Source organism: Mytilus trossulus, chromosome 4, assembly GCF_036588685.1.
Source record: "Mytilus trossulus isolate FHL-02 chromosome 4, PNRI_Mtr1.1.1.hap1, whole genome shotgun sequence".
NCBI classification, from domain to species: domain Eukaryota; kingdom Metazoa; phylum Mollusca; class Bivalvia; order Mytilida; family Mytilidae; genus Mytilus; species Mytilus trossulus.
This window is the reverse complement of record NC_086376.1, coordinates 31,936,707-32,080,885: the sequence shown is the minus strand read 5'-3', so window position 1 is coordinate 32,080,885 and position 144,179 is coordinate 31,936,707. Positions and strand designations below refer to the sequence as shown.

At 32.5% G+C, this 144,179-nt stretch overlaps 4 protein-coding genes and 2 long non-coding RNA genes across 7 annotated transcripts; 3 read left to right on the top strand and 3 right to left on the bottom strand.

Moving 5' to 3' along the window:
* Window positions 1-13,129: 13,129 nt before the first annotated feature.
* Window positions 13,130-15,671, top strand: LOC134713862 (uncharacterized). Its single transcript, XR_010106403.1, has 4 exons — window positions 13,130-13,195; window positions 13,702-13,769; window positions 14,578-14,637; window positions 15,209-15,671. It is a non-coding gene; the product is annotated as an uncharacterized LOC134713862 (long non-coding RNA).
* A 19,073-nt stretch (window positions 15,672-34,744) lies between these two features.
* Window positions 34,745-73,112, top strand: LOC134716555 (uncharacterized). The gene is made up of 6 exons (XM_063579565.1): window positions 34,745-34,894; window positions 35,800-35,983; window positions 37,125-37,304; window positions 39,073-39,333; window positions 70,953-71,206; window positions 72,484-73,112. The coding sequence occupies exons 1-6, from the start codon at window positions 34,765-34,767 to the stop codon at window positions 73,110-73,112; spliced, it is 1,638 nt and encodes a 545-aa protein (XP_063435635.1). The 5' UTR covers window positions 34,745-34,764.
* LOC134713861 (uncharacterized) lies at window positions 41,954-45,731 on the bottom strand. The gene is made up of 3 exons (XR_010106402.1): window positions 45,634-45,731; window positions 43,434-43,617; window positions 41,954-42,443 (listed from the first exon to the last, which is right to left on the bottom strand). It is a non-coding gene; the product is annotated as an uncharacterized LOC134713861 (long non-coding RNA).
* Window positions 73,113-83,562: 10,450 nt separating the features above from the next.
* LOC134713860 (uncharacterized) lies at window positions 83,563-97,647 on the bottom strand. Of its 2 annotated transcripts, XM_063575142.1 has the most exons (6): window positions 97,388-97,647; window positions 93,557-93,603; window positions 90,349-90,444; window positions 90,016-90,036; window positions 88,286-88,517; window positions 83,563-84,246 (listed from the first exon to the last, which is right to left on the bottom strand). In XM_063575142.1, the coding sequence occupies exons 3-6, from the start codon at window positions 90,440-90,442 to the stop codon at window positions 83,994-83,996; spliced, it is 600 nt and encodes a 199-aa protein (XP_063431212.1). In that variant the 5' UTR covers window positions 90,443-90,444; window positions 93,557-93,603; window positions 97,388-97,647; the 3' UTR covers window positions 83,563-83,993. The 2 variants fall into 2 exon arrangements, with proteins under 2 accessions (XP_063431212.1, XP_063431213.1); XM_063575143.1 differs by lacking the exons at window positions 90,016-90,036; window positions 97,388-97,647 and having other exon boundaries at window positions 93,557-93,699.
* Window positions 97,648-103,662: 6,015 nt separating this feature from the next.
* Window positions 103,663-114,905, top strand: LOC134716554 (uncharacterized). The gene is made up of 6 exons (XM_063579564.1): window positions 103,663-103,801; window positions 107,922-108,093; window positions 108,974-109,153; window positions 111,035-111,292; window positions 112,766-113,028; window positions 114,259-114,905. Exons 1-6 carry the CDS (start codon window positions 103,663-103,665, stop codon window positions 114,903-114,905), a joined length of 1,659 nt encoding a protein of 552 aa, XP_063435634.1.
* Window positions 114,906-116,185: 1,280 nt separating this feature from the next.
* LOC134715118 (uncharacterized) lies at window positions 116,186-131,287 on the bottom strand. Its single transcript, XM_063577047.1, has 8 exons — window positions 131,213-131,287; window positions 129,483-129,551; window positions 125,601-125,672; window positions 124,309-124,380; window positions 121,529-121,600; window positions 120,991-121,184; window positions 119,718-119,795; window positions 116,186-117,912 (listed from the first exon to the last, which is right to left on the bottom strand). The coding sequence occupies exons 4-7, from the start codon at window positions 124,362-124,364 to the stop codon at window positions 119,782-119,784; spliced, it is 336 nt and encodes a 111-aa protein (XP_063433117.1). The 5' UTR covers window positions 124,365-124,380; window positions 125,601-125,672; window positions 129,483-129,551; window positions 131,213-131,287; the 3' UTR covers window positions 116,186-117,912; window positions 119,718-119,781.
* Between the last annotated feature and the right edge of the window lie 12,892 nt (window positions 131,288-144,179).

Sequence of the window (144,179 nt, the reverse complement as noted above, 5' to 3'; positions counted from 1 at the left end):
TTCCTGGAAGTAGCTGGTTTATACCTCCAAATGGGACGACAGTCATGGATGTTGAGATGGCCTACGTCGCAGATTCGCGAGGACGGGCGGCCTCGGATGTTCGCTAGCGACCTACGACAGCTACAGGCTTCCTGCCTATGCCTGTAGAAGGGGACTTTGAGATGTCATGCTGAAGTTTTCTGGAGATTATCTGGTTTCATTTTTGGGAAGCAGTCCACATGGAAAAATGATGCAGCCAAACTAAAGATACGTACGATTGGTTCTTTCTAACCTCCCTGTTATTAAGAAGCAGGAAAAATTGAAAAATAAGAGAGGGAAAATGTCAAATTTGCTTGGTCTTCAACAAAGAAACCCTTTTGTTTTATTGCTGTGCTTCATATACAAGTTGACAGACCAGTCCTTCAACAATGAGAAAATGTTTAAAAAAAATTGTGTATTAAAATGTTTTGATTTGTGTACATTAATCTGAATAATAATGACTTTCTTTTATTTCCAATTCTACCAAAGAGGACAGAAGATCGAAGCAACCCAAAGTGAAAGACTTGAAGAAATATAGAAGAAATATAGGCAATGTAAGTAGGATTAAGTGATTTTGCTATTTGTGGCGTTTCCTGGAAGTAGCTGGTTTATACCTCCAAATGGGACGACAGTCATGGATGTTGAGATGGCCTACGTCGCAGATTCGCGAGGACGGGCGGCTCGGATGTTCGCTAGCGACCTACGACAGCTACAGGCTTCCTGCCTATGCCTGTAGAAGGGGACTTTGAGATGTCATGCTGAAGTTTTCTGGAGATTATCTGGTTTCATTTTTGGGAAGCAGTCCACATGGAAAAATGATGCAGCAAAACTAAAGATACGCTTGATTGGTTCTTTCTAACCTCCCTGTTATTAAGAAGCAGGAAAAATTGAAGAATAAGAGAGGGAAAATGTCAAATTTGCTTGGTCTTCAACAAAGAAACCCTTTTGTTTTATTGCTGTGCTTCATATACAAGTTGACAGACCAGTCCTTCAACAATGAGAAAATGTTTAAAAAAAATTGTGTATTAAAATGTTTTGATTTGTGTACATTAATCTGAATAATAATGACTTTCTTTTATTTCCAATTCTACCAAAGAGGACAGAAGATCGAAGCAACCCAAAGTGAAAGACTTGAAGAAATATAGAAGAAATATAGGCAATGTAAGTAGGATTAAGTGATTTTGCTGTTTGTGGCGTTTCCTGGAAGTAGCTGGTTTATACCTCCAAATGGGACGACAGTCATGGATGTTGAGATGGCCTACGTCGCAGATTCGTGAGGACGGGCGGCCTCGGATGTTCGCTAGCGACCTACGACAGCTACAGGCTTCCTGCCTATGCCTGTAGAAGGGGACTTTGAGATGTCATGCTGAAGTTTTCTGGAGATTATCTGGTTTCATTTTTGGGAAGCAGTCCACATGGAAAAATGATGCAGCCAAACTAAAGATACGTTCGATTGGTTCTTTCTAACCTCCCTGTTATTAAGAAGCAGGAAAAATTGAAAAATAAGAGAGGGAAAATGTCAAATTTGCTTGGTCTTCAACAAAGAAACCCTTTTGTTTTATTGCTGTGCTTCATATACAAGTTGACAGACCAGTCCTTCAACAATGAGAAAATGTTTAAAAAAAATTGTGTATTAAAATGTTTTGATTTGTGTACATTAATCTGAATAATAATGACTTTCTTTTATTTCCAATTCTACCAAAGAGGACAGAAGATCGAAGCAACCCAAAGTGAAAGACTTGAAGAAATATAGAAGAAATATAGGCAATGTAAGTAGGATTAAGTGATTTTGCTATTTGTGGCGTTTCCTGGAAGTAGCTGGTTTATACCTCCAAATGGGACGACAGTCATGGATGTTGAGATGGCCTACGTCGCAGATTCGCGAGGACGGGCGGCTCGGATGTTCGCTAGCGACCTACGACAGCTACAGGCTTCCTGCCTATGCCTGTAGAAGGGGACTTTGAGATGTCATGCTGAAGTTTTCTGGAGATTATCTGGTTTCATTTTTGGGAAGCAGTCCACATGGAAAAATGATGCAGCAAAACTAAAGATACGCTTGATTGGTTCTTTCTAACCTCCCTGTTATTAAGAAGCAGGAAAAATTGAAAAATAAGAGAGGGAAAATGTCAAATTTGCTTGGTCTTCAACAAAGAAACCCTTTTGTTTTATTGCTGTGCTTCATATACAAGTTGACAGACCAGTCCTTCAACAATGAGAAAATGTTTAAAAAAAATTGTGTATTAAAATGTTTTGATTTGTGTACATTAATCTGAATAATAATGACTTTCTTTTATTTCCAATTCTACCAAAGAGGACAGAAGATCGAAGCAACCCAAAGTGAAAGACTTGAAGAAATATAGAAGAAATATAGGCAATGTAAGTAGGATTAAGTGATTTTGCTGTTTGTGGCGTTTCCTGGAAGTAGCTGGTTTATACCTCCAAATGGGACGACAGTCATGGATGTTGAGATGGCCTACGTCGCAGATTCGCGAGGACGGGCGGCTCGGATGTTCGCTAGCGACCTACGACAGCTACAGGCTTCCTGCCTATGCCTGTAGAAGGGGACTTTGAGATGTCATGCTGAAGTTTTCTGGAGATTATCTGGTTTCATTTTTGGGAAGCAGTCCACATGGAAAAATGATGCAGCCAAACTAAAGATACGTTCGATTGGTTCTTTCTAACCTCCCTGTTATTAAGAAGCAGGAAAAATTGAAAAATAAGAGAGGGAAAATGTCAAATTTGCTTGGTCTTCAACAAAGAAACCCTTTTGTTTTATTGCTGTGCTTCATATACAAGTTGACAGACCAGTCCTTCAACAATGAGAAAATGTTTAAAAAAAATTGTGTATTAAAATGTTTTGATTTGTGTACATTAATCTGAATAATAATGACTTTCTTTTATTTCCAATTCTACCAAAGAGGACAGAAGATCGAAGCAACCCAAAGTGAAAGACTTGAAGAAATATAGAAGAAATATAGGCAATGTAAGTAGGATTAAGTGATTTTGCTATTTGTGGCGTTTCCTGGAAGTAGCTGGTTTATACATCCAAATGGGACGACAGTCATGGATGTTGAGATGGCCTACGTCGCAGATTCGCAAGGACGGGCGGCTCGGATGTTCGCTAGCGACCTACGACAGCTACAGGCTTCCTGCCTATGCCTGTAGAAGGGGACTTTGAGATGTCATGCTGAAGTTTTCTGGAGATTATCTGGTTTCATTTTTGGGAAGCAGTCCACATGGAAAAATGATGCAGCCAAACTAAAGATACGCTTGATTGGTTCTTTCTAACCTCCCTGTTATTAAGAAGCAGGAAAAATTGAAGAATAAGAGAGGGAAAATGTCAAATTTGCTTGGTCTTCAACAAAGAAACCCTTTTGTTTTATTGCTGTGCTTCATATACAAGTTGACAGACCAGTCCTTCAACAATGAGAAAATGTTTAAAAAATTTTTGTATTAAAATGTTTTGATTTGTGTACATTAATCTGAATAATAATGACTTTCTTTTATTTCCAATTCTACCAAAGAGGACAGAAGATCGAAGCAACCCAAAGTGAAAGACTTGAAGAAATATAGAAGAAATATAGGCAATGTAAGTAGGATTAAGTGATTTTGCTGTTTGTGGCGTTTCCTGGAAGTAGCTGGTTTATACCTCCAAATGGGACGACAGTCATGGATGTTGAGATGGCCTACGTCGCAGATTCGCGAGGACGGGCAGCTCGGATGTTCGCTAGCGACCTACGACAGCTACAGGCTTCCCGCCTATGCCTGTAGAAGGGGACTTTGAGATGTCATGCTGAAGTTTTCTGGAGATTATCTGGTTTCATTTTTGGGAAGCAGTCCACATGGAAAAATGATGCAGCCAAAATAAAGATACGCTCGATTGGTTCTTTCTTACCTCCCTGTTATTAAGAAGCAGGAAAAATTGAAGAATAAGAGAGGGAAAATGTCAAATTTGCTTGGTCTTCAACAAAGAAACCCTTTTGTTTTATTGCTGTGCTTCATATACAAGTTGACAGACCAGTCCTTCAACAATGAGAAAATGTTTAAAAAAAATTGTGTATTAAAATGTTTTGATTTGTGTACATTAATCTGAATAATAATGACTTTCTTTTATTTCCAATTCTACCAAAGAGGACAGAAGAATAAGCAACCCAAAGTGAAAGACTTGAAGAAATATAGAAGAAATATAGGCAATGTAAGTAGGATTAAGTGATTTTGCTGTTTGTGGCGTTTCCTGGAAGTAGCTGGTTTATACCTCCAAATGGGACGACAGTCATGGATGTTGAGATGGCCTACGTCGCAGATTCGCGAGGACGGGCGGCTCGGATGTTCGCTAGCGACCTACGACAGCTACAGGCTTCCTGCCTATGCCTGTAGAAGGGGACTTTGAGATGTCATGCTGAAGTTTTCTGGAGATTATCTGGTTTCATTTTTGGGAAGCAGTCCACATGGAAAAATGATGCAGCCAAACTAAAGATACGTTCGATTGGTTCTTTCTAACCTCCCTGTTATTAAGAAGCAGGAAAAATTGAAGAATAAGAGAGGGAAAATGTCAAATTTGCTTGGTCTTCAACAAAGAAACCCTTTTGTTTTATTGCTGTGCTTCATATACAAGTTGACAGACCAGTCCTTCAACAATGAGAAAATGTTTAAAAAAAATTGTGTATTAAAATGTTTTGATTTGTGTACATTAATCTGAATAATAATGACTTTCTTTTATTTCCAATTCTACCAAAGAGGACAGAAGATCGAAGCAACCCAAAGTGAAAGACTTGAAGAAATATAGAAGAAATATAGGCAATGTAAGTAGGATTAAGTGATTTTGCTGTTTGTGGCGTTTCCTGGAAGTAGCTGGTTTATACCTCCAAATGGGACGACAGTCATGGATGTTGAGATGGCCTACGTCGCAGATTCGCGAGGACGGGCGGCTCGGATGTTCGCTAGCGACCTACGACAGCTACAGGCTTCCTGCCTATGCCTGTAGAAGGGGACTTTGAGATGTCATGCTGAAGTTTTCTGGAGATTATCTGGTTTCATTTTTGGGAAGCAGTCCACATGGAAAAATGATGCAGCCAAACTTAAGATACGCTTGATTGGTTCTTTCTAACCTCCCTGTTATTAAGAAGCAGGAAAAATTGAAGAATAAGAGAGGGAAAATGTCAAATTTGCTTGGTCTTCAACAAAGAAACCCTTTTGTTTTATTGCTGTGCTTCATATACAAGTTGACAGACCAGTCCTTCAACAATGAGAAAATGTTTAAAAAAATTTTGTATTAAAATGTTTTGATTTGTGTACATTAATCTGAATAATAATGACTTTCTTTTATTTCCAATTCTACCAAAGAGGACAGAAGATCGAAGCAACCCAAAGTGAAAGACTTGAAGAAATATAGAAAAAATATAGGCAATGTAAGTAGGATTAAGTGATTTTGCTGTTTGTGGCGTTTCCTGGAAGTAGCTGGTTTATACCTCCAAATGGGACGACAGTCATGGATGTTGAGATGGCCTAGGTCGCAGATTCGCGAGGACGGGCAGCTCGGATGTTCGCTAGCGACCTACGACAGCTACAGGCTTCCTGCCTATGCCTGTAGAAGGGGACTTTGAGATGTCATGCTGAAGTTTTCTGGAGATTATCTGGTTTCATTTTTGGGAAGCAGTCCACATGGAAAAATGATGCAGCCAAACTAAAGATACGCTCGATTGGTTCTTTCTTACCTCCCTGTTATTAAGAAGCAGGAAAAATTGAAGAATAAGAGAGGGAAAATGTCAAATTTGCTTGGTCTTCAACAAAGAAACCCTTTTGTTTTATTGCTGTGCTTCATATACAAGTTGACAGACCAGTCCTTCAACAATGAGAAAATGTTTAAAAAAAATTGTGTATTAAAATGTTTTGATTTGTGTACATTAATCTGAATAATAATGACTTTCTTTTATTTCCAATTCTACCAAAGAGGACAGAAGAATAAGCAACCCAAAGTGAAAGACTTGAAGAAATATAGAAGAAATATAGGCAATGTAAGTAGGATTAAGTGATTTTGCTGTTTGTGGCGTTTCCTGGAAGTAGCTGGTTTATACCTCCAAATGGGACGACAGTCATGGATGTTGAGATGGCCTACGTCGCAGATTCGCGAGGACGGGCGGCTCGGATGTTCGCTAGCGACCTACGACAGCTACAGGCTTCCTGCCTATGCCTGTAGAAGGGGACTTTGAGATGTCATGCTGAAGTTTTCTGGAGATTATCTGGTTTCATTTTTGGGAAGCAGTCCACATGGAAAAATGATGCAGCCAAACTAAAGATACGTTCGATTGGTTCTTTCTAACCTCCCTGTTATTAAGAAGCAGGAAAAATTGAAGAATAAGAGAGGGAAAATGTCAAATTTGCTTGGTCTTCAACAAAGAAACCCTTTTGTTTTATTGCTGTGCTTCATATACAAGTTGACAGACCAGTCCTTCAACAATGAGAAAATGTTTAAAAAAAATTGTGTATTAAAATGTTTTGATTTGTGTACATTAATCTGAATAATAATGACTTTCTTTTATTTCCAATTCTACCAAAGAGGACAGAAGATCGAAGCAACCCAAAGTGAAAGACTTGAAGAAATATAGAAGAAATATAGGCAATGTAAGTAGGATTAAGTGATTTTGCTGTTTGTGGCGTTTCCTGGAAGTAGCTGGTTTATACCTCCAAATGGGACGACAGTCATGGATGTTGAGATGGCCTACGTCGCAGATTCGCGAGGACGGGCGGCTCGGATGTTCGCTAGCGACCTACGACAGCTACAGGCTTCCTGCCTATGCCTGTAGAAGGGGACTTTGAGATGTCATGCTGAAGTTTTCTGGAGATTATCTGGTTTCATTTTTGGGAAGCAGTCCACATGGAAAAATGATGCAGCCAAACTAAAGATATGTTCGATTGGTTCTTTCTAACCTCCCTGTTATTAAGAAGCAGGAAAAATTGAAGAATAAGAGAGGGAAAATGTCAAATTTGCTTGGTCTTCAACAAAGAAACCCTTTTGTTTTATTGCTGTGCTTCATATACAAGTTGACAGACCAGTCCTTCAACAATGAGAAAATGTTTAAAAAAAATTGTGTATTAAAATGTTTTGATTTGTGTACATTAATCTGAATAATAATGACTTTCTTTTATTTCCAATTCTACCAAAGAGGACAGAAGATCGAAGCAACCCAAAGTGAAAGACTTGAAGAAATATAGAAGAAATATAGGCAATGTAAGTAGGATTAAGTGATTTTGCTGTTTGTGGCGTTTCCTGGAAGTAGCTGGTTTATACCTCCAAATGGGACGACAGTCATGGATGTTGAGATGGCCTAGGTCGCAGATTCGCGAGGACGGGCGGCTTGGATGTTTGCTAGCGACTTACGACAGCTACAGGCTTCCTGCCTATGCCTGTAGAAGGGGACTTTGAGATGTCATGCTGAAGTTTTCTGGAGATTATCTGCATGGTTTCATTTTTTGGAAGCAGTCCACATGGAAAAATGATGCAGCCAAACTTAAGATACGCTCGATTGGTTCTTTCTAACCTCCCTGTTATTAAGAAGCAGGAAAAATTGAAGAATAAGAGAGGGAAAATGTCAAATTTGCTTGGTCTTCAACAAAGAAACCCTTTTGTTTTATTGCTGTGCTTCATATACAAGTTGACAGACCAGTCCTTCAACAATAAGAAAATGTTTTAAAAAAATTGTGTATTAAAATGTTTTGATTTGTGTACATTAATCTGAATAATAATGACTTTCTTTTATTTCCAAAAAAACAGGCATGAAAAAATAGAAGAATAAGAAAGGGAAATAGTCAAATTCACTTTGTCTACAACAAAGGAGCACTTTTGTTAATGTTATTCCAATTCTACCAAGGCGGACAGAAGAAGCAGCTAAAGATTTTTCTTTGGTTACATCTTCTGACATTAGACTCGGACTTTTCTTGAATTGAATTTTAAATGTGCGTATTGTTATGCATTTACTTTTCTACATGGCTAGAGGTATAGGGGGAGGGTTGAGATCTCATAAACATGTTTTTTAGCGCCTGTCCCAAGTCAGGAGCCTCTGGCCTTTCTTAGTCTTAAATTTTTTTAATTTTAGTTTCTTGTGACCAATTTGGAAATTAGTATGGTGTTCATTATCACTGAACTAGTATATATTTGTTTAGGGGCCAGCTGAAGGACGCCTCCGGTTGCGGGAATTTCTCGCTACATTGAAGACCTGTTGGTGACCTTCTGCTGGTGTTTTTTATATGGTCGGGTTGTTGTCTCTGACACATTCCCCATTTCCATTCTCAATTTTATTGGAAGAAAAAAGGCAATGTAAGTAAACTGATTTAATAGAGATATGCTTGGTTGGCTTTTTCTATATATTACAGTTATGTTAGTGAAAATTGGTTTGGTTTGCAAAATGAGGACATATTTGCAGTGTTTTATTTCAAATTTAAAATCAATATAGTGCAAATGTATTTGATTTTTTTTCAGTTTTTGGTATATTGAATGCATCGTGATATATTGTAAAACAGGATAAACTTTTAATTAATTAAAACTGATTTAAACAGCTTGATCAAATAAAATAAATTTTTCTCTTTTAATTTTTATAAAATTTTGACAAAATATTTTCTTTTATGACTCTTTGACAAAAATATAAAAATCTCAAAAAACTTACGCCACACACTTTATCAGAAAAATTTCATTTAATATATAGGAGTTTGACAAAGACTATTTTTCATCATTGAGAAGCTTAATATTACCTCAACTAAAGAATGTGATTAAAACGTTCAGCTGTTTTTACAGAGTATTATCTCCTTCGTGTAATGAAGGCGTCAGACCACTAGTTACTCCCTCAAATTTAGAACATTTGTAAAAGAAGGCCTACTCTAACACAAAACAGTGCTTTTGATGTCATTGTTAACTTTAAAAATTTAACCAACAAATTTGCAGAAATGATACTTTTGGTGAAAGAGAAATGTGTTTCGACCAATTTATGCAACTTGAGCCAAAATTCACTTGTCTATCAGTTTGCATTAAATTTCAGCATAAATGCGCTCCACATTATACTCATTTAAGATTTCCAGAAAACCAGACGTTATTTAAGGAGCACCTCTGTTTCTAAGGTCAGATGTACCACCTTAATAGTAGAATTTTGCAACAGAATATTTATCTTAATTTGAAAACAATTTGCCATTGACAATACAAATATCAAATGATCATTTCAGAAATACATTGTGCTTCAAGTGCAAAGTCTTTTCTAACAATTAACAATTAACATAGTTGTTTTCTGAGCTAGTTCTGATTGGTCAGGTTTTATTGTGTTTCTTGCTTTTGTTCTATGGATAGTTCAGTGGTATCTTGTTTTTCAGGATATGGTGTGTGTTATTCAAAGGCATCTTTTTATGTAATTTTGAAATGATATACATTTGATATTTGATAGGAATTGAGATTGAAAGACCAAATAATATAGTGCATTAAGGTGGTACCTAAACTGGTCCGTCATTCTATCTACAGCTTCACACAGAAGGAACAAGTTGGAGCTATTGTCACCTTGTCATTAATTGGACAAGTCTTACAAATTCAACAATTTGCTAATAAAATTTGCCATTTAAAGTCGTAGGAAATTGACCTCAAATGTTAATACTGGGATGCCGCAAAATAATCAAGTATGTGGTAATTAATTCCATTATGGTAGCGCAGATGAATGACCAACGAGCTTGTTAACATGTTCTTGACAAATTGAGCTGTTATCTTTAAGTCCCTTAAGAACTAAGTAGGGTTATAAATATGATAATTTCTGTTTGATTTTCTATCAGTATAATACATAATCAAACATAGCACATGATGTACTAGTCTCGTCAATTTATTAAATCCCATGGTCAGAATTATGACCACTGGATTTAGGCCATACCTGTTGTCAGTGTAGCAATAAGTGAACACAACATGGGTCCAGTTTATGTGGTACCTAATACTACAGGGAGATAACTCTGTAGAATCAGCTAAAGGTTTTAATGACGTGTTGTTAAGGGAATATTAAGCTTCTCAATGATCAAAATTAGTGTTTGTCAAACTGCTATATATATATATATATATATATAACCAGTGTAATTTTTCTAATAAAAAAGGTTGGTTCAAATTTTTTTGAAATTTTTGTAATAGGGTCAAAGTAAATACTTTGTCAAAACTTTATGAAAATTCAACAAGCCAAATTAATTTTAGTGAAGGTGTAAGCTTTTAATTTTGTTTATAATTTTCAAAATAAAGTTTAAAAAACCCATTTTGAATCAAAATCTATTTAACAATGTGTATGTTGAAAATGTTACAAACCAATCATTTAAATTAAAAATTTGAAGAAAAAATGTTTGTTTTAAAAGTGAGGCTTGAAATTCTAAAGTTACACTGTTTTCAACAATTTCTCCCATATTCAATCTAAAGTCTGGTAATCTTCTTATTTATCGAAAAAAAAAGGTAATGTCAATAGTCCTTTCTTTTCATGTTTGAATTAATTATTTTTAAGGAAATTCATATTCAATGTCAAACCTTTTTGGTTGGTTGATGATTTTTTTTATTGGTTTAGTCATAGAATTTAAAATAGATTCTACTCTTAAATTAACTTCAAATCCAAAGTTTAAAGAACTATTTCACTTTAACTTTCAATTAGGGGGAGGGGAATGGAGGGACACGTTCTCCATTTATTTGTATAATATTTAGCATTTGTATGTTTTAAGGGAGATAACTAACTCATCAAATAAGTTAACCACAACAATAAGAAATTTTGTTAAATTACCATACAAACCATCGTTGGTTTTCTAATTTGAATGGTTTAACAATAATCATGTTTTAGGCCCTGTTTATCTTGTTGTTCGGTGTGAGCCAAGGCTCAGAGTTGAAGGCCGTACCTTGACCTATAATTTTTTACTTTTATAAATTTTTATTTAGATGGAGAGTTGTCTCATTGGCACTCATACCACATCTTCCTATACCCATCATAAGTAAGATATTCAAAAGAAGAAATTTGTTACTTTTGAATACATTTTGTACTCTGGTCTTTTAAAGAAAGCATATTTTTCTCAGAGCATAATCTATATATATGTTTCCTCCTTGGAATCTTTATTTGAGTCATTTTAAAATTATTGCAAAATATTTTGTAATGTGGTTTTTAGATATGTATTTGACTTTAATTTCAATTTTGTTGACACTGTCTCTATATTTGTAGAAGACGCAATCATTTCATGGCTATACGGGATGATGACTATGTAGCACTATTTCATATCTAAGTGCAGTATTTATCAATTAATGTTTATAGTAGGACAGAAAAGAAGAGGTATTGTATACAACTATTCTTTCAAATTTAAGAAATGGTAGATGATTTATTTTAAACGATTAAATTTTGCTGTGGGGGCCTCGGTGGCAGAGTGATTACTTCTGTAATCACTAGCTACTTAACACTGATGTTGTGAGTTCGAACCTGCTCTTGTGGGTGCATGACAGTAAATAGACTCCAATTTTAATTGACTATAGGGTTGCAAGTTTCATTATCAAAGGTCAGTGGTTTTTTTCTGGATCTCCGTCTGCCCCCACCAATAAAAACTGGTCACCGTAGTTATTTGGTTTAGTTAAAAAAGGTCAAAAACTGAAGCTGTCAAACGGAATTTTAGAACCCCTTTCCATAGAATTGTCAATATTTTGAGTTACAGCTGTTTGGTATTATTTCTCCTAAGGCCAATTAAAATTAATTGATAGATTTTCATCCCAGCCAGCCCTGTTTTTTTTTATTTTGAAAAATTTACAATTTCTGGATTTTGTTCATTTCCATTACCAATAACTGTCAATAATTATGTTTCAATCAGAACATCGTTTCATTTTGTCCACCATCAGCCAACCTTTATCCACCTGCATTTCATTTTGGTTTTGTATATCTTCAAGAAATCTAACTTAAATGATTAAGACGACATATTCTGTGCTCTAACATGACAACCTCATCTACCAAGAATTGAAATTGATTACGAGAAGGGCATGAAATATTCGGATTACGAGTAAAACGCTAAATTTGCATTTTGCAAAATGATGCACCAATCCTAATATTTTCAACACTGTTTGAGTTTTCATATTATTATGTACTTATACAACTTGTGTTGCATACCAATGCATTTGCTTCATTTTCTGGGGACCACAAATCATCGCTTAGAAAGCAACGTTCTAGATGATAATTTTTAAGGGTAGAAGAAATTGTGGTTTACAACCAATTTTTTGCAAATTTTCAAAATATTAGATATGTTTTAACCCATATCTGGTACTTAATATGTAATATTATAATTTAATCCAATAAATCATCATGATTGGAAGAAAGATATTATTGTGAAGAAAGAAATAAACATTTTTGTGACATTTCAGTTATTTAAATGGACAGTGGATTTTGATATCATGAAAACCAATGTTGAAAAGCCTTCAAAACAGCTTGAAATCAATATCAGCTCTTAGAAAGATGGTTAGAGAGATCTTCAACCAAGTCTGAGGCTTACCCATGAACTAAATCAGGCAAGTTTATTTAAGCCATACATTTTTTATAGATTTTATAGAAATGAAAATGTACACGAAAAAACACAAGACATCAAACAATATATTGATTTGAATGTGTTTCACTCTTATCTCCAAAAACGAGTTGATTATATAGGGAATCACTGAAGCATGACTGGAGTCCCCCCTTTTTGTTTAGTCCCCCCTTTAGTTCAGTCAATATGCACACCTTATAAAAAGTACTGGATCTCCCACTGAAACATGTTTGTGAATGCTCAACAATGCACTAACCTGGGACAATAAGAATAAACTGAAAAATATGGTTCTTTTGGCTTTACACACTAGTTTTGTACGAGGCACGTAAATAACAACTAATATAGAAAGTAGACACAAATAAATAAATCATGTTTTTTTAACTGAAGTATTATTAATATTCACAGACCAATTGATTTTCATTGGGAGCCATGGATTTTATATGAAGCACGATTTTTAAGCAAGACAAAATTTTGTTTTTTACATCATTCATATCCTATTTGCCAAAAATAAATCCAGAACATTTTTTCTGCAACTGAATATGTTACTTAGGTCCAATTATTTGTTTAAACATTACAGATTAGTATTTGGTTTGTCCATAAGGATTTAGACTGGAAATGGCAATTAAATCTGATTTTTAAAGTAAGTTTTGATCATAAATTTCTAAACTAAAATAATGTAAAATGTGAATTTGTGTGAGGTATAATGTTTTTGACCTGTCTATCCTGTCCATCAACCTGTTTCTTGTCATTACAACAGAATTTTATAAAACAAGGTAGTTTGTACACAATACTTTGTAGTTGTGCATGTAAACAAGAAATTTTGAATGTTTTCCCCTAGAAGTAATGTACGTTGTGCCCCTCTGGACTTAAGTTAAGGCCTATACTGCTGTAACAGTTTCAATACAAGTCCTCTAAAACTGCACAACAGAATTTCATGGATCTTTGAAGTAAATGAGAACAGTATATAGCATATTCACAAAATATCAGTTCACTTTTTTTCTATCAATACGCCAAGCACAATATATTTCTCTAACAAGTATGTGTTATTATAGTAGTCTGTTTTGTGAAAGATTATCTATAGTGCTTAAATTGACCTGTAAAAGGAATATTTCATACAAGTATATTGCTTTTATTATTTGTTTATAGGCTGATGTGAGGACTGATTATATGGTGTTGGAAGTAAGAACTGGCGATCTTATACTGCTAACATATTGGTAGATATACCCAAATTTTTATCCTCCACGTAACACATATCTCAGACAATTTCTATAATGGTGGACAATCAACTTTTTATGCCCCACCTACGATAGTAGAGGGGCATTATGTTTTCTGGTCTGTGTGTCCGTCCATTCGTCCGTCTGTCCCGCCTCAGGTTAAAGTTTTTGGTCAAGGTAGTTTTTGATGAAGTTGAAGTCCAATCGACTTCAAACTAAGGACTTCAAACTTAGTACACATGTTGCCTATGATATGATCTTTCTAATTTTAATGCCAAATTAGAGATTTTACCCCAATTTCACGGTCCACTGAACATAGAAAAGGATTATGCGAGTGGGGCATTCATGTACTGAGGACACATTCTTGTTTAAAAGAGTTATGCCCTATGGAAATATAAAATAAGTGCAACAGGTGGAACATTGGAACTATAATCTTTTATTTTAATCTAAAAGTGTTTGATGTCAGTTAAATAACGGTTCAGGTATCATGAAGATTGAGTTACATGGAGATATTACGCTCCAGAGGAAAGGGGTACATAATTGACCGATATAGTCAAGATACTGACAAACTTTGAAACATAAATTGTTTTTGACTTTTTTTCTATTTATCAAGATTCAGACTAAATATCCAATGAATTTCTGTAGTAATTATGAACCACAAACTTAAATGTTCAAAGTATATTTTTTTATCAACCAACTTTCTATCAAATATCCACAGAAATCAAAGTTTTCCTCAATCACAATGAAAATTATTTAATCTGTAGATTTTTTGAAGAGTTTAGATAACTGATTCAACTTTGTATTACAGGTTAGCATCACAGCTTGTCCTTTTGCATACTGTCCGGAGTAGAATTTGGATCTTTTTGAGGTGAAAAAATATATATTTGTTCACATACCAGAGGGTGGTAATTGGGATACCTTTATAACCAATAATGGTAAAAATTATTACTGAATAACGTTTACTGAAACTTCGGAGCATGCAATAAAATGTAAAGTTTCAGATGATGAAAATTAAACAAATTTTGACAAATCAAATTAGTTTTCTTCCAAAAAAAAAATTAACAATAACGATCATTGTTTGATGCTAGCAGTAGCCAATAATGACTGCTTGACACCTGATGGTATAGGGCATTACTACCCTCATTCACATTTTGTAAATTGATGTTATCTTATGGACAGTTTAAATTTCTATAAATCTTTATTATTTGCAATTATATTTCATTTTTATTTTTTCTACTGCAGCCTTTATAGATGCAAATCAGATCTTTTAATGTTAAGAAGGTTTATAGTTCTTTTTAACTTCTTTCTCTTATACCATTTTTAAAAGAAAAATTACCACTCAAATATTTAAATATTACCTAATTCATATACTTTAACAACTAACTTGAAATTCACTATGGATTGTCAAGAAATGAAATATGATTTTATTTATTTTACAGGTGCCCTTGTGTGGTCAATCCAATGGACAATAACAATCATGCAGACCAGATATATATTGCTTTTTTGTATAATAAAATCTTTAAATGATAATTCTGAAAGCCAAATGATTCATTTTTTTATGCTGTTACTTTTTCCATTTACTGTAAATTAACAAATTTTTGTTTTTAATGCTGTTATTCGTTTGGCTCAAATGAAGTATACAGATATTTAGTTCCAGATTTTGATATATGTATTCCTATGCAAATAAAAACTTGTATTATAGTTATAAAAATAGTTGATTAATACTTATCATTTTATAATTATTATTTGATGAAATGGAAAATTATAATTGTAAAGGTTGACAATTTGAAAGAAAAAAATAGTCTTTTATGATTGACTGGTAGACAGATCAACAGGTTGACAAGTCAACAGATGCCTATATTAAGGAACCTCGCTTGTCATGTTTTGGAACTTTGGTAAGGCAGCAACCATTTGATTTTTTTTGGGGGGGGGCTATGGTTTTTTTTTTTGGAAAAAAAAGTTTGTTTCCAGTTTTTGGAGAAAAAATTATTTGTTTTTGATTCTGAAAAAAAATAAATTGTTTGTTTCACCCTAAGCTGCCACTATATGTAATGCTAAACATGAAAGAAATAAATTGTTTTCGACTTCTCGCCACAGGCGAAAAAAAAAGTTTGTCCAGAAAAAAAAACATAGCCCCCTGTTGCTGCCTAAGATTTTCTGAATCCTCTGGTCTTATCCATTTGAATGCCATAACAAATTTTGCGTGGTGACCCCCATTTTTCTTTTTATAATTTTTTTACATGTATAATGATAAGCTGTCTGTTAAAGTCTTATATAATTTTTAATTCATTTTTGAGGACTTAAACTTGTCAATGATACAGCTATGAAAAGTCATTAAAGAACATTTTCCCGCCAAAATTTCAATGGCTAATATATTAAAACGAGCATGGTGACCTATGTATTTTTTTTTGGCTTTTTGGATTCCTTTATTAATCCCCTATCGATATAAACTAGTCTTTTGAAACAGAGAAGCAAGTTCCCTTAAATTAATGCCTTTTTAAATAACAATATAGGGCACTTAATTCATAACACATTAATAGAGCATTTCCTCAACCCTTAAACTCACTATCATCCTTTATTTTAACCCTAACCCTCACCCTTAATCTAACTCTAAAGGAAGTTTGCTGCTCAGCTTCAAAATAATTTCCATAAAACTAGTATATATTGATAAGAGATTAATTGAGGAATCAAAAAAGCAAAAAAAAATATAGGGATCAATGTGCTTGTTTTCAAGATATTAGCCATTGGAATTTTCGCAAGAAAATGTTCTCTTGATTTTTCATAGCTTTATCATTGACCAGTTAAAGTTCTCAAAAACTTTTTAAAAATATATTAGACTTTTACAAGTGGCTTATAATTATACATGTAATAGATTTATAAAAAGAAAAAAGGAGTAACATGGGCAAAAAATTTTAATTGATAAAACCAGAGGAATTTGAAAATCTGACTAAAATTCCAAAACATGACAAACAAACATCCTTAATCATAATCCTTACACTAGCTGTCCTAACCCATAGATGTAATACCTATATATACATCTATATGCATGGGTATTAACTCTATGCCTACCCCTAACCTTACCACTAGTCCTTGAAACTAGTTGGCCTATGTAGGTAGACAATTATTTTTAAAAGTTAATTTGTCGACCTGTCGACCAACAATTTTGTTTATGTTAATTAATTGTTGAGCTGTGAATGTAGACAATTTTTTTAAAGTAAACTTGTTGTTTTCTTGTGAATTTTATTATTTTTTCAAGATTCTACTGTTAACTTGATGACAGTGTATCACATATTTAACAAAAGAAGATAGTCAGCAAGGAACTACATATCTGTATACTCCAGTTTATCCATTTGTTTTCCAATGACTATAAATTCAAATTTTTCATACATTTTTTTTTAATAAAAATTGCTACACCAGTATAGATTTCACAAAAATAAAATTATATTTTGTAAATTTCGATAACATGATTTATTTTAAACATGTCTTTAAATAACAATTATTTGTTCTTTTTGTCCAATGTTTAACATTACCAAGCAATAAATGCTTCGAAATTTGGTTTGAATTTACAGTAAAAATATGTTTTCATTATTTATATATCCATGATACTATTGTACATTTTATTTTGCTTTATAATAAACAAAATTGTATAATAATTTTTATTTGAGAAGTACCTATTTCACAAAGCATCCTTGAGACATTTCATCAGTTTACAGACGTCATTATAAGTTTTGCATGTTAAGTTTTGCATGTTGGCACAATGGAACAGGATATGTCCGTTGAAGGTTTCTACGTTTGATATGATTTATTTTAAAATAAAATGTTCCACAGCATGGCGCTTGGTACATCATGACCAGTTTGAGCAAATATGGACACATCATTTAAGATTGATACAGGTCGAATTAGGATTGTGATTAAATATAAGACACAGAACAATGAATGTGGTCTATGAACTTATAAATTTAGAATTTGTGATTTACTTACTGACTATAAAAAGATGTGGTGTAGTGCTAATGAGACAACTCTCCACAATAGACCAAATGACAGAAATTAACAGCTATAGGTCACTGTACAGCCTTCACTTGAGCAAAGCCCATACTTCTCTTCAGCTACAAAAGGCCCCAAAAATGACAAATGTAAAACAATTTAAACGAGTAAAACTAACGGCCTAATTAATGTAGAAAAAAGAACGAAAATCAAATATGTTACACAGTAACAAACGACAACCACTGAATTACAGACTCCTGACTGAGGACAGGCACATGCATACAGAAGTCCCCTAACATGGGACTCTGGTGTAACAGAACAACATAAGTAAGAACTATAAAAAGTTGAAAAGGGCTTCATCTCATCCCACCATCAGTAAGTATATCTAGCATATAAAATTGAGAATGGAAATGGGGAATGTGTCAAAGAGACAACAACCCGACCAAATAAAAAAACAACAGCAGAAGGTCACCAACAGGTCTTCAATGCAGCGAGAAATTCCCGCACCCGGAGGCGTCCTTCAGCTGGCCCCTAAACAAATACATACTAGTTCAGTGATAATGAACGCCATACTAATTTCCAAATTGTACACAAGAAACTAAAATTAAAATCATACAAGACTAACAAAGGCCAGAGGCTCCTGACTTGGGACAGGCGCAAAAATGTATAAATTTCTCATTATTAATTACAATACAAATATATTCCGTGAGCCATTCTATATTGGCCAAAATCCCAAATTTATATGCATGGTTAATTTCAGCATATCGAGGAACCATGCCCGTGAATTATATTTTTTTTATGAATTTGGACTTAAATGTGAACCAAATGAAAGCGGGTGTAAAATTCTATATCTACATAAATTCAGCTATAAAACAACTCTGTTTGGTGTCGAGGATTGGATAAGTTTAATTTTGGACCCTGATGGAGACCAGTTTGAAAACGGAGTAAACAAACTATAAATCCAAATAAATGATGAGATTCAGCATATCACGCAACCCCAGTTATACTATTTTTGGTGCAATCAAACAGTTCGAAGTCATTAATGTTTGACCATTTGGATATCAATGTGAACAGAATGATTTGAAAACCAAATAATACCAGGGCAGTAAACAAGAAAATTGCTCCTCACAAATTGACTCGTACATGGGCCAATCATTTTTGTTATCTTCACTCTGCAATTCCCGGCTTAAACAGTTGAACCATACTGAGTGACAAAAAAAGTGTTATATCTGGTGAATTACTAGATACAAAATGTTTAATTTGTGCCTCAAGAACTGTGAACACAAAGATTTGGGCTGATGGTAATTATATATATATATGATCCTGGTGATCCATCTAACTATAGAGGTATAACAATTACTAGTACCATTGGTGAACTTTTTAACAATATTTTGAATTAAAGACTTGACAAATGGTTGTTCTAAAATAATTAAGTTCATTATTCTCAGATTGGCTTTTCAAAAAATGCCAGAACTTCAGATCAGTCATATATTTACACTGAGAGACAAATACTGTCACAGTAAAGTGGGTAGATTATATACTTGTTTTGTAAACTTTCATAAAGCATTCGAAAGTGTAATTAAACAAGAGGCTCTCAAGAGCCTGAATCGCTCACCTTAATTCTTTTGGTTAAATCTCTCATCAATGATTATTTTGGCTTTTCAATTTATTTAAATGTTTTTTGGATCGTCATATTTTCTTCAAAAGCCAAAAAAATAATCATTTTCTCCTATGTTCTATTTTAGCCATAGGAGCTATGTTTCTTGACATACAAGGAAATAAAATATAAAATTTATACTAGATACTCTAAAACTCATTTAGCCTAAGTTTGGCTGAAATTGATACAGCAGTTTCTAAGGAGAAGATTTTTTAAAATAAGTCAACATGATGAACAAATTGTGAAAAAAGTCTTTAAAGGGCAATAACTCCTTAAGGGGTCAATTGACAATTTTGGTCAAATTGACTTAATTGAAGATCTTACTTTGCTGAACATTATTGCTGTTTACAGTTTATTTCTATCTATTATAATTATAATCAAGATAATAAACAAAAACAGCAAAATTTCCTTAAAATTATCAATTCAGGGGCAGCAACCCAACAACAGGTTGTCTGATTCGTCTGAAAATTTCAGGGCAGATAGATCTTGACCTGATAAACAATATTACCCAACGTCAGATTTGCTCTAAATGCTTTGGTTTTTGAGTTATAAGCCAAAAACTGCATTTGACCCCTATGTTCTATTTTTAGCAATGGCGACCATGTTTGTTGATAGATCATAACTTCGGATACAATTTACAGACTATATACCCTAAGGAACATTCAGTTAAAGTTTGGAAGTATTTGGCCCAGTAGTTTCAGAGGAGAAGATTTTTGTAAAAGATTATTAAGATTTACGAAAAATGCTTAAAAATTGAATATAAAGGGCAATAACTCCTAAAGGGGTCAACTGACCATTTCCGTCATGTTGACTTATTTGTAAATCTTACTTTGCTGAACATTATTCCTGTTTACAGTTTATCTCTATCTATTATAATATTCAAGATAATAACCAAAAACAGCAAAATTTCCTTAAAATTACCAATTCAGGGACAGCAACCCAACAATGGGTTGTCTGATTCATCTGAAAATTTCAGGACAGATAGATCTTGACCTGATAAACAATATTACCCAACGTCAGATTTGCTCTAAATGCTTTGGTTTTTGAGTTATAAGCCAAAAACTGCATTTGACCCCTATGTTCTATTTTTAGCAATGGCGACCATGTTTGTTGATATATCAAAACTTCGGATACAATTTATAAATTAGATACCATAAGGAACATTCAGTTAAAGTTTGAAAGTATTTGGCCCAGTAGTTTCAGAGGAGAAGATTCTTGAAATAGTTTACGACGACAGACGACGACGACAGACGACGACGACAGACGACGACAGACGACGGACGACGACGGACGCCAAGTGATGGCATAAGCTCACTTGTCCCTTCGGGACAGGTGAGCTAAAAAGGACTAAAACTAAAGCTTATAAATATGAAAGTTGGTACCTTATTCTATAATATTATATAAGATATGTATAAAAATAGTAAAGCATGTGTAGGAATTGGAGCTTCTCTCACTGACCCATTTAGCATTAAATTAGGTGTAATGCAAGGGCATAGATAGCCTGAGTCCTTCTTTATTCAATATTTTTGATAAATGACTTTCCATCTTATCTTGACTCCTGTCTGGATGCAGTTTCACTTCACTCAGAGAAATCAAACTGTTTGATGTATACAGTTGATTTGTTATAATGTCAATATCAGCAACTGGGTTTCAAAGTAGACTTTTTCATCTAGAAAAATCATTTTGTACTGATTCGTGCCGTAAAGTTAATATTAGAAAAACTAAAGTTATTATTTTCAATAATGCTGGAAGAAAAATTCAGGCTGATTTCCTGCTTCTGGATAACTTGATTGATTGTATGTCACATTGCAAATACTTATTTGTTCACTTTACTGCATCTGGAAGTTTTCATCTAGCTTAAACTGAACTAAATAGTTCAGAGGCGGATTTAGAGGGCAGCCCCCCCCCCCCTTTTTTGGAAAAAAATTGGTTGCTTATATAGGAAATCACTGAACATGCTGAAGCTTGACTGGATCGGACCCCTTCTTAGGCAGTCAGTGGGTCCCAACTTATGAAAATTTCTAGATCCGCCACTGTAGTCCTAACTAATAAGGCTCTTTAGGCCTATTAAAAACTAAGAAAGGATTTTATAAATTTGTCTCCGGGAATAAAATCATTTTAACATATTTTTTATCATTTACCCTGAAACCCATTCTGTTATATAATTCAGAGGTATGAGGAGGTATTAATGTTTCATATAATAAATTACAGTCCTCCGTATTTAATCTTAAAAATGTTAAAAAAATATTTATGACGGGGATTCGCTTGAAGATTCACTTGTTTTTTTCACAATCTTTTCACAATAATTTCTAACCTCGAAAATGTACCTGACGATTGGCAGAAAGGCATCATCAAACCATTACATAAATCAGGTTCTGTTTTTCTGTATTGATAATTATAGAGTCATCACGCCTACTTCTTATGTTTATAAAGTATATGCAAAAATTTTGGAAGGATCGATAATGTCCCATTTGGAAGAAAATACTTTTTTGGTTTAAATCCAGAGAGCATTTCGTAAAAAAAGAAAAATCAAGAACCATCTTTTTACACTACAAGGTATTTGCTCTATTCGTAAAGTTAAAAACTTTAAACGTTTCTCGCTTTTCTAAACCTTTCCCGAAGGCCTTTGATAGAGTCTGGCAGGATGGCCTTTTCTATCTTTTGTGGAAAAACGGCATTCAAGGCAAGTGCTGGAAATTGCTCAAATCTCATTATAGCAACGTATCTAATAAAGTATCGTTTGGTGCAAGTGAAACAGGTTTCTTCGACCAAGAATTTGGCCTTAAACAAGGCTATGTTTTGTCTCCAACACTGATGTTCTGGCTTCTCCTCAATCCGAAATATATATATATTAGTGCAGTGAGAAACTCCATCTCATGCGTGTTCTCAAAATTTATACTGGTGTACACAAACGAGATGTAAATTTTGCTGTATTATCAGAACTGAGGCGTTTCCCCATCCATTATGATATTGTTAAGTCAATTGTTAAATGCTGTTATAGATTTGAAAAAAAAAATTGTTTCAGGATCGAACAACGTCGTAGGGACGAACTTTTCAAAATTCGTCAATTTCAGTTATGCATGACTAAAAAATAAGTTTTATTACAAATTCTGTATTACTTATTTGAATTAATGACGGCCAGCTATCGTGTTCAACATTGCACAAATATTATCATAGAATTTTTTAAAAAAAATGTTAAAATATCCTCAAACAAAATAACGTATTAACTTAGATTTATTATATTGTATGTATACCCATTAATGAAATATACGATTTTCTTTCACAAATAATTGTGTAAATGACTGTTCTATGAGTTCAATTATGTAAGAATGAAATGTTAAATAGAAACTTAAAAAAATCATGCATGTTGTATGTTGTATTTTTTTTTTCAATTAAAAACTTTAAAATTGCGATAGTTTAACGATTGTTAGCTTATTGAACACACAGCCAGATTCGAATACAAGTTAAGAAATTCCGGTAATTTATCAAACAGATGTACAATGGTATATCCATGGAAGTAAATTAAATATTATGGGAAAACTGTATTTTTTTACGTTTTGAAAATACCAAATTAATTGATTTGAAGGAAAGTTTTTACATATTTTCATTGTGATATGTCTATATTATGTACAAGCTTAGCATTAAAGTTTAAATAAGTGTTATAAAAGCAACATTTATTTATATAGCATATCGATTATTGAAAGCGATTCATTTTAACTATAGATGCGATGAATTATCACTGTTAGTGCAGTCATTTCTGATGTGGAATTTTCGAAGATGCGAGGAATTTTTTTTGTAGAATTATGTGAGAAATGCACTTGAAACAAATGCAAAAACTTAGTTGATGACTTTAGAATTTATGATAAATGTATTTTCAAATTGAAATACAAACTCCTCATTCATTCTTTATCAAATATATAGCTTTTCAAACTCGGAAAGTCGGATTACCTAATTTTTAAATTTAATCGACAGTAATAACAGAACATTCAGTATAATAAATTAAATAACACATAGCTGAGAGGGTGATAGAGCAGATTGGAACCCTCGAAAAGGTATTGTCAACCTTGGCTTCGCCGCGGTTGACAATGTTTTCTCGGGGTACCAATCTGCTCTATCACCCTCTCAGCTATGTGTTATTTATAAAATAAGTTATTCAGCTTTTTGATAAAAGATGCCACCTGTCTATATAAATTAGCATTATGTTTTAAAGACTAAAATCAACTGTTTACTAGCGTTCAAATCCCAAAAGTGAACTCCCCCAAACCCTAGAGCTTACGTATTTCTATCCCCAAAATGACGTCATAGGCCCGACTACTAGAGTTTTTAATAAAACGGAGATAGCATAAAGAAAAGAAAGTTAACCAAACCCCTGAAATATTTAAAGACCAACAGTAAAATGACTACCGTCACACTCCCTCCCTCTTAAGACCTAATGTGCCGAAACACATTAGTCCAAAGAATATAACCTAAAATATATAATTTAAAAACAATTTTTAAATTTACACAAGTGATTAACAATATGTATAATGTTACTAGTTTGTAAGTATTGTTCAAAGACTATCTGAAATAAAGTTATAGTTAGCACAATATGCAATGAAAATCATAGTCAGCCTACTAGGGCCTTTAAAATTTAATATAGATCAACAAGTAATAAAATATTCAATAACAACAACAATAACATATATTTATATAACAATGTTCAACCTGAAATACAAATGAAATAAATTAAGTTATTTAAATAAAATTATGCAACAATAAATATAATAGATATAGAGTAACATCACAATATAAAATATAAAGTTTCAACGTTTATTGTTTGGCAATGTCTCTGAATAGTTCATCTCTCCATTTATTTTCGGCTATCTGTCTCCTGAGTTCTCGGTTTTCTGCTTCGAGCTTCCTTCTACTGTCTCTATCTTGTTGTCTGCTTCCTGATTCCTTTATATCCTCCAACTTGTGTTTCGCTGACTCACGCAACCGTCCAATAGCATCCATAGAGTTGCACAGCCATCTTAGAAGGGATTCAACTTCTGGGCGGGTCTCTAGTATTAGTGGCAGTATTAATGGAGGCAGATCTGTTATTAATGTTTGAGTTTCACTGCTTGTGTTTTTACAACCAGATTGGTTGTTTTTCTCTGTTGTCAAGTTTTTACTATGAATTGTTGATGTACAACCAGAGTGGTTGTGTGCAGGATGCCCAGACTAGGCATTTTCTGTTTCCAGCTGGCTTCTGTTTCTATACTCGGTAAGAGAAATTCTTGATGTTAAGGAAAATGAGGTTCGATCAGGAAATATAGAAAAGTCTGGTAGAGGAAGTAATGGCGGTCTTCTTGGTATTTCTGGAAATTTTGATGGGAGATTTACAACGAAAGATGGTGAAGTGGTGATAGATGGTGTAGTGATGATAGATGGTGTACTGGTGATAGATGGTGTAGTGATGATAGATGGCGTACTGGTGATAGATGGTGTGTTGGTGATAGACGGTGTGTTGATGTTACCCATAGTGGTAACAGTATTTGTCAATGATGTGGTAGAGGTTGTTGTTGTTGCTAATTTGGTCCGGCCACGAAAAATAAAAACACCAGGATCTACAAATCCTTTATTTTCTCTGACGTGGTTAATTGCGTTTCAAGTTTAAATACATTTTCAATTTCATGAACTTTTTTAAGGTGCTGCTTCATATCAGCTTTCCTTCTACATACTGACTTGCACAATCTCTCAGGGCAACTGTAACTGATAGATAAATATAGGTGCTTCTCGTCCCAGTGTCTTTGATATTTAGCTTTTGACCCAAACCGACCGGCGTTACAACCATCAATAGGACACTGCATAGTTATTGGCGTATAGAAAAATTCAATTCTGTTTTCTAAATCCTCATCTTCAAAATCTCCATCAGCAAAGATTTGAATTTCCATCCTGAAATTGGAACCAAAAGTTTTTTGGTGACAATGTATAAATGCATTTGATTTTAATAATTAAATTATTCAGTCGATTGACTAGCACATCTCCCCCTTTAAAATAAAAATAAACTAAAGAAATATATTATGTCAAATTAAATATTACTCTTGACAATTCTGACATGGCCCACATTGGCCAGTCATTTTAAAGCAACATTGTTTATTTAGTAGAAGTGTACATGTTTCTATCAACGTAGCCGAAAACTAAGAGTCCATAGCCAACAAATTGCCGTATAATAGAACATGCCCACCCTGACTGTTTATAAGTCGTGTTACATTGGTACACATTGACCAATTCAACGTTCTCTATTATATCGATCCACATTAATCGATTTAACCACAGCATCCGGTTACCAATAGTACCGAAAGTACGTAAATACCCATGGCAAAAAATTGTTCGTGTGCGTATACCGGAATACTGTACATTCATAATTAACTTATAATAAAAGAAAACATAAAATATGTGCTATTAAATTATCCGAACACTTATTCAGAATCACAAAAGCATGTATTCATGCAGAGTTATGGTTATGCTCTTGTTAAATACATATCAACGAGTATATATATAAATACATAGTATATTGAGAGTGTAAATTTATTATGTTGGGTATAAATATATAAAAAAAGAATATGTATAGTTTGTACTTGTATTGTATATTTTTGCATTTCAAATAAATAACTTCCCCCCTTTATTTTAATAAAAAGAATTTGGCATTCTTTTGACTGTTTTATAATGTATGTTAATATGGCGCAAACTTGATAGGAGGTTTTATCTGTCTTCCCCGACTACTGTACTTAGGAGAGGCTGGTTCCGTTTCAACATTGTGAACATTTTCATCTTGTTTATCAGTGATATTGTCAACGGTGTCATCAATCCAAATTGATTGATCTAATGTTTGTTCTGTCAATTGTTCTTCTTGAACTGAAGCATCGGATGTATCATCACGTGTGTAAAGTGCTTTTAAATCAGTGGCGGATCCAGGAATTTTTATAAGTGGGAGCCCACTGACTGACCTAAGAGGGGACCCGCTCCAGTCACGCTTCACTGATTCCCTATATAAGCAACCACATTTTTTCCCAAAAAGGGGGCGCCGGGCCCCTGCCCCCCCTAAATCCGCCTCTGTAAATGGTCCACATGGACTACTTTAAGCTTTGAATTTTGACAATCCTTTATTTCATAGGTTATATCAGACAATTTTCTACTAATTTTGTAGGGACCAATCCAACCCAAACCAAGTTTTTTGTTTGCTTTTGGTGGATACCATCTGAGAACTTTATTCCCAATTTCAAATTGTCGGTGTTTTAGCTTACAATCATAGTATTTTTTCTGTCTATGAAAACTTGACTGCAAATTTTCGTGAACTTTATCAAAAGCTCTTTGCATGGCTTCGCGCATCCATTTGATGTATAGGTTTGGACAGAAACTAAAAATTTCATCTTGGTTTGACCCGGTTAAGATATCAATTGGTAAAGATATTTCGCGTCCGAGCATTAGTAAATTTGTACTTTCGTGGGTACATGCTCTGTATGCCATAGTAACATAAGGGAGGTGGCTATTCCAATCATCTTTATTTTCATTAACACACATTGATAAAATTTGTTGAAGGGTCCTATTGTAGCGCTCTACCATACCGTCTGACTGTGGGTGATAGGGAGTGGTTCTAGTTTTCTCGATTTCCAATAGATCGCATATACTTGCGAATAGTTTGGATTCGAACTAACGTCCCTGGTCAGTATCTATACGGCATGGCGCCCCGAACCGAGAAATAAATTCAGTTACGAGCTTGTCGGCCACTGTCTGAAAACAGTGTTCTTTGAGAGTCCAGTCTCAGTCCACTTGGTAAAGTAATCGGAAACTACCATAATGTACTGGTTTGAATGGTCTGTAATTCGCAGTGGACCCATTAGATCTATTGCGATGCATTCCATTGGTCTATTAACATTTCGATGTTGCATGGGAGATTTGCCTAGACCAGGGCCCGGTTTTCTTTGCTGGCATAAGAGACATGTCTGACACCATCGTGTTATGTCTGTAGACATTCCCGGCCAATAAAACCTTGCTCTGACTTTCGCTTGCGTTCTATCGCGACCAAAGTGCCCTGCTGTTCTACAGTCATGTAGAAGACGCAAAATTTCTCCCAAAATTCTCATTGGCGCAACCAGTTGATGATATGATGTTCCATCACTATTTTCCCATCTTCTGTACAGAATGTCGTCAATAACATCAAGCAACTCCCATTGTTTTAATAAGGTACTAAGATCTTGTTGTGCTTATCTGAGGCTTTTCTTTACCATGTATATGCCGCAGCGATAGCATTGAACTGATTGTTTTGTCTTCATGTTGATATTGTTTTAATTCGGTTGTACTCCATTGTTGTGTCCAGTTTGATTCTTGGAAGTCAACCGAAGTGCTGACATCAGAGTCATCAGATACATGTTATGTCTGGTTGGAATTATTTAGCGTGTTGTCATGCTTAGAGATGACTGATACAGGACAGATGCCTGTATTGTTATTAGCGCTGCACTGTAAACAGGTACTCCTCTGACATCTTCGTCTTGGGCGCCGAGACAGGGCGTCGGCATTGCCATGTAATGCCCCTTTTCGGTGTTTTATGTCGAAATCATACGTGTCAAGGGTGGATATCCAGCGTGCCACCATTCCCTCTGGTTCTTTAAAGTTTTTCAACCATGTAAGGGAGGAATGGTCAGTACGGATAAGAAAGTTTCGTCCGTACAGAATATGTTTGAACTGTTTTACGAATACCACGACTGCCAAAAGTTCTCGATAAGTTGTGCAATATCTCATTTGTGACCTTGAGAGAGTTTTGCTACCGTACGCAATAACTTTTTCCTCTCCGTCTTGAACTTGCGATAGGACAGCGCCAATGCCGTAGGCACTAGCGTCTGTGTCTAAAATAAATTGATCGTTCCGGGTAGGATAAGACAAAATTGGAGCGGAAGTAAGCGCATTCTTAAAAGTAAGAAAAGCGTTTGCACACTTGTCAGACCAGACGAATTTCTGGTCTTTTCTAGTTAACTGTGTAAGTGGAAAAGATATTGTTGAAAAATTGGCTATAAACTTGCGGTAGTAGGACGCTATGCCTAGAAACGAACGGACATGAGACACATTTCCCGGAGCTGGCCATTGCTTGCTAGTGTCTAATTTTTCAGGGTTACACTTAACTCCTTCCTTGGAAACGACGTGACCCAAACTAGGACACTTCTTCTTCAAAGAGGGCACATTTTTTCGGTTTAAGTTTTAGGTTTGCTGATTGGAATCGATGGAAAACAGTTGTCAAGTTTTGTAAAGTTTCATCAAAAGATTTCCCAAAGACAATTACATCATCAAGATACACAAGGCATCTTTCCCATGAGACGTTCAAAACTTGCAGGGCTGTTAGCTAGGCCAAATGACATACATTTAAATTGAAAAAGTCCTTTGTGAGTGGCAAATGCGGTCTTTTGTTTATCTTTTTCGTTCATCTTCATTTGCCAATACCCGCTGGCCATGTCCATGGAACAAAAGTACTTGGCGCCCGCAAGTGAATCTAGTGACTCGTGGATAGGCGTCCTTGCAAGTAATGGCGTTCAATTTTCTGTAGTCCACACAGAAGCGCGTGGCGCCATCTTTCTTCTTCACGAGTACAATTGTTGCTGCCCAAGGAGAGTTACTGTGCTCTTTTATGTCTTGCTCCAACATTTTCTCGATTTCTGTCTCTGCAATCTCCTTCATTTGTATTGGTAGTCGGCGCGGAGGAAGTTTTATCGGCTTCGAATCTCCCGTATCGATGGTGTGCTCGAAAAGATTAGTTTGTCCAAGTATCCCATCCGGTTCCATAAAAATGTCAGTATATTTTTTAATGACGGTAGTGAGTGCAGCGCGCTGGTCATGTGTTAGTTTTTTTAGATGCATTGTCTACCAACGGCTGCAAATGTGCAGGAAGGTCAAGACTGACTTCCGGTCGTATTGAGGAGATTCGTTTTTCAAATCCGCATCTATCTCCATAACTTACTTTCTCTTTCTGTCCAAATTGACAAGAGAGTATCTATTCGACAGGGTGTACCGTTGCCACCTGTATAATTTTCGGTTAGTGACTTTGGTATTATAACATGTTCACCACCCCTGAATCATCTAATGGCTCTAAACAGCCATCTTTAGTACTTGGAAAATGACCCCGTATTTTCCCGATAACGAACATTTCACTGTGCGCAGGAATGTGAACAGTTTCCGCTAAGTGTACTCTTGCACATCGTATATCAAGACTACCCACTCTAATAAGTTGAATATCAGCTAGTGGGGAGCATAACCTCCCCTTCCCAGTGTCTATCACAAATGCATTTCTGGACAAAAAATCCAAGCCTAAAATGCCTGCCATACCCCCTAATTCTACCACAATCACAGAATATATGAAAGTTTTACCCCCCAGTGTAATTGGCAGTTTAGTTTCCCCCACTACTGTCAATGGTTCTCCGCCAGCGGTTGCTAATGTTGAAGTAACTTTAATTAATTTTGATTTGTCACATTTTAATTCATCATAATTCTCTTTTGAAATCAATGTCACTGCTGATCCAGTGTCAATTAACATATTAGTGTCTAAACCACCAATTTCAACATTAGCAAACCATCAGTTATTTGAAATAGCAGATAATCTAACAATTAAAGGCCCTTTTATTTGTTTTTCCATATCAATCTTAAAAGGGACTGAACTCTCGGCCTCGAGTACAGCCCGTCCTATTTTAAATCATCTGAAGGAGTGTTTTGTGGTTGTCTCTGGTTGTTAGCCCTTCTATTCCTATTGTAGTTATTGTTGTCCTGTCTTCTGTAAGGTGCTTCTGGGCAGTTTCTACTTATGTGACCTTCTTTTTGACATGTGTAACATATTGAAATTTTATTTTCTCTTGGTCTTGTGTTATTGCCCTGATTGAAATCTGACTGTTGACCATGTGCAAAATTTGTCAGTGTTTGTTGAATAGCCTTCACGGAATCAGCTAACTCCCAAATACTAGGTTCAACATGTGTATTTTGGTTTGTTTCAAATGCATGTGTATTTTGTTTGTTACTTTCCGGGTTTAGTTCAAAATAACTAGGACTAAAAAGTCGCTTAAAACAAGACCCAACGGAGTCAAAAACCCTCCTTGTGGAAGCCATTTGTGCTAATTTTCAAAATAAAATCTTCACAATTCAAATTTCATGATTGAAATTTATATATTTGTTGTTGTTATGCTTTTAAAATCGTAAATTTATCGACGGACGAGCCCCGAATTTGTAACAGATTAGTGTTATGTCTACCCAGGTTCTCTAATAAACTGACGATTATTAAAGTCTATATATGTTTTATTACGTGCTTTTTACATGTAGTTTGTATAGTTCACATTTACAATACATTTCAATAAGATAAATACTTAAAATACGATGGTTAAGTTTACGGTTAAGTCCTTACCTGGTTAGTAAGATATATTGTTTTTGATAAAAATGTAGAATGTAATAAAGACTAAAATCAACTGTTTACTAGCGTTCAAATCCCAAAAGTGCACTCTCCCAAACCCTAGAGCTTACGTATTTCTATCCCCAAAATGACGTCATAGGCCCGGCCGGGCTACCGGAACACCGGAAGTGGCCCGGCGGGGGAAAACAAAATGGCCGGAACTACTAGAGTTTTTAATAAAACGGAGGTAGAATAAAGAGAAGAAAGTTAACCAAACCCCTGAAATATTTAAAGACCAACAGTAAAATGACTACCGTCACACAATACATGAGTAAAGTGAATAAGTGAAATTTAATCAATTGAAATTAAGTATCTATAATAATCCTATTTTGGACCACTCACCAAAGAGGACATTTGCTGTCTACCTTTTTAAATCTAAAGTAAAGTAAAAGTAAAGTTTTTATTATTACTTATTTTATTTCCATAATTTTTTTATGATAATTGCTGTCTAGAACTTTTGTCGGGTTTTGTAACCAAAGTTCCTAAATATTTAAAAAAAAATCTTCCAACATTATGATTACTAGTACTTCGGATTCAATACAGGGGCGGATCCAGCCATTAAAAAAAAAGGGGGGGGTCCCAATCCAGAGTAAAGGGGATTCCAACTATATGCTCCCATTCAAATTCATTGATCGTCAAAAAAAAGGGGTTCTAACCCCGGGACCCCCTGGATCCGCAACTGCAATTTCAATGAGTGAAAGTTAATTCCATGTACAACATATACTTTGCTAAATACAGGAGATCAACATACTTAAATACTGTAACCTGTCTTTTTAGCTCAAGGGCCAAGCGAGCTTTTCTCATCAACCGGCGTCCGTCGTCGTCATGCCTGCGTCCGTCGTCCGTCGTTGTTAACTTTTACAAAAATCTTCTCCTCTGAAACTACTTAGGCTGGGATCCCGCTATATATAATCACCTTGTTCTATAAATATATTGATATATGAAATATGTAATATGCACATTGATCTAGACAGGCGAACCAGTCTATGAAACTACGGAGCCAAATTTAACCAAACTTGGCCACAATCATCACCGGGGTATCTAGTTTAAACTAGAGGTTATAAAGAGCCTGTATCGCTCACCTTGGTCTATGGGAATATTAAACAAAGGAAGCAGATAGATTCATGAAAAAATTGTGTTTTGGTGATGGTAATGTACATCTTACTTTACTGAACATTCTTACTGCTTACAATTATCTCTATCTATAATGAACTTGGCACAGTATTTTCAGTGGAAAATGTTAGTAAAAATTTACAAATTTTATGAAAATTGTTAAAAATTGTCTATAAAGGGCAATAACTCCTAAAGGGGTCAACTGACCATTTCGATTATGTTGACTTATTTGTAAATCTAACTTTGCTGAACATTATTGATGTTTACAGTTTATCTCTATCTATAATAATATTCAAGATAATAATCAAAAACAACAAAATGTCCTTAAAATTACCAATTCAGGGGCAGCAACCCAACAACAGGTTGTCTGATTCATCTGAAAATTTCATGGAAGATAGGTTTTGACCTGAATAACAATTTTATTTCATGTCAGATTTGCTCTAAATGCTTTGGTTTTTGAGTTATAAGCCAAACACTGTATTTTACCCCATTATTCTATTTTTAGCCGTGGCGGCCATCTTGGTTTGATTGACGGGTCACCAATTTTTAATAAACTTTTGTAATCTTTTACAAAAATCTTCTCTGAAACTACAGGGCCAAATTTAACCGGCCAAACCGTTGGCCACAATCATTATTGGGGTATCTAGTTTAAAAAATGTGTCCGATGAACCCGCCCGTGAACCAAAATGGCTTAAAATAGAACATCGGGGTAAAATGTAGATTTTGGCTTATAACTCTGAAATCAAAGCATTTAGAGCAAATCTGACAAGGGGTTAACTCTATTCTTTCCACGTCGGAGTCTCTTGTTTTAGCTTTCTTAACTACTATAGTATATGTCTTAGTTTTGTTCCTATGTTATAGGTCGTACGACCACTTATATTATGTAGACATGGTTACATTTCCATCATTTGTTCTCTTCTGGATAGTTTTCTAATAAACAACCATAAAGCACCTCTTTGTGTTTAATTTACGGAGACAAGAGAAAGGATTTTGAAATTGCCAAATATACAATTTATTTCATCATAATCGTGTTATTTTTCATATTTCTTATTCTTCTAGATCTTCAATCTAATTAAAAACCGATATCTCATGCTCCCGTTTTTGATATGTCGCGTGATATCAGAAAACGGGAGCATGAGAGATCGGGTTTTAATTAGATTTCTAGATCTTAGTAATTCCCAAAGAAGAAATTTTTAAAACTTACACACGGTTCTCTCAATAAATCATGTCAACAACCGTTCTATATTTGTACCTGAATAGACAATACTCCAGAACCATATTCAATAAATTATACTTGTTCAACAAGAAAATATTCGCCGTGTTTACTTTTAATCTTTCGAGTCAAGTCATCGTGTAAACTGTATGTCATTTACATTAGAAAGATAAGAGAAATAATTTTATTAATGCGGGTCGGACTCTACAACATAGAATATTCAATATCACAGAATACTATTCTTATTTAACCGAAGCAGAAAAATTGTATTATATTTGTAAAATATCTATGGCAAGTTGCCACTTTTGCACAGCATATACATTTCTTATTAGGCAAATGATGTAACGTAAACCAATTACATATAAGCCACTTTTGACCCATTGAATTTGGAAATCAAAAGTGTCACCAATCTACCAATAACGCTCTTCCAATGTTAAAAACATGAAATTAATCAAATGTGCTAAATATTGGCATACCAAATCCATCTAAATTTAAGAAATGAGATAGATACCAAAGGGAAATTCAAACTCATAAGCCGAAAAAAGACAAATTTAATGATGGCTTAAAACGAAAAACGACTAGAAGACAAAAATAAGTATACAAAATAAAGTATAAAACAAAAAAAATACCGAACTCCAAGGAAAAGTCATATAGGATAGTCCCATATCAAATGGGAAAATCAAAACCTCACAAAAAAATACACAGTCATTGTTGAAAACTAAAGATAGTGAGCAGAACCTCACCAAAAACCGGGTTTTATGATACTTGCTCCGAAAAGGAAAGGTGCTCCTGTTCTTAATGAGACACACGTCTGGTTGAGTCGCTCAGGTCAGTAAAATCCGATAATAAGTCTAATTCGAAAGAATAAATTGTTCTTCTAATTTATACTCTTTAGCATGTTTAGGGCTTCAATATTTCATTCTATGAAAATTATTAAAAAAGCTGCCATGATATCTGAGTCGAAAAGATTAATTCGTTTTGAGCTGAGGCAGTCAATGACTTCAAACACTATTTTGCTGCAAGATGGCCTATACGAAGAAGTGCATGGTGCAATATCAAAATTTGATGGCAATGATAGGCCTTTAGTTTAACCATGCGATCTATTCTACAGTGATATGCCTTTCCTCGTCAGTATACTAGTATAATATCAACTGTTACCAAACACTATGTATAATACATAATGGAGAATGCAGGTCAAATATTTCTATTTCTACACGTTTTATAAAATCATAGTTTCAACTGAAATTATAATGCGGTACACCTTATATCATCATATGCATTTATCAATAAGCTGACTAAGATAATTTTGAAGGGTTTACTATTGAAGAATGTTGGTTCTTATCATATATGTCTGCTCCTGTTCAAAATAACTACGTAAAATGTTGAATTATACAACAGACACACAAACTGCGCATCGTCTAAAAACAAGGTTTTTGATAACGTGTTATAAATGACCATTCATTTAAATTTTGTACTGATCACATGGTTTTTATTGTGCCTTAAGGAGAGATACCTTTATGCAAACATTCTAACCTGATACCCGTCGTTTTTAAGATATACTACTTCACAGTTAACACTGGGTGAAATGACTCCACATAATATCATTGCGTTGATTTTAATAACTGTTATAAAAAGTGGCAACGGGTTTTCAGCAAATGAAGAAGATTCAATTAAATCTTACATCAAAACAACGATGGAATGTAAAAATATAACAGGTAAGCTGCCTATGTCATATCTGTTTTATACTTACAATGAAATAACAATCATTCTGATGTAACTCAGGGTTCTATTTTTATTCTTTTGTTAGATGCAATTGTATATGCAAAATCCTTATTGTAAATAGCAGAAACATATGGCATTATATGTCTCTGTTGGTAATTTATGACGGTACCGAAAATCACATTACTGTACCTAATCTCCGTTTAGATTCACGCTTCGAGACAAACACTACAATTCCTTTTTGGTTTGCTTTCAAATATGCAACTCATTTTCCGTCTTTTTGTGTGTGTATACCTCAAAACTAACGGGCGTCCGTCCATCAGCCTGTTAAATGGTTCGAAAAATTTCTTGGTTCTTCTTATTCTAATACTCCTGTCTGAATTTCTTGTCAGACAATTTATGAAATCGAGACCAAAATTATAATTAACATTAGCAATTTACTAAAGTTAAAAAATCAGCGTTAATAATTTTTTTTCTCACCTGAGTCATGCCGGTTGAAATATAAAATAGTGCCAGCGCCGTATCCCAACAAAATTATTTCATGTCAGATTTTAATGAATATTAGATTAAAGTGTTATACGAAAAACGGTTAAGTGAATGACCAATTTAACTTTAAATTAGAGGCGGGGTATGTTTTTCCTCGTTGTAAATAATATTCTGATTACTAATTAAAATGTGTTTAAATTTCTGACTCCGACAAAAAAACCCATACCTACTCTTCCCTCTTTGAAGTTAAATGGTTTCTTCCTTATAAACCTCATTAATCTCTACACTAGAAAAATGCAGATAAAATACAGCCGGGAAGGATCGGGTTGTGGTATGGGGTTGCTGTTCGATTCTTATAGATTAAACACTCGAACAATTATACCTTACATATATATATCAATTTACATTTAAACAGGTTTATCATTAGCAATGGTGAGGAATGGAGAAGTCTTTACTGATGGATTTGGTTATTCCAACATTGATACTCAAACTCCTGTTACTAGTACTACGAAAATGAATATTGGTTCCGTTACCAAAACATTAACGTCGATGATGTGGGCAGTACTCATTTCTGAAGCAAAAGACAAAAACGATACAAGGTTTTTACCAAAACACTTCATTACTTAAATTTTAAAAATGTAATCGACAAAAGATAGAATATAATACAGAACAACAACAACAAACAAAAACATAAAGAAACCAACAAAATAAAACTATAGAGTGGGGTGCTCATTTTCGCCACATCTTTCCATGTTTTCTTCAGTTTATGTTCAGGTCTATATGTTTTTGAAGTAAACTGATATTTCTATATGAAGATAACTTCAAATGCAAAACATTCCCAAGCTTGAAAACGTGTTTGTTTGAAAATAATCATCTGTAAAGTTAGTTTAAAGGGTGTTTGAAATTTCCTAAAGTTTTGTCAATGGGGGACACATATTCGCCGTTTTTACACATCTATTTAAAACTAAATAACTGCAGCTATTTATAATATTTATCAAATAAATTTCATTATAGATGAACAACAGACATTTCAAATGTGTAAAAAACAGAAGTTTAGGCCAATCAGTCAAAAAATTACTAAAGAAAAAATCTTTGAAAATCCTGTTTTTCATTCAGGAAATTGACCGAAAATCGTTGTCCGTTTTTCAATCTTTTGCAGTAAGTTTGGTTTATGTTTAAAATATAATCATATTTGTTATAAAATTATGATTTATCGGCATATTTCTTCAATTTCAGCCATCCTTTAAAGTGTTTACACCTCAAAATCATAAAACGGCGAAATTGTGTCCCCGGCGAATATGCCCCCCCCCCCCCCCCACTCTAGTAGTAATAACCTTTCGTTTTCGACAGTACTTTGAACCTATTTCATACGTTGAACTCGAAAAACACAGATTACCACAAATCTGACGTCAACAAACATTGTTGAAAAGGCAAAACCATGAAAACATTTCTAACAACATTAAGTAACGACTACCAACTTGAATAAGTAACCAACAACAAATTAATATAGCAATGTTGAATATATTAAAACGTTTTGAAAATGGACAGTAACTTACTATATAGATATACTTGTCGACTAAGACTAGTGTAACTTTGTTCAGGTCTACATGGACACTCACATATTTGTCAATACTGTATAAACAAATTACCATGAGTACTAACTACATTGTAAATGATATATATGTAGTATATATGCAAAGAATCTCTGCTGAGTTAATGAATATGGTAATTCCTTTTCAGCATTGACTGGAATACAAAAGTAAAAGATATTTTTGGCCCCAACTTTAGATTAAACGACAGCTGTAGAGCATCGTTAGTGTCTTTGGAGGACTTTCTGTCTCATAGAACCGGCCTAGAATCAGCTGACTTGTTGCTTCAAGCAGGAGAAGGAGGACATCGGTCACGTGAAGATTTACTCAAGTATGTGTTTTTTTATATTCTTTAAACAAGAAAAAACAACCAAAACAAAATAAAACTCAAATTATATTTGATTAGAATTATTAGATTTTAAAACTTTTCTATATACAGAACTTAATTTATTTGCAGGACACACCTAACACCTAAGGACAAAAGCCACAATGTGAATTTGAAATATAAGTGGTGTATTTTATTTATTAAAAAATCAGAGCATTTTTGTATTGCTATCCAAGATTTGTAAAAAGTAAAATCACAAAAATACTGAACTCAGAGGAAAATCAATACGGAAAGTCCATAATCACATGGCAAAATCAAATAACAAAACGCATCTAAAACGAATAGACAAGCACTGTCATATTCCTGACTTGGTACAGGCATTTTCAAATGTAGAAAATGGTCGATTAAACCTGGTTCTATAGCGCTAGCCCTCTCTCTTTAATAACAGTCTGATCAAATTCCGTTATATTCACATGATGCGTTAAATAAACAGTCACAATTAATAAAATAGTCAAAATATGGGTACATCAGTCATTTTTAAAAGTTTACCACAAATCTGACGTCAAGTTCGGGAAAAGTTATACATGTATAATGCTCTTAAGATCCTTTTGGTGGTTTTCGATATTTGCTGACCATTTCTATGGCAAAAAAAAATCAAAGGACAATAGACCTACGTTTTCGCAGCTAGGAACATGTATACTAATCAAGTTACACGTTGATTGGACTTCAACATCATCAAAAACTACCTTCATTGTTTTTATACAAATAAGGCCGTTAGTTGTTTTACATATTGTCATATCGGGCCCTTTTATAGCTGCCTATGCGGTATGGGTTTTGCTCATTGTTGAAGGCCGTACGATGACCTATAGTTAATGTCATTTTGGTCTTTTGTGGACAGTTGTTTCATTGCCAATCATACCACATCTTCTATATTGATCAAAAACTCTAACCTGAAACACATTTTCTATGTTTAGTGGACTATGAAAAAGGGATCAAAACTTTAATTTGGAATTAAAATTAGAAAGATCATATCATGGGGAATATGTGTTTTAAGTTTCAAGTTGATTCGACTTAGTTGAACTTCATCAAAAGATACCTTTACCAAAAACTTTATCCTGAAGCGGGACGGACGGACGAACGGACGGACGAAGGCACATACCAGAAAACATTATGCCCCTCTTCTATCGAAGGTGGGACAATGTATACTTAATGTTTGTATTATAACTTTGTCAACTTCAGTATACTTGCACACCCCTCTAGAGTGCACCCGAGATTTCACCGAAATGTTCAATGTTGAAATTTTTGATGACAATATGCAAAATTACGAATCTAATACTAGTACATTAAAATGTCATATGATATAAAAACAACCTTACTTAATTTTTTTTAACAATAATAGCCGTTGACAGTTAAATTATAATAATAATAAATTCACGCACAGGTTAGTAGGACACACTGTTTGACATATTATTTGATATGTTAATAAATTTTCTGATATTCAAATAGGATATTTCTTTGCCAGTGTAATCATTATAACCAGGCCAAACTTATTATGCGTAAAAGAATGATGTGAGGTTTAATTAAATGAGATAAAAACACAACCATAATATTCGCTAGCTACGATCCACTTCCTTCCTCTCCGAAGATGCACAACCATACAAATAACCTAGACATCTAGAGCGCAAAATATAAGCTTCTCCTACGCAACCTTCTCACCCAAACACTCCATTTATACGTTAGTTTTCTTCTCTGACATTACATGTATTTTTTTCAGTAACTTTAAAGAATTGGAATCAGTAGAAGAATTCAGAGACGTTTTTTCCTACAGCAATATTGGTTTTGTCATGGTGGCATTTCTGGCAGAAAAGATTGGTAAAAAACCCTGGGAAACTTTGATGAGAGAAAAATTATTTGAACCTCTAAATATGACATCATCACTCTTTCTTACAGATCAAACGTTTTCTGAGTTGGCGACTCCATACTTGTTTGATGAAGAAAATGGAATGGAAGAATCAGATGAAAGTATCTATACCGCGTGGGTAATATTTTCCAGAGTCGTCTATCATAGTAATGAATACATGTCGGGGCCTTTTTTTTTTATATATACAAGTATGGACACAGACGCAAATTGTCAGTGGGGTTAAAGGTCGTTACAAATGTATTGAAAGCTAGACTGGAAATGTGTATTAACAAATTGAGTTGATGTGTACATGTCTTCATTCAAATGCATTGACTGATAAAAAACGGGGGCTTCAACTTCCACCCTCTCTGTGAATTAGTTGTTTGAGTGTTTGAATATGGAGTTTGTTAATAAATAGCTGCACTGTAAGCGCATGATATGTCTTGATTCCTTTTAAGCTTGCTTAAAGGTTGAACTATTTTGTTTTGTACAATTATTAGTCTATTTGTTTTCTCATTTCATTTGTTTTAGATTTGTTTTTAGAATTCTAAAATTTATAAAATCGATGTGGAGCTTATGTCAATAGATATAAACATTTCAACAAATTTTCTTGAAAGTAGGGGGAAGTGTTTTCTAGTTATTGTCTGAAGTGTGGATGATGGACTGATAGACAACAGTATACTATATTATGTTGTGTGTGAGACATTGGTATAATAAAATGGTTTGGAATGAATAATGATTAGAAACTGTTTAATGCAGTTATTGAGGGAACGACAGTGAAGAAATTCCTGAGATCAATGCGTTTGAATCCTTAGAATTCAATTTTTGTTGAAATGAAACAAAGTTCAATTTTTGATCTTAATGTAGACCAATTTGAAAAAGGGACAATCCTGTGCAATTGAATATTTCTTGCTATTGTGCAATTAAAAATTTCTTGCTATTGCACAATACTGTGCAATTGGAGATTTCTTGCTATTGTGCAATACTGTGCAATTGAACATTTCTTGCTATTGAACAATACTGTGCAATTGAAGATTTCTTGCTATTGCAGAATACTGCGCAATTGAAAATTTCTTGCTATTGCACAATACTTAGTATAATAATTTTTGACCCCGTTTTGGACCAACTTGAAAACTGGACCCATAATCAAAAATCTAAGTACATGTTAAGACTCACCATATCAAAGAACCCCAAAAATTCAATTTTTATTAAAATCAAGCTTATTTTAATTTTGGACCCTTTGGACTTTTATGTAGACCAATTAGAAAACAGGACCTAAAATTAAGAATATGGACATGGTTAGATTTGGCATATCAAAGAAGCACAATACCGTAATTCATTTTTTTGATGAAATCAAACAAAGTTTAATTTTGGCCCCTTATTCTTTGGGACCAAAACTCCAAAATTAATCCAAACCTACCTTTTGTGGACATAAGCCTTTATAGATTTCTATTAACTTATACTAAAGTTATTGTTCAAAAACCCAAGAATAATGCTTTTTTGGGGCCTGTTTTTGGCCCCTATATCCTACACTGTTGGAACTAAAATTACCACAATCTATCCCAACCCTCCTTATGTGGCAATAGACCTTATGTTAAAATATCATAGATTTCTGTTTACCAATACTTAAGTTATAGAGCAAAAACCAAGAACAATGCTAATTTGGCCCCTTATTCCTAAACTGTTTAGACCAAAATACCCCAAATCAATCCCACCCTTCCTTTCACGGTCATAAATCTTGTGTCTAAATTTCATATATTTCCATTTTACTTTTACTGAAGTTAGAGTGCGAAAACCGAATGTCTTTGGATGAAGACGATGATGCCAACGTGATACCAATGTACAACCAAAAAGTTTTCAATTTTTGCGGTTGTATAAAAATGATGTCAAATCAGATTTTTAATGGAGTTTGCAACAGTAATTATTCAACTACTCATTTTAATACATCATAAAGTATTAAAGTGTAAATGTCATACAGTCATGGTGATGATGCCTCCGCTAGCATATAATGTTATAAAGGTACATAAATCAAGAACTGTAAAAGTGAAGCTGCTAAAAATTGAACTTAAACCAAGTTTAGAGGTACCGGTAATAAGCATTGTATACACATTTCACTAAATTTAGTTGAGACAAACTTGAGAAATTTTTCCATTTTTGAAAGAGGATAACCCTAGAATGATAATCAAAGTGCTTGTAATCACTGAATGGCTATTAAAGACTGCTTAAATTTATCAGTTGGTAGTAAAGTGAATTTTGCATTGTATATTGTATATGAACACTGGACACTTTTAATTTGCAAAACACTCATTTGCAAATCCGCCGCCGCCTCAAACAAGAGCTACAATATCATGTATATAACCAAAATGTGCAGAATTACATGGGATTCAATAATTTCATTGGTTTTCTACAGTTACTTTCATATTTATTTTGCAATTTTAATTATAAAAACATGGGATTTTCAATATCCCATGGGACAGGGCAAAATCCCATGGGATTTACCATTATCCCATGGGATTTTGGTTAAATCCCATGGGATTTTTTTTTGTCCCATGGGATTATTGTAGTCCCATGGGATATTTGTTGTCCCATGGGACAAAAAAAATCCCATGGGATTTTTATTATCCCATGGGATTTTTAATATCCCATGGGACAAATTAAAATCCTATGGGATTCTAATTGTAAATATATAGATATAAATAAACAGTAATGTGTATGTTACAATGTGCTCTATTTGGTAGTAAATTATTATAAGATGAATCTTTTTAATTGAATATCTTTTTTTCTTGGGAAATGTTAATTTAGCATATTGTTCTTTAACTGTTCAAAACTAAACTTTTAAACAACAAAGCAGATAATGTAAGTATCAATATATGTTTATTCATGAATTATAGAATACTTTCTTGAAACACAATTATTTGCCATTTGAAATCAATAAAAACTCTATTGTTAGGCTTAACATACTAGTAGCTATTTAAGTAAATCTATTTTTTTCACAATATCCCTCAACACAAAACATTAATAGTTTCTTATCATCCAGGATTTTTTGATGGTATAGTCCACTTTTTGGACATTCAGCACAAAACTTTGACATTATTGTGGTTTCAATATTTTTTTGAATTTAAAAGAACTTCAAATCATTGACAGAGTGATGAAAATAATAACTGATCCAACTTTTGTCTTTGAATTTATTCTGGTCTTGTTTCTATGTTTTCTCCATGTATTCTAGGTGGTGAATTTCAATCCTTCTGAAAAAGTACCAATAAAATCTAAAGTAATGGATTATACAAAATTGTTTTCATACATGTAGCAATAATATGATTTTCAATAAAAATAGCTATGCGGTATGGATTTTACTGATTGTTAAAGGTTGTCCAGTGTCATCAGTTGCTAATGGCCTACATCCTTTGGTCTCTGATGGAGGGTTGTCAAATTAACAATATACCACATCTTCCTATTCTAAAACCAATCATTTAATTTATTCTTCTTCATAACATTTGGGTATTTTCCCAAGTTATATACATAATATATATATATACTGTAAATTCGTAATTAATGCGAGTTGGGTTTTTTTTGCGAAAAATGCAACAGAGTTGTAAATGCAATAATTTAAACTCGCATTATGAAATATTTTATATGGATTAAACAGGATTTTTCTCAATAGCGTAAAATTTAAAATCGCATTTAAGTCTAAAATGACAGAATCGCAATAATAAATGCACGCAATAATTTATGAATTTACAGTATAAAGATCAATGTTGAAACTTTAGACATCTATAATAACATTCCATTATTCACAAGAATTTGCAATATATTATACAAAATGCAGACAACAGAAACAATATTTCTTTAAGCTTTTGAAGTTCAGACAGATTTCAATTTTTATTTTAACTGCAATTAAACATTTTGTATTAATCTATTAAAGATTTCAGTTATGTTGATCTGTACTGTACATTTGTTTGTAATAAACTTGACCAACTTCTTAAAATTGGGCAGACTGTATGCGTACAGTCCAAATACTTGTATGTTCTGGAACATAAACATGATTAATAAGCATTTGGCAGGATTTCATGCTAAAATCCCATTAATATTAGTACTAAATTTTGAGTATATATACATGTAAATCCACCAGTTACTTACTGAAATTCATGGTGAACACTCACCAAAAACTTACAATTTAGAGGAAAGACTGGAAAGATGAATGCACTAACACTATAAGAACAGAGCATAAAACTTACCGAAGAACAAGATGTTTTACATTTATCCAGGAGCAGGATAATTGAAAAGTTTTTTTTTTTTTTCTCTGCTGTCCATCATATAACCTTTGAATTCATTCATGCAAAGTATGAAAATCTGCAAAGGTAACTTATCCACATTTTGAATTTTGAACTGCGTACTTGTCCTTTTCATCTTGCTGACAACCTAAACATAAAAAAATGATAAAAACATAAATCTAGATTGACTTTGTGTTTTTATTTTTGTTGGTACATGTACAAACAATTTTCCCAACTTTAAAACGAAAACATCATCACCAAAGAGGAGGTCATACTAACCTCTGAAATATTTAAACAAACTGAAATTATTACTTAAGATTGATTAAGATCTTGTCGTAAATTAATGGCATAGATACTCTTATTTTTGAAAACTTGATGTCTATTGCATACTTATATTCCTTTGTACGTGAGTATGCATATTAAGATGGACTCTATGGACTTTAATGTAAGCATGATTAATTTTACAGTCACTGACAGTTTTTCAGCTCTATGTGTACATTTTGAGAGAATCTTGCAATACTGTATATTCTGATATTCAGAACTTATTGTGAGGTTTTTATTAATACAACTGAAAGCTGTATCTCGTTTTCATTTCTGATACATATTTATGAGCTGAAGACCAGGCTGAATTTTTCTCACTGCATTGAAGACCCATATATATAGGTGACCTTCGGCCGTTGTCTGCTCTTTGATTGGGTTGTTGTCTCTTAGTCAAATTCCCAGTTTCCACTTCCCATTTTATATCATGTATGCTGATTTTTCTTAAATTACAATATTCAATCATGCAATTTTGTCCATTATTGAAAATACAATAAGCAAAAATAAATGCACAAAAAATTAAACATTGTCATGATTGTTATATATGTAAAAGACTTTTTTTTTAATTCAAAACAGTTGCCTACACTGTTAATTTCCTTGTTTGATTTCATATTTTTAAAGCCTTTATAGCTAGCTAGATGGTATGCCCGGGCGGATCCAGCCATTTTAAAAAGGGGTGGTTCCCAACCCAAGACAAAGGGGATGGTCCTATATTCATTTGATTTGTTTTATTGTCTCATACAAGAATATATATGGTTTGAGGGTGGGGATCAGGGATCCTGAATTTTTTTCACCTAACCACTGGATGACAGGGGATCTCAACCATTTAAAAGTTTCTCAAACATGTGGGGGTTGGGGTGAACCCCATGGACTCTCCCTATATTTCCTTTGATTTGTTTTATTGTTCTATACAAGAATATATATAAATATGGTTTAGGGGTGGGGATCTTGACCATTTACAAGTTTTCAAACTAGAGGGGGTGGGACTTCACTTTTATTTTATTTCATTATTAATTTTATTGTCCCCAACAAGAATATATATGGTTTAGGGGTGGGGATCTGGATCGTTCACAAGATAATAGCACATTCTCAAATTGAACAGGGTGGGGTAACCCCCAAAGACCTCCTTTTAATTTCATTTGATTTGTTTTATCGTCCCATTCAAGAATATATATGGTTTAGGGGTGGGGATTTGGACCGTTTACAAGATAATAGCATATTCTCAAATTGAAAGGGGTGGGGATTACCTCCCATGGACTCACCCTCCCTTCTTTTTTCCCCACGAAATACCTTTTAATAAGCCCCAATGCACAGATAGTTCACAGAATTTTCCCTTGATTTAAACTTAAGAATATACACTTTACAGGTGTAATTTTATTTTTAAAAGATAATACAACTGAAGACTACCATGACCACAGTGGTGGATCCAGAATGTTTCATAAGTGGGGCCCACCGACTGCCTAAGAGGGGCCTGCTCTTGCCATGACTCAGTGATTCTATATATAATCAACTAATTCTTTTCTTAAACAGGGGGCCCTGAACTCCTGATCCCCCTTTTTTCCCCTCATTTCAATCACCCTGATATAAATTTAGTTTTATCACTTACAATAGGAATGGTTTGAATTCCCCAATAATTCTTATATACCATTAATATCAACATATTTCATTTTTGATAAATGAAAGGCAAAAGTTTTCTATGGGTAGAAATGGATAGTGGGAAGCTTTCAGATTCACACCATGCCGGTGGCTGTGTTCAAAGTGCTGGGTTTTTATGACCCTCGTTGTTTGCGAACTAACTATTTAGGCCAGTGGTGGATAATAGTGTGCGTGCATTAATCTTCTATACCTTCTTAATCAATATATTCAAACACTGACGGCAAGTGTTGTAATGATGTATCAATGTCTTTTTGAAATCACCGTGCTATTTACATGTGGGATCGAGAATGCAGGGGAAGGAAACCTGTCAATTATGTTTATTTCTAAGCCAAAATAAAATGGGCCGCCGTAAAATTAACCTTGGGTAATAACAGTGCATGTAAGGCTCGTCTCGGAGGGTGTATTTTTTTCTGTCTTCTTTTTTTAGTTATATTTTTAATAACTTACACTTTCTTTCCATTATTCTCTTTCTTTCACTATTCTTTATTCCTTTTTTCTTTGTCCTTTATTCTCTATTCTGTTAATTCACATCCATATGATACCCTCTTATGTGTATGTGGACTTACTGTAGTTTATTTTTTAGTTCTGGCAGAGATATTAGATACTATATATATGTCTCTGGTTCTGGTATAATGCGATAAGTCTATTTCTTTTTCGTGCAGTGTCATGAAATATATTGGTTTTATGCATATCAGCCAAGATTGTGGGCAACATTTTAATAAACAATTCAACACTATACACGTTATGTGAATTTTATTGAAATCGATGAAGAACATGAACTTGGCAGCTAGTGCCCCTTAAACAGGTAAAGTTCAATTAACAAATTCTGATCTACTGGCATTCAACACCAAATTACTTACTTGCTGTATATTGATAAATGTGATTGTATATTGTCAATACCTCAACATCGAGAATACGTCATGTGAGGTGTTGGTCGCTACGTTTGAGAGACAGAGAAAAACATCCAGGTAAAAAGTGTAGAATTTTGTTTTTGAAAATTTGAGTTGGAAATTTTCCTAAAAAGTACTTAATTCCGTTCATCTAGTTGTAAATTTTCCTAAAAAAGTACTTATTTCCGTTCATCTATTATGGGTATAACCTAAACTGAACAAGAAAAGTATTGGTAAACAGACAGAAAGTCCGACGTTGAATTAATTGTTTAAATATATGAGAGAATGTTTTAGGCGAATTTTCTTTAATTACGGATAAATGTATTTTAGGTTCAGGAAATTGTTTATTCTTCGGGTACGTCTAAACACCCGGCCGCTCCACAAAGTGCACTCAGGACCCATTACCGTAATCATATCTGCACACATGATGGATGTTTATATTCGTTATACGCTTCTTATTTTAGAGTTAAATTTTGGTATAAGTTGAAATCGCTGGGGCGGATCCAGCCATTTTAAAAAGGGGGGTCCTGACCCAGGACAAAAAAGGGGGGGTCAACTACATGTCCCCATTCAAATGCATTGATCGGCCAAAAAAGGGGGGTTCCACCCCCCCCCCCCCCCCGGAACCCCCTCCCCCCCTCTGGATCCGCGCCTAAATCGAACTTAGATAGATATGTTAATCCTTATAAAATAATGAGGGCACGTGTCACTGACTACACAACTACTGAGCCATGAATTATCCAATCAACAAAATTGATTGGGTTATCTTTATTGTTTTTTAGGAATTGTATTTTTTAGTTCAGTTTTACCTTTAACATGAATTTGCATATAGAAAAAATAAAATATATATCTCATTCGATGTGCTTTTTCAGTTTATTTTTCATGATGACGGGTAAATTAATTTGTTGTGTTTTGCAGTTCACGAATAAAGAAAATTATTGTATAGGTGCGTTTTTTTCTGTAACAAGTTCGATTTTTGTTTTTCAGTGTGATTCTTTTCTCTCTCTATATATATATCAAGTTTTTAAAAAAACACAATGTTGACTGAATATCAAATTTTATTACATTTTTATATCTTTATTCTCAACAAACCATTATACAAGAGAAGACAATTATGTACAATATTCAGTTTAACTTTAACGGAAATCTGTGCACGAAGACTTAGTCGTGGTTTGAACGGATTTCGTGTCAATAAACTGTCTTCGAAATAGTCTTTCTTTGTTAATGTTTGTGTCATTTTGGTCTTTTGTGGATAGTTGTCTCATTAGCAATCATACCACATCTTCTTTTTTTATAATTTCTCGCTACTTCAATCTAACTTACATATTTTCTAGAAATAATTATACCCAAAATATCATAATTTTCAAAAAACGGAGACGAAAACGGAGACAAGTTCATTTTCAGAATTTATTTTCGCATTGAAATTCGTTTCAGGCTTGTGAAACTGGACAAAACGACTTTAATTAGAGAAAAAAAAACTTAATAAAAACGGATTTCTTAAAATATTTGTAAAACTCAAAAATAAAATTCCTGGACAAGTTCGATAAAAATGAGAAATAACATCTAACTACATGTATATGAGTTTGATTGTTTGAAAAGTACGACTTTTACCGTTAAGAACGGATTCCATATACAAAACTTTAATTAATATAAATTCTTTTAAAGTATGAACATTTATTTCCCTTTTCAAACTCGTGCAAAGAATTAATTACTGGTCCAGGACATGATAATAAAATTTAGAATAAAACTTTAAAATTTATGGAACGAAGTTTTAATAAAAGACGAAAATCTTAAAACATCGTGATATTCATTCTAAACGTCACAATATTACTTCCCGCATGGTCACACTGTACTAACAACAAAATATATAAAACAACAATAAAAATAATCCAATTAATTTTGTTGATTGGATAATTCATGGCTCAGTAGTTGTGTAATCAGTGACACGTGCCCTTATTATTTACTAAGAATTACAAATGTAACATATCTATCTAAGTTAGATTTCAAATTCTGCCAAATTTAACTCTAAAATAAGAAGCGTATAAAGAATATATGCATCCATCCTGTGTGCGATGACTATAAAGGGTCCTGAGTGCACTTCGTATGTCATGAGTGCAATCAGGAGGTCCTTCAAGCGGTGTTTAGACGTACCGTTATTCTTCTGGAAGCTTCAAATTTTTTTTTATCAATAACTTTTACACAAGGAGAAAATTGTGTTTTTTGACAGCATGAACCCCAGTTAATTAGCAAACACAAATTAAGAAAGAAAATCGTTTACAATTAAATTTTATAGAAGGAAAAAAAAGGGGGGATGGTAATAAACAAATTTTATTTACGTTATCATACTTCTAAACCGATTTGCATATGTAAGCTCTCTATAGATAATGTTAAATTATTTCAGGAGTTTTGAAAAAAAGAATATATACAGTTTAATTTTGACTAAAATAGTGATTCTTTTTATAGATTTGGTACCTCAGTTTCGACTCAACATTCCATTTTGAATTGTTAGATGGCAAACTCTTTAGGAGAATATTTTATCTGTTCTTTATGTAATTATGGTGATATTGGCGATAATATTCATTATAACAAGGCCTTGTACGAATCCTTGATTATAGAATGTTTGGCAATATAAAAATACGAAAGTAGACAAACCCTAATTATGCAGGGTTTCACAAGTTGATCTCCAAACGGCCCACATTGTACATATAATAAGATCTATATTTTTCAACGTTTTCAAAATGAAATAACTTTAATTGAAAATTTCCCTACTGTGAAAATTTGTTATTTCTAAACGTCTTTAATTATTATGTCGGAAAAAAAAATTATTTAGCATATTCATATATTTTCATAATTTTTTCCAAGGAAACCTTTTTTTTTGGCAAAGTTTACTTCTATATGTTTTTAACCATCACCAGCGACTTATTTTCTGCCATCACCAATTAGTCCTAATTATTAAAGATCAATTGACCAAATTCAAATGATGATTGGTATATCGTATTGAATATGACCATCGGTCATCCGTGACGTATCCCAAATAACGAATCATGCCGATAGATAGATCATAGTTTATTAATTAGCGTCTCGCAATTTAAATTTCATCAAGGGGACTTGATTAAACCAGTTACTATACAAATCTTGAAAAAACGATGTACGTGTACTTTTTAATATTTTTAAAACAAATTACGAAAACGTTTAGTGTAAAAATCACCGAATATAAATGTTTCTTTCTTGCAGGTTTTCGCATTTGTAAATTTGGAATTCTAATGCAAAAGACAGTCGATTCAAATTGAAATATAATAACTTCTTTAAAGATGGTTTGATTTTTTCAGAGACACATGTATTATATATGTCTCAATACATGTATTATATGTCTCTGATTTTATCAAAACAATAATTACAAAATTATAAAATATGTTAGTTATCGAATGTATACCCTGAACTCTTACTATTATATATACATGTCCTAAGTTACTTAATGTCCTGTGTGCAACCAGGAGATCCTGAACGGTCTTTAAACGTACCATTATTTTATATGCATATATTCAAAGCTGTTCTTAATTATATGCATACTAGGTATCAGTGGCGGATCCAGTGGGAGGGTTTCGGGGGTTGAACCACCCCTTTTTTTGAACGATCAATGCATTTGAATGGGGACATATGGTAGAAACCACCCCTCCCCCTTTTGTCCTGGGTTGGGACCCCCTCCTTTTCAAATGGCTGGCTCCGCCGCAGAGGTATATTTATATATATGTGTGTGTACCAGCCCCCTCCTAAATCTTGGGGAACAAATGGTAGATTATATAGGGAATCACGGAAGCATGACTGGACGTGACCCCTCTAATGAGTCCCCACTTATGAAAATTTCTGGATCAATCATTGCTTAGTTCTAGTTATCTTAGGTCCTAGTGTGAAATAAAGCCAATAGGTCTTTTTAAACACATCTTTATTCATACATGTATATATACGTTTTCTCACGGATTTGTTCATGCAATATTGAAATCATGTTTACTCAATGCGCAATTACTGAAGTTTATATTTGCTAATTTTCTTCTTAATTTCATATGATTTTTTTTGATTTTTTTCTTCGAAAAATTAGTGGTGTTGAAATAGGGAATGGACACTGATACCTTATCACATTTAACCAAAGAAATGTTGTATAATGTCATCAATCTGTATTACACGTAGACAGGATGTTCTCTAGAAAACTATACGTTATACACACCCGAGAATACACGCACTGTCGTAATGGAAAATTACTGTATGTTATAGTTACCTGTAATCAGCTTTGCAACACCATGTCATGACAGTTCAAAAAGATTTTCTTCAAATCAAAATGGAATATTCATTTTTTCTGTAAAATTTAAAACTTTAAAAAGTAGTCTTTGACAAAATTATGAAATAGAAAGAATTGAACAATTTAAAATCGTATTTTAACAAAGATTTAGGTATAATTTTACAACGATCCTTAAAAAATAACCAAACAAACGTTGAATTAAACGATATGAACCTACGCAGTTTTATATTAAAATACTGACACACACCAGTTTGCCATCTCAGTATGCAAGGCAAGGGTGCTTGGTGAGGTGCTGGAACTTGATGTACATGTATCATTAAGTTAATACAGTTCTGTTAGGATTGACTGCCTTTTTACAGAGACTTTCTATTCTTACTGTTATCAGTTAGTATAGACTGTTCCAGGCTTAGAATGATTCTCTGCTCAGCAAATGGTGCGTAATTAGCATTTGAATCAAATTTCTTGTAGAAGTAAAAAAACACAAATTAATGTATTTGACAACTTTATTCAGGAGCACAGTCTATATTATCCGGCGTAAATGGCACTTGAGACTTATAAAATTTTAAATAATTTGGCTCCTGTATGTTTACAAAATTTAATAAAAATTAAACACACTAAATATTCTTTTAGATACAGCAATATTTTGGATGTACCACAGGTAAGAACTACCTCATATGGAAAAAAATCTTTTAGTTTTGCTGCTGCTACTTTATGGAATAGCTTACCTGACCACTTCAGGACTGTTAACAGTTTCTCACATTTTAAGAGTCTTGTACAGTCCTGGAGTGGAACAGAATGTTTTTGCTCTGCCTGTAGATAACTTTGTGTTACAATATTTATGCTTTTTATGTTGCATTAACAGCGTGCGTTGCAACTGAAATTTTTGTTTTTTACCTTTTAAAATTTGAAATATTTGAAATTTTTACTTTATAAATCATAAATTATTTAAAAATTAATTTTTAAAAATTTTTTTTTTTTAAATTTTAGTGCTTCATATATATGTTTTGGTATTTTCAAGATACATGTATATGCTATTTGCTTAGAGTTAATTTTTGGTACTGCTTCTTATTATTTATTGCATGCTGCATGCCTTGTTTTATTTGTTATTGCATATGTTTTTATATTCGGTGAAAAGCTCATTAGAGCTTATGTTTGTATTGTTTGTCAATATGCCGAATCCAAATAAAGTTTTACTTACTTACTTACTTACTTAATAACTTCGAGATTTATGTGGAAGTTTACTCTGCTGCTCGATCTATGCTAATCGATGTTCCAGTTTATTTCATATTTATATTTATTCGTGAGGCCTCGTCATCGTTTATATTCACTAAAAGCACAGTCGCCTAAATATTTTATATGGCGAAAAAATTGCGAAAATTGGGGGAAATCAATATATTTTTAGTAGCATTTTTATTTTAAAATCTTGAGAGGTTGCTTGCAAATTTAACTCTAAAATGAGAAGTGTATGACGATCTATAACGATTATATACATCCATCATGTGTGCAGATACGACGGCGACTATATAGGGTCTGCCACGAGTGCACTTTGTATGCCCTGCATGTGTGCACCCAGGAGGTCCTCATGAGCGGTGTTTAGACGTACCGGGAAAATCTTATCTGATTCAGGATCAATTCATCGGTTACACTCCCCTGTCACCAGTGATTCTTTTTTGCTGACATTCTGAAAAAGTGTTGTGTAGTCCCTGTGTAAGTGTTGACTCTCAACTTGCACATGTGATTTTTTAACACTCCCCGGACTTCTGCAAAAACAATTATTCAGTTCACTGATTAAGATGGAAGGTAAACGAACAGAAAGTCACAAGACATTCCGACAAAAAGTCACAGGACATTCCGACAAAAAGTCACAGGACAAAAAGTCAAACACATGTCAAACTCAGACATAAAGTAACAAAGTTGATAGGACAAAAAGTCACAAACAATTTGTTGACAATTGATTGAATATAAATGAAAAAAGATTTTGAAATATCTTCTTTTTATTACATATAATCATTTTTAATTTTAGGAAATTGTTCATAATATAAAAAAGAAGATGTGGTATGACAAAATGTTTGATTGCCAATGAGACAACTGTCCACAAGAGACCAAAATGACACAGACATTAACAACTAGATGTCTTTACGGCCTTCAACAATAAGCCAATATAAAGAAGATATGATATGATTGCCAATGAGACAACTGTCCACAAGAGACCAAAATGACACAGACATTAACAACCATAGGTCATCATACAGCCTTCAACAATGAGCAAAGCCCAAGGTAAAGCCCATACCGCATAATCAACTGGAAAAGGCAATCATACTATATCTTTTTTTTTATATTTACATGTTAAAAAATGCGTGCAAATGTAATCAAAAGCTGCACACAAACGTAATGATTTGTATGCGCAAATGTAATGGTAATGTGCGCAAACCTAATGCACTGATTTATTTGTTTTTAATAAATTTTAATTTAAAGTTGCTACATCATGTTCATGTATAAAACTTCAAGAAAAATACAAAAAGAGTGTTTTCTTGTTCAAAGAAAAATAATCTCAAAACTAAATTGTGACTTTTTGTCCTGTGACAGTGTGTGACTTTTTGACTGTGACTTTCTGTCCTACATTCAGATTGAATAGGGGTGTTTGGTTGATCCCGCCTCCCTCTATCTGAGACTACTATCTCAGTGAAGAGCTTTATGTTTCATGTACAAATGTATTGTGCTTGTCATATATGTATGTCGGATAAAAGCTCTACAGACCTTTAATATGTTGTATTGTTAATATATGTATAACCGACAATAAATAAATAGCCCCTAACAAGTAAGAATTATGTTACTTCTTTTTGTTTTGACCTCTTGCATGGGTTTTTATAGCCCCGTATTAAAATTATGCCCCCATTTAAAAAAAAAGGGGGTGTATTCTGTTTTACCCCCGTCTGTCCATCCATCCTTGCGTCAGTCAGTCCGTCCAATGAATATTTTTCGTCCCATTTTCCTTAGGAAATACAATAGAAAGATTTCTGAAATTTGGTTTCAGGGTTAAATAAATCAGCTATACCGTCTGATGCATTTTCAGATTCATCACTCGACAACTTCCTGTTTTCCCAACACTTGTATGATTTTACACATGATAGCCAAGTTGAAAGTTGAAAACTAACAACCTAATTTATGTACAAAAAAATTGAAAAACAGATAAGTTACATATAAACAAACGACAACCACTGAATTATCGGATCCTGACTTGGAACAGGCACAACCATAACAAATTGGCAGGGTATAAGGAACTTTGAAAATATTTAGTTTTTGTGGTTTGGTCTATTTTCCGGATACTGTAAGCAATAAGGCCCCTTTATTTAGTGAATGAAATAATTGTAAGATGCACTTAGCTGTCTGTCATATTTTATATGAACTTGACCTCATTTTCATGGTTCATTGGTCTATGAAACACTGCATTGTTTTGACAGTTTATCATATGTTTAAAGTTACAGGTAGATTATATTTGGTAGATATGAAACAATTGTGAGGTGTGCATGTCTGAATGGCAGATTCATATATAAACCATGACTGCATTTTATTGTTCTTTGGTCAATGATAAGTTTTCATGGTTTTGTCATTTTATCAGGCCACATTTAAAAGAATGTCAGTTTCCCCTCCCCCGGGTCTACCCTTTGTAAACAGACCTGGAAGGCAGGTTCTTGTTAGCTCACCTGACCTGAAAGGTCAAGTGAGCTTTTCTCATCACTTGGCGTCCGTCGTCTGTCGTCCTGCGTCTGTCATCGGTCGTCCGTAAACTTTTACAAAAATCTTCTCCTCTGAAACTACTTGGCCAAATTCTACCAAACTTGGCCACAATCATCCTTTGGGTATATAGTTTGAAAAATGTGTAGCGTGAACCGTCAAACCAACCAAAATGGCCGCCATGGCTAAAAATAGAACATAGGGGTAAAATGCAGTTTTTGGCTTATAACTCAAAAACCAAAGCATTTACAGCAATCTGACATGAGGTAAAATTGTTGATCAGGTCAAGATCTATCTGCCCTGAAATTTTCAAACGAATTGGACAACCTGTTGATGGGTTGCTGCCTGTGAAATGGTTATTTTAAGGAAATTTTGCAGTTTTTGGTTATTATCTTGAATACTATAATAGATAGTGATAAACTGTAAAAGCAATAATGTTCAACAAAGTAAGACCTACAAATAAGGCAACATGACCAAAATTGTCAGTCGACCCCTTAAGGAGTTATTGCCATTTATAGTCAATTTTTAACAACTTTTCATCATTTTTTGTAACTTTTTTAAAAATGTACTTCTCTGAAAATACTTTGCCAAATTTAACCAAACTTGGCCACAATTATCATTGTGGTTTGTAGTTTAAAAAATGTGTCCGATGACCCAGCCTACCAAACAAAATGGCCAACATGGCTAAAATTAGAACATAGTGGTAAAATGCAGGTTTTGCTTTATATCTTTGAAACTAAGACATTTAGGGCAAATCTTTCAAGATTTAAATGTCCATCAGAATAAGATATATCCCCTCACAAATTTTCAGTTGAATTGGACAACCTGTTGTTGGGTTGCTGCCCTAAAATTGGTGATTTTAAGGTAATTTTGTAGTTTTTGGTTATTATCTTGAATACTATTATAGATAGAGATAAACTGTAGACAGCAATAATGTTCAGCAAAATAAGATCTACAAATAAGTCAGCATGATCAAAATTGTTAGAGGACCCCCTTAAGGAGTTATTGCCCTTTATAGTCAAAATTGAAAAACTTTTCGTCATTTTTGTAACTTGTATAAAAATCATTTCTAAAACTACTTGGCCAAATTTAATCAAACTTGGCCACAATCATAATACTAGGGTATCTATTTAAAAAAAAGTTTCTAATGACCCCGCCTACCAACGAGGATGGCCGACATCAGTAAACACATTAACAGGTGAGCAACACAGGCTCTTGAAAGCCTCTAGTTTTTTTTAACAGGATGTGATTAAATTAACGGTACCAATTTTCTTGCACCAGGTATCATATAAAAAAAAAGATGTCTGCCTGCCAAGATTAATTTTACTGTGACCTCATATTCATAGAATAATGATAATATTCATGATATTGAACAGCAAGAATGATGAGTAAGTTGATGTTACAATGTATATACAAATAAGACAAAATTTTCAGTTGCCTACTAATTATGTAATACATGTAGTAGTTATTTTTGTCATTAAATGATATTTACCCTTTTATGTGTAGGGCAAGAACATGAAAGATATAGGAGAAACTATAAACAGAAGAAATTATCAACAAAATAAGATTTACAGAGGTCAACAAAGCCTAAATGGTAAGTCCACTGTTATAAAAGTTTTTGTCCTTGAATAATGATTAAATATTTATTAAAATAAGATGTGGTATGATGAAAGAGAAAACTATCCATCAGAGTTCAATTTAGTGGATGTTAGCATTGTAATTACTTATTAGAGGCCATTGATGACCTGTAAGTAATGAGAAAACCCATACCCTATACATGTTATAGTAATCTATAAAAGTCAACACCAACCAAATTTGAAACAGAGCATCAATTCAAACGTCAAATATACCAGACTAATTTATAAAAACAAAAAATTATGAAAAATAAAAATGACGGATATGAACCAACGTCAACCACTGAACTATGTACAAGCTCCTGATATTAGACAGGTATAATATGGCTGGGTTGATATAAAAATAAGAAACACTTAGCAGTCTGATTTCCAATGAGACATTTCTCCAATAGAGATCAAATGACATTTAAGGAGGCTCTAGCGTATAACAATTTCAGAAAAATGTTTAATATTTTTTTTTCATAACTCATTTTATTTATAACTTTATCATATGGTACACCAAATCATTCAAAACAATCAATTCGGTTTGGCCCCAGATGACTTTTAAAATGCATATATCATTGAAAGAGCTCCAAATTATCTCCCTTTGGTGCAAAAATGCAATTTTTTTTGCATTAGAAATGTAATATCTTATTTAACTCATCGGTGGCCTATATTTTTCATTATAATTTTAAATAAGCTGTACTTTACTAAACTATTATAAAATTTAAGCGATTTCTGTAATTTAGTACTTGAATATTTAAATGAAAGTTTATCATATTAATCATAAACATGATAAAATAGCCATTTTATTGATCTCTTCACTGATAATTTTTGAGTTTGTGTATTTGTAGGTCAGACTGTCAGACATCTCGATTTTCATGGTCATCATTCACAGATCAATACCGAACGGAAAACTAAAAGCTGGTATTTTTCTCCATAGTGCGACTTTTTTATTAATTTGAAATGGAACATGTTTTTTCCTACATTTATTTGAAAGAAGAAATTTCAACATGATGACTATAAACAAAAAGGAGTCATATCATCACGATCATTGATGCACAAGAACTTGATCATATAAATACAACAATGTAATTATCAATTGAAAGATGGAAAGAATGAACTAGATATTAGAATGTTGTTGTCCAAATAAACTTGCTTTGTCTTCTCATTTGAATCTCTCCATTCAATAAAGATGTACAGAGGAAGATCTTTGAAGAACAGATTGAAATAATGTTTTGTCTAAGAATTGCAGGAATATTCTAGTGAATGAAATTATTTATTGACTTCACTCTTATATAGTGGACTGAATAATTGTACTTGGCAAGTTGGGAATAAAGAAAGCAAAAACTTTAACAAAAAGTGTTTATATTATAAATTTGCAAATATAAGCATACTATTATGTACACCACAAAGGTATATATAATTCAAATGGTTTGCCTATACAAGTATTGCAATGAACCTATAACAAAGAAAATCTTACCTCATGAAAAGAGTGCACTATTCAGTCAGAATATGAAATATGTTTTCAGTTCTATTTTTCATAATAGAATAAACAAGACAAAGATTTCAAAACAATATTTTTTCATTTATTTAGAAATTTCATCATTTTGTTTCAGTGAAAGGACTTTGTTCTTATTATTATACATTCCAAAATAAGAATAATCTTTATTGTCATATAAACAAATAAAAAACATGTTTGTGACAATTTTTTTTTTTATATATATGTATATATAAAAAATATAAAAAAAACTCGTATACATTTAAAACATTTTACAACCAAACAGCATTCATTGTAACATACACATAACTTTATATTTATATATATTTATAATTTTAATCCTATAGGATTTTATTTTGTCCCATGGGATATTAAAAATCCCATGGGATTTTTTTTGTCCCATGGGACAACAAATATCCCATGGGACTACAATAATCCCATGGGACCAAAAAAAATCCCATGGGATTTAACCAAAATCCCATGGGATAATGGTAAATCCCATGGGATTTTGCCCTGTCCCATGGGATATTGAAAATCCCATGTTTTTATAATTCAAATTGCAAAATAAATATGAAAGTGACAGTATACAACCAATGAAATTATTGAATCCCATGTAATTCCGCACATTTTGATTATATACACGACACTGTAGCTCTTGTTTGAGGCGGCGGCGGATTTGCAAATGAGTGTTTTGCAAATTAAAAGTGTCCAGTGTTTATATATAGCATTATTTTAAGTCGATTCAACTACTTTTCTGGACAGAGAAAGATAACTCCAATTTTCAAAGAAGATTTCATAAAGCAATGGTTTTAGGTAATAATAATTCAACAACCATTCTGGACAAAGAAAGATAACTCCAATTTATTGTCTTGAATCTACAACCAGATGCTTCGCAGGGCGTAGCTTTATACGACCGCAGAGGTTGAACCCTGAACGGTTGGGGCAAGTATGGACACAACAATTTGGATTGTGATTAAATAGTTGACACAGCATAGGTTTCTGACACAGAATGAATGTGTTCTAATGAACTTAAAATTTTTGTTTTCTCTTAGAGCAATTCACTATGCTGTTCAATATTAATCCTCTCAAAAATGTTTGAAGAAATTTTCTTTTTATTTATGAAATTTCAAATGAGAAAAATTGAACCCAATTTTTTAATCACATCCCCCTTTCCCTTATTCCAAAACTAATCTCAATTAAAATATTCTAATTGAGTTTGCAACAATAACTACTCATTTAAATACATCATAAAATATTAAGATGTAAAACCAGATGCTTCGCAGGGCGTAGCTTTATACGACCGCAGAGGTTGAACCCTGAACGGTTGGGGCAAGTATGGACACAACATTCAAGCTGGATTCAGCTCTAAATTTGGATTGTGATTAAATAGTTGACACAGCATAGGTTTCTGACACAGAATGAATGTGTTCTAATGAACTTAAAAATTTTGTTTTCTCGTAGAGCAATTCACTATGCTGTTCAATATTAATCCTCTCAAAATAATGTTTGAAGAAATTTTCTTTTTATTTATGAAATTTCAAATGAGAAAAATTGAACCCAATTTTTTAATCACATCCCCCTTTCCCTTATTCCAAAACTAATCTCAATTAAAATATTCTAATGGAGTTTGCAACAATAACTACTCATTTAAATACATCATAAAATAAACTGTAAATAAAATGTAAAAAAACTGCTTGTTATCACTGAATGGTAAAGATTATTTCAATTTATCAGTTGGTAGTAAAAAGTGAATATACATTGTATATTGTATATAACAAAGATTTAAGTTGATTCTGGACAAAGAAAGATAACTCCAATTAAAAAAAATTCTTGCAATAAGATATTTCTTGCTTACTATTTTGGACAAAGAAAGATAACTCTAATTAAAAAAAAAATTGCTATTTCACAATATTGTGAAATTAGATATGTCTTGCCATTGCACAATACTGTTCAATTGAAAAGACTTGCTATTCCACAATACTTAATATAATAATTTTAGATCCTGATTTGGACCAACTTGAAAACTGGGCCCATAATCAAAAATCTAAGTACATGTTTAGATTCAGCATATCAAAGAGGCCCAAGAATTTAATTTTTGTTAAAGTCAAACTTAGTTTAATTTTGGACTCTTTGGACCTTAATGTAGGCCAATTTGAAAACGGGACCAAAAATGAAGAATCTACATACACAGTTAGATTTGGCATATCAAAGAACCCCATTTATTCAATTTTTGATGAAATCAAAAAAGTTTAATTTTGGACCCCGATTTGGGCCAACTTGAAAACTGGGCCAATAATAAAAAATCTAAGTTCATTTTTAGATTCAGCATATCAAAGAACCCCAAGGATTCAATTTTTGTTAAAATCAAACTAAGTTTAATTTTGGACCCTTTGGACCTGTAGACCAATTTGAAAACGGGACCAAAAGTTAAGAATCTACATTCACAGTTAGATTCGGCATATCAAAGAACCCCAATTATTCAATTTTGATGAAATCAAACAAAGTTTAATTTTGGACCCTTTGGGCCCCTTTTTCCTAAACTGTTGGGACCAAAACTCCCAAAATCAATACCAACTTTCCTTTTATGGTCATTAACCTTGTGTTTAAATTCCATAGATTTCTATTTACTTATACTAACGTTATGGTGCGAAAACCAAGAAAAAAGCTTATTTGGGTCCCTTTTTGGCCCCTTATTCCTAAACTGTTGGGACCTAAACTCCCAAAATCAATACCAATCTTCCTTTTGTGGTCATAAACATTATGTTTAAATTTCATTGATTTCTATTTACTTAAACTAAAGTTATTGTGCGAAAACCCAGAATAATACTTATTTGGGCCCTTTTTTGGCCCCTAATTCCTAAACTGTTAAAACCAAAACTCCCAAAATCAATCCCAACCTTTCTTTTGTGGTCATCAACCTTGTGTCAAAATTTCATAGATTTCTATTAACTTAAACTAAAGTTATAGTGCGAAAACCAAGAAAATGCTTATTTGGGCCCTAATTCCTAAAATGTTGGGACCAAAACTCCCAAAATCAATACCAACCTTCCCCTTATGGTCATAAACCTTGTGTTAAAATTTCATAGATTTCTATTCACTTTTACTAAAGTTAGAGTGCGAAAACTAAAAGTATTCGGACGACGACGACGCCAACGTGATAGCAATATACGACGAAAATTTTTTCAAAATTTGCGGTCGTATAAAAATGTTTGTTTTTGGTCCTCAATTCCTCAACTGTTTGCCCCATAACCCACAAAATAGACCCCAGACTTCTACTTATGGTATTAAATATTATGGTACAGTTTCAGAACAATTGAAATACTTATACAAAACTTTTTGTACTGACACAAGATTAATGCTTGTTTTGGGCACCTTTGGAACCCTTATTCATAAACCTTAGGGACTATATATATATAACCGCCCCAAAACAATCCCAAGCTTCCTTTTATGATTATAAATATCATGTTATAATTAAATGGCTTCCTTTTTACTTATACTGAAATTATTATCTGGAAACCATCCGTCTTGGGAAGACGACGACAGGATACCTACATGTATTTCAACTGCAAAAATCTCTGTGGTTGTATAAAAATTTCAAATATGTACAATGAAATATAGTTTCAAAATTGATAAGCCTCGATAGGCCTTATAATTTCTTCCCCACATAGTTGAAGGACCATTTACACTCAGGACCGAGTCATAAGTAGGCAGTACAGTCTACAGATGTATTAAAACAACCTAGCATCATATTGCTAGTAGTGGGAGTAGCGTCCTCGGGTAAATTTGTTCTTTTTTTTTATAATATGTTTGGTTCAAATCAAAATAGAATGCTTTTATCTCCCTTATACTTACATTGTAAATAGAGGTGGTACTACTTTGACAAATCCTTGTACATGAGAGTTTTCTGTCAAATCTTTATTTCACAAAGAATGAATTGCATAACAATGAACTGAGCTCAAAGCAAAGTACTTTAATAATACACTTAGACAAAGAGCTAAATCCAGTGATATACTTTGTACTTCAGGTCCTTCATTAACATCCATTGACCAAAACCATATCTCAACGACATTCCATACTACATGGTTGGATTCGGAAGTCCTGAAAAAGACATGATTTTTTTAACATATTTTAAGTATATATATACACAGGTTAAAACTTTCTTGTTGTATAATCATTCCGTATCTAGCAACTATCAATTTGCTTAATGCACATATTGATATATGTTGAGTGTACCTCTGTTGGAAATAAGAACACACAAACCTCCACCTAGTTTTAGTCAATGGACAAAACATTCAAAACTATAAAATATTATAAATCTAAGACTTGTCAGTGTCTATTTACCATTGCCACTGAATCAGTGATATATGTATTGTACACATAACTATATACATGCAAGACTAAAATTATAAAGTACATACATGTTTGTATATAAGACTAAAACTGACATTCAGTCTTTACAACATCTTCATTCCCAAAGTCATTTTCAAATCTGACTTCATGGTAAAATAAGATTCCATATCTACAACCAATTAAAAGGAAAAATCCCTCTGATAGACTAGCATTTAAATCCGATTTCTAAAATGGAAGCTAGGTCACCTTGGAACTTAGAACTAAAACCAGATGCTCCGCAGGGCGTAGCTTTATACGACCGCAGAGGTTGAACCCTGAACGGTTGGGGCAAGTATGGACACAACATTCAAGCTGGATTCAGCTCTAAATTTGGATTGTGATTAAATAGTTGACACAGCATAGGTTTCTGACAAAGAATGAATGTGTTCAAATGAACTTAAAATTTTTGTTTTCTCTTAGAGCAATTCACTATGCTGTTGAATATTAATCCTCTCAAAAAAATGTTTGAAGAAATTTTCATTTTATTTATGAAATTTCATTTCAAATGAGAAAATTGAACCCAATTTTTTTAATCACATCCCCCTTTCCCTTATTCCAAATCAATCTCAATTAAATTTCTAATGGAGTTTGCAACAATAACTACTCATTTAAATACATCATAAGATATTAATATGTAAAAAAAAACTGCTTGTTATCACTGAATGGTAAAGATTATTTTAATTTATCAGTTGGTAGTAAAAAGTGAATATACATTGTATATAACAAAGATTTGAGTTGAATCTGGACAAAGAAAGATAATTCCAATTAAAAAAAAATATTGCTATTTCACAATATTGTGTAATTAGATATTTCTTGCTTACTATTCTGGACAAAGAAAGATAACTCTAATTAAAAAAAATATTGCTATTTCACAATATTGTGCAATTAGATATTTCTTGCCATTGTGCAATACTGTGCAATTGAAAAGACTTGCTATTGCACAATACTTAATATAATATATTAGATCCTGATTTGGACCAACTTGAAAACTGGGCCCATAATCAAAAATCTAAGTACATGTTTGGATTCAGCATATCAAAGAACCCCAAGATTTAAATTTTTGTTAAAATCAAACTAAGTTTAATTTTGGACCCTTTGGACTTTAATGTAGACCAATTTGAAAACAGGACCAAAAATGAAGAATCTACATACACAGTTAGATTTGGCATATCAAAGAACCCCATTTATTCAATTTTTAATGAAATCAAACAAAGTTTAATTTTGGACCCCGATTTGGACCAACTTGAAAACTGGGCCAATAATCAAGAATCTAAATACATTTTTAGATTCATCATATCAAAGAACCCAACCGATTAATTTTTTGACAAAATCAAACTAAGTTTAATTTTGGACCCTTTGGACCTTAATGTAGACCAATTTGAAAATGAGACCAAAAATTAAGAATCTACATACACAGTTAGATTCCGCATATCAAAGAACCCCAATTATTCAATTCTTGATGAAATCAAACAAAGTTTAATTTTGGACCCTTTGGGCCCCTTTTTCCTAAACTGTTAGGACCAAAACTCCCAAAATCAATACCATAATCATACTTTTATGGTCATAAACCTTGTGTTTAAATTTCATAGATTTCTATTTACTTGTACTAAAGTTATGGTGCGAAAACCAAGAAAAATGCTTATTTGGGTCCCTTTTTGGCCCCTAATTCCTAAACTGTTGGGACCTTAACTCCCAAAATGAATACCAACCTTCCTTTTGTGGTCATAAACATTGTGTTTAAATTTCATTGATTTCTATTAACTTAAACTAAAGTTATTGTGCGAAAACCAAGAATAATGCTTATTTGGGCCCTTTTTTGGCCCCTAATTCCTAAACTGTTGAAACCAAAACTCCCAAAATCAATCCCAACCTTTCTTTTGTGGTCATAAACCTTGTGTCAAAATTTCATAGATTTCTATTAGCTTAAACTAAAGTTATAGCGCGAAAACCAAGAAAATGCTTATTTGGGCCCTTTTTGGCCCCTTATTCCTAAAATGTTGGGACCAAAACTTCCAAAATCAATACCAACCTTCCTTTTGTGGTCATAAACCTTGTGTTAAAATTTCATAGATTTCTATTCACTTTTACTAAAGTTAGAGTGCGAAAACTAAAAGTATTCGGACGACGACGACGACAACGACGACGCAGACGACGACGCCAACGTGATAGCAATATACGAGGAAAATTTTTTCAAAATTTGCGGTCGTATAAAAAATCAAACAATATATCTGATATATTTCAAATGCATGTACATGAAATAATATAAATCTCTAAAATTCACCATATTGTTCCCTTTTTCATCTTGTTAGATACTGTATATCCAGTGGCGGATCCAGAAATTTTCCTTAGTGGGGGCCCACTGACTGACCTAAGAGGGGGCTCGCTCAAGTCATGATTCAGTGATTCCCTATATAAGCAACCAAATTTTTTCTCAAAAAGCAGCCTCCACCCCATAAATCCGCCTCTGATATCAATCTCTAGATGTCTTTCAATTACATTCAGTTTAGTGTGGGTTGATCTTTGATTGTTGTACATGTTACAACCAGATTCCCGGCAGGGGGAAATTTTGTAAGACCGCAGAGGTTCAAGCTTACATTTTGAAATAAGGGGGAAAATGTAACCTTTTCAATTTATAAAACAGGTTCAACATCATTTCTATACATATATAAACATATTCTAAATTGTGGACACACCTTCATTAAATATTCTACTTCAATTAGTGGAGGAGATCAAATTAAAAAGTTGCAATGGTTAAATACTCCAATCACAGTCTTTCCTGCTAAAATCTGATGTGTAGAATGTGATAAACGGTTTTTGGGTCTTTGTCCTTGATCATATTGAGGTTATTTTGACACAGCAAAATATAAAGAAAATGTAAACTATGATCTGGAAATTGACTTCGTTTTCCCAAAATAAGCCCACTTAAACTGAACTTTAAATGCAAAAGACCTCTAAATGGCTAACAGATATTGCTATATAAAAGAATAGTCCATGATTATACATGTACATGATATTAAAAAATTCATGAAATTTACACTGATTCTGTCAGTTGAATGGACTAGAATGAGATAAGTTATATACATGATAGACATAAAGGTTTTTTCCAACAGTTGTGGTGTAAATTAAATCAGTTGTATTTTATGGTTGATATATTTATGTATATACATGTATGTAAATCATTGGCTCTTCAACCAATGATATTTTACAATATCGATTATTTGTTTATTTTTCTAATGTTGGTATTTTTCAGCATACTAAAAATGTTTTAACACAACACGAGCACAAGCTTGATAGGGTGTCCTCACACAGGGTTTCCGCTGGCGGTCGCCATTTTCCGAATTTGCGAAAAAATAATACTTGTGGCGATAAAAATTCGTCATTTGCTAAAGAATTTGGCGAAATGAAATATATAGAAAGATTTATTTTCCTCCTTCTTGTTTATTTACTTTTTTCGAGTTTCTCGGACTTTAACTTATCAGACAATACTCGGAATTCACCTTGACCTCATTAGGATTTTGTCAGAAAATCTATTATCAGCTGATTGCAATTTACAGCTATCGACAACAAAGGACTAATTAATAAAGGTGTTGATTGAATTGTTTGACAAAATGATATGGTTGAATGGCTTCCACTAAATGTCACATACAGGAGTTATTTACCACTTTTCGACTCACGTCTTTGAAGAACTCTTTTGACGTCTCCTCTCCATGTAAAGATAGTTTAGAAAAGAAAGCTGTTGTTGTGACAATAAATGTTAAAGGGCAAGAAAAATCTCCAATTTAAAACTTGAATTATCCTTTGACTTTGATGTAAGTAATTGATCAGGGAGACTACTTTAAAGTCGTTTGAGTGACACCCGTGTTTCAAGCATAGTTTTACGTCTCAACTTTTTCATTTAAGATGGTCAAGACGGTGGTTATGAAGAAGGGGGAGGGGGGGGAATGCCTTCTGGCGTCACAATTTCAAATGACATAGGATAACATATGATCTGTCCATATACATGTATGAGGGTAGAAATGGGGGTATCTTATTGAAGTATTCTTGCCAAATGAAGATTAAACAGTAATTCTTAGACATGACCATAAAAGAGGGGGGATAGGACCTTTATCGGGACTCCAGGATCGGGTGTTTTAAAGCTCTGGATTATCCCCCCTCATAAAATGTACACTTTTTTCAAGACGATTAAAAAATCAGCTGAATTTGACAAATCACACTATTTGTTTTCCAAAAATAACCGTAATTGGATGGGGGTTCTGTGTATTCACATTATTTGAACAACTCTCCTTTAGCCGAGAAAAAAGAGATCCATGTTTCAGGTAACCTGACCGACCCTGTTTTTTAGCCCCGACCCTAACTTTTTTATTGGATCTTTATTCTCTCTTGCTTCCTCTTGCATAGAAAGCCAGTAAAACATTTTATTAATGTCAAAAGGTATTCCAAATAGGTTAAAATCCAAGAAATTTGCACAGCAGGTGCTTCAAAAACATTGCAAATGGCCCAAGACCACAATTAATGACCCAGCTTTTCGTTGTTCACGAATGTAGTTCCTTTTAATTAGAGTGTATTTTTCCTTAATTTTTTTTCTTTCCCTTCCCCAATCATTTCTTAGATTTTATTGGGTGGAAATGAAAGATGAGAGGTAAAATAATTTTTTGGATGTTGTATTTAAACTCATTTTGATATGGAATGAGTGATTAGGCCAAGTGCAAAAAGGTCATATTTACAGTTTTCGGAACATCTCTTGACTTGTCCATAGGGGTATGGATGTATATTGGCTAAATTTGTAAAAGTGATTGCTTCAATCTTTCTGAATTTTGGATATATTTTTGGACTAGTGCTATACATAAGACACACAAAAAATTTGACAAAAGTGCATGGTGCAATTTTTTTAATGATACAAAATGTTCTAAAGAAATGATAGAGAAATTAATTGTGGTCTGTGGCCAAATGGCACACTTCCGGTTTTTGAAACTAATTATGGATCAGGACTTGTAAAAAACATGATAAATACTCAATAACTCAAATATGAAATTTTGAATCATCACCAAAAAGTATACAGATATTAAAATTAATGTAACTAAGAAGTGTTTAAAGTTTTAGCCATAATCAAGAATTGTTTTTGAGATACAGTGTGACATGTGAAAAAAAACACCCCCCTGTTTAAGTTACAATGTGCCGTAACTCAAAAAGTTTTAATCTTATTTTCACCAAAAAGTATACAGATCATGTGACCATCATAAGAAACAACTATATTAAGTTTCAAGAAATTTGGATAAGTCTTTCTCAAGTTACGGTGCCACATGTTTACGCTGGACAGACAGACGGACACCTGACATTTGTATACCATAATACGTCCCGTCTTTGACGAACATATAAAAAGCAGTACTAAGCGTGCATGTTACGCTAGAAACATATTCAAAGAATAAAGTTTTATAACTTCTTAATGTCATATCCAATATTTATCAAAACCTAAAGGGGAGTTACATGTATCTTACTTCCTATATTTTTTCGTGGATGTCAATACACCTAATCGCTATTTATTCCATACCAGATAAATTCTAAAATTACACAACTTTTTCATCCAGTTGAAGCTATTTCGGGGCCGTTGAAACAATTCACCATGCACAATACTTTTTAATGAGACCCATTTTAACTTGTAAATACTTTAAACAAAATAATTTTTTACTTCAATTTTCAAATTCGAAAAATAGTGGATCATACTCTATTAAAGTTTCTTGATGATCGCTTTCAAAAGTTTTTCCTCCCTTAAAGCTCTTTAGTAAAAAACCTTTATTTTCAGTCGCATGACCCAAACAGAAAGTTGTACATACAGTGTATGACTGTTTTTCCCAGATTGGACAAAATAGCGATAATTAAATAAAGTGTAATTTCCGGGATTGTTGAAAACTTGCATATTCATCACTATCTGATTTTGTGGTTTTAACAATCCAGACAGACAAATAGCAATAAGGTGTTTAGGAAAACATGACCTAAATCCTCCTTCATATAAGACAAAAAACATGGGAACTCATACTGAATGGTCAAATATGTTCAATATGAAAATTTCAGTTAAGATGGTAAAATCACAAATCAGCCGTTAATGTAAATGAACTATAAGTATGACTTTTGAGCAAATTTAAAGGGAAATGACGGGGAAGGGGGAAATTAGCTTTCAAGGGGAGCAAATGCTGTTTAAATTGGTAAGCGGGTTTAAATATAGAGGGAAAGTGGAGTCATCTTTTTAGACTTTAGTTACATGTAAATATAACTTATGTAGACTTACCTTCTAATTCTATAGACTATTAAAAAAAAAACCACACACAACTCGGAACTATTTCTAATTCACTTGGACTACTGATATGCATACCTAAAAACAAAACAAAAAATATCATAAAATAGTGATTGAAAGATTCATAACACTTTGAAAGGATAATTCAGACACGTGTTACACAAGGAGCATGTTTGTTTACAAATAATAATGTCACGTGATCGCGCACTGACCTCGCATGCTGCCCCTTACAATTCACTAATACATGTACATAACCATTTTCATGCAAACATGCAACGTGAATGTGATTTGTTATCAAATAATACAAAAATAATGAATGAACCGTTGAAGAAGAAATTATTTCATCAAAAAGATTGGATTTTCACTTTCGACACGAATAGGTCGAGCAGTGAGGTCGAGTTGACATTCCTGTCATCGGATATAGTATTGAGATAAATGGGATAACACGGACCGTCAAAAAGGTCTAGAGAAGCACATCAGTAGAACCTTAACATAAATAAATAATACTTACCAACATTTCTCTAATTGATAACCTATAGAACTGAAATTTCACAAAAATACCGGTGAATAATTTTTGTTGTGATGCTGGTTAAATTGGCGCTAAATAAATATTCTTACTCCTATTGCTTCATGTAAAAAAAAATGTATAGAATTGAATTCGACTACAGTTCAGAATAAAAAAAACGTGAATATGCAAAAGCCAGGTAATATGTTAATGATAAAGTGTGTATAAATTTTCGTAAACGAAGTTACCCGTATACTTCACCAAGAATTACATTTGAGCGCAAAGTTCTGTATGTATGTGTGATTTGGTTGGTTTATGTAACATAATTTAGACTGGGATCCTGGCTAATCTTGACCTTACGACGCGCAGCTAGATTGGGCCGGATCCCAGGCTAATGTAACATCGTAGAACTCGGGAATTTTTTGCGTTGCTATTAGATCATTGAGGCCATCTATTTTTATTGCGGGTTCCACATATTCAAATCGGAATTATAGAAAAAATGGAATGTTGTGAGCAGAAACAAAACAGAAATGATGAACACTGCAACATTTCCAGCAAAATATAAATAGAATGGAGGATCTGTGTATTCACATTATTTGTAAAACTCAACTTATTCATGTGAAGCGTGTGCTTTGCATCGAGGCTTATTCATAACATCGAGGCTTATTATGCTAATCATTGACGCCACAGTACTTCAACCAATCAGACAATGTTTATTTGGGGCATTCGATCGATTTTAACTCAGATTTTGGAATATTTCAATCGAAATTATAGAAAAATGGAATGTTGCTGGTACATATAAAATAGAAAATGATGAATACTTTTAGCTAAAGATAATTTGGATGGGGGTTCTGTGTATTCACATTATTTGCACAACTCTCCTTACTGATGCCATATTTTGGAATTTCCGTGACCTAAATGGTTCGCGAAAATTAATATTTTTATATATAGTATAGTAATTATATATATATATATATATAGACAACTATACCATGTATACGGCATTGGGTTTTCTCATCGTTGAATGCCGTACGATTGTTTATTATTGCTAGCATTATTTAATTGAAGTTTGGTTGATAGAAAATTTGTCTCCTTGGCGATTATACCGTTTCTCCTTATTTTTTATGTAGTTAAGGATAAACCGTGGATGCAGCTAATACTGTGAACAATAGAATCAGAGATTTAGAGTACACAATCCGTAGAGATCATGAAGTTTGGAATTCTCCATACGAACTATATATATCCCATATTAACAGACCAATGGCAAATACAGATTACCATGAATACTTTATGCTACATATACCAAAAACACATAAAAATAAACAACAACTAATAGTGCGTAGATAAAAAAATTAGTTGACTCCTGTCCTAAGTTCTAGATTTGTGAACTGTTCCGAAGGCACAAAGTAATTTCCTTTGGATATTGTTTATTGATTTAAGATTTTCGTAAAAGTGTCTGCAGTGCCACAAATGACCTGTCTAACAGTCAAAGATTTCAAAATTGCAATTATGGTCCTGATGGAAGTTTTTTTTGGTACCATAAAAAGTGTCAATCCTTTTAATGCAGGAAGTGTTTGTAGTACCGCAGATGACATGTCAAACCTTTTATCATTTTAGAATTGATGTGTTCGGTCCTTCTAGAAGTGTTTACAGTACCCAATGTTGATATGTCAAACCTTTTTTAAAACATTTTATAATTGATCTGTTCGGCCCTGCAGGGAGTGTTTGTACTACCACATTGTTAATATGTCAAACCTTTTAACATTTTAGAATTGTTCTGTTCGGTCCTGCAGGAAGTGTTTACAGTACCCAATGTTGATATTTTAAACCTTTTATCATTTAAGAATTGACCTGTTCGGTCCTGCAGGAAGTGTTTGTAGTACAGCAGACGACATGTCAAACCTTTAATCATTTTAGAATTGTTCTGTTCGGTCCTGCAGGAAGTGTTTACAGTACCCAATGTTAAAATATCAAACCTTTTAACATTTTAGAATTGACCTGTTCGGTCCTGCAGGAAGTGTTTGTAGTACCCAATGTTAAAATATCAAACCTTTTAACATTTTAGAATTGACCTGTTCGGTCATGCAGGAAGTGTTTGTAGTACAGCAGACGACATGTCAAACCTTTTATCATTTTAGAATTGATCTGTTCGGTCCTGCTAGAAGTGTTTACAGTACCCAATGTTGATATGTCAAACCTTTTTTTAAAACATTTTAGAATTTATCTTTTTTCGACTTGCAGGGAGTGTTTGTAGTAGCATATTGTTAATATGTCAAATCTTTTAACATTTAAGAATTGACCTGTTCGGTCCTGCAGGAAGTGTTTGTAGTACAGCAGACGACATGTCAAAACTTTTGAAATATCTGACCTCTGGTGAATATATGGACCAATTGGGCATTGACGATGATGTATTTAATGGCCTGTTTAAGCAAAAAAGTATAATGCCGAAGTCATTCTCCTCTAGATACAACTTGGAGTACCCCCAGTTTCCTATATCATTCGATGCCTATGGATATGGGATGGCCTGGTTTTTAACAAAATACAGAGGTGAGGATAATTGCACATATAAATACTAACAGACAAACGAAAATTGAAAAAAACCGTGAAACAGTAGATTAAAGTCTACTAAAAGAGTTTGAACCAATTTCTATTGAATTATTGTCACACAAGAAACATTTTCGGAAGTCTTTTGTGTTTACTTCTATTTAAAATATTGCAGCTTAATGTGTTTTTTTGAAGTTTTCAATACACGTTGTCTTGTCGCTATAGATGCAACCTTCATAGAAATCTGTAAACTGTAAAATACATTGGTTTCCTCTTAATAGCGGAGGTATAGGGTTCGATCCTAGTCTACACTAAATACATGGAAGCAGGCATTGGCTTGCCCCCATCTCATCATTCGGTATTTTGCAGTATAACATACTGGTTTACTCGGAATCATTATACTATTTCCGGTTAGGATTCACATGAACATATTTACTTAGAACTAGCAAGTTAAAAATTCTGCCAAGGGAATGGGTTAAGTACAAAGCAGATATGGATATCAATATTACATTCACATGTTCTGGTCATGACATGCCTAAAGTATTCCGCCACTGAAATGCCTAAAGTATTCGCCACTGACATTAAACAGCAAGCCATCATCTTTTTATTGTTTTGCATTTTTCCGTATATATATCGTTTATGTTATTTTCGTTATTGGGGTACTGTTTTGTCTTGGCCTTTCGTCACAAGACGGTATCCAAAAACTGTTGTTCGCATGAATGTCATATCATTACACCGGCACTTGTCTCAGAATTTGTTTTTCCCATATATATACCTTAATGTAACACAACACATATATATTTATAGTTTGTGGCATAACATCTTAGACACTAGCTAATTGTTTTCTGTTTATTATTACAGTTATATTAAGATCCATTTCGTTACATCTTGTGATCAATTTTATTTGGCAGTCGCCAATGGCAGTCAGCAGGGTTAACGAGCATCAGTTGTTCGACCTGTTAGTCAAATGCGTTTTGTTTGAATATACTTTTTTACTTTTTTTGTTTTTTTTGCTATATTTAGACCCTTCTACAACTAAATTTGTTTTACATGCACAAGCATAAAAATTGCGGTTTTTATCCAAAGCAATCATAGGTTTGAACATATGATTATATATATATGTGTGTTATATTAAGGTATTTTGTATTAAGGTATATAGGGGGGGGGGGGATTTCTGACACAAGTGCCCATGTATCTTTTTATAACTCGTCAAGATCTGTATCACACACGTTTAATGTGTAATATTTATACTATACACATTTATACATATATTTTTACAGATTTGGACATGTATTTCCACACTGGAGGATTATACGGATTTACTTCAGTTCTCGGATATATTCCAAACAAAAATATTAGTGTGTTTCTAAACTCGAATGGCTTAGGAAAATCAGGTTTCCGTAATATCATGCTTCCAACCATGTATTATATATTCGATACATTACTGGAGCTTGAACCATGGCTGAATGAAACAACAGCATGTAGCTACCCATCACCATGGAATCACATTCCAGAGAAGAACACGACAGCAAGAAATAGGACTCAAATTAACATCTCCGAAACTGAGAGATTCATTGGAAACTATAGTAACTCTCTGTATGGTGATGCTTCTGTTTCAGTTATTAACGAAACGCTTACACTTCAATATGGTAGATTACTTCACGGAACGCTATCTCATCTTTCTCTAAACATATTTAACTTAACAATACTAGAGCCATTGAACAAAGTGGTATCTACTTATATGATCGTTACCTTTGAGAGTTTTCACGATGAACAGTTTCATCGACTTCGTTTCGATATACATCCTATGTTTGACAGAGTTTCTCAAAACGTGAACAGAGCCAATGGTGTCGAATGTTCCTTTCTATTATATATGATTCTTGTTCTGATTTGTATAGTTCTAGTTTGAAAGATTTAAATTTTAATAAAAGACGAAACACAAATGTATGAATGTAATGATAATTTGTAACATTTAAAGTCTTTTGTTTAAATATTTTATATATATATATATTTTACCAGTCATTATACATTATATATTATAATGGGATCTTAATTTTACATAGCGAAGGGGATTTGCAATTAAAATAAGTTTACGCATTTTAGAAACTGGCAGATTAATACAATGCAAATAAGATTTTCAACTGGACAAATAGTATAAGTTTAAGAAACATATAATGAAATGAACGGGTAATGCATAAGTGGAATTTAAAATTTGAAAGTTGTAAACTCGAGTTTAAGACAAGTTGTATCTTAACGATCAAATTGATATGAATGTCGTCCTTTCAGACGTATAAACTCATCATAAATACCAAGATTGAAATTTTGTATTCGCGCCAGACGCGCTTTTCGTCTCCAAAAGACTCACTAGTGACGCATGGATATACATAAGTTTTAAGGACAAAGTTGAAGAGCATTGAGGACTAAACCTTTTTTTTTAAGTTTACATATTTATTTCACATCCATATAGGTTCTATATCCATATATTCAGTTATGTTTAACATTTGAAATATATGGATGTGAAATAAATATGTAAACTTAAAAAAAAAAGATTAGAAAAGTATTCGTATTTCAACGTTTTGTAAACAGTTAATTCATAATTATGACCATATCAATGGTAATTCACGTCAACACATAAGTGCTGACTAGTGAGCTGGTGATAACCTCGGGGAATAAAAAAACTTAATCAGCATTGGCATCGACCCAGTGATTGCAAATAAACTCGTCATACCAGGATTGAAATTTTATAGTTGCGCCAGACGCGTGTTTCGTCATCAAAAGACTCACCAGTGACGATCGAATCTCAAGAAGTTTAAAAGGCCAAAAAAGGACGAAGTTTGGCACACTTTTTTGGAATTTTGGGTCTCCAATGCTCTTCAACTTTATACTTGTTTGGCTTTCTAACTATTTAGATCTGAGCGTCACTGATGAGTCTTATACATGTATATATATGTAGACATAGCACATAGCACGTCTAGCGTATGGAGTTATAAGCCTGGTACCTTTGATAACTGTTGAGAAGCATTTAGGATCTAAAATTTCAAAAAAATATAATTTTACAAAAATTATTGATCCCTGAAATGCATACTAACTTAAACAAAAAAGATAAGATGCGAGTTCAATGTAAATGGGCAGTGAAATTGTGGGTCTGAATACTTCCATCCTATCTGACAAGCTCAGTCTCTAAATAACACCCGCTTAAAAATGTTGGCATTTATTTTTTAAATTCAAGACTCGATATTTCTTGATTTTACCTGACTGTGTCCATAAAAAGTAAAATCCCAAACATACCGAACTTCGAGGAATATTCAAAACGAAAAGTCTCTTGTCAACTATCAAAATCAAAGGCTCAATCACATCAAACAAATGGATAACAACTGTCATGTTCCTGACATGGTACATGCATTTCTTCTACAATTACTACGCCCATAGACTACCCATCTCTAAGCACATAAAACTAATAAAAAAAAACTAAATTTCAAATTGAATACCCACACGACAGTGCCATGTGCTGATTTTAATTGCACATTATGATACATAATATCATGTCGACAAAATATATTTAAGTAATTCATAATTACTACTGAAATCAAAACATTTCATATAACATCAAATAAATTCACATAAGCAAGATAAAAAATTTCAACTGAGAAACACGTCTAGTCGAGTCGGCCCTGTCGTGCTGAATGGCTATATCCCATGAAGCGCGGGAAAACAACTAACGGTCTATGGGAGACAACTAGAAGAAATTAAATTCAATCTAATTCAGTTCCTTCAAACGGTTGAAATTACATTTTTCTTATGTAGAAAATGATGGTTTTAACCTTATTTTATAGCTAGCTAAACCACTCACTTGTATGACAGACGCATACAATACCATTATATTGACAACAATGTGTGAACGAAACAAACAGACACAATAGGTAAAAATGTCAGAAATTTGGGAACAACAGTCAACAATGTGTTATAATCTGAATCACAATAAAACAAAATGAATTAAGTAACGAAGAAACACAAAAAGGCAAGTACAGAGTACAGAGCCACACCATATGTAACAATGAAACACAAAAAGGCATATAGGCAAAATTGAAAGACAATGAAATTGAGAATAGAAATAAAAATGAGTAAAAGACACAACAATCTGACCATAGAGCAGACAACAGCCGAATGCCACTAATTGGTCTTCAATGCAGCGAGAAACTCCCGCACCAGAATGAGTCCTTCAGCTGGCCCCCTAAAAAATATGTATATTAATTCAGTAATAACGGATATCATACTAAACTCCGAATTATACACAAGAAACAAAAAAATAAAAATCAGTAAATAAGAATGCAAAATTTTATTATATCACATTAACGGGATGTATAAGTACAGAGCCACGTCACATGTTACAAAGAAACACAAAAAGGCATAACGACAAAGCACAATATTAAAAATAAAAGCCAATAATACAAACATTAACTATAGAACAATAATACAATGACCGGGGTGTAAAATTATAGAGCCGCGTAAAATGGGTATCACAAAAATAGACTAAACAGTAAAAGTAATATTAAAAAGACAAGTTAAAGAATACCATTACGCATAATCTTTACTTCAAGACCATCGTGTATTGTTTGTGAAGTTGATAATGAAAATTTGTCAACAAGGTCTTGGTAACTTCCGATGAAAATGTTTAGAAAAAAAGGACGAGACGATTGGCGTTATTTGACATACTCCAGCATCTTCAACTTTCTGATCTGACACTGTAGATGTTTTACACAAAGCTTGAGAAGCAGGTGTAAAGGTTGTTCTTACGTTGTCATGTTGCAATTTCTGTCTGTAATTAAGCAGATGGCGTTGAATGCTGTATTAATTGTTTTTCCTATAGATCCATCCGACGATTTTAATGAAAAGTTATATTATTGGCAATCATCTAACGTGTTCCTATTTTATTATAATCTGTACACAAATAACTAACATTTGTCTATATTTAACTGTATTTAATTAACATACTATATAGTAAAAAATCATTTCTGTAGATCACCGAAAGGGGAAGTGGTCTAGAACACAGTATTATTTTATTTAGGGGGTTCACTATACACGCACATTTTTATTAGTCTTCACTTCAAGGTTAATCGAGCAAATTTTATTTAATAAGGCTTTTTACTTTACTACGGGCTCATAAGGATCTTAAATCTGATTTTATTGCTGTGTCCACAATAGACACAGCAATATTATTCTACGTATTTCACCTGTATCGGTTTGGACAATTCCATGGACTATTCCATACACACACCATTATGCTTAAGGGGTTTTCATATGTCATGTCAAGATGATATAGGCTATTTACCGTTGTTTGCCACAAAAAAAATCTGGTAAAGTCACTTTTCTGAAAAACCAATATAAATATAGTTAACATATTTATATATTTAATCTAACTGTGTTCATTGACCCGATTTTTTTAATGACAACACACACCTAAAATTCGTTTTGGTCTATTCCATGACATTTGCGCGGGAAATATTCATCAGAGACTTTTAAAATAATTTTAATGGACGTTCATTTGGAAAATTTTACTATATAATCTATTTTATGTGAACAATTGTCATATGTTTTTCTTTTTCATACATTTAAAGGATCAACGTTATTTAAATTCCGTATATCTTCATTTGACATCAGGTTTGTACGCATTTAGTCTCTTCTGTAGTCTATTATCAAAACTGAAGGCCGCGAAGGGACACATGTCATGATGACACGTGCTGCACAATCCCACACATTTCACATTATGTAATACTGTTTGCGATATAAATATAGTTGATGCGTATCCGATCCGTGATTTGTATATATTTCAATGGTGCTCTCGGTAAGGCCAAAAAAAAATATGTTTGATTATGGGTACCTGACCGATCCTATTTTGAGCACCCACCCTAAGCCATTTTATTGCCGTCGTAAGAAATAATCCAATCATTATAAATAGGGGGAACTCTCGCCCCATGGACAACTCGGACCACACAATTCAAAATCATGGCACAAAAAATAAAATGGACAAAATAATAAAAAGAAAATACATACCTACCTACCTACCCTACATATTTTGATGATGTAACCTTAAACAGACATGTTAGTTTTCTCGTTTGAATTGTTTTACATTGTCTTATCAGGGCCTTTTATAGCTGACTGCGGTATGGGCTTTGCTCATTGTAACATGTACAACAATCAAACATCAACCCACACTAAACTGAATGTAATTGTAACATGTACAACAATCAAACATCAACCCACACTAAACTGAATGTAATTGTAACATGTACAACAATCAAACATCAACCCACACTAAACTGAATGTAATTGTAACATGAACAACAATCAAACATCAACCCACACTAAACTGAATGTAATTGAAAGACATCTAGAGGTTGATATCAGAGGTGGATTTAGGGGGGGGGGGGCCCTGCTTTTTGAGAAAAAATTTGGTTGCTTATGTAGGGAATCACTGAATCGTGACTGGAGCGACTCTTAGGTCAGTCAGTGGGCTCCCACTTTAGAAAATTTCTGGATTCGCCACTGGATATACAGTATCGAACAGAAGATAAAAAAGGGAACAATATGGAGAATTTTAGAGATTAATATTATTTCATGTACATGCATTTGAAATATTTAAGATATATTGTTTCCCTTTTTTTTGTTCTAGGTTCCACGTTGACCTAGCTTCCATTTTCGAAAACTGTGATTTAAATGCTAGTCTATTAGAGGGATATTTCCTTTTCATTGGTTGTAGATATGGAATCTTTTTTTACCATGAAGTCAGATTTGAAAATGACTTTGGGAATGAAGATATCGTAAAGACTGAATGTCAGTTTTAGTCTTATATATCTATAATACTAAAATTACAAGTCCAATTTGTCAGCCGTTATCGCGTAAAAACGACAAATCAAAGAATTTGACTTTATATATAACTAATGTAGTACAAAGGTGTAGATTAAAAATTACACCACTCCAGGCCCTTTTATTTTCCACGTAATTAATATTGCCAATAATTAAGAAGTTCCGGATCGAGTCCGATACCGATACCAAAAATTAATAGTATATTCACCTGTTACCGATTACCTTATTTGTACGTTCCGCGTCTGACAGGTGCACCACCAAACGGTGTATTCAGGATTAATATGCTATATACACGGGTCGTATCCACAGGGTTGAAACTACTAAATTGTCAAATTTTAATCAGTTTAGACTTTCTAAGATACATTGTTACAATACAAATACTTAAATCTGGACTAAAAATAAGGCGTATAGGTACAATTTTCAATTTGTTAGCCGGCATGACGTAAAACAGCGAATCAAAGAATTCAATTTTATTTACAACTAATACATGTATGTATATGACAATGCTGTTGATTAAAAAAATACTCCATTCCAGGAACTTTTGTTTTTCAAATAATTAATATTACCAATAATTGATAAGTTCCAGTTCGACGGTTTCAATCAGAAAGATTTGAAAGCAGAGAAAACTGTGTATCGTTTAATCGGCATAACTTTATCAGATAAAAATACTAATACTAAAATAAGGCTTGCACATAGTTATATACGTTAACTCAGTCATGGACCTGCGATACCACGTGTCTGTTCTAGTGTACTTTATAATTTTAGTCTTGCATGTACATAATTATGTGTACATATATCACTGATTCAGTGGCAATGGTAAATAGACACTGACAAGTCTTAGATAATATTTTATAGTTTTGAATGTTTTGTTCGTTGACTAAAATTAGGTGGAGGTTTGTGTGTTCTTATTTCCAACAAAGGTAAACTCAACACATATCAATATGTGCATGAAGCAAATTGATAGTTGCTAGATACGGAATGATTGTACCACAAGAAAGTTTAAACCTGTGTGTATATACTTAAAATATCATAAAAAAAATCATGTCTTTTTCAGGACTTCTGAATCCAACCATGTAGTATGGAATGTTTTTGAGATGTGGTTTTGGTCGATGGATGTTAATGAAGGACCTGTAGTACAAAGTATATCACTGAATTTAGCTCTTTGTCTAAGTGTATTATTGAATACTTTGCTTTGAGCTCAGTTCATTGTTATGCAAATCATTCTTTGTGAAATAAAGATTTGACAGAAAACTCTCATGTACAAGGATTTGTCAAAGTAGTATCACCTCTATTTACAATGTAAGTATTAGGGAGATAAAAGCATTCTATATTGATTTGAACCAAATATATTATAAAAAAAAAGAACAAATTTACCCGAGAATGCTACTACCACTACTAGCAATATGATGCTAGGTTGTTTTAATACATCTGTACTAGCTGCCTACTGATGACTCGGTTCTGAGTGTAAATGGTCCTTTAACTATGCAGGGAAAAATTATAAGGCATATCTAGGCTTATCAATTTCTTAAACAATATTTCATCGTACATGTTTGAAATTTTTAAACAACCACAGAAATTTTTGCAGTTGAAATACATGTATGTATCCTGTCGTCGTCTTCCCAAGACGGATGGTTTCCAGATAATAACTTCAGTATAAGTAAAAAGGAAGCCTTAAAATTATAACATACTGTGGATTCATTTATTTTTTTAGTGGATTAAAGAAAGTTTGCATTTTCGTGGATATTTAATTTCGTGGTTTTGCCGAAGTCTGCATACAAGCCTTTAGAAAATTTGTTAATCGTTGAACATTTAATTTCGTGGTAAGACTCTAGCCACAAAAGCCACGAAAATTGGTATCCAAAGAATAATAATGCATCCACAGTAATATTTATAATCATAAAAGGAAGCCTGGGATTGTTTTGGGGGGTTATATATATAGTCCCTAAGGTTTAGGAATAAGGGTTCCAAAGGTGACCAAAACAAGCATTAATCTAGTGTCCGTACAAAAAGTTGTGTATAAGTATTTCAATTGTTCTGAAATTGTACCATAATATTGAATACCATAAGTAGAAGGTTGAGGTCTGTTTTGTGGGTTATGGGTCAAACAGTCTAGGAATTAAGGGTCAAAAACAAACATTTTTGTAGATTCCAGACAATAAATTTGAGTTATTTCTTTGTCCAGAATGGTTGTTGAATTACCTAAAACCAATGCTTTATGAAATCTTCTTTAAAAATTGGAGTTGAGATTTCTCTGTCCATAATAGTAGTTGAATCAACTTAAAATAATGCTATACATGTATATACACTATACACTGAATGCAAAATTCACTTTACTACCAACTGATAAATTTAAGCAGTCTTTAATAGCCATTCAGTGATTACAAGCACTTTGATTATCATTCTAGGGTTATGCCCTTTCACAAATGGAAAAATTTCTCAAGTTTGTCTCAACTAAATTTAGTGAAATGTGTATATACTGCTTATTACCTCTAAACTCAGTTTAAGTTCAATTTTTGGCAGCTTCACTTTATGTACCTTTATAACGTCATATGCTAGCGGGGGCATCATCACCATGACTGTATGCCATTTATATTTTAATACTTAATGTTTTATTAAAATGAGTAGTTGAATAATTGTTGTTGCAAACTCCATTAGAAATTTGATTTGAGATCATTTTTATACCACCACAAAAATTGAAAACTTTTTGGTTGTACATTTGTATCACGTTGGCGTCATCGTCTTCATCCAAAGACATTTGGTTTTAGCACTCTAACTTAAGTAAAAGTCAATAGAAATATATGAAATTTAGACACAAGGTTTATGACCATGAAAGGAAGGCTGGGATTGATTTTGGGTATTTTGGTCTCAACAGTTTAGGAAAAAGGGCCCAAAATTAGCATTGTTCTTGGTTTTTGCTCTATAACTCAAGTATTAGTATCACTTATATTTGTATCCATATAACAAAACAAAAAATGAAAAGGAATAATTTTGCAATACCTTTTGAGTACTAAATAGCTTTTTAGGTATTTAGACATATTTTAAGACTTATTAAGTAGATGTTGATGATATCTGCTTGACATGCTTCAAATTCGATCAAATTACTTTTGGAGCAGTTATGAGTCTTTGAAGCATGCTCACAAAGGTTCTTTTGGTGAAATCATTTTTATTTTTGTCAAAATTTGTCTTTGCTTCGACCAGCTTTGGAGGAGATATAAAGAATTGATATAAATCAGCACAGAGGTTTACTTCCGATCTTATTTAGCCCCAATAATCATGTCAGACTTAAGCCATTGTCATTACTTAAAACCAATAAATGTATTCTAATCTGAGGAAGAAATTCGGCATTTTAATTTTTTTTTTACTAATGATACTGACGATCCACCACAAAGTAATGTAAATAGAACCATACCAATAGTAAGCAAATACATATAAAAAAAGATGAGGTATGATTGCCAATGAGACAATTCTCCACAAGAGACCAAATGTATCCAAAACCAAAGATGTAGAACATGTTCTATCATAATCATTTGGTAACTTATGTAATTACTGTCTCCCCATGTCTGTATTGAACATAAAAAAATATCAAATAAATAACACTCCTAATGCTCAGATCGGTTGTCACCGTGCAACACAGTTATTAACACCATATAGGAAAAACATAGAACTTTATTGTCATAAGACACTGTCAAACATCCAAACACACTATCCACACTCATCTGTGTCCACACTTGTATAATATACAATAAAACTATCTCATCAGACATATTACGTGTGTCTAACTAGTTCACATATATGCACTAGCTCAGTAGTCAGCACTTCTGTGTTCTCATGTTCATAATTATAAATTAACTGTTTATAAAGCTTTGAATTTTTGAAATACTAAGGCATTTCTACCTCAAAAAATAGATTATCTTAGCTGTACCTGGCCAACATTTAAGGAATTTTGATCCTCAATGCTCTCCTCCTGCCTTTGTAATATTTTTTTTTATTCGAGCGTCTTTTGAAGAGGAAACGCACGTCTGACGCGAATATAAAATTGCAATTCTGGTATCTATGATGAGTTTATATGCAAAGCTAAACCAATATTTAAAAAAAAACCCAATATAAACTTTTTTGTTAACTCACTTTGTATTGTTCAATTGTTTGAAGGTAAAAACACAGTTTTAGAATAATATTTGATTCAATTTGCCTAATTAAATTCGTATTACATGGTATTATAAATTTAAAAGTTCTTATTCCCCTCGTTGATCGGTTGTTGCTTACTCTGAGTTCAGAAACAAGTATGTCGTGTTTATGTCCCGGACCATATGACTATTTGGACCATACGCGTATGGTCACCACCGTACGAGAATATACTCATATGGTCCAACCATACGCATGGTCCGACCGTGTGCGTATGGTCGAGATAATCAACAAGTTTACAGTTAACACTTAAAAACTATACATTAGGTATGACCCTTCTAGTTGCCATGTCATTAAAGAGAAGATATCAAAGGTCATTATATAATATTATATGATAAAAAAATTAACTAAATACAAATAAGCAGTTTAATGCATATAATATAACTGAATAGTCACACCAATAGTAAAAACCTTAAATACCAATAGTTATTACCGATTTGTTGAAACGAGTGAATGGCTATATGTCGAATTGTGAAGACATTTTAAAATTTCTTAATAAACTGTTATGGAATGTCCCAAGACCACGGTATCACTGTACGCTTTTTACTGCAGCCCTGTAGTCAGCACTTCTGTGTTGACTTGCGTTATCATTGATATGTTCATAGGATGAAAAAAATTGTCCTGGATTTTTTTTAGCTGTAATCTCTGTCCTGCCTTTTTATTTTTCACCCTGTTCGGTCCTGCCTTTTTTTTTAGTTTACCTGACTTGTTTTTACCTAAATTGTCGTCCTGACTTTTTTTTTGCAAGTGTCTCATCCTGCCTTTTTTTTTTTACTCAAAACTCCTGTCCTGCCTATTTTTTTTCAAATTTCATCCTAAAGAACTTCTTGATAATTTAAAATCTCGGTCTTTTCTGAAATTCTTTCTAACAAAGCTATTGTATATTCAACCCTGTATACTACCATTCCCCATGTGCAATTATAGTTTTAAAAATACTTTGAACGACATAATTTATGTTTCTTTATGTGTGAGGTTTACATTCTGACGTCAAACACACGACTCTACACAAGAGTTGATGTGCATGCAGTCATAGGACCGTTGTCACTGTGATAATAGACTTTTTTTTTTTAAATTGTCTTGAGTCAGGCCATTGAAGGCTATTAAGCCTTGGAGCTATTATCTAAATCAAAACCCATTAACCATTGACAATAAACTAGAAAATTAGAGACAATTATTTAATTATCTAGTTTTTACATTTTCCAGCCAATTAGAACTCATTGCCATTTACACTTTATATGTGAATAGACTTGACTATACACAAATGTTTAAGCATTCATTAGTAGATTGTAATAAAAAGATACATAACAAATACAAACACAAACAAAGAATATATTTAAAAAAACAATAAACCTGACGATAATAACAAATCAACAACTTTTATAGGAATTATATGAATGTGCAAATGATATTTTGAGTTTGTTGAGTGCATTAGTAGAGGATTGAGATTCGAAAGTTTCAATTACAACGGTAATTCCTCTGTTAACTTGTGTGTCTTCATTTCATAGGAATTGTATGAAAGTTTCATTAATATCAAATATCTCAATATGTTGTTACAATTCCGTTTCGGGAAATCTATTGTTTTATTCACAAATTTAGTATGTTGTTTTGGTTTCCATATTCATCGGATAGATATGTTAGAAAAAATGTACATAAATCTATCAGTTTAAATAGCTCTACTTAGCATGCTTAGAAAATGAGAACCAATAGCGAGGGGCGAAATAAGTCGCCAAAGATGTATGTTTCCTCAAAATACACTATATCTATGAATATCTATCGAAGTTTTATTAAATCTTTTCCAAGAAACAATTTCAGATTTCCACTCCGGAGATACAAAGTGTCTTGAAGATTTACATTTTTCTTCTTTAGTTTTCGGTCGATGAGTATCAGCTAGTCGGAAGAACGTACCGTTGTTCACACATGGAGCTGTAATAAATTTACGGATTGGTGGAGTAGGTGGACGAATCGTAACTGTATATGTTGGTCTAGGGGTTTTATTCCTGAAATAGAAAAGTACAGAATAAATCTATCATTTATGATATACCTACATGTCATGTCTGCATGTATGTGTGGATATTATTTGGTCGCAGATTTAATACTGTACTCTGATTCCAGTAATGACTCGACAGTAAAATTGACCGGACGCACGAACAAGAATATCCCCGTTCTCACAAAAAGCTTTTCATTGCAGAGCAACGCATTCGAAGCACCTGAGATCACCATCGGTTCTTAGCTGGTTTCATGTTGCTCAATCTTATGCTTTCTATATTGTGTTTTGTGAACTGTTGTTTGTATTTTCATCGTTTTGTCTAATACTATATATAGTATTAAATATTCTCGCCCTTTAGTATCTGGTGAATAATTGTTTTATTCTCCATATCATACCCCATCTCATCATTTTGTAGACACAACTTTGAAAATATAGATTAAGTAATATGCTAATCTACTTAGACGATTTATGTCTTTTCTTATCGGTTTTGTTAACAACGGCCTACTAGCATTTACTGACATGCCAGCTTCATACTCCAATTAAACTGATTGAAAGATTATGTCTTCATCATATATAAATCAAGTGCAACCCCTCTCGTTAAGGGTTAAGGAGCTTGCAATCATAAATTTATGAAAGGAACATAACCTGTATGATGGCAACAACTGGTTTAGCATACATGTGTTATTTTCGATGCAAAGACCTTATGAGTGAATCACTATTAATACCAAAATATGCCAATTTTAATGACAACAGTATCGTAACTATATCCAATCTTATTCTATATAAAGGTTTTGTAAGATATTGATATGAATGCCGACATTTCTGTGCTTTTTAAAGAATATCACCATTAAAGATTGGCTGTGAAATACAGATAGTATAACTGTACCGCTGATAAAATTTAGTAAAAGGTTTTGTAAGAAAGGAGTTCTTAGGTGTAGAAAGATATAGCAAAAAGACCGTACTCCAATATAATTCCATAAAAATAACGAAATATATCGTTGTCAACAAACGGGACGAGTGCAAAACAACTACCATATTCCTGACTTAGAACTGGTATTTTTAAAAGAAAAATGTTAAGCCTGGTTTTATAGTTAGATAAACCTCCCAATTGTATGACTTTGTATGACTCGTAAACACCTGTTTACTACTGGTGCCTTTATTTTAAAGGCCTTTTAATGTACCAAATATTTATACATCTCTGTCTTTCAATGTTGAGCTATTTGAGCGTTTTTGAAAAGTGTCAATCCAGATTATCGCTTCGAATGCACTAAATGTATATAAAAAAGTAAAATCACAAAAATACTGAACTCCTAGGAAAATTCCAAACGGAAAACCCAAATCAAATGGCAAAATTAAAGGATAAAACACATCAAACGAATGGACAACAACTGTCAAATTCCTGGTACAGACCATTTTCAAATGTAAAAAATGGGGATTTGAACCTGGTTTTATAGGCTAAAGCTATCACTTGTATGACAGTCGCATCAAATTCCATTATATTTCCACATGTGGAGCAGGATCTGCTTACCCTTCAGGAGCACCTGAGATCATCCCTAGTTTTTGGTGGGGTTCGTGTTGTTTATTCTTTAGTTTTCTATGTTGTGTTGTGTGTACTATTGTTTTTCTGTTTGTCTTTTTCATTTTTAACCTTGGCGTTGTCAGTTTGTTTTAGATTATGAGTTTGACTGTCCCTTTGGTATCTTTCGTCCCTCTTTTTTCAACGATGCATGAAAATCCCATTACATAATAGAATCATAATAGGTAAAATTGTCAAAATAAGGATACAGCAGTCATCATCGTGTTCAATTAGAACAAAAACAAACAAATGTATAACAAAAAACACAAAAGTACATCTATCAAATTTAACAACAACATTCATTGCTTACTTATATATGTATCTTAAATCAAGCCATAAAGAAGTCTTGTGACTGTATGGCAAGATTCACATCAACTCAAATGTAGACTCGCATGTTTGACGTCAGAATGAAAACGTCACACAGGAAGTGATATAAAATAATTTTGTTGTTCAAAGTATTTTCAAAATTTTAATTATAATCATTTCCTTACAAATCTATCTTAAAGGATGATTCACGCAACGAATTGGTAGTCTTTAATTATTCATATCGAATCAGCACTTTATAAGCAAAGAAGAGACATACGAAACACAGATGGTCCGAGTACACAGTTATCGTCCTTTGACACAATTTTTTATTTCCTATAGCTTCAATATGCATTTTTAGATGTAAATATGTGCTACGGCCTAAATTGACCCTAAATTATTTTTAGTCATACTTGGCCTAAGACCCTTTTAAACTAATATGATATGTTATTTGTAAGTTTTCTTTCCATTTAAAGTACATTAAGTACATATGTAAGGATCATTTATAATCAAAAAGCTTCACAAATTTAAAAAAGCTGGAAAATATTACATCTTCATGTAAGGCTCCCCTTCATTGGAAAACCTCCATTTTTAGGCACAGGCTCATATAAATTTGACTTTTGAAAAATTATGCTAAGTCTGATATATAAAATGAGTACTCTATTGCTTTAAATACATGATGTTTTATATATTAAGGCATTGTAAAAGTATTTTTTTGCAATATTTTAATTTTAAAAGCCCCAAATGTTGATAGTTGAAATTTCTCAATTTTAACGTCCAAATTTAACACGTAAAGTTGAATATAGAATTAATCATAGTGTCTATAATATATATCCTATTGCTATGAAACTTTGTAAGCAGTCTTATAATATATTAGGCTTGTGTCATACCAAGTTTTATAAAGATTGGTCAACTTTTTCTATCCTATTAGGTCCGAGTACACAGTTATCGTCCTTTGATTAGTTGTTAATGTGGACAGTGTGTTACTTGCCAATTTTTGTTATACCCCTTCCAAATTTAATTCTCCATGTTTTATGCCTCATATAGCAAGTTGGGGGGTGAAATGACACTGTAAAAAAATTTGGGTCATAAATATTTAGGTAAAGTAGTGATTAGGTCCAGCTGAAAAAGGTAAAAAATTAGCACTTCGGAAGCTGTCAAAAGATTTCAAGACCCCCTTAACACAAAATTGTCCATATTTTGAGTTAGAGCTGATGAAGTTTTCTATAATTTTGATATAATTTGTCCCAAAAGTAGTACAACACACTGTTAAAATGTTATTGAGAAAGCGCAGGTGGGATTTTTTTTATTTACATTTATTGTCTAAAAGAAATGCACTACGAAATAACTGTGTACTCGGACCAGATGTTCATTCGATACAACTTTCAAAGTACAGTACTGCGGATTCATTATTATTCGTTGGATACCAATTTTCGTGGGTTTCGTGGATACAGGTGAACCACGAATTCAAATGTTCTACGAATAACATATTTTAAATAGGCTTTGTATACATAGATTGGCAAAACCACGAAATCAAATATCCACGAATATGAACGTTTTCAGCAATCAACGAAAATTGATGCCCACGAAAATAAATGAATCCACAGTATTTGACGCAATTATACAACAAACTTGCACAGCAGTAACATTTCAATCAAGGAATTGCTTATGCAGATCTATACACAATGTCTTGATTCAATCAAGTTATAATCTATTTATATATATTATCATTAGCACAAATCAACTATACTTTATAACAACATAAATATATGGCAGTTTACTTTATAAAATAGAAGGTCAATATATCTTCTGATTTGGTGCGTATGGTGTAATTAACAAATAACATGTTGATATATAAGTTGACAGATGGAGTCAGATTAAAAAGTATCAAACGTGTTTCCGCACTTTGGTCGAATTGTTGACCCTTTGACATTTTCTCCAATTCCATTCTCAATTTTATTTTATTAGATACTAACAAAATTAAAACATCAAAACCTAAAATTCGGATAACGATATCACGCTTTACAATGGATAAGGTTTCGGATTTTCAAATATTTTGAGCTAGAACATCACCCAAGGGGATATCAATTATCACAATGCGCATAGTATGAGTAAAATTGGCACCGAAAGTGAAATGTTCATATACTCATAGTTATAACTCTATACAAACCTCTTTGAAACCTCTGCACTCCACTGACGTTCGAAACTCTTTCTTTTATCTGCTGCTCTCCTTTTATCTTCGTCTGACATCCAGTAATGCGGATCTGCACTTTTACAGTGTACTCGTCTGTTATCCACTTGGTGTCTTAGCAACGAAATAGGAAATTGACGAACGGATAGTCTTTCCCCTAATTTCTCATTCCCACGTGCATTGACCCAAGCTTGTCTGACTTCAGAAGTTCCTTGAAAAAGTAATGACATGTTAATTAAATAGGAATGACTATTACTGTAAACCACGTCATCAGTTTTTCGACAAATCAAGGCTTTATTTGCAATCCAATTAATCCCGGCACCAACTAAAGTTATAAAAACAGCAAGCGCTGATCTTAAGAAACATTCCCCCAAACAACATGTATATTATCTGCGATAGCATTATAACTATTGGTAAAAAAATTGTACGTTATAATTTGCGTCTTATCTAGTTTGTTACAGGTAATATAAATCTTCTGTGTTGATTATTGCTGTCGAAAAGTAAGAATTTAGACGATTTTTACAAGGGCTCCTTGGCAAAGTGTGAATAACTATTTATATCCTATTTTTATTATGCTATTGTCGAAGCATCCAACCTATCGTGTAAATAAAAGAAAATATTTCATGTGACCACACAAGACGAAGCACTTTAAACAATAATGAAACTGACAGCAATGAAAAATATGAAAAGAATTCTTTTCTCTATTTAAGATTTACTTTATTTAAAGATTTTTACATCTTTTTTGTTACAAAAATACATGAAATAAGATCGGTTTAATTTCGAACAGCGGTATACTACTGTTGCCTTTATTACTCATACATTGTGTATGTTGAAGGAAATGCTGATAACATATTGCCATCATTAATTGAAACACCACCGGAATCAAAATGAATAACCGTGTTATGCCGTATTGCTTTTGCCCATTGTTGAATGTAGTACTGTAACTTCTATTTAATTTTGTTATCATCTGGTCGAGAGTTGTGTCAATCAAATATCATTTTAAAATTTTTATTATGTGTATCTAAAAGGCTATATCCTTCATCCTTGCGATACAATTTTTATTTAGGAATTACTTTTCTACACATTTAAAGAAACATATATATTTTCAAAAGGAGATTGATTGACACGAGGCATTATTTAACCACTATAGAGCAAAAATTCTCAAATTCTGCAATCAATTCAAACTAATGTATGTATACATGTAAGGTAACAATTATTAAACTCTGACAGTTTTTTTTTATCGAATTTTCGCTCAGATTGATTTAATCATCAGTTAAATGTTTGTTTCCTTGGTCATAGAATAAGACAACAGTTTAGAAAAGGAACATTGGAATATTACTAAAATGGCAAATCATGTTAAAACATAAGACATCACAATGACAATAAATGGCCATCTTATAAATGAGTTTTTAGTAAAATGCAGAAGTAGTAAAAAAACAATGCCTTTAAACCAAAAAAAAATACTTTACTCGCTTCAAAGCAAAATATTTGTTTCAATAAGGCCTTGACTCATATCTTAATATATATATGAAGTTCTCACAATAAGAATATACTAGCCAATTATAAGCATTTGAATTTGATTAAGTATACAGACATAGGACATAACGCTGACAAAACGTTACAATACAAATAAAAGCTAAATGGTTTATGAACAATGGTAATCATTCAAATGAATAGCTCTAAAAAGCAACAGGACAAACTCGCCTTACCTCTTTTGGCTGAGAAGGATTCTGAAATTTTCGGCAAATTCAATTGTGAAAATATAATGCACAGTTGATGTGTTTTAATATTCACTAATAAAATTTAAAAAAAAACCAATAATGGTCAATTTGCGCAATGCAATATAATTTGTTGGGTGTATGCATGAATTTTTATTGTTTATGTGCGAAATATTTTTCCCAAACCTTTTAGATCTAGAATTATCTTCTTTTTTATAATCTATGCTACTTGAAGACAATAACCTCTAATTCATAAACATACTAAAGTTGCAAATATTTATTTCATTGTATTTGGTTCATACGTTTATATGATATTTTACTTACTGTACTGCCTGTCATATTTTAGAGGTAACGGGAATGGTTTCATTCCTTCCGGAATATGAAATCCGAATGGTGTAGATGTAGGTCTACAAGACATTCCTGAAATGTCAAAATTTACAAATATCATACTGTAAACAAGTAATTATATATCCAAGTTACAATAGTAGAATCTATGTATATAAAAAAAGGGAAAAGAGAATAACTTCGGGACCTTACTAACAAACGATAACTTCTGCAACTTTAAAAATTAATGTAGTATGTTTTATGATACATGTATATTGTTTACGCACACCAACAAAGAATGCTTGTCTAAGTACAAAGCTATAGCTGATGAAAATAGGTCTTTATGTTGATAATATCGTAGATAGCACATATATTCCCTGTCGTATCTTTATATAATATGATGCGTATACATTAATATAAGTTTGAAGTCTCGGGAAAACATTAAATGTAACAGTAAATAAAGAAAGAACAAATTGTCAAACGGACATGCTAGTTGTTAGATCCACTACCCCATCGTTGTCATGTGGCATAGCGATAAAATGTTAGTTAAATAATTTGATAAAACACGAACACCTAATTGGTATACTTACATTTTGTACGTAACAAAGTTAACAGCGTGTTTACAACCTTCCAAATATCAACTTTATTCCGATTCTATCGAGGGGGTTGGGGTTCATGGAAAGTCGGTAAGAAGGTAAAAAGTAGGTAATTATAAGTAATTAATATAAAAAAAAGTTACAAATGGATGTTGATGTTTATATCTAATTATCATTTTAATTTTAGTTGTCATAAATGTAATATTTTGATATATAAATTTCCCTTAAAACTATAAGACCCCCAACGCTAACATACATTTAAAATATGAACAATATTTACAATTGATATAAAGATAACTGCAATATGATAGATAGTCTAGTCCAGTTTAAAAGAATACACATGATTGTTTTAGAGATAATATTTTGTATGGTTTATTATTGTTGGTTCCCCATTACACTATTACATTAAAATTATATAAAAATGTACAAATAAAACCAGGTCATTTGTCAGAAACCAATATCAATAAGTTTTAAATTGAGTAACGGATTTCGTTGGAATTTATAAATGTTGATATTAACATTGCAAAATCTATTCAAAAACAATAATGTTAAGGTGGTAAATTTGTAAACAAACCATATTGGAATAGTTTAGCTTGTGACAAATTACAACATTCTATTTTTAATGAATCACGACACTGAATCAAAGGAATAGAACCATATTTCACTGTATCACTTGGAGCTCTATATAACTTGAATTTCATACTTCAATTTGATAAAATAAAAACACTCTATCAACAGAAAGGGACTAACAGAATCTCAGAACAGAATGATCGGCTAGTAAAATCATTGATAATTACACACAGCCTGTATATATAATGGTAAATAAGACTAACAAAACGACTCAAAATTGAGTTGAGATATACTTAGCTGGTTTGAATAATTTCCATTTTTTAAAACGAAAATAGAACATTCTTTGCCAACATTTAAGTGCGTAAGTTGTAGAAAAATTAAAACTATTACAATGACAAAGTTACTGCCGAAGTGCAAGGTATTATATTTTTATTACAATGAGGTGTGAACACCATTACAAAACCCATGTGTGTAATATGGCTGTGAGAAAGAAGTTTAATCACAAAGATACTGAATTCTGAGGCTTAAAATTCAAAACAGAAAGTCCACATTCAAATGACTAAACCAAAAGTCCAAACACTACATAAGACTTAATTACAACTGTCATATTTCTGAACCTATTCCTAATGATACACCTAATACCTAATTTGTTCTAGAAGGAGACCCATAACGTACTAAAGGTTAAATGTTTCATCGATGTTTAAAAATTGAGGTAAATTACATGTTCTATTAGAGTTTAGCTTATTTTCAAACTCACGAATAATGCATGTCTTTATGAATGAATATTATTTAGCATTGTTAATCATATATCCAGTCTATAATGCTTCTACAAATAGTAATATATAAAAATAAGGAGACGTGGTATGATTGCAAATTCAATTATATATTAAAGGCCCGACATAATAAATATGAAACAATTCAATAGTAAACACTACAAGTCTTATTGATAACACAGCAATTTACAAGACACAAATATGACAGCCACGAACAAACGACAGACGATCTCTGAGTTCCTCACTTTGTACTGGCGCATACCAAATGTTTGTGAGCGCTAAATCCTCCCCTAATCTGGGACAGTGGTATAACAGCACAACATAAGAACAAAATATAAAACAGTTCAATTTATCAGATTGATACCAATAAAAAAACAGCAAACACAAACACAGACCGGACGTGGCAGAGTAATGCATTGTAACAGTCACAACGGTGAAATGTTGGGACATACGGGGAAGTTTATTTTTTTTGATTATCTATCACTTTGGCAAAAATATTTTTGATATCTTGTAAGCCAACAAAGTCAGATTTGCCAATTCTGGAATTGCAAATTTGTCCCGCACAGTGCTGTATCATTTCATCCCTTATCACTAAAAACAAAAAACGACACTAAATGTGGATCTGAGAGTACTCGCAGTAACAGAAAGCGATTCCAAAGCCAATAACAACTATAATAAAAAGATTCTGTGACCTCAGTTTGCCGAGTGGTCTAACTAAAATTGAGAATGGAAATGGGGAATTTACCAAAGAGACAACAACCCGACCATAGAGCAGACAACAGCAGAAGGTCATCAACAGGTCTAAGGCCTGTCAACTCTGTGGATGCGAGTAATAATCGCGTTAGTGGCAATGTACGTTCGATTCGATCTTGAATGCAAGGGTTGTCTGTTTTCCTTTTGAAGGTTGGACTCCCCCCCCTAGTACGCAGGTTATTTTTACCAATAAAAGTTGACCGTCCTGGTGTAACCAAGGTCAATGGAAACAAGCTAGAATGCGACGACTTTTGGCATTGTCAATTTATTTGAAACTGTCAAGGTATTGACAAACTTTACGAAACAGTATTATACAATCAAAACCCAAACTGTTATGATAGAATTAAAACAGAAATGACACATTCATAACGATAAGGATAAATTAAAAATTCGTCAAATATGATTTGAGTTTTACAAGAACAATTTTTTTTCTTTTTTTTTTCTAATTTATAAAAAAATAAAATAATGGGATCATGTATCAAGAATGTTAAGGAATATGTATAAAATTAAGCTTACTGTGCTTGTGTTGCTTTCCTTTAACTTTTATCCAGCCATAGTGTAATCTGAAATATGAAATTATATAATGATAATAAGAATTATCTTGAACCTATTTATGTACGTGCGATATATTCCCACCGAATGATTGAATATTTTTCGTAATTTATATTCCAAATTGTTTTAAACAATATGTTGAATATCAAATTCACAGCTATGTTTTTCTAATGTAAACAATAAATACTATCGAACAAAAAGAACTATGTAGACCTTTTAATTGTTTTGATTTCAACATGACATTTAATCCAAATGTCTTCTTTCTTTATCAATGGATTTACACAAATGTATGTTATAAGACACTTCCTACCCCTAGCTGAATTTAAATATTATAAATATAGTCAAATCCCAAAATTTATAATTTGAATCTGTTTACGTTTAAAATATAAGATCCACTATGAACCTTAAAATTTATTTAGAAAGTCATATACATGTAGTTATTGTTTTCAAAGAAGGTGCAGTATATAATGTTTTCTATCTGAGATCTTCTTAGATCTGTGAACACCGCCAAATTTCTAAAATATATGCCAATATGAAAGAAAAAAATTAAGTGATTTTTTTTGTAAGTTGTTGGTGGCTTTAAACTAGCTATCAGTAACTGCCACATAGTACTCTCATAGGCTGTAATTAGTGTCGTTGTGTTGTTGGGATGTACAAGTACCCGACCACGTCCACTTGTATTTGTATTTTTATCCATCTGATGAGTAAAGCCTTTTTCAACTGATTTTTATAGTTCTTTCCTATGTTGTGCTGTTACACCACTGTCACAGTGTTACATATTTGTTTTTTTTTGTACATAAATAAGGCTGTTAGTTTTCTCGTTTGAATTGTTTTACGTTGTCATTTCGGGGCCTTTTATAGCCGACTACATGTATGTGGTATGGGCTTTGCTCATTATTTAAGACCGTACGGTGTCCAATAGTTTTTAATTTCTGTGTCATTTGGTCTCTTGTGGAGAGTTGTTTCATTGGCAATCATACCACATCTTCTTTTTAATATGATGTAGGAAACATATACTCAACATGGGGGAACGTATCCAACATGGGGGGACTGTCACATTATCATGTTTTCTTTTCATTTTCTGCATTTATATAAAGTGTTGACACACACAAGAAATACCGCTTCTAAGTAAGTACAATGATGGAAATATCAAATACTTCCAACTTCAATAGTAAAATTGATTATCTGAAGGAAATCTTTATGCAACAATTTATATCTTAAAAAACTTAAGCTTTGGCAATTTCGAGAATTTTTTTATAAATTTTCTGGATAGTTCTCTCAATTAGTATTTTCAGTACACGGATTTCACAGTGACATATAACAAATAGCTCAACCTTGTATTTTTAATCAAAGGTTGGTTTCGTATGAACCAAGTGAATAACTGCAGGTTGTACTTATTGTATAGAAAAAACAAATATTTCCATAAAATATAAAAGAAACACTCATGAACCTTGATACAATATTTAAAAACCATTTACAATTTATAGAATGACTGACTATTATAGATTGAATATAGCTAATCTAATTACAATTTTCTTTTAAATTGACACGAAACAAACAAATTTTAAGGGCATTTCACACAAAAGTATTGATTTAGATTGACATTCAATTTGAAAAAGTTGGTTCAAGTTTAATCGATGTGTTTAAGATGTTATGTGAACCGTACTTGAGATTGGTTTCTTATACAATTAACTGATTGAAATTTACAAATATTTTATAAAAAGATTTTATCAAATCGACCATTTTACATTTTAATTGTTAAATGTTATTTGATCGAGATCATTGGTTGTATCATTACCATAACATCATAAAACATGTAGACAGTCGCGTGCGGGTCTTGGAGACCCGTATATAGGAACATGAATATACTATTACTCGACCAAGACCAAGGTCTGTGACCTGCTGATAAAGTTCAAATGGTAAAAGGAGGGGTCACTGATAAATGGAGGGTTCAAATGAGCGAAGAATATATTAAACATCGATCTTATTTCCGCCATAACAAAAAAACAAACACATTATATTTTAAAGCTGACCAAAGACTCCGATTTATAATTTAGAAAAACTTCATGGTTTGACTTTTTCTTTTGTAAACTTCCCATTCGTTGCATTGGGTAGGAAAACTCAATGTTATGACTTTAACGTAATGAAATATCTTTAAATCAATGAGATTTCACAATCAAAAAGTGTGCGCATATAGAGGTATTAGCAAGAACGATTTTGTTAATTTCATCACTCAGGAATATCTAAGGGGCCGTTACGGCTATGTTGGTCAGTTCACTTTCTATGTGTCTTATCTATCTGAAATATTGTTTTCCTGCTTGATTTAACATGCACAAAAATGAATAGTTATTTATGATTTTACATTTGTTGATAGATCTCAAGGGTTCACTTTATTATAGAAGTATAGTTATCTGGATATCTTATAAGCGACATACAAAGTCATGTCAAAGAGAGTCAACTGTTTAAGTATTCAGAATGTTCAAACATTAGGAATATTGGCAAAACAACCGATGCCTCGTTATAGAGTTCATCTCCCTCTTCACAATTTAAAGAAAACTTTCACCCTTCTATTTCATTATGCATGAAATATATGTCACTGGAAGTAAGACGATACGCATGAAATATGTGCCACTGGACGTAGGACAATATGCATGAAATATGTGCCACTGGACGTAAGACAATATGCATGAAATATGTGCCACTGGACGTAGGACAATATGCATGAAATATGTGGCACTGGAAGTAAGACAATATGCATGAAATATCTTCCACTTGACGTAAGACAATATGCACGAAGTATCTTCCACTGGACGTAAGACTGTATTTATATGTCCTGATGTTTTTTGTACCTCGGTATGATTTATAACCTTTTCTCATTTCAAATAATGGCCTTCTTATTTAAGAATAACAGTCCATTAAATCTAAAATAAAAGACCGATAATTGACTTATTTTGTCTTTGTTTTAACCGAAATATTTGATTTCGAATTTTGCACATTGCAAACACCAAAGAGAGATTCAAAATTGAGAAGTCTGAGTGTGACAAACCAAATCATGGTAAAAACGACACAAGACAAATATCAGTTTACAAAATACTACATGCAAAACTTTTATTTATGTGTAACACGAACCCCATAAAAAATCCGGGGGATACTAGGTGCTCCGGAAGGGTACCACTATTCCCGATCGGCTACACATGATTCACATAAGGAATCCATGTTGTTGTCCATGGTAGCTATACATTCTTTGTGAAGTGGAAAGCTGTGTGAGAATGCAAAACTTGAAATAGGTACCCTGTTTATACGAAAATCAACAAATTGATTCACTGCATTGTTTATAGATATAGGAAGATGTGGTGTGAGTGCCAATGAGACAACTCTCGATCCAAGTAACAATTAAAAAAGTAAACCATTATAGGTCAAGGTACGGTCTTCAGCACGGAGCATTTGTTCACACCGAACAGCAAGATTTAAAGGGCCCAAAAATTACTAGTGTAAAACCATTCAAACGAGAATGATTGTCTGATTGATAGTTACACTTAGTACAAAACGTATCTGTTTTAAAGTAACACATAGGTCAATTTAATGCCTTTTTAGATAAAATTTAGACCATGGCAACTTGCGTCCATAAATTCTTGGTGAAAATTTTGCAATATTTGAGATTCTTTAAAAAGTTTAAACTTCGCTGTAACTTATTCATTATTAATGATTTATGTTAAAAAAAGCCATTTCAGGCGAATAGAAGCTATAGACTAGCGAACATCATCCTTTACAAATTAAGATTATGAAAATACTCACTACATGTCGTATATCTTTTATCTGTCCTTCTTCTACTACTATTATAATCAGCCTTTCAAATATCAAATTAGCATAAATGATCAAGTTTTGCACTGCATATTCATTGCAAGATGTAACGTTATGTGTAGTTCAAATCAAAAGCCAGTGAAATAGAAACGTTAACTAGTATTTTCTAAACACTTAGATATATTTCTTTTAAGAAATAAATTCGATATAATCTTTTACAAACAATAAAACCAGATAAAGCTTGAAATGTCAACTTTTATGTCAGATAGGTATAAAGTTTCTATTCACAATTTCAAATGTTTAAAGATTTTTTCGGTTTATTGAGTTTAATTTATTTGTGCATACTTAAATAAAACAGTAGTTTTAATTTAAATATATATCATCGATTTTATATTTCACAATCAAATTTATAATTGAAGTTTTTGTCGTTGGTTACAATGCCTCGTTTTCGTAACAAATAGTTCCCTTTGTAAAGATTATGGAAACGAAATTGTAACAACTGTTATTTCGAGTGTTATTCTGAAGATAATCATCATGAATGTAGTAAATTAACTGAAAAGCAGCAAACAAATTTATTTCTCAAAAAAAAAAAAAAAAAAAAAAAAAAAAAAAAAAAAAAAAAAAGGATTACAAAAGAGAAACGAAAGATGCCGAAGTATAAAAAAGAAGATGTGGTATGATTGCCAATGAGATAACTATCCACAAAAGACCAAAATGACACAAACATTAACAACTATAGGTCAGCGTAAAAAGGACATTTTAAATAATTAGTCGAAAATAAACTAACATACCACGGCTAAAAAAGTAAAAGAGATACAGACAATAGTCCACAAGTCCAACATAAAAAACTTAAAGACTAGAGCAACAAAAAACCCACAAAAAACTTGGGATGATCTCAAGTGGTCTAGGAGCAGTTCTTGTTCTAACCGTTGTGTTGCTCCTGTAATTCGCCGTTTCAGAATCTAATGCATCCTGGGTAATATTTTCGAAAGCGTACACCACATCGTTTTGATTGGTTTAAAACGTTATAAACAATGGAAATTCAACCAATGACGTAACGTTATTTTCACTTTGGGGTACGAACAATGAAATTACCCATGATGCTCTAGATTCTGAAACGGCCAATTACAAACCCGATGATAAGTCTTATTCAGAAGGTGACATTTGTGAAAAGAGGACAGGATTGTAGTAACGGCATCAGAACATATCCGTTGTTATCTCTGAAACGGATATTCCATAATAGTCAACTAACTAGTGATGGCGCCCGTAAAACGTACGACGGGATGATATCAACTTCACCACGTGGAACTTTTGGTTTCATAGCTTCTTTGTGAACAGCAATTTCTCTATCGAGAAAATCATGATAGATTAACCAAACCAAACTGGTCGCCACGAAATAGCCTAAATGTGATTCTTAAACGTGGCGTTAAGGGCATACGATACAGTCGTGATCCCGTATTGAAATTTGAAATTATGATAACAATTTTATATAGGCTATTTTTTACCTGATTAGATTAAATCTGTAGTAAAACATATACCTTCATGTGCTACTTTTTGATTGAAATGAGGTCGAAATTTGTCAGATATTTGCTCAAAACTATGATTTCTGGACGTATTTTTCCTTTCGACAGAAATACATAATTTTCTGTGTTCTAAAAGATAACAAACTAGTTTTTGTTAAATCATTTGTTATTTTCTGTTTTATATAAATGTCCTATAAATTTATGCATTTATTTTTACAAATAACTCATATTCATCAAATGTTCATTAATGTAGAAAAAACGTATTTGTTTTAACTATATATCTATCAAATTAAAAAAAAAAAATGCACTATTTACTTTTTCATGAAAATTGGTAAAAATAACCATCATACATAATCAAACCAAATTTCACTGAAAAAAAATAAGGGTCACAGTTAAGTTTGAATGATTAAAATCAGTCAAAAAATGCATCTTTTCACGTGTTGTCACAGTTTGACGTCGCGAAAATATAATTTGCTGTGTTCTAAAAGATAAACACAAGCTAGTTTTTGTTAAATCATTTGTTATTTTCTGTTTTATATAAATGTCCTATAAATTTATGCATTTATTTTTACAAATAATTCATATTCATCAAATGTTCATTAATGTAGAAAAAACGTATTTTTTTAAACTATATATCTATCAAATTAAAAAAAAATGCACTATTGACTTTTTCATGAAAATTGGTAAAAATAACCATCATACATAATCAAACCAAATTTCATTGAAAAAAAATAAGGGTCACAGTTAAGTTTGAATGATTAAAATCAGTCAAAAAATGCATCTTTTCACGAGTTGTCACAGTTTGACGTCGCGAAAATAAAATTTTACGTTGACAACGTAATTTAATCCCCTGTAACTGTATCGTATGCCCTTAAAAACACAAAAAATCAATCAAATTATTGTATAAAAGAAAAGTGGTTTGAACCCGCTCGTTTTAAATTTAAAGTTTTTTTTTTTGGGGGGGGGGGGGGGGGGGGGGGGATTAAAACGAAAACAAACACATATGCAATATTTTTTCTGAGGGTAAACAGTAGACATGCTGCATGTAAAAAACAAGCATAGATAAAAACTAATGTGACAATTATAGTTAGTCCAGTCAATCTAGGATAAACCTTAAACAAATTGCAACAGAATATTTTTCTGCTCCGACCCGTCAAAAATGTCATTATATCAAACATACTAAAAGTCCTAAGAAATCGGAATGGTCTAAAGTCTTTTTTTGCGATTTAATATCATGGTTTTAAAACGTCTAAAATATGTTTAACAAAGGCCGCCATACATACAAAGGGGAATAATAGTAATAGATGAACATTTTGTTTTGGTTGATTCTGAGCGATGTTTTGACGAGTTTAGTGAATACAGAATGACAAAGAATATTTATTAAAAGGTAAGTTACTATATAATACGAGAATTGGTACAAAAAAACCGTATGAGTAGTGAATTTGGCGCATATTGACAAAAACAAGAAAAAGATAAAAGACGTCATCAAATTTACGTTTGAAACGCTTACCTACGATTTAATGTATTGTTAACAGTTAAAAAGTTGATTAATTGTATTGATACATCGTAAATAATATTAGGCTGAACAAATTCTCCGTCAATGACCGCCCATGGTTAAATGAAACGCATTTCTGTAAAACGTCATATAACAAAAAAATAAATCTATGGAAAGCCAATCGGGACATTAATCCAAGCATTTAACGTTTATCGATAAAAAAACAGAACGGCAACATTTAAAAGGAGTATTGCTCTCAACAAAAAGAATAAATGTATTGTGCTATTACTATTGACATGAAATATAAGAATAAACTAAGTGAATTTGAAAAAATAAGATAAATCCTATAGTTATTAAATAAAACAAATAAAAAAAGTATAATTTTTTTCTTTTTTCAATATGTGCAACTTGAAGACTGCATTTGTCAAAGTGTACTCTGGAGAATTATATTGATTTAAATCACCATAAAATGCTGATGATGATTGTTTAGGTAACTTTAATTCATAATTTTATAAAATAATCGATTTATGGGAATAAATTAATAGTATGGTCTTTTCAAAGTGACCGTTAAAATAGTAGAAAATTACAACCCGTAAAAAATAACCCGACGTACGATACATATCATACGATGGGATGTTAAGAAACAAAAGAAAATAAAACCAACAGATCTGAATCGAAATAGAATACTGTTCACAACATGTACAATAAGTCATAAGAAGAAGGGTAGAATAAAACCCACTGAAAATGCAATTTAATAAAACATGTCATTGTATGATGTCTGCTTTAATATCTGGTGTTGGCGCTTAAAAGAACAATTAAACTAAGCAATTCTAACTTTGATTTTATACTAAGTCCTTGAAATGTTCCGTTATTAAGAACGGTGTTTTTCTTTTTCAGGTGATATAAACTGCTTTGAGTATGGAAAATTGTGGAATTTATTTTAAATATGATAACAGAGAATCACTGGTCAAGTTGCGAGAAAAGGGGAGTCAAGGTATTGCTAAAGCAAGCAGCGAGAGAGGGGATGATTTAAATGTAGAGTCAGGTCAGTTTGTTCACCAATCCTGCAGAAGAACATATACAAATCCGACAGAAATTCTTAGATATAATAGACAAAAAAACATTCTGAAGGAAATTAAAGTCAATACTCCTTGTTTACGTTCCAAGTCGCAATTCAATTTCCAAGATCACTGCTTTCTCTGTGGCAGAGAAGCAACAAAAAATAAAAAGAAAGGTAGTGAAGTTTTTCCTGTACGAACAGATGACTTTCAGACTAGAATAATTCAAGTATGCAATGAACGTGACGATGAATGGGCATCAGAAATCTAAGGAAGACTTCAATCAAGTAGTGATCTGCATGCTGCAGATGCACTGTACCATCAAGCATGCAGCGTGAATTTCAGAACAAACAAAAAGATCCCTTTAGCCTTTTCACCTGCACCCAAGAAAAAAGAGAACAGCAGTAGGGGTAGGCCAGCAGCTTATGAGGACTATTTCTTAAACATTGTCGAATACCTAAAAAATCATGATGATGAACAAATCACAATTAAGGAACTCGTTGATAAGATGAATGATTCATGTGGAGAGCAAGCCTGCAGTTAAAACTTAAGAACCATTTTAAAGATGATATTCTTATCACAGATATATCCAGGAAAAGTAGTATTGTTACACTTAGAGATAATGCAACAACCATTCTACAAAACTTTTACCATCGACCAAAGCATAAAAATTCTGAAGATGAGAAACAAGCTATTATTTTAGCAGCTGCAAAGCTTATCAAAAGTGACATTCGATCAGTAGAAACTTCAAAGGAGTATTATCCATTTCCCTCAGACATAGCATCGATAGATCAGAACTTGCAATATGTCCCAGATAGTTTAAGACTCCTTATGAAAACAATTTTTGTTGAAAAAGACTCAAAACTGAAGATTGCATCAATTGGACAGGCAGTTATACAAGCGTCTAGACCTCGCATTCTTCTTACACCTTTACAGCTCGGGCTTGGCATACAGCTTCACCATAATTTTGCCTCCCGCTTTCTTGTGTCGACCATACACAGACTTGGGTTTGTACATCATACTCCGAGATTCAAAGATTTGAATCATCTGCCGCTATATCTCAGGGAAGATGTAAGCAATAGTTTTATTCAGTTTGTTGCAGACAATGTTGATCACAATATTATAACATTGGATGGTAATGATACTTTTCATGGTATGGGGCTTTTTGCAGGAATTACACCTGGAACTATGAAAACTGATGCTATTCTTAGAAGGGATGTTTCTGCAGAAGATATCAAGGCAGCAGCGAGAATCAACATCCAATATTACAAACCCCAAAATGACTTCATGGCAAAAATGTCATATTCTGAGCTAGAAAAAATCTGATGAGCCATCATAACGTAAAACGACGAATCAAGAGTTTCAACGTTATATAAATCTAATAATTTAATTTTGGATACAACACGTCTTCTGATTGGTTGAAAGTTTTCTGTCTATAAGCTCAAAGACAAGTTTGTTATGTGACAGTGACGTCATCAAATAATCATAAAGTTTCTGGTCGAGTCCATCACCGATACAAAAGTAGATGACACATGGAGTTTTTGGTAAGAACAAATTGACGGGTTTAAACAGAATGATTTTTTAAACAGAGACTTCGGTGCACCTTCTTATCAGCATGACGTTTCTAAGATGACAATACGAATACTAAAAACCCAGGTGTACAATTAGGCGTTGGTACTTAGATTAGTCACGGACCCGTGATATCTAGCTTCATTAGAGTTAATAGCACGAATTCTTATTTGGTAAAAAAAACCAATGCGACTCTCTTTAGATATTACCAGACTCAAACACCCGCGATCTCGGGTGTGTTCTAGCTTCATTAGAGCTCATTTGACGTATTCTTACTTTTATAACAAACAATGCAACACTCTGGAGATATTTGGTTTATTTGCTCTTAATGGACACAAATCTGGTCACTTGTTTGCTACCCAGTAAATTCGTATATTTGAAATAAAGATTTAACAAGTATATTTTTTTTCTGCAATTAAGAACATAAATAAATGTTTAGCTGACTAAACGATCACTTTCTTTTGATAGTATCTGTTTAATATAGATGAACATCTGATTGGACGACGTGTGCTATTTAGACACTACTAAACTCATCTGCGTGTTCCCCTATCAATAAGCGATTGTTTCAGTAGAAAATTATAAATCAAGTTTTGGATATTCGTGACTTATTTCAATTTATAAGTAATGTTACTGGATCTTGTATTACGTTTGCTAGCTTTCCTTGAATGTGTATTCTTGGTTAATTCGGGAGTTTTTTCTTCCAATGAAGAATCAGCGTTGGACAGTTATATCAATAATCTCATTGGATGTAAAGATATTCCTGGTAAGGCTTTATCATAACACTACATTAAGAGAAATATCAAAAGTATTAAAAAAAAAAAATAAAGAACAAGAACGAGAAAAAAAAACAACAACACCTCTTTCAACCAACCGAATGTTGTGATTTATTTTGACATTTTCAACTACTTTATGTTTACTAACATCGAAACTCAAAATGCATAATTTTATTTCTTTCTGTAATCCTGTTTTGTTTTCATTTTTTTTGAAGTAACATTGTTCATAGTTCCAATAAATTGTAGGTTAAATAAGGATAAGGGATTACGTAAGACATTTATTTGAAAAAATATCATACGAAAGAATTATGCTTATTGATGTGATAGAATAATGTTGACTAGCTGTTCGTTAGTTTATATGACATCTTCGTGTTCAGAATATTCAAAAAGTATACCACAAATGCACAAGTTGTTATCATCATTTATAACTATCACGTATAAATATTTATGTTTTGGGAATTATTTCAACCCTCCAGCAGTGAACGGGTTATTTTTATAATCTTATCAGTTCTGTCTGAAAAAAGTAAAATTACAAAAATACTGAACTCCAAGGAAAATTCAAAACGGAAAGTCCCTAATCAAATGGAAAAACACATCAAACGAATGGACAACAACTGTCATATTCCTGACTTGGTACAGGCATTTTCAAATTTAGAAATGGTGGGCTGAACATGGTTTTATAGCGCTAAATATCTCATTTGGTTAACAGTCGAATCAAATTCCTTTATTTTTACAACGATGCGTGAACAAAACAGACATAATCAGTAAAGTAGTCAAACTATTGTTACAGCTGTCATCACTGTGTTACAATGTCAAAACAAACCAAAAATTAACAAAAAACACAAAAAGCATTTATCAGATTAAAAAATCACATTCATTGTTTCGCGTGTTTGGACTACTGTTCAATTTAGTGGTTTATAAAATTGTGGATGGGAATGGAGAATATGTTATAGAGACAACAACCCGACATTAGAACAGACAACACCCGAGGTCTACCAATGGGTCTTCAATGCAGCGAGAAACTCCCGTACCCGGAGATGTCCTTCAGCTGGCCCCTTAACAAATATGTATACTAGTTCAGTAATAATGGACGTCATACTTGAGGGCATACGATACAATTTTGATAAACACGTTCATATAGACTACTAGTATTTTTTACCTGATTAAATGCAATATGTAATAAAAAATATACCTTCATTTGCTCCTTTTTGAGTAAAATGAGGTCGAAATTTTGTATATTAACTCAAAATTCGTATTTGTGGCAGTTTTTTCCCTTTCGAAAGAAAGACATAACTTTTTGTTTTAAAAGATAAACACAAATTTTTTTTTTGAGAACTTAATAAGATTTTTTAAAATCTATATCAAAAGCACTAACCTCACGATACATATACCAAATCTACATAATAATGCTTTTATAACACAATTCCAAGGTATTTTATTAAATAACATTTCTGTATGAAAGTGATTTGGGGGTTATCGTTACCATTAATAGCATATTTTTTAAAGCATTTTGATTTGAAATTATCAGAATAAATTTTAAAAAGCTGATAACCATTTCTTTTTATAAACCTTATGTTTACACATACATTGATATGTTCTATTTTAATCCAAGGACTTCAGCAGCTGGCAATATATGTATACATTTTATAATTCTGTAAATTCACAGTAGAAAATTTGTTAATTTATTTATCCCTTTGAGAGACCTGTGTCTTATTGTAAAATAAATATTTACAATAACGATGAATACTGGTTATTCTTGTTCTAAAGTTTATGATTGAAATAGGATGCAGTGTTGATAATCAAAATAAAACTTTATGAATTTGTTTCTCTTGAAGCACATGGTTTAATTAACCTTTATCAACAACAGTCAGAGCCAGAAACGCTACTAGATATTATTTGGGCAGTTTGAACTGCTATATTTATAAAATTCGCACCGTACGTGTACCACGTCAAAATGAGCAGGTCTTAGCTGATATAAGTTAAAAGGCCACTGTAGGAACTTCGGTATCATGAGAGAAGTTGTTTTACTCAGTATCTTTCTTTTTCAAATTTTGTTTTCTTTTGTCAAAATAAGATTCTATGGTACCACGGTGTTAAAGTTGTCGTTTGTGTACACTTTTATTTTTGGCAGATACCTATTCCTTTGTAACATAGTTATCTAGAAACACATTTAGGCGTCAGCCAGCGAGATTCTATATCTTATAATAAGTGTTTAATTGTTTATGACGAATGATTGTGTTTATTATTGACAGACTCTGTTATCTTTGTAAACATTCACACAAGGAGTGCGACACTGCAAATGCTTGATATATAGTCCAGACACTTGCTGTTTGTTTAAGCAAATTGATGGCATACAGAAGTATTTTCATTTAGCTTTATTTGTGTGTTATTTATCAATTGGTAATTTTGTTTTTAAAATTCTCCACTTTCAACAATAATTGAACAGGAAGCTAGAAAACAATTTTAAACAATAAGTACTGAAACACTGAATTTAAAAAAAGATCTTTCAAAATTGTATAAAAACAATGGAATATTTGTTTTTGTTTGTTTCAAAATGAAATTTAAAGCAAAATAATATTTGACGCCAAGTTTTTTAAAGTACGATTATTTCAACATAAACAAAATTCTATTCCATTTGAATTTGTTTTAGGTTGAATAACTAGTATATATTTGTTTAGGGACTAGCTGAAGGACGCCTCCGAGTGCGGGAATTTCTCGCTACATTGAAGACCTGTTGGTGACCTTCTGCTGTTGTTTTTTTCTACGATCGGATTGTTGTCTCTTCGACACATTCCCCATTTCCAATTCAATTCTAATTCTGGCATATGTTTGTTTGTTGTATGGACACTGATCAGTTGTGTTTATTTATGCATGTATCTTAATAAGTAGTAATTATGAAGGAATATTGCGATATAAAAGATCGTGGTTATACTGTTTAAAAGAGGGGCGAAAGATACCAGGTGGACAGTCAAATTCATAGACCGAAAATAAACTGACAACGCCTTGACAAAAAAGCAAAAGGACAAACAGACAAACAATAGTAAACAAAACACAACATAGAAAACGAAAGATTTAGCAACACTCACCCCACCAAAAATTGGTTGTGTTTATTTGCTTAAAAACACCGAAGATGCAATATTAAGATTAGAGGTTTGGAGCTGGAAAATCAGTAACTACTAAGAGATCTCTTGATTACTATTATTAGCTTAGTTTCTGCTATTATCTATTCGAACTCGGATTTTTAAAACTGCGTTATACACTGTGTATTATTTTGTGTTTGTTAATCTACATTATCAAGTTATATCGAGAGGATTGAGACCTCAAAAACATGTGCAACCCTTTTGCATTTTTCGCTTTTCCGAAACTTGTAGCCTTTGTTAGTCTTTGTGTGTTTTTTTAAATTTTGGTTTATTAATATGTTTCGAAGTTACGTTTGACGTCCGTTTCGCTGAACTAGTAAACGTCATTGTTTAGGGTAAGCAGATGCAAGCCTCTTGACGCGGCATTTTATTGGTGCGTTGAAGACCAATTGGTAACTTTGGGCTATTTCTGTTCTTTGTTTGGATTGCTTTTCTCTTTGATACGTTCTTCGTTACAATAATCAGCTCTATCACATTTGTCTCTAAATTATTAAAGTCAGAGACAATTATTATGTTACAACGAATTTGTGCAATCTATTGGAATTTCTATTCTTTTTCATTTCTCGCTTCCATAGCATTACAAAGGCTTGATATGAAATTTCGTTCAAAAGTCGTTGAGGAAAGTAATACACGTGTTATATTAAAATTTTGTCTTTGGCAATTCATAATTTTTCGAAAAATTATGAATTGCCAAAGACAAAATTTTAATATAACACACGTATCACATGGAATGAACAAATATATATCGGCATTTGCATGTTTGATATACTATTTTTTAAAGATATAATATAACCACTCGTTATATAATTACCGTACAGCTTGCAGGATAACTTAATTTAATTTTCATAAAATACAGGATTTTTTTTTAATTACTAATGCTAACTGATTAAATAAATGTAATTAGTAGCTAAGAAAGTGGTTTGAAAAAGCAGCCGCTGTGGCTTTAATATACGAAATTCTGGTTTTACAGGCCTTGGACTTGCAGTTGTAAAAGATTATGATGTCTTTTCCAAAGGGTATGGATTGGCTGATAAAGAAAAACAAATAAACGCAACCAGTTCAACAGTTTTCTGTGTGGGTTCAGTAACAAAATCGATGACAGCAATGCTTCTAGCTCGTTTGATATCTTCTGGCAAATACAGGTACATGTATAAATGCTTTAATCAGCACCATTTTGAAAAAATATACGACAATTCAGTATTAAAATCAACCACTTTTCAAATATAGATTCATGTTTCTATCTCTGTGTTGTTCGTTGATGTAATTATGATACCTTACAATGTACATATACATGATTGTTGTTAAAAACCTGATGCAATATAATTCTAAGCTTGAGGCTACAATACATGCTTCTGTGATAAAAATATTCAATTCGAAATTGTTTTTCAAAACCTGTATATAAATATTCCAACACTATACGCATATATTTGAATTTTATTCTTATTGGTTTTATCAACAAACATTCAATTTGGTTATTTACTGGATCATAAATAGAAGACACAAATACACAAGAGCGGTTGGAATATTGGTTCACAGGTTTGGAACCAAACTGATATCAATCGGACATACTTTTGTGAAGTGTGACATGGATGGAGAGTTGTCTCATTGGCACTTTTGCCATCACTGTCTATATCAGTATATACACGTATACTTATCTTGCTAAATTAATTCACTATCATGGTTAACTTGGTGGATGATTGCTGCTAATAATGCAGTTATTCAACTACTGCTTCCAAATGTAAAAGTGAAAAACATCAATACTCAATTCTCAAGTCATACGGACATTTATTTATACAAATTTGGTTGGCTTTTATAGTATATCTATATCACAGATGACCACTTGTCATTACCATAATCCCACCCTCTTTTCGTCTATTGTTTACTTGAGGAAAACGTAAGGTGCCAAAACTGAAACTGGACTGGTTGACCATTTCACAATATCTGGGTTCTTTGTATTTCAAATAATATCAACTACAAACAATTCATCAAAAGTGTGAGCTCACTTTATTGTTTTCCCTTCAGGCTTCGCTGGACCACAAAGATAAAAGACGTATTAGGGCCAGACTATACCTTTATAGATGATTGTATTACAGACTCAGTTACTCTAGAAGATATTTTGTCTCATCGCACGGGATTGGGATCGGCGGACCTTCTATTACAAGCCGGGATTCCAGAATATGTTACAAGAGAGCAAATGATGAAGTAAATATTTCCTTTTGTTATTCAAACTGTTCACATTTTGGAAAATAAATTACAAAGTGAATGACAGAACCTGATAAATTACCAGAAAATCATTTTTGTGGAAATGATAAATCTAAACTTATTAAAGAAAACCGTAGAAAAAAACAAAAGAAAAGGGCTTCAGAAGTAGCTTTTTGCTGCATTTAGACAAACATAACAGCCTTTTATAGCTGACTATATGCGGTATGGGCTTTGCGCATTGTTGAAGGCCGTACGGTGACCTATAATTGTTAATGTTTGTGTCATTTTGGTCTTTTGTGGATAGTTGTCTCATTGGCAATCATACCACATCTTCTTTTTTATATAATCAATGTTATGCTTTTTGCTATTGCCTAACATATACTCGTGGTACAAAGTTAAGTGCCATCCACTAATGAATTAGTTAATTAAAACTTGCTTAATGTCCAGTGTCAACTATATCATGCATATTCATTGCAAGATCTTATTTTACTTCAGTTAAATATATGATCAATTGACTCCTGTCGGAATAAACTAAGATTGCCAGTTTTCAGTCAAATGGTTGATAGTTATCCTCCGTGCCATTATATAGTCAAGTGTGCTTTAAGTGGCGACAAACAAAACACAACACATCAATTTAAAATGCCTGTACCGAGTCAGGAATATGACAGTTGTTACATGTTTTGAGTTTGCCATTAGATTAGGTACTCCCAAATTGAACTTTCCTCGTAGTTCTATATTTTTGAGATTTTACCAGAGAAGTTATGTTTAACAATGAATGCGTGGGTTCATTCATAATCTTTGTCAGTAATGAAATGAAATGAGAATAGCATGTTTGTGTACATTTATATATGAACATAACACTTTATATTTAGTACGTCCAGAGCGCTTCTTTGGTTTAACCTTCAGTGACAACGCTTAAATTTGGAAGCTTAGGATGTTTTAATACCACTTTAAAGCCTCGGTCACACCTTACCGGATAGCTCGAACGGACGCCTAACGGATAACCTTTTTTCAATCCGTTCATGTCCGTTAGACGTCCTTTCGTATCCGTTAGGCGTCCGTCCATATCCGTTGCATGTCCGTTAAGCGTCCGTTTTATCCGTTGACGTCCGTTTAACCGGTGGAAAATTTTGAGCATGTTCAAAACTTTGAACGGACGTCCAACGGATAAAATGTCCGTTGAACGTCCGTTAGGCGTCCGTTAATCGTCCGTTTTGTACGGTACTCGTCCGTTTTGTATCCGGTACGTGTCCGTCATGCATCCGTTGGAGATCCGGTAGACCAATTCACCAACGGACGTCTACCGGACGCCTAACAGACGCCTAACGGATAAAACGGATGTGAAACGGACATTAACGGAAGGATAACGGATAAAACGGATGCCTATCGGATGTAAAACGGACAAATGCCAATTGAAATTTCGCACGGTTTATTGCCTTTAATTTTTAGATGGTTTATTGCCTTTAATAATCAAATTATTTTGTTCATCCGTTTTATCCGTTACGCTTCCGTTAGGTATCCGTTTTATCCGGTACTCGTCCGTTGGATGTACGTTCGACGTCCGTTCTGTCCGGTACGTATCCGTTTCACGTACGTTCAATGTCCGTTGTGTGTCCGTTAGGCATTCGTTACATGTCCGTTAGGACACCAACGGACTCCCAACGGATACAAATTTTGTCAACGGACAACTTTCTTTTTATCCGTTAGGCGTCCGTTCGAGCTATCCGGTAAGGTGTGACCGAGGCTTAACACTTGAAAGGTTACATTAACAACACGAATCTGATCAACATAAAAATGTATACACTATGTTATTACCGAACTCAATGTAATATCTACCAGTTTTGCAAGAGACACTTGTGCTATCTTTTTGTTTTATTTTAGGAATCTTCATTACCTACCAAAACTACAAGAATTTCGGGATTCCTTCTTTTATAATAATATAGTTTACATTCTCGCGGCACATGTAGCTGAGAAGAGAGCTAATAAAACATGGGAACAATTAATGAAGGAGGAGTTACTAGTTCCATTGAATATGACGTCAACAGTGATATTAGATGAAAAACACAGCGAAACGCTAGCTGTTCCCTACATTGTTGACAAAACTGGCAAGCTGTACAAATCGGACGAACGACTTTATAGGTATATGTCAATCCTGTAATATAAATGAGGGGGAGGACAGGGGGGTATCCTTCTCCCTTCTCCCACCCTCTTCTCCTTTCTCCTACCCCTCTTCTCTTTATTTTTTTTTCTAATTTACCAGAAAAAAGAGAGATATTTTATTTTTTCATATTTTATTTTTTCTCCAACTTTTTCGCCTTTTTCCCAGCCTTCCTCTCCTTTCTCCTACCCCCTTTCTCCCTGTCTCCCTTACCCCTGTCCTCCCCCTCATAAATAAGATAGTAGCGAACATTGAGAATTAAACAATTCACTATTTGTCTCCACTAAATGAAACGTATTTGTTTGCACAAGTTGAATGGTTCTTTCAAATGACATTAACACGACTATGTGACATGAAATCTGAAAAAAAGGGAATAACCCCGAACATATAGAGAGGCATTAGATTAGTCATTTCGAGAACGCTTCGAAAATTTGAATAAATCCTAACACACATAAAAGCTAATTAAAATATGATTTATTGTCAAAGAAGTCTTAGAACAGAACCAACGCACGTTTTTACTTATTATACGATGTAATTTCATAGTCCTTTTACTGTATCTGTACACAATTGTACATCGGGTAATTTATTTGAAAGGCAGTTAGTTTCAAAAAAGAATATCAATTTTGAATTTTCAATGTTTATTTTGCAATTCGTTTGAATATAATTATATCTATTTTGTGCAAATGTTGTAGGTATAATCGTATTTCTTAATCAACTGATAGAAAAGAAGGGTCTTCAGTTATGAATTTTTATATCAGCATTTTTTTTTTATTGTATTCAATTAAACTGTTGTATTCCTGGTTTCTTCGAAATTAATTAAGAACTAACTGACAAAAAAGCCATGATGATTGTTAAACATATCACCAAAGATACCAGGTTTATAATTTCGTAAAAAAAAAACAATCAGTGACACTTAGATTAAAAGTTTTAAGGTAAAATCAAATACGAATTTAAATAGCATTGAAAAAAATACGCTGTGCTTAAAACGAATTCAGCCAATATATGCCTTGTTGTAGACAACCGTTTGTGTTTCGAAGAATGCAAGAGTTTATAAACAAGACATTCTTCTTTCAAAGTTAAAACTGAAACAATGGTTTTTTAATTAATTTTCAGTAATTTACCCAAACATTATTACGTGTATAAAGAAAATAAAAACAACTTTGAATGTACATCGCGAGAATCACGGATCAGTTTACTACTTCTTTTTATTTTCTAATTGTGTTTTAATTTTTTGTGTTTTGTAACGCATTTGCATGACTTCATTTTTACCAAGAAAGCACACACACACACATACAACATCACCAATTATATTCAACTAGTTTTTCGAAGTTTAAACTAATTTCATACTTTTTAACTTCAAACACTGATACACGTTATAAGTAAAATTTATGTTGCATTTTTTACAAATGGGAAGTAAAATCTTCATTGTATAATGTAAATTGAAATGTTTGCAGCCTGCACCCTTTTGGACCATCTGGTAGTATTTGTGCATCCGCTGATGACATGACCAAATGGTTAAAGTTGATCACGTCTAAAGGAAAGATCGATGAAGGTGCAGAACAAATCATTTCTGAATACGTCTTCAAAGGACAATTCAATATAAAAAGTGTACTAAATAACATGTGGGCTAATGCATACAGTTTGACACAACCACAGTTCCCAGTAGCGTTTGACTCATTAGGTTATGGATATGGATGGTTTGTGTCATATTACAGAGGTAAGTGTAGGAATGTTTGTTATAAATCAGATGCATGATATACATTCAAAAGTAATACAAAACAATAAAATTGAGAAAGGAAATGGTGAATATGTCAAAGCGACAACCACCCAACCATAAAGCAGACAACAGCCGAAGGCAACCAATGGGTCTTCAATGTAGCGAGAATTCCCTCACCCGTAGGTGTCCTTCAGCTGGCCCCTAAAAATATGCATAATAGTACAGTGATAATGGACGTCATACTAAACTCCGAATTATACACAATAAGTCTTTTTAACACTCGTTAAAACATATCATGTGAACAGTCTGACATGTTGGACAAACAGATGAATGTAATTTTTTAACGGTAATAAACTGTGAAACATTATCTAAAGATCTCAGAAATTTTGGAAAAAACCCGGTTATAATAGATAGAGCAGACACCAAATAGCAACCGTTAGTGTAATGAAAAAGGCTTATACCCGGCCACGTCCACTTTTATTTTTTGTCTATCTGTTGATTTAAGCCTTTTTCAACTGATTTTTATAGTTCGTTCTTATGTTGTACTGTTATACCACTGTCCCAGGTTAGTGGGAGGGTTGGGATCCCGCTAACATGTTTAACCCCGCCACATTATTTATGTATGTACCTGTCCCAAGTCAGGAGCCTGTAATTCAGTGGTTGTCGTTTGTTTATGTGTTACATATTTGTTTTTCGTTCATTTTTTAACATACATAAGGCCGTTAGTTTTCTCGCTTGAATTGTTTTACATTGTCTTATCGGGGCCTTTTATAGCTGACTATATGCGGTATGGACTTTGCTCATTGTTGAAGGCCGTACGGTGACCTATAATTGTTAATGTTTGTGTCATTTTGGTCTTTTGTGGATAGTTGTCTCATTGGCAATCATACCACATCTTCTTTTTTATATTATTCCATTAACACTTAGCTATCAGAAATTCCACAAAACAGAGACGAAAAATACAAAAGGGAATTCAGTTTGATAATTCGAAAATGAACTAACAACGCCATTGTAAAAAACAACCGAAAAACCAGAGAAAACGATAATATACCAAAAAAAACACATAAAACTAAAGACTAAGCAACAATATGAGAACATTACCTAAAACGGATCGTGATGTAAGTGTTCTGGATAGGCGAGCATTGCCTACGGACATCTAAAAAACCCCAATGTGCACTAGAGTTAAAAAAACATGTATGCATATAGTACACAACTTTTTTTATATTATAGGTTACAAAGTGTTTCACCATTCGGGATCCTTGTATGGCTATAGCTGCAAAATTACATATCTTCCTGACCGCGGTAGTGCATTCGTATTTTTCACAAATGGACCAGGGGAAACTAAATTCGACGAAACTATTAGCCCAGTGTTCTACTATATGTTAGATTTAATGTTGGGTTATCCGAGTTGGCTCAATGAAACAACAGCCTGTTCATACCCAGCTCCTTGGAGGAATTACCGTAGTAAAAGGTCTTCTCAAGACGTTACGTCGGTTTCGGGTAAAGAATTACAGGAAACAGACATGCATACTGGTGAATACAGCCACCCGTTGTACGGAAGTGTGACTATAACTATAACCAATAACACCCTCCATATCAGCTACGGTTTGTTGTTGACAGGCAAACTTATTCCAACGTCATCTTCATTTCAGCTTCAGTTGTTTCAGCCTTTACGTGATGTTTTTCTTTCTATCCTTAATGTATCATTTCAAAATCTTTCGATTCAGAACAAATATCAAAATATTGAATTTTTATCCTTATTCGAGAAGTATACGTTTTCAAGGGTTGATTATGAAAGTGAGGTCAGCGGTTCCAATATAGTAAATTGTCAACTGAAATTTGTTTTTGTATTGATTGTGCTTATGCAATATATTTGAAGTTCAAATGTCAAATGCGTGTAGTTTGATTTGCAATTTTAGAAAAATCATAGTCTTTTGAATTAAATTATGAACTTATTCTTTCATATGCAATATAACAACAATGAAATAATGATTGGCCATTGCCTTTTAAAGCAACATTTTACAATTAGCTTTCAACTGTTGACAAAAAAATACAAATTTCTGGAGGCAAAACGGACAAAAAAGCATGTACACACTTGGAAGGATGTATATTAAAACAAAGTGACAAGTAATCCATAAAAGTAGTTTAGTTTTTAATTAGGTCGCTAGTTTTCTCAATGAGTTGTTTCATAGCTGACTTAATATTAATTTTTTTTGCTCATTGTTGAAGGCTGTATGATTGGCTTTAAATTTTTATTCTGTACACTCACTTCATTTAAATTTTGTTGGGGAGTTGTCTAATTGACAATCAAAATTCATTTTCTTATTTTTAACTTCATTGCATTATGTAGATTTATTAATATTTTCCATTTAATTCATTGGTCATTCCCAAATCTTTTTTGAAATGTACACTAGAACGTTTTGTAGATTTGAAGTTGACACCAGTGCACTAAACTATTTCTTATAAAGGAGGATTGCAGACCCACTTTTAATAGAGGGAATGGTTTTCTGAATAATGCTTATTATGCATAATATATTGAATATGTCTAAGGATAAAATTGTTTTTCTCCTTTCAACTTTACAATATCTTCATTTCGTTTTAAACTTTCCTCTGAGTTCAGTATTTTTGTGATTTTACTTTTTATTGCATATTTGGTTTTACAACTTATTAAGTCTATAGCTTATAACTTAGTATTCCTCTAGTAGCACTACTTGCTCAGAAACCTTATTTGTAATATTGAAACTATGCTATAATTTATTTCACAAATATACTAAATAAATGATTTTGAATACACATGCAGATCTTTGTATTTAGTCTTCTGTTTTAGTATAACTATTCCGGGATCCATCCCGTTATCGATATCATTATATTATCCGTGTCCCATTGAAAATTTGGGCAAATAACTCCATTGGCATATGTTAAAATTGTACCGAATAATATCTGAAAAATATTATGAGAAGTATCCAACAATTGAAACTGTCCGACATATTCAACTTGTTGATGGATCAAACAGTATATATATGAAATTAAATTTTCTTGCGAATTTTATTTTGATTTAAACAAGAATACAAGAGACCATACGATGATATTATATTAAATATAAAAGTATCATTATTTATTTTATTTGGAAAATATGTAAACCTTTGTATCAACAGGAAATATAACTCCATCCGGAATTGAAACTTAATGATTGGTAATTTTCCGCTAGAACGTTATGTATTAAAAGTTTCCTTAGAACAAATTGCTGTTACTATAAAAATACAAATAAATGCTACAATGGTATATCGCTGTTCATTGGTCATAAATCGATTAGGCGAATACAAATTCGGGTTACAAACGAAAACCGAGGAAACTTTTCAACTATTAGAGCAAAGCAACAGAACAATAAAAACACTGATCTGCAAAAAATTAGAAAAAAAACCCAAACCGGCCACCATTCATAGAAATAGAAACGGCCATATTCCTGAATTGTGACAAAACATTTTAAGAAAAGAGGTTTGGTTGAAACTGGTTTTATGTCTAGCAAAACCTCCCGCTTCTTTTGGCAATTTTTAAAATTCCGCTAAATTGCAAAATTACGTAAACGGAATACAGTACAAATAAACACAATAAAACTCTAGAGAGTGAAATACATAAATAAATAATATAATAGTACATTACAACATAGAAACCACCGAATAACAACAGACAAATACCACGAATTTACGATACCACATCTGGACACCACAAACGAATTATAAACTGTACATTACACTAATGTATCAACGCCACAAAAAGAGACGTATTTTACTGTGATGTTTATATAATCAAAAGTAAATTTGTGAAAAAATTTCTAGAAATATAATAAATTTGTTTTATTGTAGACACGTACAAGAATATACAATTGGGATTTGAAATAGTGTTACATTATGTATTTTTGTTTTTTTCATTTGTTGAGTATTTTAGAAAAAATCTATGAAACTGAATTTCACTGCATAAAAGGAAGTGGGTCACACAATTATCCGTTTCTTTTCAAACGACAGGAATTCGAAAGTGAGCAATATCAAAATGAGAGCTTGTCATTAGTTAAGTGTTATTTACATCCGAAGACGTCTTTTGATAAATCAGTTATGAAAATATCATTTCGAATTGGAAAGAGGTTTTCAAAGTTATTTAAAAGAGTGAAATGTTTACTTACCACGACGACGACGAAGCGCATAAGGGATAGCAATAGGTCACATGCACTTTGAAGCCTTAAGGGGCAAAACGGTAAATAAAAATAAGAGAAAGACAATAATATACTGGAACACACTCGACATAATGACTCTCAATACAATATGTATCAGTGTAAATATAACTATACTGATAGTTGAACCTTCTAATCTTATAAATGAACGTTATACACGTTGTTAAAGATAGTTTGAATTTGCCCTTTGATTGGGGTTTAGGTTTTGAATTTTCCTCGGACTATTTTTGGTATTTTAATATTTGCTTAATTATTTCTATTTGCAGATCTAGGCGTCATCTTTGTATTGTCTTGTCCGTTTAATGTAACTTAAAATATTTTTAAACGTTGTTTGAGACATCCCTGAACGCTTACACATCGCATAATCTTCACTTTGGTTAAGACTCTGTGGCATTTATTTTGTCTGGGGATTTGATGTCATTTATTTATGTAGCAAGCGATACTCTAGCTCATACATAGTTCTTTGTTTTGCCTCTGTCCATAGTTTGCCGAGATGTTGTCTGAAAATGGCATTGCAATGTTGACAAGCATGTTCTCCCCAACATTTGGATTTGAATGCCATATAGACGCGACTCATGTTAATATCTCTTTCAACAAATGTTCACAAAAGTCTCCATCTTCTTCCTCTTGGTCGATTAGGAAGCTTTCTATTACCAAACCTATTAACATAGAACACATCTTTATGATTGACTTTTGTATTCTGAAACGTTTCAATGGATTTAAGTAAAAAACAAAATTGATACTTACAATTACGTGTAGATTTATTCCGTTTTTCTGTTAATCCGTAACTATAAACTATGAGTGTGTAATTTAAATTTAAACAAATTCACACACACATGACTAAAGTCACTTGTCATGTACACTAACATATTTAATTTACAGTTTGGTGTGTTTGCATTTATTTCTTCTGAAAATAGGCGCATTCGATTGGTTATATTAAGTGTTTTAAATATCCATTGATTCGATTCTAAAAATTTATATGTAATTTATTTTTTATATCTTCATGCTAAAATAATAATTGGTTAAAGTCAGATTTATGTAATGTTCATTCATGTGTATATTTATGTATATATTGGAGAAGACGTTACTAAGTTGGAAAACTTGTGTCTAATCCATTTGTCTCTTTTTGGAACAATAAAATATGTTTAAACTATAGAACACAATTTAATTTTAATGCATATGTTTATACCCATCTCGATATAAGTCATCATATAGAAGCATTATGTGTGATATAGATATTGTTGTTTCTGTGTTTCCTGGCTTATTTAAAGCAAGGCAATATAATAAAAATCTTTGATGAAATGAAAAATTAAACATTTCATAAAAAGTTATTTAAAAAAATAATACGAATTTTGCATTATTGGATTATTAACATCTGTATCGTTCTTTATCCCATTAAAAATCAATAGACACATGAAAGGCTTTTTAATGTGCAGCAATATTAATTTTGCATCTCCTCCCTGGAGGCAAAAATCGAATGTTGTGCGTATTGGGATTGGTAAATCTATCCATATTAATGCATGGATTATCATGCTGCTTTCCTCTTAAAACGTATAAACAAATACAAGTGATATATCATTTTTTTGAATCCATGTTAAAATATTTTTAGGAATAAACATTAATGGACTTATTCAATTTTATAATATATTTACGAATTTAATTGTATAGACTATCACTAGACCCATATCTGGCCTTCGTGTGTTGTATGTTTTATGGTCGGGTGGTTGTCGCTTTGAAACATTCACCATTTCCTTTCTCAATTTTATATCATATTAGAAACACGACTATTGGTTTGTTAAACGCTCAACGGCACACACGCCGTTCCTATCTATAACAGTTATCTAAGTTTCATTTACTAACTTTTCTACACTGAAAGTATTTGTATCAAATTACTGTTTATGACAAGACAAGTCCATCAACAATAGGACGCCCTTACATAAAATGCTTCATTTTAATGTTACAAGTATATCTAACATTGTCATAAAAGCCCGAGGTTTAGCTAGCCGTAAAACCAGGTTCAACCCACCATGTTTTTCTTAAAATGTCCTGCACCAAATCAGAAAAATTATCATTGTTATGTTATAGTTCGTTTCTGTGTTTGTAACATTTTATTGTGGTGTTTCTGTTGTGTCGTAGTTCTCTTATTATTGTATTTGATGTGATTAACCACAGTTTAAGTTTGTAACCCGGATTTGTCTTTTTCTCAATCGAATTTATAACCGCGGTATACTACTGTTGCCTTTCTTTATCTGGCACAAGTGATAAATTTTTGGACGCAGTGGTTTAGAAACAAATTTAACTCAAACTCTAAAAATGAATACGGATAAATACTCGTATGCTAGTTCATTTTATAAAGATAAAATGTCCTAGTGATGTATGTAATATTTCCATGTAATATTTCTCTCGTAAGATCTTTATGACGGTTCAACAATTGATCGTATTGAATTTATTACAACTGTCATACCTTTGTTCTGTTCTTGCATGTTTCTTATCTGATAACAACCATAATCTTTTCCAAGTTAGGCATCTTAGCGTGGTCTACCTAAAATGATATTTAGTTATAACTATATTGGTAAAACTTCACTGTTAAATAGTACAAACATCAATTAAACTAAACCCAAAATTTTGATTTAGTTAAACTTATATTCAGGTCAGCATTTAAAACAGAGAAAGGTAAAATAAAACATAATAAATATAACTCTTGAAATTTAACGAAAAAACATTTACGAACATAATGATATTAAAAAAATTGAAAACAAAAATAAATCATGATAAAAAATATAGAAGAACTAGGTTGAACATATTAATGAATAAACACATTACATGTCTCAACGGAAGCACATCGATGCAACTGAAATGACAAAAGGTAAGTTATTGTGTCAGTGTTACATGTACACACATACGACATGACTAAACTACATCTTTAAAAATGATTTAAATTTTTTTTTTTTATTCACTTATCATTTGAAATTGTGAGAAAATTATCTGAATCGTTAAATCAATGCTAAGAAATGCATTACTTGTTCAATTATCAACTTTTATTTTTTACCCAATAATACTCAATTAGTCACTAATATGTAAAAGCAATCAAAGTGATACAAAAACTACTTTCCCATTGAAACGAATAAAGTAAATATGAATGGAAATCTAATATTTAAAGCAACAAACAACATTGATTAATTGTATATAATATATGACATGTTAAATATCCCTCCTTTTGCTGCAAAAAGGATACATAAATTCGAAATCGTCGATATCGACAGGGTTATGACATAAGTGAGTGCCTGTGTACATGCACGTTTGAATGCTATTATCATATAAGTTAAAATACAAATGCAGTTAATTATTTTTTACATGATAGCTATTTTGATCTCTAAGCTTTGAAAAAAATATGAAAGAAACACAATCATTTGCATCATAAAGGAGGGTGAAATTGGCATTGTGCATCTATATATATATGCAAGTAAAAAATTAAAGCACTACAATAACAAAATAACTACCAATTATTAGTTAACTATAAATGAGTTATTTTCATTGAGTACAATTTATAATACACGAAACAATAACATATATCATTTATTTTTTAATTGTATACAATAAAAACATAATTTCTTTTAATTTAATATAAATTGATTTCAATTAATCTTAAACGTGGTACATATAATTGAAAAATAGTTTACATCATCTGGTAATCAATAAGTATGAAGACGAGTAATGCATGCAATTAATTATCTTACCATTGAAACCGGTAAAATACAGAACACGAATGTCATCTATGTTGTACCAGTAGTTCTGCGAGTGTACAGGTGTGTGTATACAAGATTGTGGGATTCTAATATCGTTGTGTATGCTCAACCATTCGTTCCATGTAAAGTTAAGAAAAATTTCGCCTGTTATTTGCCCACACGAAACAGGATTATCATTCAGGTTTCTATAATATAGATATTAAATGAATGTCAATGAACAAATATTTAACTATAGTAAAATGAGAGATGTCGGAACATTCATATAACAGTACAATCACGTCAAACGTACAGGTGTCTAATAATAATTTGATGGTAAAACTAAAAGCCTGATTTATTTTCATTTAATATTTATACTAAACCTCTGTAAAACACAATGTTTCCCTATATATATAGTGTTTCTATATGCATTTGCTGCCTCATACTGTGTCATTATTTTAGACTATTTTAACTGTCTGGTATAGTCAAAAGCGCCATAATGTTTCCATGAAATACCCTATACTCTTAAAATTATCTTGTAAGTAATACTCACACACTGTTCAAGTTCATGTTACTGCTAAAAGTATCCCACGGAATATGTGATATTCTATTATTGCTTAGGTCACTTAAAAAAACCACATGCCAAATGAAATACAAAATATAAAAATATATTACATCATATTTTTTATATATCTAGTTTGATGCGTCAGATATTTCTATTACGAATGTTAAAGAATGGATATAGAATTATAGCCCATTTTCAGTGAGCCATAAATAATAAGCAACATTGTACTGTAACATTATAAATACTGGGACAACTGAGAAAAATCAAACGCATTGATCAAGATAATCAAGGCAAAGTCATTTGAGACACAAGAAGTTAACAGTTAAAACGCTTACTGGAACAGAAAACATCAGATACAACTATTAATATATGAACAGCTAAATTAATGAAAGAACACTAATTAAGACGATAAACAACGTCAGTACCTAGAATCTATACTTCAAGACCATCAAGGACATATATGTCGAAAACAAGTCTATTGCAAATTTAACTATATTCCTCGATACGGATCTATCTAGCAAAACATTTAATGAAAATAAAATTTGAAAAATTTTGTGCATTCAAAACGCTTTTTGGATTTTAAAATCCTAACACTCAAAACAAATATTAACCAAAAAGGACCAGACAGAATATCCGAATCAATCTAATGCCAACTTTGTACTTGTTATCGCTTTTTAACTATTTTGATTTGAGCGTCACGTATGAGTCTTATGAAGACGAAACGCGCGTCTGGCGTATTAAATAATTAACTATTTGCCTAAGGCTGTTTAAATGTTGTGTATAGCAAATTCTACATCTGTGAGCAAATAGGCTATTTGTATCATGTCGGTAACGAATCCCTGACTAATGAGCCGATGATACCATCAGTGACCAACAATTCACCCGCAGAAATATGTTCATTTTTGATAATACATAGTTGTTATCCATTCATTTGATGTGTTTGAGCTTTTGATTATTCATTTGTTTACGTATTTTTTAGTGTGAATTTTCCTCGGAGTTCAATAGTTTTGTGATTTTTTTTATCGAACAATGGCAAGACATTTAACATAATTCTTTTTAAATTAAGTGTGACCGATTGGTTTTAACGTTGAGTATTTACATGCATATTTATGTTCACCAGAAGCGGCATATTATTTACAGGGTTAACCTTTGACACAAAAACTACTTTATTGAAGAACAATGGAAACGCATGTGTTTTAATGGTTTACCCTTATAAATTGATTCAGCCTTACGATGTTTGTCTGTTTCTCAACTCGTTAGTGCTATATATTCAGCCGTCTTTTCAGATCTTTAGGTACCAAAAAATTGTCTCTTATGTAACTTTAACGGCTGTGTCGTAATTCGTGTAGTGAAATCAGGAAAGAGTGTAAATTGGTTTGACGGATGATGTATATACATAAGAGAAGATGTTAACCTAGTCGAGAAAACCAGTATTGTACCAATGTGTTTGTGTTTCGCTTTTACGTAAGACGGTCATACAAGGTAGAGTTTAAACAAGCTTTTAAAAGTAAAATCCTGCTTTGGTACTGTATTTTTAAAGTGGACTAAACCTGGTTGTATAGCTTTCCAAATCTTTCACTTGTATGAAAGTCGCATAAAATTCCATTATATTGGCAACGATGTGTAAACAAAACAAACAGACATAATAGGTAAAAAAGTTTAAAATAGGAATACAGCAGTCACAATGTTATTATCATAATTACTACTATGAAAAACATGTCAACAAACATTGGCACACAATGACGAGATTTATAAGCACAGAAACACGTCGCATGTATCAAGGAACCACAAAAATGGCATATAAATTCTTGTTGACAAAGCAAATTAATTAACAAAAATCACATAAAGCAATACAAAAACAATCATAGAACTATTACACAATGACGGAATGAATGAGTACAGAGCTCCGTCATCTCCGTAGAAAAATAACATTGTGACGGTATACATAACAACAGAGCCGCTCCATATGTAAAAATGAAACAGAAAAACAAGTTGACCCCGCCTCATTCTGTATGTATGTGCCTTTACCAAGTCAGGAGACTGTTACTCAGTGGTTGTCGTTTGTTTATGTGTTGCATATTGGTTTTTTGTTCATGTTTTTTACATATATAAGTCTGGTAGTTTTGTCGTTAAATTGTTTTACATTGTCATTTCGGGGGCCCTTTAAAGCGGACTATACCTGAAGATTTCCTTACTTATATATAGACAGAGCATATTAGCAAAATAAAGGACAAGAATACAAAAAATATCAACAAAAAAATGGGTGGAAAGTTTGGCATTGAAAATGAAAACAAAATGTTAACAGAAATACCGAAATCGAAGTTTAATACGATCATTACTTAAACCTTGAATATTCAACAAATATTCGACTTTATTATCGAACGAAACGAATATAAAAGAACTACTATGTTTTTGACTAGATATAATCATTTTCCAAGGAAACTGGTTGCACCTGGTTTTATAGCTAGCGAAACTTTCTTGTATGGGTGAAGATTGACGCCTCTTAAAACTTGTCAACCCGCTTTAATTATTTGTCGTTTCTCGTTTGTTTATATACAAGACCGTTAGTTTTGCTGTTTGAATTGTTTTGCAATAGTCGTTTTTTTTTTGTCCGTTATTAGATTGCTGTTCGGTGTTAGCCAAGGTTCCCTGTTGAAGGACTGACTTTAACCTACATGTTTACTTTTGTCCAATTACGATTTGGATGGAGATTTGTCTTATTGGCACATCTTCTTAATTCTAAATAAACATGTTAAGATTTTACTCACATTGTATGTAGGATGACATTATTTCTAAAGAATTCGTTTCCAATCTTCGAAATCATATTATTTTGAAGACGTCTACAAAAAAAAATATACAATTATAACATACACCACATAAGTGTGTAATAGGAAAGAATAAAACAAAGTCAGAAAACTTCAAAAAGAGGACACATTTCGAAGAAAACAAACAAAAGTAACATGACCACAATGAAGAATGAAAAAAAAAAATACAATCTTTCTGAATACAAACAGAAAACTAAAGTGTTAGCTAAAGGAACCTCTTCTACAACAGGGGGAGTTAACAGTGTTCATGGCTGCATTCATCATGGTGCTCATGTACACATCAATGACAATGGGCCTTGTGTTACAATCATGGAAATCAAATAAAGAACAAATCCGTGGCATCTGTGACTAAATATTCCATCCCGGTTGATACCATTTTTAATTCAGATCCACCGCAGAAGTGTGACACACAAGTACGGGGTTTCCAACATCTACAAAAACTTTTATTCTGTGAGAAAAATGAACACTGAATAAAAGATTAAATCTTTTTTGCATCTTGTTATATAGAAAATGACGTGTTTTCAATTCAAATATGACAACTATCAACCATAAACAAAAATACCCAACTAATATAAAGGGTACCGTTCGGTTTTAAAGACGAGAAAACTTCATACTGTATATTAAGGTATAAAAGGCCACAAAATAATTAAATGATAAACAAAGAAAACAACATAAAACTCTAGTAGATATATATATTCTTTCAGTAAGCAAAGGCAAATCTGTAATTTTAAGAATACAAGGGAATTCACTAGAGGTCGCACATAAAAGTCAACATGATCATAATATTTAATGGCATTATTCTTTATTTACAGTGAAAAGAGAACTTTCATATTTTGATTCAAATAATCTTGTCTCTGAATGCAAATTTACAATTTTAAGGCGGGAATATTTCTTTTTGGTTAAGGACACCATTTGTACTATTAACGTTTACAACGAAATAAAATTTAAAGTCAACTTGATGAACTTCAGGATGATTTTTTTCCTTTTAAACAAGGTCTGATAGACAGATAATATACAAATTTCAAATAGGTCAGTATCGTACAAATGTATTTTTGAAAGTCCTTTATAACGGTGGGCTCGGTTATTAAATCCGTAAAAATCTCGTATTGGACTATGATAAGTGTTGGCGTGTAATTTTGAGTGAAATATTCTAGATTGATGAACCCAAAGTATGTTTTTTAATATGGATTTTTTTAAAAGTATTTCACATCAAATCATGTAAATTGTTTACTTACAGTGTATACAGATTATTTAATCCGTCTAGTATTCCATTTTCCAGTTCTGTAAGGGCATTACGAGTTAATGATCTGAAAGGAGAATGTGAATACATCTTAAGTACATGTATATATTTATCTAGATGTTCTGTAATATTTAATTACTGTTTATTTATAAGATATAACACTAAAAAAGTCAAAAAGTCTGAAAAGACAATTTTTCGTCTGAATTGGCATATATTTTTACTCCACATCCTTTTTTGTCTTAACTATTTTTAGAAATTCTTAACATAGTATGAATTTGTTTAATACAGTTCTTGATTTACCTTGACAAGTGTCTTGAAAGTATTCTAAATTGTCTAAAAATTTCTCGACCCTTTCTGTACCATCAGATAAGAGTCTTGATGAGTCTTGAAAAAATCTTGATTGTCTTAAATTTGTCTTGATTAGTGTTGATATGTCCTTTACATTCGTTATAATGTCTGAATATGTCTTGACGCATTCCTGAGTCTTAAATAAAGGCAACAGTAGTATACCGCTGTTCAAAACTCATAAATCCATGGACAAAAAACAAAATCGGGGTAACACACTAAAACCAAGGGAAACACATTAAATATAAGAGGAGAACAACGACACAACACTGAAATGAAACGCACACAGAAACGGACCAAGCATCAGACAAAATCCCACGAGAATAACAAATATAACAGTAAAACCATACACATGAATTTGGGATAGACAAGTACCGTGACACGTCTTATCGCAATGTGAATTTACACTAAAAAATCAGAGAAGACACACGACGCAACGTTAAAATGTAACACACACACAGAAACGAACAATAATATAACAATGGCCATATTCCTGACTTGGTACAGGACATTTTTAAAGGAAAAAATGGTGGGTTGAACCTGGTTTTGTGGCATACCAAACCTCACACTTTAATTCCTTTCACGGATTTGGCTATACTTTTTTGTCCCTTTTGGATTAAAGCTCTTCATTTTTATATAAGCTTTGGATTGCAAATATTTTGGCCACAAGCATCACTGAAGAGACATGTATTGTCAAAATGCACATCTGGTACAAGAAAATTGGTATCGTTAATTTTTTTAATGGCAATGTAAAATATAACATTGAAATGACAAAATAATATTATAGGACTACAATACAAATAAATAGGAGAACGTATTAGACAAAGAAACACATGATTAATAGATATCAAAAAGCATCAGGTTTAAAATTCAATACGCCAAAAACGCGCCTCGTCCACACAAGACTCACCAGTGATCGAAAGTGAAAAAAGGACAAAAAAAGCTGTCTGAATATATCTCGACACTTTCTTGTCTGTCTTAAAGATGTCTCGACACTATCTCAACAGTTAAAATTTCACCTGAATTGTATATGTTTACACATTCTGCATTGTTTAAACACTTTATTTTGCTGTTATCATACCCACTTTTATTATCGCTAAACAAAACTTAGACGAATCAAGGATTCGTTTAGAATAATTCCGTAATGTAGTTTAGTTTTGATTTTTTTTTAATTAAATGTTTAATTTAATTGTTCCCATTTGGAATATATGACGAAGTAACTGACAAACAGCATTTGAGATTTTGTCGGTCAAAAAAAAATGCCAGTCAAATGTGCTTTACTTAAAATAATATTGGTGGCCTGAGGCACAGTTTTAAAATGAGACCATATGTTTCATTGAACCCTACCATTCCTCTTGTGCGTGTGTCTGGCTAAACAGGGGGATTTTGACTTTTTTAATTAGGGACAAAGAGTTTATTTCCATCTTGTTTCCAAAAATGTATTCATTTTTTTTTCAAACCAAACACTTTTTTTTACTGAAAATTGTGTGTTGTATTTCATAATTATATATAAAAAATAATAGTTTGCTACTCCTTCCCCTCCTGAATTTTTTTTATCAAGAAATCATAGAACAAAGAAATGTTTAGCTCTTAATTATGCATGTCTTTTGGAGATCCATTTCATAAGACCGATGATTTCTATAGAAATCATAAATGGGACTCTTAAATACAGTTTTCTTTTTTTCCCAGAGTAGATAATAATTTTTCTATTCATCTTCAGGAAATTATCAAATTTGCTTTCATGTCATATTTGTTTTAATGAAAAAAATCCATTTCAGATCTATAACGTTTAAATAAAATGAAGATTTTTATTTTGATTTATTGCCAAACTATAAAATTGCAGTGACATAGTCATACTACTGACCTTTGTTTTAACCTTTTGGATTCGAGCGTCACTGATGAGTCTTTTGCAGACGAAACGAGCGTCTGGCGTATATAATAACAGTCCTGGTATCTATGATGAGTTTATTTACATGGCTGCTTACAGGTAAAGCAGTAATTGTCCATATGACAGTCGCGTGTACCCTATGGTGTGTATATCTTTTTTTTGAAATACCTTAATTTCCTTAGACACATCCCGTTCACTTGTAATAGTTGATATATATTGCAACAAATGACAATATTTAAACTTTCTTCTGGGAAAGAATTAGATTACAATTATACTTTGTACCAAAACAAATTGTTTTTATAAATAGCAAGCTATAAAGGCCACCAAAGTGACTAGTATAAAACCATTGAAACGGAAGACAAACTGTATAATTTGTATAACAAAACAAAAAACAACCAGGAAACGAGAAACAAATAGGAACCACGTCATATTTTACTTTTATGTTTTTCCAAAAACACCGAGCACCAAAGAAAGTCCCTTATCAATTGGCAAAAACTCAAACACATCAGAGGAAAGATAAACAACTGTCATATTACTGACCTACTTGTATGTAGAAAATGGTAAATTAAACTTGATATAATAGCTAGCGAAACGTCTCACTTGTATGACAGTCATATTTAATCTCATTAAATATTGACAATAATGAGTGATAAAAAATTTATTATGATAGGTAAAAATGTCAAAACGTAGATAATACAACAGTCAACATTGTGGTTATCTTTATCCCAATTAAAACCAAAAAATAATTTCAACAAAGACGAAAATCACCTAGACACTCTATGGCAAAGCACATTAGCGAAAATACAAGGCGACAGTTTTACATGAGGAATGGTTATATAATATAAAACGTTGACAATTCATTGGTTTAGATAATAATAATTTCATAGAAAGATCGAAAATTATACAGACGATCTGTAGAAATTGTTTTGAATCGGCATATAGTTAATTTAACCACGTGAGTAAACAGTTTCTATGATCCGCCGCCCCAAACTAATGGACAAGTCATTTGTAGAACATGCAGATGAGCTGGCAGTGCACCGTTGTTGTTTTTTGTGATTGTGTGAAGCTAAGGTATCCAAAGCAAATATTTTTCATACATGTATATGCTCATTGATGTAATGTTTATTGTAGCCATGAAGGACTTATGACTCATCAAAATTATATCCTTTTTTTTATGTAAGACTACCTGAGTTCTTATTTATATCTAATTCGTATACAAGGCACTCGAAAAAGTACGATTTACATACATTTTTTTTATTTGAAGCAGAAACAACAACATATTAATCGTGAAAAGATAATATTAATTTCATATTTTTTTTGTCTCTGAATAATTTACCTTGGTCGATCATTTACACAGTTTTGAATGAGACTTTTTATCGAAGAACTGATAGTTTTAATTCACTCTGATACAGTGTCTAGTTTTGAATCGTTTTGTTAAACCTATGCTTAAGTTTATTTCAGGAGAACAAAGTCTGTTTTTACAAAAGAAAAACAATTACATCGATTAAAAAAGTTTCCAGTGACTCAGAATATTTTTTATTATATTTCTTAACATTTGTTTATATAAAGAAATGGCGGAACCGATTTAAAAAACAATCTGAACGTATTATGACAGATTTATAAAATACAGAAAGACATACTTACAGTTCGCTTAATAGGTTCGGTAGAGTCCTAAAAAACTTTATGTCAGATATTAAGTTGCCATCTAAATATCTATAAAATAAATGTATATTACTGGTATCAATAAAGAATGTTTGCATAGTTACCTTTACACTTGTACTTAAATATTGTTATATGTAAACGTATTTCTGGAATCAGGTCTTTCACCGAAAAAGATCGCCAATTTTGCACGCCTTTTAATATGACGTTATTTACCAGATAGAATAAAATTGAGAATGGAAATGGGGAATGTGTTAAAGAGACAACAACCCGACCAAATAAAAAACAACAGCAGAAGGTCACCAACAGGTCTTCAATGTAGCGAGAAATTCCCGCACCCGGAGGCGTCCTTCAGCTGGCTCCTAAACAAATATATACTAGTTCAGTAATAATGAACGCCATACTAATTTCCAAATTGTACACAAGAAAGTAATATAAAAATAATACAAGACTAACAAAGGCCAGAGGCTCCTGACTTGGGACAGGCGCAAAAATTCGGCGGGGTTAAACATGTTTGTGAGATCTCAACCCTCCTCCTATACCTCTAACCAATGTAGAAAAATAAACGCATAACAATACGCACATTAAAGCCTGTATCCCTTCTCTATTAAAGCACTTTCATAAATGCTATTCTGTAGGGTAGTATAGAATTAATTGATGTTTCGTTCCGTAAGTACGTAATTCCAGTACGACTGACGGAGGGTGATTATCTTTACAGATTTTAATTTTCCAATTATTTTGTGCAGTATACAATTTTTTACCGTGTATGACGATGCTTGCAATTTTGTCACGTGGTGAAGGAAGTCACATGACAGATTCGTCTGAAAACTGTATCGCAAAACTGGTCTACAGATGTATTTTGCCAATGTCTACGATGTGCAGAAATAAGATCTTAATGTGAAAGAGTGGCTGTAAAATCACACGAGTTAGAAAGACCGAAGAGTGTGATTAAATTTTGTGAAGGCATTCGATTTTTTTCATATGCTTTACCATTGTTAACTTTAACGAATTTTATGACTATTCCAAGAAATTATTTGAAATAAAATATTTGCAGTTTTTTAAGAAACTATGTTTCAAACAATTTCATGCCAAGCTGCTAAGAATTTTAGATGAATCCTTTCTGGCCTTGCATAGTTTAAATAGATTATGTTCATTTTTATGTTTGTTATTTATTACTAACGATCCCCATATTTCACTCCTTTATGACAACACAGGTTTCACAGTATGATCAAATTTCATTTTAGGTTTATATAAGTTGAAACTTTTTATATCTAAATAAAGCTTTCAATTCCCTTTTATATTAAGTTACCATTTGAAAAAAATAATTATAAAAATATTACATATTGCCAGCAACCGTGATATTCATCTTTGACCTAATTTTCCAAAATTAATAAAGAAAAATAATCTTTCACTTTATTCCATATGTCTTCCGTTCGTATTAGCTTTTTTTCAAATCAGTCAAGACCAACTTTAGTAACCGACCGAATATTATTTTCTTTAACTAAAATTGTATTATGTAACATAGACATTGAAGTTTTACATTTGTACCATAATATCAAAAGTTCATTTAAAAAAAAAAATCTGACAAGTCTGACTAAAGATATTGCGTAGTAACTACTTGTCGCTTAAATTTCCATTCAACAATAGTGACAATATAACTTCATGCTCCTATTTTTTTTTCGGCAGGATTCAAAGCAGGAATATAGGATACTTACAGAAATTGAAGTCTAGTCAATCCAGCAAAAGTTCCGTTCTGTGTGGAAGATATTGAATTGTTATTCAGTGATCTGTAATTAATAAAATTTTAATGAACACAGTTATGCAAGAACGCAGATGTTACGTTAATTCATTGTGTGACCATTTGTCAAAATACATGAAAAAATATATATTTTGAAACCATTTCTTAAATAAGGAGAAAAAGTATGGATAAGAACGAATCTTTTAATGATGGCAAATTTTAACAGGATTTACTTCAATGTGAAACTCCATTTATTACTAAGCTGTATATGAAAAAACCTTTCGCAATTTTCGGTCCACAATGCTCTACATTATGTATATACAACTCGTCTAAACATCAACCAACAATGTTAGATCGCTAAATTTGCTTTCGCATGCAAATTTACAGATCTAACATTGTTGGGTTGATGTGTAGACGAGTTATATATATATATATATTTATATACAACTCGTCTAAACATCAACCCAACAATATTAGACCTGTAAATTTGCTTTCGCAAATTTTTGTTCTTCCCTCGTCGGGATTCGAACCCATGCTTCTGCGATATCGTGAAACCAATTCGCCTGCACTGTAGCCGTCCCGCTAGACCACACGACCACCTGGGCTTCATAAAAATGAAGCTTTCGCTGGCCATGCGTTACCTTTCCACGTCAGTTTTAATCTAGCGGCGTACTACAGCGCATGATATAAAAGGCATGGAGATGTTCTTTTTACAGATCAGCTAAATTATCTTTAGTAAAGGATCCTACAATTAATGTAAGATACAATCACAAAAAATAATTATATTTATAAGTACGTCTGAGCCAGTGACAACTCTCCAACAGATTTATCCATCGCATCACCAGCAGTGATGGTGATACATGGCTGTGTACATTATGTATATACAACTCGTCTAAACATCAACCCAACAATGTTAGACCTGTTAATTTGCTTTCGCAAATTTTTGTTCTTCCCTCGCCGGCATTCGAACCCATGCTACTGTGTTATCGTGACACCAATTCACCTGCACTGCAGCCGTCCCGCTAGAACACACGACCACTAGGATCCTTTACTATAGATAATTTAGCTGATCTGTTAAAAAAAACATCTCCATCCCTTATATATCATGTACTGCCAGATTAAAAATGACGTGAAAAGGTAACACCCGGCCACCTAAGCTTCACTTTAATGAAGCTACAGTGCATATTGATTACATTGATTATGAACAATTAAACAAAGTCAAGTTTTTTTTTTAACAAATTAATTTCTGCAGAAATAATATATATAGTTTTACAATATAATATAGATGGACAAACTATCGTTGACTAAACTGTATCTAGAATTGATTTTCTCTCTTTGAATAAAGTACACAATAATAAACTTACTTTTTTAATTATAACATTATCTTTGGATGACATTAATCATATTTGTTTTGATTTATTTGGGAGGCTTTTAAAGTTTTTGTTAATCTTATTTAAGTAATTCAAATATTCAGATCTTTTATATTCTCAAACAGGACACTGAAGAAGAAAATGAATTTCATCTTCAACTTCAGTGTTACATAATTTACATATTCTATCCTCCACTCGAAGCCCAACATATCTGCCTCTTTCAATTTCTAATTTATGTGCACTGACTCTGAACTTAGTGAGCAGTCGCCTTTCATCCTCATTCAAAAGTAATAAGAATTTTTCCATATAAATATTTTTTTAAATAATCTGTAAGTTCTTTATTTATTCCAATCCTGTTTATTTGTTTTATCATTGTTAAGTTGAGATTTCCAAATACAAGAATATTTCTGTTTTAATTTCCGGTAAATAAGGGATTTTTATCCATCTTTGAATTTTTAACGAGTTTATGATCTTTATCAAGATGTTTCATAAGAATAACAATACAACTATACCTACTGTTTTTGTTAAAACTATGTAGTGATCTATAGACATTCAGGGCGTCAGAGAGAAGGATATTATCAGACTTTAAAATATGTTTATAATATCTAAACATATTAAAAATTTCTTAAGAAATAAGGGATATCTTCCCATTTCATCAAAATAGTTATATTTGTAGATTGTTTTTACCTCAACCCATAGAAAATGTACAGAACTTGGCATGAATACTTTCTTGTTTCATGTCCTTGCATAGTTTAAATAGATTAAGTTTATTTTTATTTAGTTTATTTTTTACTAAAGATCCCCACATTTCACTCCCATATAACAATACAGGTTTCACAGTATGATCAAATATATGTGAAAGTGTGTTAATTTTTTGTTTTATATAAGTTAAAACTTTTTCATATTTAAAAAAAGCTTTCAATCCCCTTTTTATATAAATCTTCTTTAGCCTCTGTAAAGGTCCTACTTGCAATTACATAAATTCCTAAATACGTATAGCCCTAGCAGTTTCAATAAGTATATTATTAACATTAACATTAATTTTACATGTAGTTTTCCTGTTTTATTAAACACTACTAATTTAGTTTTATTTATATTCATTTGGAGCCCCCGTGTATCACAGTAATTATATAGTTTATCAATACAATTCTGTAGACCATCAGCTGTTTCTGACATCAATACTTAGTCATCTGCATACAATAATCAATTAAGCTGTAAGGAATTTAAAATAGCAGGTCTACAGTTCTCATCATTCGAGTCAAGCATATCATTTATGATTTTTGTTTAATAAAGTGGGGCTTGAATAAAGGCAACAGTAATATATTATGCTGTTCAAAATTCATAAATCGATAGAGCAAAAAACAAATCCGGGTTATAAACTAAAAATTAGGGAAACGTATCAAATATAAGATAACTACGACACAGCACAAACACGAAACGTAACACACACAGAAACGAACTGTTATGTAAATTACACACTTGTTTGACTCCTATGTTAGATTTTCAGTCATAGAATATTTGTCTACCTTTACACAAAGTTCAATATTGTTATACATATGTTTTAGAGTGTTATAAAATAAATCACTGACTCCAATATTTTTCAGTTTATAAAAAAGTCCACCATGACTAACAGTATCAAAGGCTTTTCTTAGGTCAACAAAGCATGAAAAGAATTTTGTATTGTCTTGTTGGGTACCTTTTTCTATAAGAGTTCTCAAAACTAAATGATGATCACTGGTGTGCTTGCCTTTATAGAAACCAATTTGTTCCGGTTCAATAATATTTCTACTTGCCAAAAATGTCTCTAAACGAGTATTTAAAATGTTCAAAAATAACTTGCCTAAACAACTTCTAATGGTAACTCCTCTATAATTTGAAGGACAACTTTGGGAAATTTTCCTGAGTTTAAGATACAATTAATTAATTTGAGAAGACAAGAAACTAAATATATTTGACTTTAACATTACATTTCAAATTGAGTCAAAACCACTTACATTTTTTTATTTTATGTGTACTAATCGCCTTTTCTAGTTCTGCTTTGGAATCAAATTATCAAGTTCAGTAAATATCTTTTGTCCTTCCATATCTTTTAGTTTATATTTTAAATAATCACAGGATGCATTAATGTCTTTTTCATTTAAATTTAATAAAAAAAAAGAAGAAAACCAAGCATCTGTTGACTCATCAGATGTGTTATTCTCCATATTTGTATCTGATTACTAATTAAGTAGTTCCCAATATTAAATTGGATTATCGTCTTTTAAATGATCTAATTTATCTATAAAATCTTGTCGAAAATTCCTTAATTTTTCTTTCTAGTTTTTCTATAATGTTTTAAAAGACTGAAAAGATGACCTGATTACTGGATCAAAAGGATATTTTTGTAATAATTTTTCTTTATCATTTAGGTTATTTTTTAATTTAGATAATGAAGCATCTAACCAATTGGGTTTTTTCTTTACATTATGTTTTAACTTGCTTGTTTAATTTTTTAAAAGGCTTTTGCAGCTTCATAGAATATAGAAGTTAACATCTTTAATCCTATTATTAATATCAGAATGGTATTCAGTTTCATTAAAATTCATTTTTTGTTGTTGCATACTGCCTGAAGATAATGCTTCTTGAAATAATTCAGAAGAGTTCTCATTCCAGTTATAATTTTTAAGAGACATCTGAGTGTGACATGTATCTTTTATTTTACACTGTATGTTAAATCTGACAATGATCAGAGAGATCGTCCAATAAGTTATGGACTTTTAAAAACATACAATAAAATCATCTACAACGCCACATTCATTTAGAGTATAGCATGTTAATTGGCCAATAGAATCTCCAGTGGTTCGTCCATTTAAAATTCCATGTCCCGTTTCAATACAGATATCATTTAAATATTGACCCCCACACGAGATAGTTTCGTCCATACTATAACGTACAGGTACATTTATATCTGGATTAAAGTTATTAAAAATCTGGTTTACACCATTTCTATTATCCCCCTGAATAACATAGGGTTGGTTAAAACCTGTTCTAGAATGTTAATCTCCTGCTAAAATTAAACTTCCACTTTTTAAATATTTCTCAATATCTGTTTCAAAAAGGTAAGAAAAATCCTCATCTAGAGATTGTGTGTAAGAAAAATTAGAGGATTGATTATTAACGAACCAAAGATATATATCCTGAGTTGTGCTGAAAAGTGTGCTTCAAAGATTTAACCATATGTAATCGTAATCATTTGTTTTGTGTTCAAAAACTTTGTTTTACACCAGCTTTGAAGTTTGATTTTACAAAAAACTGAAATTCCTCCAGATATTGTATTTGACTTTTTGGATTTTGCTCTTGATAAATGAACTGAATTAAACCCATTGATAAATAATGATTCCTCCTGGGTACAATGTGTCCCTAATAAACAAACAATATCCTTTGTTTCTATTTCACTTAAAAAATCTATAGTCCTGATATATTTTGTACCCTTTACTTTTAATTTCGACTTCTTTGTGAATAAACACATTTTTTTATACTTAACACAAAGTTTTTATACCTTGTAGAAAGAAAATTATACACTCATGGCTAAAAAGAACAAATACAATTATGTTACATGTGATAAGAAACATAACTTTTGTAATCTTATATATTGACTTGTCTGACTGTACTGATAATCGTAAAAGAAAACAATTAGAACTACTTAAACTTTGCATCTAAGCCTTTCACTTATTTACATACTTTCATAGACTACCTATCTAATAGTTATGCTTTTTATCAATTTTTGAGGCCATTGTCTATACATGTTTCACTATACTTTAACTGACTTCTCATGAGTTATAACATTTATCATAATATTACCAAACATGCTTTAATTTTTAACAATATTGGCAAAACCTATGTTTTAAGTTAAGTGAATCTCCTTTCTAAATATAACAGTCGTACAGTCATGGCATTAAATACCTAAATATATGCAAAACAAATAATTAAGAATGACATTTAAATTCAACATGTGATTCTTTAAACACTGTATTTATATTCATATTTAGTGTGTAAAATTATGAAAATATATCTTGAATATTAAACATAGAAAATGCACTTTTTGTTCTATTTATGATTTTTCTACCCAGTATACATGTAGTATACATGTAGCTTGAATATTGATTACCAGTATGTCTTGCATAAGTAAATTCTCTGTTGTATCTGTCATGTGTAAATTCTCTATTATATCTATCATGTGTGTCATACATATATCTACCATTTGACCTTGACTTTACATACTGATTTTGAGAACTATCAACATGGTTTTGTACATTCAAATTTCTGTTTAATTCTTACTTTTTTCAATCTTAATATTCAAAGCATTTCTAAGCCAGAATTTCAAGTTTGTTACAAATAAACTGGTTCCCTGTTTGGACAAATGAAGTCCATTAGAATTAAAAAATCTTCTGATTGCTTGAAAAACAGAATTTTCACAAATATTTACTTCAGAACTTTATAAAATTTGTATTGAGTTAAAATATTACTCTGAAGTATCTTTTGATTCAGGTCTGAATCCTTCACTGACAAAAAAGGAAGAGAGATTATTATTTTAGAAAAAGAACATTTTAAGCTTTTGACAAAATAATTCAAGCTCTCATATCACATGAAAAAATATGCAATCATAATCTGTGTCTATTTCATGTAATTTTTCAAAGAGTAACGTATATTTATGAACTGTACATCCTTGTAAAAAATGTCTTATCTTATTTATCAAACATGAAAATTGACCAAAATCAGTGCTTTCTTTGTTTCGGGTAATTGTTGAAATTGAGAGTTTCCTGTTTTCCTCTTTTCATCAACATCTGGAATTGGCGAGTATCTATTTGAAACTGCGATATTTGGAATGCTTTCTCCAGAATGAGTAGATTTCCTTTAGCTGAATTGATTGCACTATTTGCACTTGAATACTATTTCTCCAAATTGAGGGTTTTAGCTATATTCGCAAGTGTTTTTGTTATTTTTCTGTTTGTGCGTGTGTTGTCAGATCATTTCGTGCCTGCAACTTCTATTCTTATGCCTTTGTAGCAGTAATAGATGTTTTGCAAAGTCAATGGGATCTATTGGTTTCTGCAGAGTTTTTCATATATTTTCATTTACATTCTTGTAGAGTTTTCTGTAAAGTCTCGTATCTGGTTTGTTGTTTTTGTTGACACTTTGTCATACCCCTATTTTAATATGGTCTTATTTTCAGGTTTTATTTCACTTGAGGCGGTGGAAATTGTGCCTTTTACTTCTTCAAATTTTCTTTTATATTTCACTCAGATGTTCCTTGTAAATTCTCTCATTTTGTAATTCTAATCTAAGTTGGATAATTATATCATCTTGATTATTTTCATGTGTTTTTGTTATAGCGTCTACCACACTGTTTTCTATTCTGTCTAGTATTTTAAGTGTTTTATCATTTCCGTAGTGTCTGAATGCCTGTAGTTTTCTTTATCATCTCACTGGCCCTGTGTTTGTACGAATGAGCATTTACACTTTTCCTAAAAAGATGGTGGAACAGTTGTTCATATTTCACAATTATACAGCTTTGAGGTACTTGTTAATAGATAAATTTGATAAACTGGTAGGCGAGTAAACTTATAATGAGTACACAGCTAGCATTAACAAAATTGTATCATAAAGGCATTTTGAATGTCATTGCACAACTGTCTCATGCTATTTTGTTGATTCCGAGGGATTAACTTTGTGATTTAAATTCTTTAAGGACAGTATCATTTGATTGTAATATATCTTGTGTGTGATTTATGCTATAAGTGGTATTATCTTTCTCTACTTGGTCGTGGGATGCAGTTTTTTTAACAAGGGAATGTATCATTATTATATTCATCATTATCCTCATTGGTAATTGAGACATCAATTGTGTCAAAAGAGCATAGTGGGTTTTTAATTCGTGTTCATAATCTATGAGATATTTTGTTGTCTCTGTATCGTCAAAGACGGGAATATTATGTCAATTTTGAAATGCACTACCGGCAATAAAGAATGTCGCTGCTTGGTCTATCGTGTGAAATCCTTGTAAAACAGCGCGGGGGAACGTGCGCATATTGAGTTCACATTTGCTCCATAACGTATAAATACCGGGTCTCACCCTTCTTGCAACACTTTACAAAAGTTTAAAATATAATAAAGATGTGTTCTTTTAAACCATAGGTAATTTTGTTTCTCAGTAAAAAAATTGGTTAACCGCCATACCGGAAGGGAACATGTATCATTTACATTTTGTCTATTACTATATCAAAATTATAAAATTTGCAAAAGCAAATTTACAGATCAAACATTGTTGGGTTGATGTTTAGACGAGTTGTATGTATATATGAATACACACACTATGTATGAATAAAACAAGACGAATAGTTTCAAAATTATGAAGCTTCATATGGGGACAAATTCAGCCACTAAAGCGATAAAAAAAATAAAGGACAAAGAACAAGACAGAGAAAACAAAAGTCCTTTAATATTTGAGAAAAGAATGCATCGAAGAACCGGTAACATCCAAACAAATGAAAGGTACGCAACAGCAGTTGCTAGTAACAGAGGAAAAGAACAAAATGAAAAATTTGTAAAAAATTCGAAACCACCGAATGCAAAACACAATACCTCGAAGCCAGTCGAACCCCTGCAAAATCCCGATTAGGTCACTATGTTATCCCGGAAACAATATATGGGATACTTTAGTAATGACGAGTGGACACAAATTCGTGGACAAAGCAAGAGGCAAACGAGAGAACGCGGCACAAGTTCAGGCAATTGTGAAACTATAAAGAGATGGAGGCGAGAGAGGACGTGGTCAAAACAGAGAAGACTGTTACAAGAGGACCGCAAATCGAGGCTAAGCACATTCCATTCTTTGTTTAGGACGAGGCTGAAACAAATAAGCTTTAAATCTAAATGCTCCAGCGACCTTAATAAAACTACAAACTAAATTGATCCAAAGGTTATTAATTTATCATCTGCAAAATTTGACAATTCGCAAAAAAGACTTATTCATTGTAGGGTTAGATTTGCACCTACATCTACTCCAAACACGACTATTCTAAATTCGGAAATTCAAAATTCTCCAGACGACTCAGCCTACGGCTATATTTCGGAAACAGCAAATTTGACGATGGATCATTTGTAAGGAACATAGACACTATCTCGAAAATTTCAATCAATTATCAGAATACAAAACAGAATTTCTCAATACGGGAGAAAGTATCAAAAGATAAAATGAAGAATAATCCGTCAATTATATTAAACGAAATGGATAAAGGAGAAGTATAGCAATAATAGACAAAACTTGTTATTCGGAGAAAAGTTTGGAATAGCTAAATGTCAACGAATATTACATCAAGCTTCGAAGAAAAAATGATAAACAAAAACAATCAGAAAAAATAGGAAATTGGGTGGAAGAATACTCAGAATCATACGGATAATAAGATTGCTTAGTGTTGGGACTTAACTCCGAAAGAAGCTACCTTCTATGGATTAGCAAAAAAAACAACACACAAGCACTACAATCTAAACAGCTGTATAACGTAAGTACGTTGAATCATTAGATGTATTAGATTTTCCTCCAAGTTTTGTGATTTTACTTGGAAAGAATATTATTTCAAAAGTGGGCCGGATATTTGGACAGGATTTCAAAACTTATGTTTATGAATAGTGGAAAAAATTTCAAGACGATTGTTTTATATTCTGGAATAAATTAGCAGACGAGTTTTAAATAAAAATCCATTGAATAACTAATTCATTGCATCGAATAACATTCCAGTAACTTGAAACTCCCATTTCTAGACATTTCAATTAAACTCTCCAACAATAAAATCTTTACAGATATTTATTACAAGACGATACATACACACCAGTAGTTAAATTTTGAATCGTGACACCCATCACATACAAATAGGAACATTTTATTTTGTATGGCAAGACGAGTATGTTCAATTGTTTTGGATTAAACTCTTCATAAAAGATGTTCAGAGGAGTTGAAGATGCATCTTTTACAACAGAAATACGCATTACAACTTATAAATGACATGATCGAGAGAACAAGTACAATGCAAAAAGGTCAACTTACAAACTTACAAAATTGATGAAGGTGTAAGTTTTAAATAAAACCTCCGCTATAATTTGCAGTAATTTAAAGCAAATGATGTGAAACGTACCCTGCGAAAGCAAAGTCGACAGATTTGTGCTGTCGTCGCCGCCAATGTCGTGAGATCCGAGCAAATAATAATTATATAAGAACGATATATGAAACTCACCACGGATTATCAGGTGACACAACAATTTTACACAAAATAAATCTTCTGACATCAGAGTCGGACTTCTCTTGAACTGAATTTTAATGTGCGTATTGTTATGCGTTTATTTTTCTACATTTGTTAGAGGTATAGGGGAGGGTTGAGATCTCACAGACATGTTTAACCCCGCCGCATTTTAGCGCCTGTCCCAAGTCAGGAGCCTCTGGCCTATGTTAGTCTTGTATTATTTTTATATTAGTTTCTTGTGTACAATTTGGAAATTAGTATGGCGTTCATTATCACTGAACTAGTATATATTTGTTTAGGGACCAGCTGAAGGACGCCTCCGGGTGCGGGAAATTCTCGCTACATTGAAGACCTGTTGGTGACCTTCTGCTGTTGGTTTTTTTTTGGTCGGGTTGTTGTCTCTTTGACACATTCCCCATTTCCATTCTCAATTTTATTTTTTACAGAGTTTGTCTTTAGTGCCGTGTGGAGGCAGTAGAGTGCCTCCCCGTGCTTCAGGTTTATGCTCTTATAATATACTTGATTATGGAGTGTGTGTCCGAGGGAGAACTGCTCTAGTTCATTACTTTAGAAATATTTATCAAAAAGTAGTATTTCAATATTCAGCCCCATTCTACTTACTATTTAGTCAGCCATCAGTCCTACCCTGATATACACTATCTTTTTCGAGTAATTTATACTGATAGCGTTTGACGTTTTATCAATTTTACATAACTTTAATTATTGTATTCTGGTTCATATGCTGGACGCCAATCTTTGCTCCTTTATTATGTAATTCACTAACAAAACAATTATGAAGCTTAGAAACGGAAAAATACTAAAAACTAAACTTGTTCAAAGGGTATCTACACGTCTCAATCTTCAAAATCGGTTATCTAAAAATACTACCATCGCTAACATTTTTAACAATAAAAATCGTGGTTACCCTTCTATCGATAAGTGTCATGCCAAAAAATGACTTACATGTCCCCGTCTTTCCACAAACAATATGGTAAGGTCCACGTTTAATGGTCGCACATTTTCTTTAAATTTTGAAACTGATATAACTTGAAAAACAAACAGTATTATTTATTTACTCAAATGAAACAAACCGGGGTGTGGTATTCAGTACGTAGGAGAAACTGGACGATATTTATCTAAACGCACTCAAGAACATCTGTATCGTTTTAAAAGACCAAATAAATTCAAAAGTAGCATTAACCAACGCCTTAAGAAGCACAACCATCCGTTTAAATATTTAGCAGTTCAACCTTTAGAAGTAGTAAATAAGCAGCCTGGTGAATCGCATTCAAAGTTTGTACGATCACGGAAAATAATTGAATTAAATTGGATTAAAAAATTACAGACAGTTTACCCTCTCGGTCTAAATGATAATATCATGGGAATTGGTAATATATCTAGAACCAATTCATTTAAATAACATTTTGGATATAGTTTCTAAAAATGTTCGTAAAAACCGTTCGCACGGCCGTAGAAGAAATCGCAACCAAAGAAAATTTCGGGCCAATCATACCAATATTTCGGACCTAATTTCTATTTCAAAAAACAACGGCAGACATTATCTGTTAACAAAACTCTGTTCGTTACCGGTTAATAAGTTAAATAAAATTTTGGAGGATTGCAACACAATTTCATATAACAGTCCTAAGTATGAAATTGTTCAAATTATTATGGCATATTGTTATTCTAAATTATTTCCCAAAATTGATCGCCCTGAAGATCATAAAAAACATTTTATTAAAATTAAGTATGTCAATAAAGGCTTTGATTTTGTAAATATTGCCGGCATATTTAACGACCATTCTGTTAAAGAACAAATTCCTGGTTATTTTGACAATACTGAGCTACCTCTTATTTGTTATATTTACAAGAAATCTACCCGGAAATTTGTGTTTAATTATAGTCAATTGTGTAAAGATGTTAATATCAGTGAAAATACACCTACTTCATGTAATCGCAGTAATTCCGCATATATTTATGGACCCATTTCCCATGTTATAACAGGAGATCTTAACATCGTTCAAGACCGAGAGTTAAAATCATTCCTCAGTAAAGGACCTAAATATCGTCCCCCGTCAATTATTAATTGGAATGAGTGTCGTAATATCATCCACGACTCACTCCATACTTACTGTATGAAATGGATAAAACGGGAAAAAGCTGACAAAAAAATCTTTGGACTCTTTTTTTTAATTCAGTAATGAAGATAGTTGATATACGTATTCAACATTTTAAAGAACATTTTACTATTAACAATAACCACAATAAACCTATTTCTCGTATCAAACATAAACTAAAAGAACTAGCCAAGGAATTTGTTTTTGTCCCGGCCGATAAAGCTGCTAATAATATTATTATTGTTTGACGTAAATTTTACATTGAGGTTCTGAAAAAGGAAATCACCAATTCACCAACATTCCAACTGACTCCATTTTCAGAAAACGAAATCTGTAACAAACATAAACTTTTAGCCACCGCTTTACAAGCAGATCCAAATACAATGAAAGTCCTAACTATGTATTGGCTTCCAAAGCTACACAAAACCCCTTACAAATATAGATTTATTTCGTCTTCAAGCCATTGTTCAACTACTAAATTGTCTATTCTTCTACCAGCACACTTGGTACAATTAAAAACCTTATAATAAATTGTTCAAATAAGGCCTTCGAAAATAGTGGAATAAATTACTTTTGGAGTTTCAAGAACTCGTTGGAAGTACTTGATAAATTGCATGCTCATATTGGTGATTTTGAATCTGTTCAAAGTTTTGATTTTTCTACCCTGTATACCACATTGACTCACATTCTCATTAAGAAAAAATTCACACACCTAATTAAATGGGCATTCAAAAAATCAGAATGTGAATATATATGTTCAAACTCTTTTAGGTCATTTTTTAGTAGCAATAAACAAAAAAACTATGTTAATTGGACATGCTTTGATACTATATATGCCCTTGAATTTTTACTAGATAACATTTTTGTTCGCTTTGGGGATTCCGTATATCGTCAGATTATCGGAATTCCAATGGGAACTAACTGTGCACCACTTATTGCGGACCTCTTTTTGTATTGTTATGAGCTACAATTTATGACAAAAATAAGCAAAGACCCATCAAAACAACATCTGATAAACAATTTTTAATAATACTTTTAGATATTTGGATGATATTTTGGCTCTCAATAATGACGACTTCAGTATGTATATTAATGAAATTTATCCTGCTGAACTTACTTTAAATAAAGCTAATACTAATAATGACCACTGCCCTTTCTTCGATCTTGATATCTATATCACT

Bases quoted from the DNA above. Each gene is read 5' to 3' on its own strand.
- LOC134715118 (XM_063577047.1), bottom strand. From the start codon at position 124,364: ATGATTTCGAAGATTGGAAACGAATTCTTTAGAAATAATGTCATCCTA. The intron at 121,601-124,308 runs GTGAGTAAAATC...GGTTTTTTTAAG, and splicing joins AATGTCATCCTACATACAAT to TGACCTAAGCAATAATAGAA. The intron at 121,185-121,528 runs GTGAGTATTACT...TCTATATTATAG, and splicing joins AACATGAACTTGAACAGTGT to AAACCTGAATGATAATCCTG.
- LOC134716554 (XM_063579564.1), top strand. From the start codon at position 103,663: ATGTTACTGGATCTTGTATTACGTTTGCTAGCTTTCCTTGAATGTGTA. The intron at 103,802-107,921 runs GTAAGGCTTTAT...CTGGTTTTACAG, and splicing joins TGGATGTAAAGATATTCCTG to GCCTTGGACTTGCAGTTGTA. The intron at 108,094-108,973 runs GTACATGTATAA...TTTTCCCTTCAG, and splicing joins ATATCTTCTGGCAAATACAG to GCTTCGCTGGACCACAAAGA.
- LOC134716555 (XM_063579565.1), top strand. From the start codon at position 34,765: ATGACTCCACATAATATCATTGCGTTGATTTTAATAACTGTTATAAAA. The intron at 37,305-39,072 runs GTATGTGTTTTT...TATTTTTTTCAG, and splicing joins TCACGTGAAGATTTACTCAA to TAACTTTAAAGAATTGGAAT. The intron at 71,207-72,483 runs GTGAGGATAATT...ATATTTTTACAG, and splicing joins GTTTTTAACAAAATACAGAG to ATTTGGACATGTATTTCCAC.
- LOC134713860 (XM_063575142.1), bottom strand. From the start codon at position 90,442: ATGTCTTGTAGACCTACATCTACACCATTCGGATTTCATATTCCGGAA. The intron at 90,037-90,348 runs GTAAGTAAAATA...CGAAAATTTCAG, and splicing joins AAAATATGACAGGCAGTACA to AATCCTTCTCAGCCAAAAGA. The intron at 84,247-88,285 runs GTTTGTATAGAG...TTTCTATTTCAG, and splicing joins AGTGCAGAGGTTTCAAAGAG to GAATAAAACCCCTAGACCAA.